The sequence below is a fragment of the Anastrepha ludens genome, chromosome 4 (genome assembly GCF_028408465.1).
Source record: "Anastrepha ludens isolate Willacy chromosome 4, idAnaLude1.1, whole genome shotgun sequence".
Classification (NCBI taxonomy): domain Eukaryota; kingdom Metazoa; phylum Arthropoda; class Insecta; order Diptera; family Tephritidae; genus Anastrepha; species Anastrepha ludens.
This window is the reverse complement of record NC_071500.1, coordinates 107,755,227-107,899,405: the sequence shown is the minus strand read 5'-3', so window position 1 is coordinate 107,899,405 and position 144,179 is coordinate 107,755,227. Positions and strand designations below refer to the sequence as shown.

Genomic DNA, 144,179 nt, shown 5'->3' with positions numbered 1-144,179 from the left:
ACAGTTCCATGTCTGTTCATGCATCTACATGTGCCCACATACAACATATGTGGCATGTATATGTATACATGCGTACATTTAACGACATTCAGAATAGACGGTGACTGATTAGGTAGCCATGTATAGGGTGGGCTATGTAAAATTTGCTTTTTGAATTGGCTATAAAAAAAAAAACTAATCAAAATTTTTTCGAACTTTTTTTTTATTTTGAAGATTGAACATTGTCATTCCACTTAGGAATGAAAAATAATATCGTTCAAATGACTGCCACGACTGCTTTACAGTAGGCCATTCGATCAACCCAATTTTTAAGCACATTTTCAATTGTTTGGGCTCCAATTTCATGAATGGCAACTTCGAGTTCGTGTTTTAAAGCATCAATCGTCTCTGGATGGTTCGCATAGCATTTATCCTTAACGCCTTTCCGCAAAAAGTAGTCCAACGGGCTTAAATCACAGCTCCGAGGCGGCCAATTGAGATCGGAATTTCGGCTGATTATTCGGTTTTCAAAAACGGTAGCCAAAAGTTCGAGTGTAACTTTGGCAGTGTGACAAGTTGCACCGTCCTGTTGAAACCAAAAGTCGTCCATGTCATCCTCTTCCTGTAACGATAACGCTCGCCATTTACTGTAACCGCGGAAGAAGAAGAAGACTCACCACTTTGGAAATAGGTTTTCAATATTTCCCAATTTTGTTCAAGCGTATAGCGTCCCATTTCGTAAATGTCAAACCTTTAAGTAAATTATGAACACATTTGACATGTCATTTGTGTTACTATTCTCAAAAAATAGGTGGTTCAAAAAGCAAACGCTATATGGGCCACCCTGTATAAGTGTAAGTGTATATGTATGTCTGCTATGTATAAATACATATAAGTGTTTGAGTTTACTGATGATTAGATAAAAAAGCATTGCATATAAAAGTGTGTTGAGCGAAGCGTTTGATATTAATAAGTAAACGCCGTTATATGGCAATATTTCTCTATAAGTACATTTGTTATTGTATAAGTATCTAAAAATATGTGCATGTAAGTACATATCTCCGTGTGTGCATTCCACATTTGCTTGCCTCTGCTATGCCGTTCATTTAGACTCATAGCCTTTTGCACGCCCATATTTGCATTGCCAATATTTGCGCAACGTTTGTCATTTGACGTTTGGCTGGTTGGCTGACAGATTGGTAGTCAGCTGCCTCGGGCACAACATTTGAATTGCTGCTGACTGAAATGGCAAGTGTCAAACTGGTTATGTTGTTTTTTGTGCTGCGATATTTCTAAGGGGTGTGAAAAGTTCGATTTTTTGTGCAAACAAAAGTAACACTCAAACGGTTGTAGATAAAATTTCCTATTTAATACAAAATATTTTTGTTGCAGCTCGAGTTGCTCTTAGTATTTAAAAGGGGATTAAAGAAAAATGCTTTAGAAACCGATTTAAATTTCTATGTGATTTTAGTACGAAAAGTGATATGATAGGAATAATAGTGGGACGGGAATATTTATGCCTCTTTAGATGTGTATAGCACATAATTTAGGTTAGATGGAAGTTAGCTTAAGTTGATAGGTACATTGGCAAAGCTGGGCCCGCAATTGTAGCAATCAAGGCTCTGCATAGTGCACTAAATAATTAACGCAATAAGCAGATAGTTGAAGTATTGAAAAAGTGAATATTTATTGATAATGAAACCCTTATTTTAACTATCACCAAGGAGTTAGGTGGCCGCCGTAGTCGAATGGGTTGGTGCGTGACTACCATTCGGAATTCACAGAGAGAACGTCGGTTCGAATCTCGGTGAAACAGCAAAATTAAGAAAAACATTTTTCTAATAGCGGTCGCCCCTCGGCAGGCAATGGCAAACCTCCGAGTGTAATTCTGCCATGAAAAAGCTCCTCATAAAAATATCTGCCGCTCGGAGTCGGCTTGACACTGCAGGTCCCTCCATTTGTGGAACAGCATCAAGATGCACACCACAAATAGGAGGACGAGCTCGGTCAAACACCCAAAAAGGGTGTACGCGCCAATTATATATATATATATATAATGTGGTTAGGGGTACTGAAATTTAGTGGCAGTGAAAATTTCCTAACTCTGTATAGAGCACATGAATTGAATTGGTTTCAGCAATTCTATTTTGGTGTAAGGGAAGCCGAAGATGAAGTACACTCTGGTAGGGCAATTGACGAATAAAATTATGGAAATTATCAAGCCACAGCGCCATGTGTGCCCTGATTCTATTGTGCAGGAATTGAAAATGATATATTGCATATAAATATGTATATAATTGGCTTTTGCAGTCGATGTTAGGTATTTGGCCGAGCTCCTTTTCCTGTTTGTAGTGTGCGTTTTGATTTTTGTTACAAATAGAAGGACTTATGACAACTGGTATATCGCCTCCGAAAGACAAATAGTTTTTTTTATGAGTGTTTTTTTCATGCCAGAAATACGCTTAGAGGTTTGCCACTACCTGCAGAGGAGCAAGCGCCATTAGAAAAAAACAATTGAGCCCGTCCACTACCGAATGGTAGTGTTGTACCATGCCGACCAGCTACGAAAACTAATTGAATATTAGTTTGCGAAAAAATTTTGTTTTAATTTATATTTTTAAAAAAATATTGAGAATATTTTATTTCACCTAATACCTTATTTTTGTGAAACTCATACTTCCCTTTAAATTTGTTATGAAGTAAAACATATAATCTCATCATATCAAATTTTGCCTTGCATAGCTACATCACAGGTATTTACCGACAAGATTATAATTTTCTTAAAAAAATTTAACTCATTTTACTACAAGAATCACATAAACTCAAGTTTTAAACTTTTTACAAATTTCAAAAAAACTCAATAAATTTCCATCAAAAGTTCTAACTTTTTAATCAGAATTTTCAGAATAATTCCGACTATGTTGTCTATTGAATTTGATATAAAGTGAATGTAAAGTGTCAGTTTGTCGCGTATTAAATATTGAGATTTCATTATATAGAGAAAATGCACAAGACGATGAGCGATGGCAAAAATCAATCCGGTTTTGAGCCACTTAAAATGTGCACTTTATTACCTATAACAAAATTGTTTGGGCTACAAAACTGCTACTCTAAATTTTCCTATAGACTCTAACTAAGAGCTTTAAAGTTTTGATGGGTATTTGTTGATTTCCTTTTTCATTTGCTACTATTGTTTTAAAAATATATTTGTATGGTGGTTTTATGGTAATGAAATATATTTTCAGAAAAAAAAACTAAAATGTGGCTTCTTATCTCCTATACAAAAATGATATTAATTAAATAAATAATAAAAATATAATAAAAAAAATTAAAAGTATTTTATTTCCATTTCTCGGATTTTTTCTAATACGATGTACTTCTTTTACTCGGGCATACTGTGAAACCCTTTTATTTGGATACAAATTACTTTGGTTATTGAGTAGCCTTAGAGGTTAAGTATTCTGCAAATAAAAAAATATATAATACAAATAAATTTTATAATTAATAAAATAAAAATATTTGTCACAAATAAACACAGCTAACACTCTGTTACACATTGCATTAGTGGCGCCAGTAAGAGGAAGCGGGCAGCCGCGTTAATAGCGCAGACATATCACTTTAGCGAAGTCGTCAACCACATGTGTGATCTTTCTGGTAGAAAAATGTGACACACAGATGGTGCTCCAATCAGTAAGAAGGCGTTGTTCCTAAGCGACGGCAGGTGGGCATTCCCACTACTTAGGACTGATAGCGGCAGGCTAATCACCTACCCTATCAGAAATCAAATAGATTAACGAAATCAACGCAAGATAAGTCTTGTCGAGGTCCTATACTCCCGAGAGGAGTGAATAAGGGGAACAACACAGCTTCAGTTTTTTGCGCAAGCACAATTTTCCACATGTGCATTTTGTGCTTGTAATCTGAAATATAAATAATCAGTCAAAGTTCACTTACTCTCGCTTTTCCTCTCATTCGCTTAAAATTTTGACATAAAATTGCGGAGTAGGCAGAAAACACAATAATCGTTAAAAAAAACTCGGTCCACTGAAATACGCTTGCCGAGTAAATGTGGCCAGTACCACACTTTTGTACTGAGAAAAAACCTAAATTTCAAAATACAAAAAAAGACAAAATACAAAATACATTAAAGATATGCAGAATAATCAACATTTGGCATTTGTACATCCACCAGCAAATTAAAAGAATAATAGGATTCATATCATGAATTAAGCGACCATTAATGCTAGCACACAATTTGATAGGCGTACATATAAATGAACAAAATCAAAGCGCATACACATACATACGTACATCCAAATCCAAATCCAAAGTAAGCATAAATGCAGCTATTACTTATACATATAAAAAATCTATTTATTTATAGTGATAACCGCAGAGCTTTGGCTTCGATGTCTGCCACTCAATGAAAGTCAATTAAAAATATATTTTTCTAGCACTTTTGTTATAATTTAATTAAAATCAAGTGCAGTGCAGTTGAACATATAAATTTTCATTGATGGCAAATAGTATTTTAATGCTAAGCTGCATTTACACACCACCCACACATACACATACAGATATTGGTAGATATGTATGTGTTCATGGTTGGCTGGATTTTTTTTGTATAACTGTTATTAAAACGACAACAAATTAAACTGAATGGGGTTTTGATGTTTGTTTTTATTGTAAATGGCACTAGCGTATTTCGCATGTATGAAATACTTATTTTGCATTGGCTTCTCTGTATGTGTGCATAACCCGAAGTGTTGGTAAATATTTTCAAATGCAACTAAATGTCAGCAAATGCATTTGACAGGTGTGATAGGCCATGTTTGTTGTTGTTATTGTTGTTGTTGTTTCGAATGCAAATTCAACAATAGGCTGGCAAGTGATTAAAGTGGATAGAAACCGCTTTACTGATTAAAATGCCACATGTATATGCGTACGTGTGTGTATGTACAACATACAACTTTATGCTTTCTGATGGTGCTTGTAGAAAAATTTATCACCTAAATTTAAAATGTTTTTCATGAAACCACATTTTTCAAGTCGCCTGGACTTATGGTTAGCACAAATCCTCATATATTAATTTTAATTAAGAAGTCTTCTCCGTTTATTTCTTCGTTTTTTTAACTTTATTTTTTTTTATATAAAATTATAGTTTTTCAAAACGGAACTAAATCGGGAACTAGTTCTGGAAACGCAGTCGATACGGGAATACTCAGCTTCGTATAAAACTGCCAAAACTATACTATGGGTTTGGAATACGAAAGAAACAACCTATTTTATCACTCTGCAAAGTAGTGTTTGGAGTATTGATGGGATACTGTCTCACCCTACATCACGCAGCTAAATTGGGATTAGTCGAGCGATGCGTGTAACACATGCAACAAAGCAAATGGTAGGGCTACTGTGGAATATAAAATTTGCCACTGCCCTGCTCTTTGTAGTACTCAACAAATTTGCCTAGAATCAACACGTTTTTTAAAATTCCTGACGACGTGCCTTAACAATTACTTAAAATAATAATTCGACACTAAATAAATAGGACTGGTAACACAATGCACCCTAGAGATATAAGTAAGATTCTTTTCTTTACAGATCAGCCAGCACTACCTAACCTAACCTAACTTATAGTTTATACTACAACAAAAAGCCCATAACGCAAAGCTTAAAACCTTTAGAAAATTTATAACAGTTTGTTGAATTTTCATAAAAATTTCAAACTTTTTAATCAAAATTTCTGGAGAAATTTCAAGTATGCAGTTTTGTAGTCATTTAAATTTTTTTCTTTTATTATAAGTTGAAGTTTGTTGTAGCAAAGTGAAAATTTCAAGTGGTTTAAAAAGTACGTTGATTTTTAACAATTTTTTCTGCTGACGGTGTTTGGTGTCTTCCTCCATATAACGAATGCTTGAAGTTTCTTGTTTATTTCAATAATTTTCAACTTTTTCTAGATGCATCATTTTTTGCTAAAATCAATATAAATACTTAGAAAAACAAATTTAGCACATTTTTTTTCGGTGGGCATCTAAAACGAAAGAATTTTAAAATTTTTTTCATTTACATTTTTTAATTTAGATTTTTAATTTACAATTTTTATTTTTTTTAATTTTTCAGAATTATTTTTTTTTATTTAGGATTTTACAAAATTATTCTTTGGTACAAATAAATTCTAAACACACGATATAATACATTTACCCACATTGCTAGGTGTCAAGTACGCTTTGATCTTCATTACTTGAACACTTTAATACAAAATCACTAATTCATCGCTGTTCATCTTCTATACGACGCTGATGAAAGACTCAGGTGGTTTTTGCTTAAGGGGTTATATACCTTGTGTTTTTCAAAAAAATCAAAATAAATTTTATTTCTTTATCGTAAAGTACAATCCCTTGAGAACATTTTCTAAAAATTTCATAGAGATCTGAGCAATAGATCGAAAGTTACAGCGTTTTAAATTGTGCGTCGTCACGTCCTGAGCGTACGGCCTCATGCGGCGCTTGAAACTTTAAACGCGATTATCTCAAAAACGTGTTTTTCCAAAAATGCTTTTGCGGTGGACGCGATTGCAAAAAAAGTATTCAACCGATTTTTATATTTTTTTTTTTAAATTGTTCGTAATTGATGTCGCCTCTTAGTGAACGATCAACTTTTTATGTATAAATTTTTATTTTGCAGATATGAATTTTTTAATGCCAATTTTAGGACTGTAGAAGTGGAGTTTTTTAAAAACATGTTCCTATTTTCACAAAAATCAAAATATTTAATATATTGATCGTTCACTAAGAAATCTTTACTAATGAAATCTTTTCGATTTTTTGATTTCAGTTGACTTGGTGGACTTGAATCGCGTCCACCGCAAGCCTCTTCCAAAAAAAGGGTCTTGGGGGAAAGCGCCATAACTCCGCCATTTTTAAATATTTTTACACAAACAAAGCCTTTTTTTTTTCTTTAAACATTGTAATATCCAATAATAAAAACTTTTATACAATAAAATTATTGCTACATATCTTTAAAAAAAACCCAACTTTCGCTAATTTCACCGGACCACAAGGTATATAACCCCTTAAATCATGACTTTCTGGTACCATTAATTTCAAATTGGGTGAATCTCCGGATAAATATGAACTAAGGGTTATTATGAATACAGTATTTCACATGCTAAATCCCCGTGGTAACCGTGATATGGTTTTCTCTATCTTATCCCAGAACCAGAATCAATGTTCATAATTATCCCATACACTGAAAATATGGGTTAATTATGAACAGGTGTTTTACATACATACAAGTTTCTATGGATCCGCAAGGGATCTAAAAGTGTACAAATGTTCCAAGTTTCAAATCTGGGCTGCCAAAGGCCATCGAACTATGAACGGGTTGTTTATTCCGTGGCTTATTTGTTGAGGTTTGGTTGATAGATTTGAGTTTCAGATTGGCAGGTTATCGTCTACTTCTCCAGTTCTGGTACCGAGATTTCAGCTTTTGCCCTCAGATGCTGCCAACTTTGTTTCTAACACCATTTTCCCTGTCACACATCGTCAGGTTAAGCCGCCTATACTCGGCCGTTAGAGCTTCGTTAGTTTTGAAACAGGGAGTACCGCGAGAAAATTAGGTTGACATTTGGGACGGATGGACTAGGTATTCGCATCACCAGCCCCATTTGTCCACATTTGCTGGCATTTTGTGGGCCTCCCAGGCGTTTTCAACATAAGCTTATAGAAAAAAGTAGGGTAATGAAACATTCGTTTTTGATGGCTTTCCGAAATGTCTGCATGGTTGAAAAACTTCGGATAGCTGGTAGTATTTGAAATTTAAAAACATTGTTCATAATTACCACCAACTGACTCTACAGTATATAAAACTGTGCTTTTAGTTTTTCTGTCTGATTTAAAGCATAATTTAAAAAGCGCTTCGAAATTTCAAAAATATGATAAAATCAAAATATTATTTGCACATTGCAGTGGAGCGCAGAATATCAGAATAATATGGGTATCAAATAAAAAAAAGTTCTCTGTAATTAGCGGATAGGTGTATACTATTATATTATATTCAGGAATTTCGGCATTCAAACTTTACTAAGTTAGGATATGAAAACTTTAACTTTTTTTTGGGCACCAAAAAATATATTTTCCTCACCATTTTTGAGAGTCCCATTGCATCTTTTAACTATATAAATATTCCACATCTCACTTAATTTTTTTTTAATATTTTTTCGAATTAATCATATCCTTGAATTATCAAAACTAAAAGAACCTTGACATCAGAGAGATAGAGAGAAAAAAAGAACACTTTTACCACTGGTTCGGTGAATATATTACTTGTTTTGTTCGGGAACTCGTTATAAGCTTACAAGACTATAAGAGTAATGTGCATTAAGGATGGAGTTTATTAATTGTGTTATTGTACCTAATATTACTAAATAAAACATTTCGATCGTGAGGCAAATTTTCCTGCCGGGTGTACATGCAATAGCATTAAATATTAGTTGCTTATGCATTTAAATACATTTTTGCAATTTGCTATGATATAATTTATTCAATACATTACAGATTTTAGTTGCATTTGACATATTTCAGCAAATCGCTACTCCGACCAGTCGATGTGCCATACAAATGCAAACTAAAGATGTAACTGAAAAGATATCAAAAAATTGTAAATTGTATTAAAAAACATAACAAAATAACGCACAAATGCGCAATCGATTCAGAACTCACAAAAATAATAAATATAAAGAAAATCAAAAAAAGGCGATTAGTTTGTAAATTTAATAGTTTTGAGTGCTTTTGCGTTGCCTTTGCAAGTCGCTTCATTGCTGGCTTTTGCATAAATGAATTTTATAAAATTCAAATATTATGCCGACAGTGTGCAGGAATTTGGAATTTTTCAATAAAATGGAAACAAGCAACAATTTAGTAAACTTAAAATTTTTGCGAATTTATAATTAAAGGTAAATGCAGATTTTTGAAGTATTTCACGGAGACTAATGCCATGTTCAGACATGCAAATCAATTGAAGTTATTGAGTTTTAAATTGAATTATCGATTTAAGTGTTCACATGCACGCTCCATTAAACTTACTTAACAGGCAGTAGACTGCTGAATAGTTTTTAACAGAATATTTTTTAGATTTTTTTTCGGAGTTGAAAAAAATAGAAATACATTTAGCCTTAAGAGAAATTGTACAGTTTCAGCTTCAGTTTTATTTCCTTGGCTGCAGATTTCTACCACTCGCTCGCTTTATTCTACTTATTCATATATTCTCAAATTGCGAAATTTATATTGAAAAAAAAAACTATCTGTAGCACTGGCGGCAACCTCGGTCCTTATTTCTTTCGAAATGAGGAAAGAGCTGCCTTTATGGTGCATTGCGAGTACTATCGAGGTACATTTCATATACATTATGTGCAGATAAGAGTTGCCTAAATATTTGAAATATTAAGCTTTTGAGCGATGGCGTCTCATACGTGCTAAAATGTTGATGAGAGCCAAAAAACTTCCTTTGACCAATTTACTTGTTTTTTGTTTTTTTTTTTTTAATTTTATTGAAGCAAAAACTAACTGTAAAACCAAAAGTTTCAATTACCTTTGCAATTCAAATTTTTCAAACGTATTTAAAATTAAATTAAAATCAACAGAAAAGTTTACTGATTATGATTGCTCTGCCGTATGAGACTTCCTGCGCACCCAGCAAACTCACGCGCAAACATGTCAGTGTGTTAATTTAAGATTTGAGCAAATATACTTCTACATAAGCAGTGCAGGAAAGCGAAGAAGCAAGTCAGAAAGAAAAGCAAAAGTACAAACGTAAATACAAATACAAAATTGCACGAAATAAATCACTTCAGCGCAATGCAGCGGTGATGAAAGCTGCCAGCTCATTGCAGAACTCGACTAGGAAGTAGACGCGCGCACACAAAAATTTTAATTACTACCACTTTTCGTCAAGCACCTGCACTATAATGTACGAAACTCCCATATATACACACACATATACTTATGCATATAATGCACATGCATAAACACCTATAGAGGTATATACAAATTTCATAATTACTCAAGTCTCGAGCTAAAGTGCAGCCATCCACATACCCACTTTTCGTTTTTAGTACTCCACTTTTTGCTTGCAAGCAAAACAATGAGCGAGCTATATACAGGCGAGCAGCGGAATACGAATGCGAATACAAAAACAAAAGCGAATGAAATTGAGAAGGCAAAAGCGGATAAGAGTGCGACGGTTGTGCGAGGGGCGTATGAGTAACGGCTGCGTACATACGTACGAGTATGAATGTGTTGAAGGAGGTTCGTATGTAAGCTACCGGCGCAATTGCGGCACTCTTAAGCAGCAGGCATGCAAACCAAATGGAGTTTAGTTGCTGCTGCTGCAGTCGAAGTGGTAGTGACGAGTTGCTCGCAACGGCTTTTGCTTCACTTAAAGTATCTCGGCGTTGATTGCTGCAGTGAAGGTCGTTACTATGTGCCAGATCTTTAATTGCATACGACATTAAGAGGCATTTTTTATGCTATTAGTATTATTAATAAACAAGTCAAAGGTAAAATATATAAGTGCATATTTGTATGTATCGTTTGAAGCTGACATCCCAAGTCGTCGTCAAATAGCTGTTAACCTTATAGCCAGCTAATGCAGAAAAGAGATATTCTCTGTTAAATATAAATTTTGGAGGCCATCGTAACAGGTCCTGAATGATTGCAGTGACAAAATTTGGTGTCCTCATTGCAGTAAGTTGTTTTTTTTTTTCAGAAATTTTAATTTCTTACGATTCGCCTGCAACTTTTACTCAATTTTTGTTATTAAAGTCGGAACTAAAGTACTTTCAGCCTTTTTTATAACACATTAGCTATTTAAATTATTGTTATAATTTACTTCTCTTTTTTCTGGAAATAAATCCATTACTTTTCCGTAAAATTCAAAACTTTATTTAAGATGTTTCGGATTGTACGATTTGAGTTAAATATGCACCGTTTTGTTGCAGCATTTGTTGCTATTTTAAAGGTAGGTTCTGATATAGGTCTTGTTTTTTATTGGCGAAAATCTCTGGTAATGGATTTTCACCATCTTCTCTTGGTAAACATTTCTTACAACTCAGGAAGTTTTTAAATGAGAGAAAAAGGTACAATCGATTGGTGTCACGTCCGGAATATATGGTGGATGCACTAAAACTTTCGAGCCAAGCTTCCGGAGTTCTGGCCATTTCTCATCCACAGTCAACCTCCGTTTAAGAAATGGGTCGATTTTATTCCGTTTGACCAAGGCTTTGCAGATGAAAATTCGATCCATCGGGTTTTTTGATATTAATTGGAGTGTCTTCTAAACATCGAGCTTTTTCTTGAATTCAGCTTTGTGCAAATGGTTTAAAACTGTTTTATGGTCAATTTTAAGGTCCTGGGTGATTCTACGACTACTAACATGTTGACCGACTTAAATTTTTTCTGTGATTTTATCGACATTTTCGACATTATTGATATTTTCTTTAATATCAAAAATGTCTGAGCGGAATCGGCGAAACCAAAATTGCACGTACTTAGCTGCTACATCCTCGCCATCATTCACAATTTCAGCGGCCTGCCTTGCATTTTCGCTTTAATCAAAGAAAAACTGTAAAATGTAATGAATTTCATCTTTATTGGCTTCCATTGTTAACACCCTGTAACTCACAACTGAATGGAACTAGCAAAAAATAGCAAAATAATATTTTTAGTGTGAAGCGTCACCTTGACAACGTGCATACACTCTGCATTAGTCTATCGATGCTGTACGAGATATAGATCACTACAATTATCCACCGATGGACTTATTCTTCCCCAAACTAGTATATATAATTGATGTCATCCCCAGCTTGAAAATTGGAGGAGTTTCTGCTGAAATTTGTGTTGCGATCAAACAAAAGAAAGAACAATTTATGGTTTCTTCGAACATCGGATGACTTTCATAACCAGCTGTTTTATGCCAGAAATGCACTCAATGGCTCATCATAACCTATGGAGGATAAAACTGCGATTAGAAAAAACTCTTTTCTTCATTTCAGGCTTCATGTTCACCGTGGGCATCACGCACGAGGCCAACTGAATGATAGACAGTCCTGACAGCCACTTCCCACACTGAGTGAAACAGTTTCCAGTGGGTGTACACACAAGTGTTTATATATTTCAGTCGTAATGCATATTTATTTGCTACCAGCATAAAACAAATAGCCGCTCATTGCCAGCAGTAAAAGTAATTCACTTCATTTTCCTTCAACTGCCATTTACTCGTCCTCAATCGCTTGCAGTCATTTGATATTAAGCCGCCACTATTTACTCTACCTTGATGAGACGTAAGCAGCCCGCCTTACGCGAAAAGTTAGTCGGGAAGTTGGGCCAAGCTTTTGCGACGTATTTATAAAATATAAAACATAAATACGTCGCACTCTTGGGACCCGCTGAGCTACCAACTCAGGTCGGCGCGAATAAATACATAATAAACACATAAATACGCGTCCTTTATTGCGGCATAGTTCCAGCTTTTTTCGCTGCACTCATCTCAGTTCGCTTATCTTCGACCGGATGGTTGGGAAATGCTGCGCCCGCTTGTTGTTTAAGTTGTAGAAATTTAAGTTTGGTGTTTTTTGTTGTTGTTTTTTTCTATTTCTGTTTTCCAGCTGCTTTGTTGGCATTTAGTCGCCTACTTTGCGGACATTTTTGGCTCTTCATTATATTATGTATTTTTAGAGGTTAGCTGTTTTGCAGCCGTTGTTTGCCAAGTTGTCTGCTTTGTTCCTTTTCTACACTTCTGGTTGGGGTACCTGTTTATTTGCGATTCTTCCTTTGACTCTTTTGTTTATGTTTAGAAAATAAAAGGATTTGATTAAGCCCTTTGTTGAGTTTTTGTTTGAGGGTACGTAATTAGTTGTGGAAAATAATGCGTAAATATGCTGGTGAAAGTAAAATGTAGGTTTTGAAAAATGCTGCCTGTTTGTAAGTGGGAATTTATGTAATATTTGTAATATAGTTGGTGGGTAATAGTTGAATGCATGAATTACTAGAATTATTGGTGGTGGTGTGCGTAACTACCATTCGGAATTCGCAGAGAGAACGTTGGTTTGAATCTCGGTGAAACATCAAAATTAAGAAAAACATTTTTCTAATAGCGGTCGCCTCTCGGCAGGCAATGGCCAACCTCCGAGTGTATTTCTGCCATGAAAAAGCTCCTCATAAAAATATCTGCCGTTCGGAGTCGGCTTGAAACTGTAGGTCCCTCCATTTGTGGAAGAATATCAAGACGAACTCCAAAATTAGGAGGAGGAGCTCGGCCAAACAGCAAAAAAAAGGGTGTACTCGCCAATTATATAAAGGGTGGTTAAATTTTAAGAGCCGATGTTGAATTTAAATCACACTTAAGCGTCAGGTTTTCTTCTGCTTTTCATTTGACATTTTTCAATTTCAGACTAACTTAATTTGAATTACACTGTGGAACAAATTCTGGTTAGCAAAAATTAGGTCCATTCTGAGAGTGGCGGATGAAAATAGAGGCGAAATTAGAAGACCCATATCGCGCCGTTTTTTTATGTTAGTTCGAATTTTTTTTTAATCGGCCTTCGAAGTTCGAAATCGGAGCAAAATTGTTTATATGGTTTTTTGGCTATAACTCGTCGACTAATTGATATTTTTTCAATCTGTAAAAGCCAAATTATTGCTAGAGACCTGTGCAACAATTACAATTTTTGAAAAAAATGATTTCGAAAATTTTTGTGGTACTTATGAAGCAATATACTGAAAATCGGCATTTGACTGCAAACTTCGAAGGCCGATTAAAAAAAAATTCGAACTAACTTAAAAAAACGGCGCGATATGGGTCTTCTAATTTCGCCTCTATTTTCATCCGCCACTCTCAGAATGGACCTAATTTTTGCTAACCTGAATTTGTTCCACAGTGTTATGGAAAGATACACAATCGAGCAACGCGTTAAAGTTATTCAGGCTTATTATGAAAACGGGCATTCAAATCAAAATGCATATCGCGCACTTCGTGAAGAAAATCATCTTCAGTGATGAGGCACATTTTCACGGCATCATTAAGCCGTATTTCTTCCAAAATTAGGCCGGTCAGGCAGTTACTGTGAATAGTGTTTGCTATCGTGAGATGATAACGAACTTTTTATGACCCGAATTGGAAGATATGGATGTGGACGATATGTGGTTTCAACAGGAACCACTTGTCACACAGCTAACGAAACAATGGCTCTTTTGCGCGAAAAATTTGATGACCGAATAATCTCACGCAGTGTTGCCAACTCCAATAAATCTGAGTCGCTAGGGCCAATATCAAAAGTCGCTAGAAAGTCGCTAACTCAATCAGGGGCGAATCCTAAATTTCATTCTGAGAGGTGCACAAGAGGCCAGCTGCGGACTTAAAATTTTTAGATGAATAATAATTAAACCAGTAATACCAACTCTACTGAAATTTGAGATCAACGGAAGTTAGTTTCAATCTCCTGAAATACTGTTTTTTTTTATTATGATTCGGTAAATCTACTAAATTTTCTAACGCTTTGTTAATTTGTGTCTGAAAAACATTCATATATTTAAAATATCATTGGAAAGCATGAGTGATTCAAGCAATGTTGAAAAAGTTATTTACGAAGTTGATCCAGTACTTGATTCCCATGGAAATTTGAAAATTTATAAAATTAATAATATTAACTATTACGCTTTTATAATAAAACCAGGCAAATCATATAACAATTTACTATATTATTATTAATTAAAGTCATGAAATGGATTTATAAAATATATTTAAGCATAGTAAAGAAAAAGTGGCATAAAAAAGCTACGCTTTAAGGGGGAATACCACTGTGACAGCCACAGAAATAAGTGATTTTTTTTTAGGGAGAAAATGAAGGGATTTGTGGATTGGATTTTTTTTATTTTTTATTAAGTGTCCATTAAAGACTGCCATCCTAAATTTTTATGGAAAAATATTAATTTATAAAAAAGTTATAAACAATCTCGTGGAGTATTTCCTCCTCCATGGTCGCATCGATTACTCAAAAACGGATTATCTGAAATTAAAAATTGAAACTGCTTGTTAATTTGTATGAATGTAGTTATCGTTGTACGTACAGAATTTCGAAAATTTTTATATGAAAAAAATGGCGACGGATTGAGTTATTTTATCTATAGTCAGTAAATTGTTACTCTAGAGTATGGAAGGTAAAGGGCATTCACGGGTAATCAAGTTGACAGAAAAGTATCTATTGCCTAAAACGGTTTTAATTTGCTCTCCAAAAGTCGCCAGATAAGTCGCTAAATAATTTTTGTCGTCAAAACTTTTTTTTGTCGCCAAGACTCAAGCAAAAGTCGTCAATTCTAGCGACAAAGTCGCTAAATTGGCAACACTCATCTCACGTCGCGGTGATGTCAATTGGCCGCCAAGATCATGTGATTTGACTCCGTTGAACTTCGTTCTTTGGGGTTATTTGAAAGAAAAGGTCCCCAATTAGCCTCAGAGTCATCGAAAATTTGGACCATCGGATGGAGGTGTGCCGCCGAGGCCGTATGAGCCATACCAATATAATCATAATAAAGAGAAATGACAATAATTCCCTAAAAAAATTGTATTATATTCAAAATCAACACCGGCCGTTAAAACTTAACCACCCTTTATATATATTGGTGGGGGTGTTGAAAAATTGCATATAATAGTGTTTCTATAGCAAAAATAAAACAAAAGTATTAAAGGTGCTTTAGCTGTGAAGGGTTCGAGAACATATTTTAAAGAAAAGGTTTTTAGTGAATTCCTAATCCGAATCCACTGTTGATTATGCCACCTTGATTAAAAAGTTCCCGCAATATATTGTGAAAATTCAAAATACAAGTTTATTTCTCAAAAGTGATAACATCGCCTTCAAAATATATCCCATAAACTGCAACGCACTTCTGCCAGCGTTCGATGCACCTCTCGAAGCATTTCTGGAACTCTTCCATTAGAGCCGTCTTCGATTTTTCCTTTTGGCTGTTAAAACATATTTCCCGTAGGGGCTTTTTGATTCATTCAAACAGAAAAAACCACAGGGAGCCATATCTGCTAAGTTTGATGTCTGTTCGCTGGTATTCGTATCGTTCTTGGACGAAAATTCATGGATAACGACGGGGCGTTGATACTCTTCATGGTGCAAAATTCACGACTTGCTTTCCCAAAAATTCATTCTTTTTTGGTGAATTGCTTCACGTGAACATCTTATATGCTCCAAATAAAAAAAAATTCATGGTATGCCATACCGTGGTAATCTATAAAAACCATGAGCATCGCTTTTTTTATTAAAATATCCGTGAGTCTCGGAGTCTCTACTCACTCACCTGATTTCTGTCTGCTTCGTCTCCAGTAATGATGCGTTTGATGAATGTTGGGTCAGATTTAACCTTGGAAATCATGTATTTAGCGATATCAGCGCGTTCGCTTTTTTGCATGAAATGTAGGTCTTTTGGGACGAACGATGTTCGAGTACCATGCAAGCTCACTGATGGTTAATTTGCGTTTATTGATCAACTTTTCTTTCACTTTATTGATGTTTTCATCAGTTTTCGATGTTGACGGCCTGTCACTACGTTCGTATTGTTCGAGGGACTACCAATCCTCTCTGAAGCATTAATGCTACTCGTAAGAGTCTGTTTTCTCCAGCATATCACTACCGACATATTTTCAAAACTCTTCTAAGGTTTTCGGACCATTGAATCCACGTTTAACGCAACATTTAATAAAAACTCATTGTTGCAAATTCAAGTCCATTTGTGAAACGGTACAAAATCAAAAACATAGGCAGATGTATTGTAGATTTACTCAAGACGGTCATATGTCAAACGGCGATCAAGTTTTGGTAGAAATGTTAATCACAGATGTGCCAACTTAACAAAGAACGAACAGAACAAATTAGTTGACTTAGAGCGTTACCTGACGGTTGTTCCGGACACTTTTTGATCAAGGTGGCCTCTATTATATGTATGGATGTGTGTGCGATGATTTTAAGCTAAATGATAGGGTAGTGGAACATTAGTATAACCCCTTAAAAACATGGTTTTTATCAACCTTTAAAAAAGAGCCAATGAATTTATGTATGCAAATATGTTAAAATGCAAATTTAGAGCTTTTATATATTTTTTATATTAAATATAGGCTAATTAATTTATTAATTGCTCCACAATTTTCCGAAACCAATAAATGCAGGCAAGCAGTGTATCAAACACAATTTGCTTATAGCCATTTTTCTCACAAAATTTAGAGTAGTAAATATGCGTGCAATGTTCATAATTTCTAATTAGTTGCTAGACATGTGAAACAAAGCACTTAGCATCAAGTTTCCACAGCAAATCGTCATCGACTTTATTATTTTCTTGAGTATAAAGTAATAAAACCAAAATCTGTCAACTCTTTGCATCAAATAGGGTTTTGTTACAGCTTATTTAGATGCAATTTACCCTGTTCGTAAGCTGGCTGGTAAGAGACGACGCAAAATGAGTAACAGCCGCTTATCCAGCCACAGAATGGATGCTTAAGGAGTCGATGAAGAAGTGGCGAATGTGTGCATAGTTTATGAAAGCTGCAAAAAAATTTATTTATGACTATGCGCTCGAGCAGCTGGGTGCAGTTAGGGTAAACAAGCGCATGCTTGCTTGACTTGTGTGCCCATTACCTGACGAGTTGTGGTCGGCACAACATGGGCAGTCAGCCCTACAAAGGTAGTGGCGGAGTCAACTGAGCCGTAAAAGCGACAGAGTGCACAGTCAACTAGTCAGCTGTACAGTTAGTCAGCTATTCAGCCGGCAGTCAATCTCACCGATCACAGTCGCCATCAGTCTGCGCGTTGTACGTGCATTTGTAATGTCATAATTCGTAGCCGACAACAACAACGCTATCGCCACCACTGCTGCCTTCAACTATATGGCCCGAACAAGCCAGATTACAGCTGCCAAGCAGTCAGTCATTCGTGCAAAGTCGAGGGCTTGGTTTCTCTATGAGGTGTGTGTGGGAATGTGTATGTATGTTACTATGTGCGGCTGTGTATGAAGGCGCGCTTGTGGCATAGAATTTTAACTCGAACGTCTTCATTTATCGAAGCAAATCGCAATCAGTTTCAGATGACGTTGAGTTGCCAGCAGCCGCCATTTTGCCGCGTAATCACACACATACACACGTGTGCATGTACTTACATATATATGTATGTGTGTGTGTGTGTTACTGCTCTGCAAGAACCTCTAAACTGTAAATGACGGCCTAAACTCACAACAAAAACAACATTATTGCCTTGCAGGCACAACTTAGCCGGGCATAGAAAATTTGCATATAGGCCTGTATGTGTGTATGTGTGTATGTAGCGACGTGATTGAGTGTTGGCGGCGGCGTCAGCATTTCACTGATTTGCAAGAACATTTACGTTTTGCAATCTACTACTCACCTCTACTTTCATTCCCTTACTTTCTTCATCCAAACCGCGTTTGCCAATTTCGTAAGGTCACTATTGGTGTTTGAGTTTGTGCTATTTTGTTGTTGTTGTGGGCATTGCTACTGGCAAAATTGTGTATTTGAATGCAAAACGTGAATTTTATGATGGGCCATAAATAATAGCTAGAAATGCAAGAAGTGGAGAGGTAGGGAAGGAGGCAGATCGAGTGAATTTCACAGTAGTAAAGTCAACTGCAGGCCAACGCCGGCAATTCAAGTCGCTCGTATTTGCTTAGTTATACTCGTTTGTTGGTATGCCTGGGTGTGGGTGTGCCAGTCAACTGCTTTTGTGTGAGTGAGCAGCAGCAGTGTAACATAAATACTTATTAGTAGCCTGTAGGCGCATAGTTTTGTTGTTGGTCTAGTTATTGTTGGTGTTATTGGCAAAACGTGTGATTGGAATATATTATGGGCCGTTATTTACTCAAAAATGTTTGTTTGCTACCTGCCTATGTATTTACGATTATGATTATACTGGCTGTGGATGTTGTTGAAGATGTATAAATAAATAATTTATGTGGCTCTGGCTAATGGAATTGAGTTTAAAAAATGCTTCAGTCAGAAAAGTAGCAGGAGAAAATAAATATATTTAGAAAGAATTAGAAAAAAACCAGCACATGCTAATAATAAATAAAAATAAAAATTCTACTAATTCTACTTATACAAATTTTACTAAAAACAAGAAACAAATCAAAATCAGTTCCCAATCTAAATAGTTCGAATAATAAATACGGATACAGGAGACGCTAATATCCTTGGGGAAAAAGAAATCCATTAATTTTGCGTAAAATACAAAAATTTGTTCAAGATATTTCAGATTGTCCAATTTTGGGTCAAATATTCACCGTTTTGTTGTATAATATATAAAACTCTAGTAATCGATTTTCAAAGCCTTCTCTTGATATCAATTTATTATCAGTCAGTAAGTTTTGCAATGAGAGAAATATGTGGTAATCGCTTGGAGCCAGGTCCGGACTATATGAGTGTACATTAAAACTTCCCAACTAAGCTCCTTCCTAGTCCTAAGAGGTTTTATTCAAGTCACTATAAACGCGTGTGCCCTTGCGTTGACCTGATGGAACACAACACCTCTTCTGCTGGTAAATTCTGCCCGTTTCTGGTCAATCGCAAGCTTCAAACTGTACACTTGTTGACAGCAGAAAATCGGAATTTATCAGGTCAGTCCATAGGTTTGTGCGTATTTTACCCATAATTTCACTTTTGTACGATTTTTGCATACAAAAAATTATTCGCGGAATATAACGGAGCTATTTATATTATATTTTCTTTGATATATTGTGCATTCAACAAGTGATTTTAAACGCGGATAGGAGCACGTGTTGTTCAGAAATAAAGAGGCATGTAAGGGGCATACTTTGTATTTTTTTATAAAAGTGGTAAAAATGCAATAACTGCTGCTGCAGAAATAGACACTGTTCACGGAGAGTATACCGTGAGGCTAAGGACTGCGCAAAAGTGGTCTTCAAAATTCCGAAGTGGTAACTGCGACGTGGATAAAGATGAAACACCAGAACCGACCCCTAGAGATGACCTTCACCCCAAGAAGATTCTCCTATCTATTTGGTGGGATATGGCCGGTATTGCTTATTATGAACTTCTGGAACCAAACCAGACGATAACTGCTGATTATTATTCCCATCAGCTATCAAACCTGAAGGAGGCACTTTACAAAAATCGACCGTCTTTAGTGAATAGACGCAAAGTTCTGTTTTACCACGACAACGCAAGACCTCATACCGCAAGGCAAACATTAGGCAAGCTGAACGAGCTCGGATGGGAGCTAATGCCGCATCCACCATACTCTCCGGAAATTGCACCTTGCGACTATCACCTTTTACGTGGACTTCAATCCCATATGAGCAAGAAGAACTACTCCTCAAAAGAAGCTATAAAAAGGGATATCGAAGCGTATTTTGGCTCCAAGGACAAACAATTTTTTGAGCAGGGAATTAAAAATTTGCCTAAGCGTTGGGAAGTCATTGTAAATAATGAAGGAAGATATATTATTGATTAATAAATACTTTAAACATCTTTTTTATTAATTTTAAAACCACCTTTAAAAAACGCACGAACTTATGGATAGACTAATAGTATGTGGCCATAAGGAAGCAACTCATAATAAATGATTCCTTTCAAGTTCCACCAAATAGACAGTAAAACATTCCTGGGTGTAAGTCTTGGTTTGGCCACCGTTTGAGCTGCTTTTGGAATCCAGCTTTGCGCAAATGGCTTAAATAATTTTTTTGGCGATCTTTAGCTCCTTAGCGGTGCTACGGCTACTAACATCCTGGCGAACTTCGATTATTTTTGTGATTTTATCGACATTTTCTACGATGGACCTACCTGTACGAGGTGTAGTTTGAAAGTTAACTCTGTTAACGCCCCAGTCCTGATGATTGCATCTAAGTTGTTGAGCAATAAATTGAGGAAAGTATATCGAGTCGTTTTTATAATACAACGTTTAGGCTATTCGATTCTTTATCAATCAACTGTGCTTCTTTTTCCTATCTATAGTCTCTATAAGAACCTTTCGAGCTAGAAATCCTAGTAAAACCGGATCGTATATACGATTCGATTTTGTCAATACAAACCGGATTTTCCAAGTGATGGACAATTTTCCTTTCGTTAACTATTTAGAGAGAATTTTTGCTTACGCTCTTGATTTGATTGACTGGGCTGGTCATGGCTTTTTCTATCGATCGCAATTATTGGCACGTGTTTTCTATGATTGGTAAATGAAGATGAACTCGACTCAATGCTTAAACTGCTGGTCACAAATCCGGAAGTCAGGCAATCCTGAGCTTTATATCGATAAATAATTTGCAGGTGCATATTGAGTTAAGCACTCTATTTTTCATAAATTACCGGACGAGATATAACTTTGCTCCCATACTAATCAAATAGGTTCGCAGTGTTGCCATTGGAATAAGGGGGGGGGAAATAAGGTGCAAGATGCAAGAGGTAACGTTCAATGTGCAAATTGAAAGGTGTCAGTTATAAGGAGTTTAGTGGCAGGGTGTAAATAGCAAATGTAAGATGTAGGCAGAAGTTAACAAGTCACTCGCCCGAAGTTCGACTACCTTGAGCGAAAAGCATAATAATCAATGAATCAAATCATTCCATTTCCTAGCATTCGTACACTCTGCACATGCCGAATGAGTGACTTGGCCGCTGGTGTTGTTTGAAAGGGAAGCAAACTGAATTTCAAAAGTGTTTCCTCGAATGCCGGAAGTGAATTGATTAAATTCCAGAAAACAGTTAAACATAATAACAGGTTTTTGATAGAATGACAGACAGAGAAACAACAAACAGAATTGAGGCTAACATGTAGTCAGCTATGAAACAAATTTTTCACATGTCGACACTCAAAAATTCGAATAAGCAAAGCTTAATATTTAATTACTTTCTGCTGTCAAATGGGGGTTAATTGAATTAAGCCAAGACTGCTGCAGCAATTGCAACATTAGTGAATATGCAGTTAAATTCTAGCAAATTGCAAAGGATAACAAAAATCCACTAATGGCCATAAGAGCCGAATTGGGTTTTGCAGCGGGCGTTCATGCAGCGACGCTGTGACTCGGAAATGTTGCGGGGTTGCGCGCACACCCAAGAGAGTTTTGTTGGCAACGAAAATGCCAACGCTGCATGCTTGCGGCATAACGAAATCCATTTTGTAAAACTATTTCGAAAAACACTATAGAAAATTAAAGTAGTGGCAGGCCATAAAAAATAGGCGGGCGTCCGTAAGCGGCTGCAGCGAACATTCTGCTAGCAGCGCATATCTGCATGCAATCTTCAAATCGCTTGCCACACCAGAGCACAGCACCGCAGCACATACCTCACAAACACCTACTGAGACATACAGCTACAAACATACATACATACATACACATATGTACACATGTGCGCATATAGCCACATGCCAGCAAATGAAATTTGCATTTTCAACGCGATTTTCTTAATGAATTTTTGCTGCGGCTGCCGTGTATTACTAACAACACGCCTTTCTCACACTTCCCTCATGCTATCTCTCGTGCGGCCTTGCTGCTCCTCCTCTCGTTCGTATGTGCTTGCTCTCTTGTGGCAACATTGCACGCCATACTCGTACCACACCGTGTTGCCATTTAAATTGAAATTGAAATGAAATCAAATTTTAGCGGTTACGGTGCTGCTGGCGAGGGGTGGCAGGAGCTGGAAGGAAAATCAGCTTGTTATGCTTGCAGCAGCGGCAGCAAGAAGCAGGAGCACCAAATTCACTACACTTCAGCAGCAACTATGTACGGATGTATGCGCTTACAAAGACCCCTCTTACCCCTATTTGAGTGCGCACTGCAGGCACTTGCGTATATATTTGCACGTCGCGCGTGTTTGTATAACAGAGCAAATTGCAAATTGCTTTGACATATTTTGACAAGATTTTGATTAAGCCACGTTGCTGCTACTTTGTTGTTGTGACATTTTATATGCGCAATATGAAATGCTTCAGCCAGTCGCATGCAATTTATTTATGAAATTATGCGTTTTATTGGATTTGCTAATAAATATTCTTATTGAGTGAAAATAATTTTAGAGCTTAAGCCTAAAAAGCTAAATGAAAAATAACTTGAAATTATAAATTCTTGACATATTTCTCCAATTTCTAAAAATGTGGGACACGATTTTTGGCTTCATTATAGATATAAAATAGTTTATAAATAGAATTTTAGTCTCAAAAATTTGTGTATACAACTTAAAGTTAAATTTTTATGTTTAATGCATACCACAAAACTAAAATTGCTAAATAAATGAAACAAAATTTAAATTGGAGATATTAAATTCTTTTTTAATACTAAAAAATTTATTTTCGCTTCATATTTCGACAAAGGGAAGTAAATGTTTGATATAAAGAGAATTTTTTAATTTTTCATAATTAAATGTTTAAAATTATGAAATTTTAAAAATTAGCTAAAATAAAAAAAAGTTTACGCATTGCTAAAAGCAAAAAAAAATAAAGAAAAGTAAAAGTGTAGCAACTTCAATAAAAGGTTAATATTATTTTAAGTTTTCTCCCATACGATAAGCAACACCAGGGAATACTTTTAATTTTTCTGGTTAATATTTTTAATATAAAACCAAATAAAGATAAAACCAAATAAAAAAATAGTCACAAGAAAAATTTGAGGTTTTTCAAAGTTCGAAAAAAAAAATTTATTTATATTTTGAAAATTTTTAACCATAAATAAATGGGAACGTGTCATTATTCTGTATTACAAAATTCTGGGTGACAAAATTCTGTAAATTGCAAAAAAATTCTGCTTTTTAAAATTCTGCTTTTTTAAAATTCTGCTTTTTAAAATTCTGCTTTCTAAAATTCTGCTTTTTCAAAATTCTGCATATTTAATGCGAAAAATTCTGCTTTATTAAAATTTTGTGATTTTCGTCATACAAGAAGTAACAAAATAAACATTTATTCCATAAATATACATATGTATATGTTTAAGCGATAACAATATTTTAGTTTTGCCAATTACAATATTTTTTGGAATTCTTTTTAAATATGTAGTGTGACTTAATTCATTTCTTTTCTTAATAATTCTTCGCAGCTGTTCGTTTTTTTTAGAAGAGTTCTACGCAAAAATACGGTGGATTGCGTAGCCGGAGTTGGACTGATGAGGGTTAATTTTTTGAAGCGCGGCCGAAGGCCGCCCACGCGAAAAGGAGTTCTACGCAAAAATGCGGTGGATTGCGTAGCCGGAGTTGGACTGATGAGGGTTAATTTTTTGAAGCGCGGCCGAAGGCCGCCCACGCGAAAAGGAGTTCTACGCAAAAATACTGTGGATTCTATCGAAACTGAAGAAAAAATTATTATTATTATTATTATTTTTTATTTAATATCTCGAATAATAATAAAAAATAATAATAATAATAAATTAAATAATTACATTACCTCTTTAACATTGTTAACATTATATTTTAATACAGAATTTTGAAAGCAGAATTTTAGAAAGCAGAATTTTAAAAAAGCAGAATTTTAAAAAACAGAATTTTGTTTTTAGAATTTTGTAGATACAGAATTTCGACACCAACCCTAAATAAATATTATTTCTTAAGCCAAGATTAGTTTTTTTCAACAGTTTTTTACAGTAGAATGTAAAAATTTAGAAATTTAAAAATTCAAAAAAAAAAAAATTATGAAAAAAAAGAAATTTTTAAAGTTTGAGTTCAAAGTTCTTCTTTGTGACATTTGTGTAATACAAGAAATATTTTTTTTAAACGAAAAGAAGATATTAAATTACTCTTCAACAAATTAAGAAACGTTCGTTTTTAATCATTCTTATTTTAATTTGTATTATGAAAAAAACTTCAAATGGAGGGACCTACAGTTTCAAGCCGACTCCGAACGGCAAATATTTTGATGAGGAGCTTTTTCATGGCAGAAATACACTCGGAGGTTAGCCATTGCCTTCCGAGGGGCGACCGCTATTAGAAAAATGTTTTTCTTAATTTTGATGTTTCACCGAGATTCGAACTTACGTTCTCTCTGTGAATTCCGAATGGTAGTAACGCACCAACAACATCAAGACGCACACCACAAATAGGAAGAGGAGCTCGGCGAAACACCCACAAAGGGTGTACGCGTCAATTATATATCGTATATACTATACGAGGGGTGGCTTTTAAATGTCGAGATTAGAGAACAGAAATCAATTTTAATCATCGAAAATCACTTTATTGTTTTTCAAAATATTCTCCATGAAGATCTGTACACTTTTGCATGCGTTTGAACCAATTGTCGAAGCACTTTTGCCACTCTGAATGAGGTACCTCCAAAACATGCATTCTGAATGCTGCAACCGCTTCTTCAGGTGTCGAAAGACGTTGACCTCTCAGTTTGTTTTTTACGTACGGGAATAAAAAGAAGTCATTCGGTGCCAAGTCAGGACTATACGGCGGATGACCCATTAATTCGATGTTTTGGGTGCTCAAAAATGCAGTTGTTTCAGCCGATGTGTGAGAGCTCGCATTGTCCTGGTGAAGAGTGATCCGTCTTTGGCGATTGGTTTTCCTAATTTCTTGGAAGACAACTGGCAAACAAATGGTTGTGTACCACTCAGAATTTACTGTTCTGCGTTGTTCTAGTGGTACGGTTGCGATATGTCCAGTTTTTCCGAAAAAACAGGAGACCACTTGCTTGGAAGTGCTTCGTGCGCGAACAACTTTTGTTGGATTTGGCTCATCTTGAAACACCCATACAGTCGACTGCTGTTTACTTTCGGGCTCATACGCGTAAATCCATGATTCATCACCTGTCACGATGTCATAGACGTGTTTCGAAGCGCCGCGATCGTATTTTTTGAGCATTTCCTTCGACCAATCGACACGAGCCTGTTTTTGAGCGATTGACAAATTGTGTGGGATCCAACGCGAACAAATTTTTTTGACAGTCAATTGTTTATGCAATATTGAATGTATCCTGGTCCCACTAATGCCTAATATTGTCTCAATTTCTCGATAGGTCACATGACGATCCTGCAATATAAGTTCGCGCACAGCATCAATGGTTTTCGGAACAACAACTGATTTTGGACGACCTTCACGAAATTCGTCTTGGAGTGAACTACGCCCACGATTGAATTCACCATACCATCGATAAACACTGGTCCTTGATGGAGCTTCATCGCCAAAAAATGAATTAAGTTCATCCATGCAATGTTGCTGAGTTAATCCTCGTCGAAAAAATAATCGCACGAAAAGGTTCATGATTTAATTCCATTTTTGGACCGAGATGAATCCTTTAAGTTACTGTAAACAACACAAATAGCGCTGGTGTTTCAAAACATTCTGGGTACGTAAAAGCCAAAAAATGTCAAACTTTGCGATACAGCTGTCAGTTGACAGATTGCAACACCAGGGTTGCCAAATCCCGAAACATAAAAGGCACCCCTCGTATATATTATGAAAAAAATAAGATACTTTTTTTAAACTAAAAAAAAATGGCTTCCTTTTAAACCAAGTTTTACATTAAAATGTATAACTTCTAAACAAACAAAATAAAAGTAAAAACAAAAATATTTTTTAAAGTTTTTGTTGAACATTTTCTTTTCATACATTTGTATAATGAAATAAAAAGATTCGATTTTAAAACTTGAACAAAATACTACCTTACAACTTAGAAATTATGAAATTTTAAAAACTCTTAAAAGGCTTTTTTTAAAACATTCCTTTTATGAAAATTATAAATGTCCTTTTTTAAACAAAGATAATAAATATAATTTTTTTTAAATAAAGTTCCACGTATAAAAGGAAAAAATTTTAAAATTTTAAGAGTTAGTCAATTACCAAAAAAAGGATAATTAAACAATTTTTTTTTTGAAAATTTGGTTTCTACATATTAGTAAAATGAAATAGGAAATAGTATTTTTAAAAACTCCAACAAGGTTCCATATTACAATTAAAAAATTATGAAATCATAAAATAAAGCTCTTGTTTTAAATCAAGGGAAGAAACAGAATTCTGCTCAAACAAAGTTCCGTATTAAGAAGTAAAAAATTTTGAAATTTTGAAAATTCGAGAAGCAAACAATTTTTTTAAATTTTTATTGAAAATTTCGTTTTTTCTTATTCGTTTAAAGAATTAAAACAAGGTTCCGTTTTAAATGGTTTTAGAAAAGAAATTATGATACCTTAATAATTTTAAAAATAATTGTTTTTATCGCTTTTTTTGAACCATGAGAAGAAATATATTTCTTTTCAAGCAAAAAATTAAAAACATTCAAAGTTTTAAAGTTTTAAAAACTCAAAAAAATTAACATAACCATTTTTTTTTAAATTTTTATTGAAAATTTTGCCGTTATATTCTGTATAATTGTTTTTTAAACCTTCAACAAGGTTACAAATTCTTAAAGCTCAGAAATTATAAAAAAAAAATGTTTTTAATACTTTTTTTAATATTGCTTTGGGGGAAAAAAGTCCGTTATTTGCTCGGTAGATGGTTGTAGGGATCAATGCCTCACAAAGTATTGATCAAACAATTTAAAGTTTCGTTGTCAAGGTGACATTTCAGACTAAAAAAATTCTTTAGCTTACAGGACGTTATAGGTTTTCTTCCACTAAGGCAAAAATACAACCAGGCCCTTGAAATTGTGAACGGTGTTTTGTCGATTTCGTTCAGGCATTTAACAACTTAAAAAAAAAAAAAAGAAACGTTTACTGTAACAGGTTTCGGACTATATGACAGGAATTAGGTAAATATAAATATAATATAAATTTATAAATAAAATATTGTATAAATATGCTTTCTGCTTTCCTTGGAAATTAGTGGATCGGGAGTTGAAGTTATTTAGTGTTGTCTGTTAAATTTCCTAAATGTACGAGTCTATGCGCTGAGCTGATATTATTATTTTTATTTTTATTATTTAAGTTCTAATTTGCCCTTATAAAATCGCAACCGGGTAACAACCAGTCCATCAACTATATTACTTTATGGGTATTAATTAAAATTTTGTATAAGTAGATGTGTCACTTAATTCAGTCTTTTGAAGTAAGAGGAATACAAGTTTTCGACATCAATTTCGCGTGACTAATCCAACAATCCTATTCTCTATTTAATTGTCTACGTGCACTACCCATTGCACTCTCAGCGCAATTTTCAAAAAATAAGTCAAAGTCACCCTTGTGCCGGCCATGCCAGTGTCTATGTTACTGCAAATACATATCTATATGTATGCAGGCATGTATGTATGTGTATAGTATATGTTTATATGTGTGCCGGTCACAGATTGCGCTGATTGTGGTCAAACCGGCGAATCGCTGTCATTGACTTTCGTTTCATTTTTTCAACACTACTTCTTTTTTCCACTATTTTTTAGCCTTTTAATCCGCCTTTCAACTCGACTGGCGTAGCAATCGTTTTATATAGCAGCGCTAAGGGCAACATGAATCACAGTGTCTAAAAATTCATTCATGCACAAAGGTACACACAAATATATTTGAGAGCAAGATATTCATATATTGTAAAATTCAGCTGAATACATTGCATGAGAATATTTAGGTATGTACGTATGTGTTAACATGTGTATGTAAATGGTGTGGTTATTTCGATTGTATGGCATTACAGTTAGTTAGTTGGTTAGCTAGTGAATAGGTTTTTTAGATGAATAGTGATTTGGGATTTTTGTAAATGCAAATTTATTACTAAATAATCCGTTGATGTCCAAACGAACTGATTTATGTGGAAAGCTCTGTAGGTACATACACACACAGACACACAAAGATGGGAAAAGCTTGCACGAGAAATGGCTTTCAAATAAAATAGAAATGTAAGCGCTCTGATTTTCATTAAAATCTCTTTGTATGCGGAAACTATTTAAAGTAATAAGTAAATTATGAGCTGCAGATTTATATCATTAACTTTTTTAAAATAATATGTATGGACATTTTTAATGCAATATCATTTTTGATTTCAGAACTATCCAAACTAAATATTATGGTTTCTGAAAAAACCGGAAAATTCAAAAGCCAATTAATTTTTAAATTTTCTTTGAACAACAACAAATTCAGATTCAGATTCAGTTTTTCGTTTGGCAATCTAATGGTTTTTTTTATTTTTCTGTCCGGAAAGAAATATCATGTTTTTATTCCCGTTCTTTTCACAAGCCGAAGAATATTTGATAGTGGAATTTTTTTTAGAAAAATTACGAAGTGTCACAATTTTTTAACTTGTTTTTTAATACAACGAAAGTACCATTTGGTTTCAGAAGTAGCCATACTTACTTATTTGGGCTCAACATTTTTCTCTCCGAATTTTTAAAACTTCAAAGGCTTGGATTTCTAATAAATTAAAAAGAAAATTCAATTTCTCGAAGTATTTTTTTTATTACTGTATTTATATATATTTAAAAATACCATTCGGAAGTGCATAGACGCAAAAGCCCGGGCATGAAACGCCAATGATAGGAAAAGGTTTTTCTAATGGTGGTCGTTCCTCGGCAGGCAGCAGCAAACTTCCGGGTGTATTTCTGCAGAGAAAAAAGCTCTTCATAAAAAACCAGGTCCTCATAATTTCTTCCTTTGGTTTAAAACGTCGTGCAAAGGAAAAAACGAAAACTAAAAATAATTTTATTTTTTATACAAATGTTTAAAAAAACTTTCTTTGAAGATTTAAAAACCTCAAATATTTTATTTATAATTTTTAAAATTTATTTACTTCTAAATTGTAATGTGGAACCTTGTTGAAGGTCTAAAAAATAATCATTATACAAAAACGTAACAGCAAAATTGTGAATGAAAATTTAAAAAAATTGGTTAATATTTTGAATTTCTTAAGTTTTCAATTTTTTCTTGAATTTTAATGTGGAACTTGATTGGAAACAGGATCTTGATTTAAAACAGGATCTTTTCTTTGTATATAGAAAATTTAAAAAAGGGGTTAGAAATATTTTCTTTATTTTATTTTTTGTTTTATAAATTTCTTTTTTACAGAAGTACCAATGTCATGTCCCACCGACTGTCGCAAATCTTTCTGTCATTAAGCAGAAGGGACTACAAACAGCTGGGACTGATGACGGCCCACTTTCTGTGGGCGAAATACATGGAAAAGGATGAGACGGCGGCCCACTTTCTGTTGTCTGCCCAGCCTTCGCTCGAGTCAAGCTTGAGAACTTTGGCATTGATGTGTTAAGGAACGACCACTTTGGCTCCATGACACTAAAGGATCTACACAGATTTCTTTGGAGGTCGGGTGCATTTAAAGAAAAGTAAAAGGGAATCCGCGTGCAGTACATGTGCTGTACGTGCTAGTTGTTAGATACCCGACAAAAAAAAAAAAAAAAAAAATTTCAGAAGATGAATAGAAAAAGGGGGTTTTCCGATGAAAAAAATCAATCTGGACGGACCAGACGGTTTAGAAAATGCCTTCTGTACGACTTCAACAATTTGTATTCAAAGGAGGATCCAACATAGATTATTAAGCTCCAAATTATTATATAAGCCCGAAGAACTTTATATTTTTTAGATATTTAAAGCGTAGTTATGTTATGCTATTTGATCTTATGTTTTTTTCGTTCTATAGATTTTACTTTTCTTAATAATTAGATTAAGTTTCGTGAAATGCGTGCTTATTTTTGGAAAATATTAAAACTACTTTTCATTAAAAGTTCAGATATTAAAAACATAAATTGTTTGCCGTAAGCTGATAATAAATATAAAAATGTATTTGGTCTTATAAGTTTTTCGTGTGGTGTATGCAACTTTCAGAAGGAGAACATCGTCTCATTGTCGTTAAGCATCATTGTTGCAAAAAACTCGTTAGAGTAACTGTACTTTTTTTGTACTTTGTATTTTGGTAATATTAGTCCCCCCATGTAAGCAATGATAAACAATTGAATGCACTCCTGATTTGGAAGACCTTCATATAAAAATAATTTGAAGTTTAAAGGTGGCATACAGGGACAAAGCCGAAAAACTAAAGATACGCGCCACAGGCTGGAAGAACAGCTTGGTTGAGAGCTTTTAAGGATATGAAACATTTTTTAGCCACTACTTTTTCAAGCGAATATATAAATGAAATCTTTTAAAAAAGTTCATAACTTAATTTGACTTTGTTGTTTACGTACTTTTCTTTGCATTTTGTCATCTACTGTTGCATCTATTTTTTACCCTTTTAGCATTTGCATATTTGCCTTAAACAAATCCATCTGCATCAACGTCTGTCAGCGAATTTCGCGTAACAAAAAATACTGAAAAAACAAAAAAAAAAAAAAGCATAAAAAGACATAGAAAGAATGCAAAAAGGAAAATAAAATAAAATACAGAGAAAAATGCACAATGCATCAGTCAAGTTGCAGTTTCTCCAGTTTTTCTGTCGCTGCCTAAATGTATGCTATATATTTTTCTTTCACTTGTCACCGCTGTTATTTGAAGCGTTTGCCTCGTAATGCAGTTGACACATAAACAAAGCAAATAAACTACTACAAACATACATAGATTTATGCATATTTCACAGAAGTCGGAAAGCAAAATTTGTCCTCCAGCCTGCTAAATTGCTGTACTTTAATCGCTTCTGAATCTTTTTTTTTTCATTCGCTCCTTTTGTATTTATTTGCCTGAAGCGGGAAACTTTCGTAAGCAAATTTTATGCAACTTTTTCTTAGTGCTAACTTTTGTTTGCTTGTTTGCTGACTAAATTTAATAGTTTTTCCACAACTGATTTTTTTTTTAAATATTACTAAACATTTTCCATCTTTTTCTTTCTTCTTCTTGCAGGTGCAAGCATTTGCTACGCTTTTGTTGCTGTAAAGTAATCCGTGTTGCAAGCGTGTCTTCGCGAAACGGCCCAGAATTCAGGGCACATTGTGACCGACGACCGGTGACAGCTGTATGAGCGAAGCATTTTTCCTTTACGCTGAAAAAAATAGTAAATTTTATCTTTATCGACAATTCGTTTTTGCGCAATACACTTAACGGTACATATTGTCTACGGTTTAAAAACGGTTTCGGTGACGCGTTGATTTTACGGTAATACGCGGTGGTTTCGGTTAAACTAAAATATATAAATAAATCGCAGATTTTGTGTATTTTGCAAATTAATCGAGAAAATATAAACAGACGACCAAATGTTGGCCTTTCATAACGAGCACATAGCAAGTGAGTATAAGAATCAAATTGTGTGTATATAAGTATTTTAAGAATTTAAGAAATACGTGTCTCATTTAAAAATACAATTCCTTAAACTTTCTTTTAGAGACAGACATTTTATGTGACTCACAGCCCAGGTCATACAAACCTTTCGATACAGTGCACGCTTGATACTTACCCACTTAAATTTTTATTTTTATTTTTACTAATTTATGTGGATTACTCGTACCATTGCATTTCTTGCAACAAATGCTTAACCGCCTAAAAGCAGGTCATACATTAACTTACGATAATTATAATGCACACATGAAAAATATGCCTTTTGTACTACATAATTTTTATTCAGTCTACACGCCCTCAAAACGCCCAACTAATAGCGCTGGACCTTGTAATTTGCATGCTACGATAGAGAAAACAAGATGCATATGAGTCAATGCATGCATGCACATACATACATACGTGTGTGTGTATGAGGGAATGCTAGCAAACAGGTGCCACTCTTCACGTATACCAGCAGTCCAGCAGTTGCGCTAATGGGCTGTTGTGTGGCATGACAACCGCAAAGCTTGGACTTGCTGGTGTGTTGTAGGTGCATATTCCGTTGGCAAATGTATGCATAACATCACCCACACACTTGCACATACGACCATATTTACATTTGACCATACATGACCGCCTCAAATGCCACTACATGTGCGGGACGCCTCTGCAGCTATTTAACAAAATCTACTAACACACACACACACACCCACACACAGGCATATGTGCATTTCAGTCGCTATTAAAATATGTCTACCTGCTCGACTAGCTGGTTGGGTGGTGGCTGGCTGCTAATCTCTTGCTTAATATGTTAATTGCAGAAACTAAAACGGATTTTCTCACTCACACATTTATATCCTTTGCATTTGCATTTTCATACTTGCATACGCGCACACACACAGCTACACTCAGATTATATCTTTTGGCGCTAAGTTGGGTTTAGCGTAATTTGCCTTTGGTTTGCAAAGTTAATTTCTCACATCCGACACTAATCCATTCTGACTGGTGGTCTCACTCACTTGCTTACCTGTATGAGTGTGTGTGTGTGTGTGTGTGGGTGCGTATGCGCATTTGAGTGCTTGAGTAGTTGTAACTTGTCGGTTGCTTTGCGGCAAAGACAAATGAGCGTTCACGATTAGATAAATGTGGAATTGGTTGCATTAACTGAAGCGCAATAATCTTGCATTTAAATTATAGAATTATTTCAGAAATCTTAGTTTCTTAATATAAATTTGCTCACAGCTAACAGCTAATTACGTGCAATTTTGGTTTTATCGATGGTGTTCAGGCATTTTTGGTGTTAAAGAAAATATCGAAAATGTCGAAATTGTCGAAAATGTCGATAAAATAACAGAAATAATCGAAGTTGACCGGCATGCAGGTATTCGTAGCATCGCCCAAGAGCTAAAAGTCGACCATGAAGGAGATAAAGATCGACAGTTTTCAACCATTCGCACAAAATTAATGCATTTCGTTTTCCTTATAAAAACTTATTTTGGTGAAAAGTAATACAAATCGAGTAATAATAGGCACTTGTGCTACAAGAAATTGATAATTGTTTGAAAATTTCACGGGTCATGATGTCCCAACTTGGTTAATACCTCATTAATCTAAACGTACAGAGGCCGAGAAACAATTCTGAGGCGAATTTCTTTGTGTTTATTTATATCTTCGCTCTCACTTCTTAGTTTACAGTTAATATTTCCTAGTTCCCAACTTTCGATTCGGAGTACTTAGGCCAAAGTTCATTACTTTAATCACAAAAGAAAAGAAAATTTGGTCTTCAAACTACCAAATGAAATAAAAAAAATGCAAATGGTTCCTTTTTGCTCCTTCGCTTCATATTTGTCAATGCTGACGTTTGTTTGGGGCTGTAGTTGGGCCATAAAGTTCTGCTAATTTTGCACGTCGTCTGGTTTCTCTATCGCCAATTCGAGATCCGAAGATCTTTTGAGGAGAATGCATTCTTAATTTCTTGCCAGCTGTCCTTTTTTTTGCCGGAATTTGTGAATAAATAAATCTTCGGCCGCCCAAGCCGAATGGATTGGTGCGTGACTACTATTAATTGTGCCCGGATTCGAAACCACGATACTAGAACACACACCAATTACCTACTAAAATATATTTTTCTAATAGCTGTCGGCCCCTTGGCAGTAAATGAAGCATAGGAACCATCTGTCATTCAGAGTTGACATAAAACTCTATGCTCCTCCATATGTTGAAAATAGCGAGGGTACGAAGTTTTAGAAGCTACCCAACGTTATTACCTGGTTGTAGCATCGTACAATTAGTGTAGTGCACTAATTAGTTTATCTGAGCTTCTAAGTTCAAATATATTTTACACCTCAGCAGCCGAAAGTTATAAGCAGCGAGCCATATTTGAATTTACTTTTCTTCCTGTAACTTTTTGTTGTTGGAAATAAAAAGCTCGTCTGCATTCAAACGCACTTAAGAGCACTGTGAACTTTCTTGTGAAGTTTTTCAGTTAACGGGATTTTCAGAAGAAAGTACAAAGTTGCTGGTCATGTGACAACAACAAAAAAAAATATCAACTCGTGGTAAGAAACAAGCTTTGAAATATTCACATTTTTTTTTAATTTTTAATTTTACTCTAAGAACTGTAGTTTGAGGCTTTTTATGGCTATTTTCCTTGGTCGCTCTCTCTCACATGTCAGAGGCATCATGCAACGCACTCAAAGGTAATAAAATATACAGCTTTCGTCTGCTTGTCGCATGGAATTTAATTAACATTTTGTTAAGCAGCCGACAGTTGACTCAAATTTGTTGCAACCACTTGTACGAATATGCCACTACGCAGCGACGCAAGTCAAGTTTAAGCCAAACGAAAAATATATTTTATGAAAGGAAATTTTTTGCTCAAAAGTGAAGAAAGGAAATCGACCCATTTCATTTTGTTTTTTCCTTTCCCCCATATTCGATTCTTTCTATGCCTTTTCTCCACTTGATATGCAAGAGTCTCTTATGTCAAAGTCATTGAAATGCAGCGCATGTAAATATAAACAAAAACAAAAACAAAAACAAGTATGCTTGTATGCTTATCCTCGTTTACTTTATTAATGTTATAAATGAAAAGTACAAGCAAAAGGCGCGTGCACACAGATCCACATACACTAGTAAACAAATACTTCGGTAAACATACAGCGGTGTTCAAAATAATAAGAGTGCCCATGCTAACAATTTTCAATCCCAATTTAGCATTGCAATTTTCTAGCCGTACTACTAGCCGGATTCCCCAAGTATTGTAATAAACGAAGCATCTTCAGGTAGTTGCTATGAAAGTATTTTAAATATTCATTTCTGTGTCAGACTTGCTTCTGAGCTGTTCAAAAAAATAGGAGTTAGGGTTAAAAACTATTTTAAAATATTTATAATTTACCATTTTGTGTAGAAAACTGAAAAGTAGGTTTACAAAAATAAATTAGTTAAGAGTGTAAGGTAGAGTAAAATTTAAGCATTACGCTTTGTTTTAAATTTCGAAGAAAACACTGCAGCGAAGAAGAGCGCCACAACATTAAATATCCTCAAAAAAAAGGTAAATCATATAGAGAAATAAAGGAAATACTCGGCTGTTTTTATCAAATGATAGCGAATGCTGTGTCGTATAAAGATACACACGAAAAATGTGGTCGCAAACGGAAAGTAACCAGAGATGACAATCGATATATGCTTTAAGTCTCTTGTAGGTAAAAGAACCTACAGCATCATTTGCCGAAATAAAAACAAAACGTTTAGATCTTGATGTAAGTCACGTAATAGTTAGTAGACGCTTGCTGGTATAAAAATTATAAGCGGAAAGTCCACGAAAAGCACGCTTAAAATTTGCCAAAGAGCGCATAAATTGGCCAAAGGAAAAAGGGAGAAATATTTTGTGAACGGATAAAACTGAAGTGGTTCTATTTGTCATTTGGTCATCCGCGAAATGTCAAACATGGCGTTGTGAAAGTAATAGTATCGGGAGTTTTTCTTAAAGTGATGTTGAACCAATCCACTTGGTAAAATAAATAATGGATCAACAGGGATATGTGAGAATTTTAGAAAATATAATGCTTCCATACTTTGAACAGAATATGCCATTGGAGTGGCAGGATAACACTCGAGTAAATTTGCCAAGGAATGGTTTCGGGTCAAGGGAGTTGAAGTCATGTCGTGATTTGCTCAGTCGCCTGACTTCAATTCTATAGAAAATCTGTAGACGGGTATAAAAAAGAGTGTTGCCGACCGTAGACCATTGAACTCCACAGATGTATGGAACACATTCCAGGAGGCATGGCATCAAATCCCCCTGAAAAGGTGTTGCGTTATCATCGATTCCATGCCACGCAAATGCGCAGCAGTAATAACAAATCGTGGTTATTCAACTAATTATGAGGACAAATTTAATTGAAACTGAAACCCAAATACAGGGGAAACTAAAAAACCCAAATACAGGGGAAAAGAACGAATAGAATAGAGAAATAGATGTAGTTAGACCTGCGAGAATTTTCCATTTTCTTTAAGGGGGAAGTCTACTGTGACAAGGGGAAAAACAGGCTTATTTTCCGGATTTTATTTCTAACAAAATATTGCTCGTACATAAAATCTATTTAAACTCTTATCTTTATTATATATTTAAGTTTTTGAAAAAAAAATTTTAAGTCAAAATATTCAAAATGGCCGCTGTGGCACTTCTGCAAGCGCAGGTCCGCTTTTCTTAGGTGCCTAAACGGTTTACATGAAATCTTACGTTTCGGTGATCTAAAACAAAAAAACAAAATATTGTTATCATATACATAGTATTGACTCTCGTCTGACGTAGGATTATGTCGATAAAAAATTTTGGCGTTGAAAAAAAAATTCTTGAAATTTTTTTGTTTTTTTTTTGCCTAAAATTGATGTTACTATTGTTTATAACAATTTAACAAATAACGATATCAAAAAAATCCTATGTCAGACGAGAGACACTATTACAGAGAATATATAATTAAATTTTTAAGCTGATTCATTTATCAGAACTCGAGATATCGTGTACACCGTATACAAAAACTTAGTTTCGAGAAAAATGCGTTTAAAGTTTCAGTTTTCAGCGTTTAAAGCTTTGGAGCGCTTCGGGAAAAGGTCGAAATTTCAACGAAGAAAAATTTAGCCAGCAGTAACACATATTGTACCTTATTTAAGAGGGTTCAAAGTATTTTTTAAGCTAATAAAAAAAAAATCGATTTTTTGAAAAATTCACAGTAGACTTCCCCCTTAATACAATTTGGACAATTAACGTAAAAAATCAATAATAATTAGTTAAATACTATTTTATTGATCGATTTATTTAGTCTTGTGCTACACTTCCATCATTCTGAGCAGTGGATTATTGAGTTTTTGTATTCAAGTATTGATTTTTCTTAATTTTTCTTAATATTCATAAAAAAGTAAATGTGTAGAGGGACTGTATGAAATAAATAGTTTGTGGTAAAAAAACTACTGCATACACTTTAATTTTTTTCAATAAACACAACTTTTTGTTTAATTTTAATTAAATTAAATTTTTTTTTCAATAAATCCAACTTCTTGTTTTGTGTTGAGGTTAATCCTACTATTTTTTGCACAACTGTACATGTGCACCCCAACAATGTATGCGCGTATTTTTCTCCAAGCACGTAGAAGAGGTGGCGGCATAAGCATGAAATGCAAGCAGAAATGCCTTAAAGGTTGGTGGAACACAAAAAAAAAACAACACTTCAGTGCTAGCGAGCTGAGCAGCCACCTACTTACTGGCAGGGAGGGAAACCGCTAAGCAGTTGGGCAGTTAGTAGCGGCCAACGAGTAGTCCTACCGCCTTGCACTGGCCCGCCAGCTGGCTTTTGTATGTGGCCTCCCCTTATTTGCCCCCCACATCTTATTGGTATGCGTCTACATTTATGCTTTTCTCCCATAATTTTTCATTTGGCAGATTTGCTTTACTGCCTCTAGCCTAGAGGCAATCCAACACTTGGCGGTGGATACTTGAGATCGGCATTGCTATCGCTTCTACCGTCGCTCACAGTCGTTCGCTGCCCAAAAAAGTCCTTGACAAGTTATTATAAGTTTCAATTAAAAGTGGCTTAAGTACTCGAGCACAGCAAAGGGAGAAATAGCGAGGGAGTGTAAGGGCATGAGCAAATGGGTGCAAGAGGGCTGGGTAAGCGCATGACTGATGGCTGTCGAATGCTGCAGTGGAAGTGTGTGTGAGTATGAGGGCGTATACTTTTGTGTATGTGTGTGTGTATGTATGTGCAGTGTTCGTGGCAAGTAAGTTTGCGACAACTAAGTGCATTTTTTGTTTTTCATCATAAAAGTTCAAAGTAGGTGGAAATATGTACACAAAAAAGGAACAAAAATGCACAAAAACTTTGTTTGTTGTAAAACATTCGTTACCCAGCGGCATTGGCTGAAACTTGTTCAAGTGCGATGGCATGTTTACGTGTGGATGTTTTTGTTTTTTTTTGTAAAAATTGTTGGAAAAATAATTAACAAGCAAGAAGTACCATCGGGTGACACGAAGGCGCTCATTTATTTAGACAATATTTTGGTAGTTTGATAAAAGTAAATATTTGTTTATTTATGTTGCATAAGGCAGTTGATTAGCAGAACATGGCGGTCCATATGTAATGAGTAGGTATATATTTCATATTGCAAATGCTGCTATTAATTTTTGTTAAAAATAAAAGCCGTGCAAGCTGCTCTGCCCAATATTTTCATATTTCATTTATTTTTTTTAGAAATGGAAAATTGTTTTTTTTTTGTTTGCTTAAATTATCACCTTATCACTTAAAAATGATATTCTCGAAGGACTAAGGGGCGAAAAATGTCTAAATATTTTTTTTTTTTTTTTTTCACCATTTGATCCATCACCATTTGAACCTCACGTAGTCTGATGCATCGGTACTGTACCTAAAAATTAAACGCGACCAAAATACATTTTGCCAGACAGCCCGAGTCATAACTTGAATGAATCTTGATCAATCAATTTGAAAATTGAAAGTGATATTCACTATGATTTTTTTCATGGAAAGAAGGCTGCTCAATAGGTTTGATCCGGGTTTGACAGCTTGCCAATTAAATTAACTGGGTGTTCCTTTTTTTGACAGCCCTGGCAGTGCTCCAAACTAAATTCCATTATTTTTCTTTATTATATCAATAGCACTGGCAAGCTGTAGATATCTGCCTATTGAAGGTCTCAGATTGGTATCAAAACGGCGCTTTAGTGCTACTTGCGGAGCGTCAGAGTGGTACTTCCACCTAACTACCTACCTTGATCAAAAAGTTTCTGGAAAATATTCCGAAAATTTAAAATATAGGCCTATTCTTTAAAAGCGATATTATCGCCTTAGTACTTCCCATTAAATGCAACGCACTTATACTAGCATCTAATCCATCTCTCGAAACATTTTTGGAACTCAATTTTCGGTAGTTATCACCGCCGTCATCGATTTTTCCATTACTTCCCTTCCGGGTAGTGGTTTTATAACCCGACCTTTCGGAGCTCTCAACTAACTGGACACCCTGATTTTTGAATTAAGCATCATACTTAAAACCCAAGTCTATTAGAATAACTTTTTTCTAGCACTTATTTTTTCGTGTCCGAGGTTTTTCACCTGAATGGTAGTCATTCGGATATGGCAACAACTTATTACTATTTCAAATTGCTATTAGAAAAATTCTGGTGTCAATATTCAAGTTACTCTGCTTACAGAGTCAATTTATAGTCAAATTCTTCGGGTGGAAGTTTGCACTTTAGTAATTTTTTTATCTGTTTGGTTGATTTATTTAAGTTGATTGCAATAAAATGAACATTGTTTGTGCTTATAATAAAGGAATCATGCAAAATAGGTTACGATCTTCTCGAATCATTTCGATTCTTATGACAAAATTTTGAAAGTTTGTGTCGGAATTAGTTTCTAGGGAAGAAAAAAGTGCCCACATTTCGCACATTGTTTTGGTAAGTCGTCAGAGGAAACCACGTTATGGTACAGAACAAAGAAAAGCAAAAGGAACAGAGAAAAATATATGTGTATTCGTTATTTGCAAATTTACGTCAGACTTTTATGTTACGCGACGGATTAAAGTTTTTATGGAACATCTTAATTCTCTAACTACTTAATAAATAGGTATATTTTGTTACTTTAGCTGGAAAGCAACAAAAGCATTAAGGACTACACCTCTGGACTACAAATGGGTTAAAATGTACAAAAAAAAAAATATTTGCCATAAAATTTTACTAAAAGTTTGTATACACACTAAAGCACCAAATTCAAATTAAGTGCCGGAAAATCAAAGCGGAAAAGGTGTAAAGACTGTTTTCATTAGTGCGTATAAAAAAAAATATTTTGTTATGTTGCAGTAAGCAATTCTCTTTTTGACTTATATTTGGGGCTTAAGTTGAATTCTGAGCTTAATTTTAATTCACTTTCACAAAAAATAATCTTTAGAAGTGTGCCTTTGACAAAGGTATTTAAGAAGAAACCTATCCTAACTATACCCAAATGAATAGCTATAGTGCAGAAATGTACTTTATATTAACATACAACATGAATACATATGTACTTATATACATATATGCACTTTACATACACCTGCCTTAAAAGAGCTTGTGTGACAACCACGCCAAGGCACTTAAGTGCTGCTCATAAAATATTAAAAACTACTTAAACGTTTTCTAATTTCCTCCAAAGAACTGAAAACGAGGCGAAAAGCTCTAACAAAATAAGCTATTAAACAACTAGAAAGTAGTGCTTTTATACATTTTTTAACATTTTTTACTTATATGAATACAATCATGCCCCATATTTACGAGTATAAGTACATATAAGGAAGAAGTAAGAAGCGTAGAGCAGAAATACAAGAAAGGCTTAAGTGAAAAAGGAAAAAGCGAAAAATGCCATATACGTCCTTAAAGTAGAGGAATATTAAATCCCAATTTGGAAATGTATCGTTGAATTAATTTTAAGACCTGCTATTATATTTTTGTAATGTTGCAGAACTGGTGACTGACAATCAGTGCGTGCATAAATTATGGAGGGAACACTTCTTGAACTTGCTAAATAGTAACAACTGCGCATGTCACAGAGAATCTGAGGACTCCGATGTCTCAATAGTTCAAGACGGGACTGTCCTTCCGCTACTCGACTTTGACTAGGTGAGAATTGTGATAATGCGGCTAAAAAACAACAAAGCCGCGGGCGCTGAACGGCTGCCGGCTGAGCTAATTAAACATGGCGGCGAGGAGCTAGTAAAGTGCATGCATCAGCTCCTTGGCACAATATGGTAGAATGAAAGCATATCTGCCGATTGGAATTTAAGTGTGCTCTGCTCAATCCTTAATAATCGCGGGATTAGCCCTCCATATATCGCCTATAAGGTTATAGCGAGCGTATTGTGTGAACGGCTGAAGCACCATCATACCACCATCAATCAACTGATTGGACCTTATCGGTGTGCCTTTAAACCTGGAAAACCTGCAATCAATCAGATATTATCAGAAAATATCCATGAAAGTATAACTGGTACACATCATCATTTTGCCGATTTCATAGATGCATTCGACAGTATGGAAAGGAGTTACCTATATGCTCAGTTTAACCTGATGCTGGAAAAGATCGTGCGAGCTGCAGAACTTAAGCGCTCAGGCACAGTTTTTTATAAGTGCGTACAATTGTTGGCGTATGCCGATGATTTGACATCATCAGCCGCAACAACCGGGTTGTTAGTTCTGAAAAACTAGATAAATACCCTAAGCGAATGGGCCTGGAGGTTAACGAGGACAAAACGAAGTACCTCCTGCCATCAAACAAACAGTCGGGGTACTCGCGTACTGGCACCCACGAAACTGTTGACAGTTATGATTTCGAGGTTGTAAGAGGCTTCGGTTATCTAGAGGGCAGCATTAACCCCGATAACAATATCAGTCTGGAAATCCAACATAGAATCTCCCTTGCCAACAAGTGCTACTTTGGACTAAGTAGACAACTGAGCAGTAAAGCCCTCTCTCGACGAACAAAACTAACACTTTATAAGACTTTCATCGTATCTGTCCAATCGTTTGGTGCAGAAGCTTGAACGCTGATAACAGCGTTGGAGTGTTCAAGAGAAATATTCTGCGAAAGATTTTTGGACCTTTGTATGCTAACGATTCGCAGACAATGGAACAATGAGCTGTATGAGCTTTACGACAACATAGACGTAGCGCAGTGAGTAAAGATCTAGCAGCTTCGTTGGCTGGTTCATGTCTTCCGAATGGACACAAACGCTGCGGGTCTGAAAGTACTCGACGTGGTACCAGCTGGTGGTAGCAGATGAAGAGAAAGACCTCCTCTGTGTTGGAAAGATACGGTGGAGAGGTACTTAAATTCACTTGGTGTGTCCAACTGGTGCCGGTTAGCATGGGAAAGAAACGGTTGGTGTCCTTTTTTAAGCTCGGCCACAATCGCGCAAGCGGTTATTGCGCCAATTAAGAAGAAGAACATGTAGTTGAAAAACAAAAATGAGCACCGAGTTGGTGATCGCAAAAGTAAGCCGTGGCTGACAGAAATGTCTGAAAAGAACTCAGATATCCTTTCACTTGATTTATTTATGTTAACAAATATTACAAAATATTTAACAATATATTTTGGTTCAAATAATATTAAAGAGTTAGGTGGGTATGCAACTGGCACAACTTTGTGATGCTTCAAGCGATATATAAATATTCCACAACAAGCTTTTTTTCTTTTTTATCCAACTAATTCTTCACTAAGGGTTATTATGCTTGATTACTGACACTTTTACTTGAATGCAGGTGCACTTTACTAACTCATAGCTTTTGAGCTCTTCACCTGTTATCTGGGCAGTAGTTACTGTAGAGCTCCGCTACTGTGTGTATGTGTGAAGTGAAAAGTTGTAATAAAAAAGCTTCTCGGCTCACTAAAGTAGCCAACCTTTAATCTACTCGACCTACTTTTGCCAACCCATTATTAAGGCTCGATCATTGATGCATCCACCACAATCGACTCTTCAAAATCTTATTTGCACTTGCGCCTGTGAATATGCTTTAAAATTCTAAAAAGATTTAGGCACTCAAAATATTTCAATTGTATTTTTCATAAGCTTGCCAATAACAAGCAACAGCAATCCAACGCACACATTGAAAAATCAAAAGAGCAAAAGCACAAAAAAAAAGAAAAGATAACAAAAGTGAACGCTCAGGTATTTCCTCAATTTTTGCTGTCTGTGAATTCATATGTGTGAATGAGTTTCCTTTTTGGCAGCAGCCGCAGCTGTGTGGGCGTGTAGGCGGAAAATTGAATTTCAAAATTTCAGTCATCCTCTTCCTAGCTTTCTTCCTAGCTTTCTTGCTATTTTTCTAGTTTTTTGGTTTTGTTTTTGTACTACTTTGCTTTCATTTCTTACCACTTCACAGCCATTAGCTTTTGCCAAAACGCCTACTTGCACTATCAGCTCAAGCAAAGGCCAACATATGAGGTTGAAAGGTGTAATTCCAGCAATTGGTAGCCTATCTGTGTAGAGTTGTGCGCAAGCACATACATATATTAATATATTAGTATTTGTTTGTTTGCATTTACATATTCTAGTGGCAACAATGACTCAACGAACAAGTGCCAAAAGCCTGCTGCCAGTATATTTTCATATAACTTTATTCCAGTTGCTACTACTCACAAGCTTTGATTGCTTCGTTTGCCTTCACTTCTGCTTCTCCTCAGCATTTTCATAGCAATTTTCAACTATTATCCATTTTGTGCTTCTGAGCTTCGCTTCGTCTTTTTTTGTTTTGCTTTGCCAGTATCATTTACCTTCAGTGGTCGTGCTGCTATTGTTGTTATTCTGCCGTTGGCAGGCTGTTAGCGGCATATTACAGTTGTTTTGCATGTAATGATGACACTGATAATGTTGTTTTAGGGTTTCAGTTGCACACATTCGTGCATATTTGATTTCACATACTTTAGCAGGCAATTCTAGACAAGTTCGAGGTGACTGGTTACCTCTTCCTTCAGAGGAAAATTGAATTTTGGGATATTTAGTTGCCTAGTCAGGAAAGTGTTTGCAATACAATCGGAGAGTAAGAGAAAAGGCTGTTTTTGGTTGATATCGTCTATAAAAAAGAACAAAAATTAATAACAATTATCACCCGAAAATCTCAATAGCGGAAATTAGATTTTTGGTGGATTTTGAGGGGAAGAAATTAATTTTTTGAATATTTTTAATTTCCTTTTTTTATTGGAAATAATAAATCAAGAGCAAATATTATACCAAACATTTTAGGCATTACGGCTTTTAGTGCCTTATTCAGGTAACAAATAACGGCGGCCGCCGTAGCCGAATGGGTTGGTGCGTGATTACCATTCGGAATTCACTGAGAGAACGTTGGTTCGAATCTTGGTGAAACACCAAAATTGGCAATGGCAAACCTCCGAGTGTATTTCTGCCATGAAAAAGTTCCTCATAAAAAAATATATCTGCCGTTCGGAGTCGGCTTGAAACTGTAGGTCCCTCCATTTGTGGAACAACATCAAGACGCACACCACAAATAGGAGGAGAAGCTAGGCCAAACACCCAAAAAGGGTGCATGCGCCAATTATATATATGTATAGGGTCCGCCATATAACTTTACGGAATTAAAAATGCTACAAAAAAGAAACTACTCAATATTTTTCCAAACTGTTTTTTTTTTATTTTGAAGTACAATCCTTCCGGTTAATGATGGTACACAACTTCATTCATATGGCTGCCTCGGCTAGCCGTGCACCATCCCATACGATCGGTCCAATTTTTCAACACATTTTCGATTGTATGCGGCTGTATTTCAGCTATGACATCGCGTATGTTGGTCTTCAGTGCATCAATTGTTGCTGGTTTGTTGGCACACTGGTCTTTGACGGCACCCCAAAGATAATAATCCAACGGCGTCAAATCGCAGCTCCAAGGCGGCCAAACGATATCAGAATTTCGGCTGATAATGCGATCTTCGAAGACAGTGCGCAAAAGATTGATCGTAGGATTCGCTGTGTGGCAAGTAGCGCCATCTTGTTGGAACCAAATGCCACCAATATCCTTCTCTTCAATTTTTCGGAACAAAAATTCGTTCAACATGGCCCGGTAACGCTCTCCATTGACGGTTACGGCCACTCCTCGTTCATTTTCGAAGAAAAATGGACCAATGATGCCTCTCGAACAAAATCCGCACCAAACAGTGGCTCGTTGTGAATGCATCGGCTTTTCTTCGAGTGCGTGCGGGTTTTCTGAGCCCCCAATGCGGCAATTTTGCTTGTTAACATACCCGCCGAGATGGAAATGAGCTTCATCCGAAAAGGGGATTTTTCGTTAAAAGTCTTCATCTTCTTCAAGTCGATCCCAAGTCCATGAAGCGAAGCGAAAACGCATTGGGTGGTCGGTTTGCTTCAGCTGCCGAACCAATTAGACTTTGTACGGCGTCATACTAACTAATTTTCTGTCAAATCAGATGATAGCTAAGTGTTAAAATTCTTCAAATAATACCTAGTTCAAATCCATAACGATAAATGGCGGGCCCTGTATATATATGAACCTTATAGCTGAATACGCCGAGGAAATTCACAGCACCTGGAATGCTTGGTATGGAGTTCTGGTTCTAATTCTGGTATGAAACACCAAATAATGCCATCGAAATGCCTTCAAAGACTAGGTTTATCGTAGCATACTTTTTCAATCAAATTTTCAGTACATTTTCGCATGTTTGGTGGTGATTCAGAGAGAATTCAATTAGCGCTTCTGCAGCAGTTTCTTGCCACATCCTCGCTACTAAAAAATAGTAGCGTAGGTAGTTCGCGTATTATTTATCCTTAAAGATGCTCCACATAAGATAGTCTAACGGCGCCAAATTATAGCTTCGGGGTATCTAATGATCAATTTTCGGCTGATTATTCCATTTTCTACTTTAAGATTTTAGTTTAGATTTCTACTATCGATGTTTTATGTCAGAAATTCACTTGGAGGTTGGCCATTTCTGCTTTAGTGGCAATAGCTAAAAAACCTTTCCTATCATTTCCTGTTTCGTGCGCACAGCGAGTTTCGACCCATTTGGCCGCGGCATTCAGATAATATAAAATGACAAATACTTCAAGAAACTTGCATCCAAAAGCAATTTTGAAACCTGCCATGAATAATTGGATTTGCATTATTATTACGGTAACCTCTAATATGGTCTCTTGTGCTTAAGTGCGAGTTATAATTGAGGCTTCTAATGAATCAAACTACCTCTTCAGGCTTCTTTGTCCATATCGCTAATATGTCTGCAGTCACACCGCCTAGTTGTGCAAATTTTCAGAGAGAACCTCTGGCGTTTTAGCGCCCAGATGGCAGACTGCAGACGCTTGCTTTTGCTAGCTTTCTGAAATGAGAACATAAATTACAACGTACATTATGGATGCAATGAGAGTTCGTCGGCCTTTTCTGTCTAGCGTATACTTTGTGTTCTTTTATAATGAAAGCTAAGCTACCATGTCAGCCTCTGTTCTGGACTTTTGGTTGGTTTTCAGCTCAAATTTTTGCCGAAATAGGATATTCCAGTGAAATCTTGGTATTGCGTCTGCTATTATGCATGCATCTCTCATCTCATCTATGCATCTCTCATTTGCAGACCAAAAACTCTCCATTTATGCTGCTTAAAAAATTCATGGCGACATTCGTTACTAGATAAAAATGCGCCTTTACTTTTACTTAGAGAATCTTAGTACAATAAATTAAAAACTTTGATTTCATTTTCTTTACATTATTAAATTTTTTGATTGTGTCATTCTAGCAGCTCAATTTGCAGAATCTCCGTGAATGAAACCTAAAAATAGAAAACGTTTTTTCTAATAATAGGTGCCTCCGGAAGGCAATGTCAAACCGGCGATTGTATTTCTGCCATATGTTGTTCGGAGTTAGCTTAAAATTATAGGCCCCTCCATTTGTGGAACACCACCAAGACGCAAGCCACAAATAGAAAGAGGAGCTCGGCCAAACACCCAGAAAGGGTGTACGCGCAAATATATCATCATCAGTCTGGCGAGTTTTTAGAATACTAAGTTCCCTAGAGAAACCTCGAAACCTATTGGTAACTGCAGCTTCCATTTCAGATTAGATAACCCACATTGTTTGAAGATGACGAAAAGATCAAAGAGAAGCGTCTGGTATGAGACCCCCTGATCAGTCGGTATCTGCAATATGTACTTTGGACTTGGTAGCTCGTAGTAAAGGCTGGGTTAGGTTAGGTTGGATTTGGTTGATCCTGGAGATCGCACATGCACCAGACATTGAACTTTGTATAATATTTTGTCTTTAACATCCATGGTGAAAATTCCAGATTCATCAGTACCAGTTAAGTGCTCTAGGCAATGTAGCATAGGTAGGGAAAAGTGATCTTTTTTATTAATTTATTTATTTCCTTTTTCATTGGGCGTACTCATCACTCTAGCCAACATAGATAGGCCGGTGACCTTATTCGCTAATTGAAAAACATGAGTACTCACATAAAAATTTTAATCATCGTTGAGATCAGTGATGCACGGTTAGATGTGAAGCTTAACCCCCCTTTACCTTAAAATTTATTTTTTGTATTCTGAATTTATTCTATTAATTTTTCTTTTATGTAAATATAACTAAGTTTTAGTAAAATGTGAACTTAGAAGCTTCGACATTTTCGGCCTTAAGCTTGACTATATAAAAGTAATTGGTGTTGGTGCATAATACTCGTATGTTTTTTGGGTTGATTTTTAAAATGCTTACGCGTACTTGAACATCTGCTCTTTAGCTACATGCGTTGACAGGCAGATGGGTATTTATTAATGGAAATTCTTTGGTGAATGTAAAAAAAAAAAGATTTTCAAAAAGTGTATAGATGCAATTTATAGTAAATAAGCGAATATTTCGCTTCCTCCAAATTTTCCAAAAACTTTAGCAACCTCAGGTAACAGCACCGCATACGTTTCCAGGTTTCGGCGCATTTTCCCGCATGGCGCTTGAAAGGCACCAACAACCGAACATACTATACCAAAACACAAAAACAGAAAAAGCTTTTTCACTACATACGGAGTCTCAAAAGGCCACTGAGCGAAATGTAGGTGTATGTGTAAGTTCTCTATACGCTTATTTATCATCAGTGCGCTTGTGTGCCTTTGACTTGCGAGACCACTTCTTTATTCTAAACCACTTTTTGAAATTCGTAAACGCCTTTTTCACTATTCAATTTTAGTTTTATATTACCTTTCTAAAACTTTTTTTCGGTTCTTCTTTCACATTCGCCCCCGTCGCTCTTGCCACCATTGCCGCTTGTGTTGTTGCCCGCAAACGTTTAGTTTAGTTTGAATTTTAATGGGTCGCCATTTACGGTTTTGCCAACGAACTCAAGAGTAGCGCATTCAACGATGAAAAGTGCAAGCAAAAGTCAAAACTATTTCGGGGGCGTTTTTTATTCCGCCTCCAACCAAAAAATATCAGCGCACATCACACACATCAACTTAGGTTTTTTTTGTGGAAAATTTTTATTTTTATTTCCAACTTCTTTGTTAATTTTTTGGGCTGCAGGTGGGCCAGGAGCGCTGCACTGAACTCGAGATTTTGGCTTGCATGGTATTAAGTGCGAGGGGGGTGAAGAGTGTGAGTGGGCATGGGCAAGTTTACTTTTGTCAGTGCCAATTTCAATTTCATTTGCTTCTAGGTATGCTTGTGTGCATGTATGTATGTATATATGACTGAAATGCGGTTGTGAATGGCTATGTGAGTAGCAACCACATTTTGATAAGCAATTTTCATTTTGTTGTTTTTTTTCGTCATTTTTCTTTGCCCGTATCGCTTAAGCCTTTGTGATGCTGTTGTGTTGCAGCTGTGTTTTTATTATTTTCCACTTTATTTTCATACCCAACATTTGCCCACACCCGCACTCACCCAATCATGCTTTGTATACTTCTTCGTCCTCCACTTTTTTTGGTATTTGGCCAAAAATCCTGTCTGTATAACAGCAGCACAAACCGGCAACCAACATTCCATTGCTTGGTACAATTGATTTTGACAGCATTTGGCACAAGTCCGATTGGCTCGTTTAAAAGAACTTAACAAATTTACAAATCGACAATGAATTCGAATGATGGGCTGAGGCGGGCTGTATAGGGGGATGTGAAGCGCACACGTGTGTCGAACATGGAAAAAGTGTTTTTGTTTCTTTTCTGTGAATTTGAAATATCCTTCACTTCAATTATATAAATTAGTGTGGTTTTGAGTATTGCGGTATTAAATATTTGAATAATACTGTGAAGGCAGTCGAATATTGGAAATCAATTGCTATTAAATAAATTCTTATTGAAAAATCTTCAGGATATATAAAAAGTGTTCAGGAATTGGATGTTTGTGGTAAAAAAATAAAAACTTATAATCAATTTGGCCGCAGAGCCAGTTTCCAATTGAAGTAATTTCTGCATATGCATACATACATACAACACAAGAAAGTAGGAAATTTCTCCGAAATAGCATCACTCAAAAAATAGTGCCCGGATGTTGACATAATTTGGACCGTTGGAAAGCATATGGGTCGCAAAATAAATAAAGTGTGGGTGCGTACAATTCAGTTAGATGTTCAGCCGAGCTCCTCCTCCTATTTGTGATGTGCGTCTTGGGGCTGTTCCATAAATGGCGTGACCTTCACTATTAGGCCGTAGATAGTTTATGTATAAGTATAATGAGTCTAACATGATGTTACCACCTGCTAGTAATTAAAACAACAATGGTCTACAAAAAAGTAGAAATAGGATCATAGAAGCACTTTTCAGAAACATCTGTTAAAAGTTTTTTTTGGTAGCGTTGGTACTTAATTTATTTAATTATTAATATTCATCATGGAACGCTACACACTTGAGCGACGATTGCAAATCGTGCAAGTTTTTTATGAAAATAATCGTTCTGTTGCTGCTACTTTAAGAGCATTACGGCCATTTTCATCATCTTCAGTGATGAAGCTCACTTTTGGCTCAATGGCTTTGTCAACAAGCAAAACATGCGATACTGGGCAGAAAGCAATCCACACGTGATTCATGAGGCACCGTTGCATCCCGAAAAAATCACTGTTTGGTGCGGTTTACATGCCGGCGGCGTAATTGGCCCATATTTTTTCGTTCACGAGAACGATCGCCACGTTACTGTGAATGGAAATCGATACCGCGACATGATAAACGATTATTTTTGGCCACAATTAAATGGTATGGACTTAGACGACATGTGGTTTCAACAGGACAGGGCCACAAGCCACACAGCACACGCTACAATTGATTTGTTGAAGAGTAAGTTCGATGAGCGCATTATTTCCAGAAATGGACCGGTCGAATGACCGTCGCGCTCGTGTGATTTTACGCCTCTAGACTATTTTCTTTGGGGTTATGTGAAGTCATTGGTCTACAGTAACAAGCCGGCGACGATTTGTGAGCTCAGAGCCAATATTGAACGCGAAATTGCTGGAATTTCGGCCGATTTATGCAAAAGAGTGGTCGAAAATTGGGTTCAACGATTGGACTTCGTAAAACGTGCACGCGGTGGTCATGCAAAAGAAATCGAATTTCATACTTAAATGTATATGTTCAAACTCGATAATAAAAAAAAAATTTGTTAAAAAAGTCAAACCGTTTGTGTTTTATTCAAAAAAGTTCAAAAGTTGAAGCGCTCTTACTGAAAAACCCTATATATATAACTTCCCGTAGAGCCTAGGTGGAACATGGGGCCTCAACAAGCTAATTATTATATGATGTAATAGGACTATGAATAAGTTCGTGCGGTTTTTTTCGAAATTTGAAACTTTATTGACGTAAAATGGTTACAAATTTAATATTCAAAATATTGTCCATCGCTTACTACTACTTTTTCCCATCTTTCTGGCAATTCACGGATTCCCTTTGTGAAAAATTCGGTCGGTTTTGCCGCAATCCACGAATCGATCCATTTTTTGACTTCATCGTAATTACGGAAGTGCTGGTCAGCCAGGCCATGTTGCATCGATCGGAAGAGATAGTAATCGGATGGCGCAAGGTCTGGACTATACGGCGGGTGGGGTAGGACATCCCATTTGAGCGTTTCTAAGTATGTTTTGACCACTTGTGCAACATGTGGCCGAGCATTGTCATGTTGCAAAATAACTTTGTCGTGTCTATCGGCGTATTGCGGCCGTTTTTCTCGCAGTGCTCGGCTCAAACGCATCAATTGTCGTCGGTAGACATCCCCCGTAATCGTTTCATTCGGTTTCAGTAGCTCATAATACACAACACCCAGCTGGTCCCACCAGATACACAGCATAACCTTCAGGCCATGAATATTCTGCGCCGACGTCGATGTTGAAGCATGGCCAGGGTATCCATACGTTGCCCGACGTTTTGGATTGTCGTAATGGACCCACTTTTCATCGCCAGTCACAATTCGATGCAAAAAACCCTTTCTTTTGTGCCGTTGAAGCAGTTGTTCGCATGCCATAAAACGGCGTTCAACGTCTCTTGGCTTCAATTCATACGGCACCCAATGGCCTACCTTTCGGATCATTCCCATGTCTTTTAAACGTTTGGAAATGGTTGATTGATCAACTCCCAAAGTTTTTGCAACCTCTTCTTGCGTTTGAGCCGGATCTTGATCGAGCAATTCCTCCAATTCGGTATCCATGAACTTTGGCGGCGCACCCTCGCGTTCTTCGTCTTCCAAGCCAAAATCACCACTTTTAAAGCGTGCAAACCACTTCTGGCACGTTCGATCAGATAGAGCATGCTCACCATAAACTTCCACCAAGATACGATGACTTTCGGCTGCTTTTTTCTTCATATTAAAATAATGAAGAAGAATTCCCCGCAAAAACACATTATTTGGCACGAAATTCGACATTTTCAAGTGTGGTAAAAATATTGTTGTTTACGCTTCAAATAAAAAACTTATACTGACGTTTGTGCCTTACGACAGTAGCTCTCCAATGAATGTTTGGAAATGTGGATCGATGGAATAATAATCAAGTTACGCCATCTGTTGTAAAACCGCACGAACTTATTCATATTCCTATTATTTGAAGCTAGACATTTTATTTGTCTCCACGAATTGCCTGTTTTCTGCGCTTTTGCATTCGACTGTCGTCTACAGGTGTTGGCTGGTCTCCCGCGTCTGCAACTCTTTTGGGAATTCCAATCCAACGCAACTCTTGTGATGTTGTTCAGGGGTTTGCGCAGGGTATGGTTGATCCACTTCCATTTGTGATATCATATTGTACTTAGAGGAGGATGGGCATTTGTTTAGAAAATCGATTTCAGAAATATTTTCACGGTAAAAAGTAAGTGTATATATTAAGACTTAAGTCCAGCCTTCTCCATCATCTTTTTCTTCTTGGTTTTGTCCCATTTTAATATACTTAGCGTCAGCTATTCTAGTACATAATCGCCAATTTTTTCGTTCTTGGCTCGTCTCAGTGTTTAAATGCGCACGTTTTATGTCGCTTTCGATCAGCTTCGTCCATGTATGATGGGATGGCCCGTAACGACGTTTAGACGTTCATTTTTCATATCGGATTATTTTTTGCTCAATCGACGCGATTCTAAGTATTCCATGAACTTATCGGCTTGGCACTTTGTCTAATATTGTGGCCTATGAATTTTCATTTCAGCTGTTTGTAGTTTACTTTCAAAGGGCTTTTTTAGAGCCAAGCGTTCAGCTCCATCTAATAGGGTGGGGCGAACAACCGTTTTATAGATTTTGCCTTTTAGATGGAGCGATTTTCTTCTGTCGCATAGCACGTCGGTTAGAGTTTTCAATTTTAACCATGTTGAGTATACCCTATGCTGTATATCTTAAATGACTTCTCCGGTATTTGTTACAATGGAGCCCAAGTACTTAAGTATAGAAACCTCATTTAGTGGACTGTTATTCGGCAGCATCGGACTGTCATTCCGCAGCAACTCGCATGATCTCAGTCATTTTTCTGCTTATATTCAGCCAATGCGATTGAATTTTGTTTTGCCACTGATTGAGTGTCACTTAAGGTACTTGACCACCTTATAAGTTTCAAAAAATTAAATTTTTTTTTTTACATTTTTTCAATCCTTATACTTTTAAAAATCATCACCTGAAACTGTTTTTTTAAATTCGAATTCTAACAAAGTGAAATCAGTGAAAATGTGCAGGCGCATCCTGCACTCATTACTTGCTGACTCAGCGGAAAGAAAATAGCAAGTTTTAACTTTAAACGCGTTTTTCCAGAATTTACTTTTTTTCGAATGGCGGACACTTTATCTCCGAAACTGCTTAGCCGATTTTAATGATTTTGGTCTTGTTTTATTTGTTAAGATGTTTTGTATGCCAATTTACCACATTTTGCAAAAAAAAAGTTAATAAAGTATTTCTTAACTTTTTTTCAAACATCCGCCATTTTTTTATTATTTTTTTTTTTTGTCAGTTTGTGGTAAATTCTCACGCAAGGAACCTTCCTTTTGAAAATTTTGTTTCTCTCTTTTGTTTTAGAATTACCATTTCTAAGATTAACTGTCCGCCGCAAGACATGATTTTCTTTAGGCCTCGACTTTGGCGCCTCCTGGATATATGTTAAAAAAAGAAATTTTAATAAATCAATTTTTTTTTGTATTATATAAGCTCTAAATAAAAATTAAAAAAAAAATTTATTTTAATATATTATACAGAACATGAAAAAAAAATTATTGAATATGTTGTACTTTTTAGCTTTCCAAGGTGGTCAAGTACCTTAAATATCGTCTAAAACTTTGCTTACAAGACAATTTCATCTAGGCCATTACCAAAATGATCAAATGTACATTCTCACTGGATTTGAGCGGTGCTTTTACCATTCATATTCCCTCATGGTGGGTGTGGGGAGCATGCCACATTTAGGGACAGGGCAGGGAAAACATGTTTCTGCGAGGAGCTCCCAATCAAGCTCAAGCTCAGGCCACCGGAACACTGTAGTGTTTTCCAAGCAGAAGTAGTTACAATCAAAGAAAAAATGGGTTGGTTGTTTCCTTCTATAACTACTGTGAAGGAAGTAACCCTTTATTCCGACAGCCAAGTGCAAATTATAGCCCAGGGCTCGTTGTTGGTGAGAAGAGCGAAGTTCCCTTGAAAAACTTTGGCTTGCTTCTAGAAACGTCGGAGTTGCATCAACTCAGCGAGCGCGATCCTTCTGGCCACGGGTAGATCGTAGGCGCTCGAGAGAACTTTTATTTTTTTATATTTTTGTTTTTAATGTTTTATATTCGATTTAGTAAGTCGCCACTGAGCTTACTAGCTCCATCATGCTTACTAGCTCCGCCAAATTCAAACTAATGAGAGTTGTTGTAAGAAAGCTTCACATCTCGTTTGAACTAAGCCTCAAGTCTTTAATGCTTGTGTTTTATTATATGTTGAAAACTCTGATCTGGAAAGTGTCCCATGCGGTTCATATTGCAAGTAATTTTTAGCAGATGTAAGTTACAATCTTTTCCAATTTGGGTAGATCAAGGGAAGAAGAAAATATTTGGTTTGGTATATCAAACTGGTGTAAGTTCTTATGGTAGGGTGCAATTTCATTAAAACAAAAAAAATTCATCTTTTAAATGGAAAGCTGGAACCGTCACATTTGAATGGGTCTTAATGGGTACAATTTCGCTCCTTTAACTTTTATCAATTCCGAATAATTACCCAAACTTGTTCACCAGCTGCTACTTAACAAATTGAAAATTGCAAAACTAGTGTAAATGTGATTTTTAGGGAAGCTCTAGCATATTAACGCTAACCGTTAACCGTTCAAATGGCGAATTTCACACAGCTGGCTAAATACTGCTGAGTAGTGGAATTAATGCAAAATATGAAAAAAGTTAAATCAAATATAAAATGAGGGAAGCAATGTAAAACATATGCGTAAATGGAATTGGCGTGAAACTATTTAGAGTTCACACAAAATTATAATAGAGCAAAATTTTCATGAAAAAAAAATAGTTATACGAAACTCCACTCTCTTACAGCAACAATCAGTGGCATTCATTCGTACAACACCAAATAGTACTGCAAGCGCACAGTCCATTCACAGTTGCTCCATTAGCTACCAAGTATAAACAGTGTGTCACCAAGCTGCTTGCAAACGCCGTGAAGTATGCTTTAAAATTTCATTGCCAACCATAGAGTCAGGCAATCCTTTGCATTTTTTATGGTTGCCGAATGTCGCCAAAGCGATGACTATTTCCACAGTGAAAGGGTGCAAGCGCTTTTCGTATTTCAAATGTGCATGTATATGTGTGTGTGTTGCACCGCGCCAGAAAGTGTCTTAGGGCAAAATCTAGCTAACTGCCAGCTCCACATGTGTTAGTAATTTCGCACGCAAACGACAACTACCAAAGCTGCTAATGACTTTTAAAGTACTTTTTATGCTTATACGCAGGTCATATGCACATACATAGTTGCCATGCAGCCATATTTTTTTGGATTTTTTTTAATATTTTTTATTTTGTTTTTGCATTTTTTATTTCTTTCCGTTTTTTTGTTAATTCTTGTTTGACTTTGTTGACATCACGGTTGCCTTTTATAGTTATACTCATACACACACACATTAATCTTTCCAACTGTGCATGCTGTATGTAAGCTTGTAATGCCAACATTTAGCGACAATTTTAGTTGTGTAACAACAACAAAGAGTCGCAAAAATGGACCACCAAACGCTTTGCCACATTTTTAGCGCCCCCAACACTTTGTCAACTCTTTGCTTGGCACATTTCACCCATTCAACTTCAATGGCAGCTATTAAGTGTTGACCTTTTTTTGCACAACATACGCACACATACATACATATGACTTAATAGGCTGCAATTTACTATAGCCAAGAGTAAAAGGCACATCATACAAAAACTCAAAATGAGCGCATGTGCGCATGTGGGTGAGTGAACATGTGTATGTGCATGCATTTGTGTATGTAGGGATGTATTTGGCGTGAAGGATCACTGGCATACCAGTTTGCTGAATACTCACTATTTTTTAATGTTTGCTAAAAAATTACTTTGTAACAGCTGTGCTGGCATTTCGCTGGTCGCCTACTCGCTGCACTTCTACCACCCTTCTCCACAAAATAAGCTTCTCATAGGTTTGTAGTCATGTTCGGGCGCACATTTCACATATTTTTGGTTGACACATGTGCGCGAAGGCGCTGTTTCTCGTTTTTCACGGAATTTTCTAATTTTCCACTTTTATATATCCCTTTCGCTTATGTCACTAACTTTTTGTTTAATTTCTTGTCATTTCTATTAGAGTACCTTGTTTAAAATGTTGCGCCAACGTCATCGTTACCAAGGCACAGGTATAATTAAACAGCAGGGCAACGGTTGGCGATATGGAATTTTTACTGCCGTTCCACACCTTATGTGGCAGAAACATTGATGTTTTTTTGACATAATTTCTTCTTTTTTTGGTTTTTTTTTGAGGTCACATTTAGAATTGAACCAAAGCAGTTCAAAGCCGTTTAGCAGCTTTTTAGGTGCTAGTAAAAAATTGTTACTTTGTTGCAATCTTATTGCGCCGCTGGTGTTGTGAGCACTTTCGAGCGTCAATTAGCTGCTAAAACGAAAGAAGTTGGCGCAGAGTTTGTTCGAGCATGTAAAACAGTAAGAGGCAGAACTCTTTTATGGCATTATTATACAATATTTAGGAAATTTTCACATTTTTGAGTGCTACTCCGTTTGGTGCTTGCTGGCGGAAGAGTGAAAGTACTTGAAATTGGTAATAAAAACTTTAGGAGTCACATAGGCGAATTAATCAAGTGAAAGTGGACAAATAGGTTTCTCTGAGATTAGAGAAATTGATCGCATGTAGATCGTAAATTATTTTTTCTATATAAAATTATCATTCAAGAGGGGTTTGTGGTACACGAAGAACATTCTATTCGGTATTACTTTCTACTGACCTAAAGTCAACAGTGTAGGTAAAATTTACAATAAATCAAAATTCAATTTGCTATGGCCCCTCGGTTTGAGTTTAGCACCTAATTAGTGTATTAAGATGGTCCAAAAAAAAAGAAGAATTTTCTTTTCTTGAAGTCATATTTGTGAAGGTATGATAGAAGTAAAAGATAAGATCAAATAACATCGAGCTGTAATAATTTTAAAAACTGTTATTCATTGGAATTCAATGGGGATTTTCAAACTATTGGCGGCACAGGTAAATATTAAAAAAAAAAAATTATAAAATATGTGTCTCATATTTTTTGCGTACAAATTGAGGAAGTGATATCAAGAGAACAACTTTTTTAAGCAATTTTAATATAATAATAGGACTATGAATAAGTTCGTGCGGTTTTACAACAGATGGCGAAACTTGATTATTATTCCATCGATCCACATTTCCAAACATTCATTGGAGAGCTACTGTCGTAAGGCACAAACGTCAGTATAAGTTTTTTATTTGAAGCGTAAACAACAATATTTTTACCACACTTGAAAATGTCGAATTTCGTGCCAAATAATGTGTTTTTGCGGGGAATTCTTCTTCATTATTTTAATATGAAGAAAAAAGCAGCCGAAAGTCATCGTATCTTGGTGGAAGTTTATGGTGAGCATGCTCTATCTGAGCGAACGTGCCAGAAGTGGTTTGCACGCTTTAAAAGTGGTGATTTTGGCTTGGAAGACGAAGAACGCGAGGGTGCGCCGCCAAAGTTCATGGATACCGAATTGGAGGAATTGCTCGATCAAGATCCGGCTCAAACGCAAGAAGAGGTTGCAAAAACTTTGGGAGTTGATCAATCAACCATTTCCAAACGTTTAAAAGCCATGGGAATGATCCGAAAGGTAGGCCATTGGGTGCCGTATGAATTGAAGCCAAGAGACGTTGAACGCCGTTTTATGGCATGCGAACAACTGCTTCAACGGCACAAAAGAAAGGGTTTTTTGCATCGAATTGTGACTGGCGATGAAAAGTGGGTCCATTACGACAATCCAAAACGTCGGGCAACGTATGGATACCCTGGCCATGCTTCAACATCGACGTCGGCGCAGAATATTCATGGCCTGAAGGTTATGCTGTGTATCTGGTGGGACCAGCTGGGTGTTGTGTATTATAAGCTACTGAAACCGAATGAAACGATTACGGGGGATGTCTACCGACGACAATTGATGCGTTTGAGCCGAGCACTGCGAGAAAAACGGCCGCAATACGCCGATAGACACGACAAAGTTATTTTGCAACATGACAATGCTCGGCCACATGTTGCACAAGTGGTCAAAACATACTTAGAAACGCTCAAATGGGATGTCCTACCCCACCCGCCGTATAGTCCAGACCTTCCGCCATCCGATTACTATCTCTTCCGATCGATGCAACATGGCCTGGCTGACCAGCACTTCCGTAATTACGATGAAGTCAAAAAATGGATCGATTCGTGGATTGCGGCAAAACCGACCGAATTTTTCACAAAGGGAATCCGTGAATTGCCAGAAAGATGGGAAAAAGTAGTAGTAAGCGATGGACAATATTTTGAATATTAAATTTGTAACCATTTTACGTCAATAAAGTTTCAAATTTGGAAAAAAAACCGCACGAAGTTATTCATAGTCCTATTATATACCTACTAATGTACGCCTATGTATTATATTTATTATTATTATTATTATTGACATGTTCAGGTGTTACTATACATATAGGTATATGTACTGAGAACTTAGTCTATCTACAAAAGATTTCCACATATTCCGATTGCTGGCTAGGAATTTTAATTCATTGAATGGCTTTTTGGATTCCTGGTTAACGCATCTACGCCAAGTCATTTTGGGACGCCCTCTGTTTCTAGTGCCTTGCGGGTTCCATTGTAAGGCTGAGTAGACTATTTCATCGGGTTGTTTTCGGAGGGTGTGCCCGATCCATTTGTACTTTCTGTGCATTATTTCCTTTTCAATAGGTTTTTGGTTCGTCAGTTGCCACAGGCGAGGGTTAGATATAGCACGTGGCCACCAGATACCGATAATGCGTCGCAAGCATCTGTTTACGAATGCCTGTAGTTTTCTCGTTGAGTCTTGTTTCATGTGCCACGTTTCGCTGCCATACAGTAACACAGATTTTACGCAAGCATTAAATATACCGATTATAGTGCCTCTTTTAAGCGCTTTGTTAGACCACACTCGTGACATCCCAGCAAACATGTTCGTCGCTATGGATATCCTACGCTGAATGTCAGCCGTTGTACCACCATCGGGGGTTAGGATGCTACCTAGATACTCAAATTTGTTTACATCGTCAACTTGTCCTCCGTCTATTTTAAACTCTGTGTTGTTGATTACGTTAATTCTCATAGACTTGGTCTTCTTTATATTAACTTGTAAGCCAAGTTTTAAGCAGTCGTTTGTTGTGTTGGAGAGTCTTGTTTGTAGTTCGTTATAAGAGTTACTAATTAGAACGACGTCGTCCGCATATGATAGGTCGCCAAGTTTTTGAGTCATTTTCCAGTTTATACCACATCGGTTATAAGTTTCGAAAGCTATGTCCAGTGCTGTTATGAAGAGTAAGGGAGAGAGTGCGCAGCCTTGCTTCACGCCTGATACAGTAGGGAAGGACTCGCTTAGTTGTTTTTCGTGCAACACTCGGCAGCATGAGCCGTCATACATGCATTTTATGATGTTAATTATTTTATCTGAGACACCTCTCGCAGATAGAGCAGACCAGATTATATCCCGCTTTAGGGAGTCGAACGCCTTTGCAAAATCGATAAATGCCAGGTAGAGTGGTGAGTTGTACTCAGCAGATTGTTCTATCAAGATTCTAAGAGTATGTATTTTGTCGATACACGAGCGTCCAGGTCTAAAACCGGCTTGATTTGGTCTGATAAGTTTATCCAGCGGGGCTGATATTCGTTCTATGATTGAGTAAAAATTTTTGTGATTGCTGGTAGAATAGATATTCCTCGCCAATTCTCACATTTTTTCCGATCGCCTTTCTTGGGTAGCTTAATAATGATAGCTTCTTTCCAATCACTAGGCATCACTTCTTCTCTCCAGATTTGCTGGAATAGTGTATTATATAAGCATTTCCAATTTATGACATTGAAGCGGATTGAAAGCGCTGGAATAGGTTTCTAGGATTTCCAACAAGCGTTTAATAATCCACACAAAGCCTCACAAAGACTTGTCTTCCATAGGTGACGGCACAGTGAATTCAAGAATTAGTTCACCACTATCTTGTAACCAGTTGTATGAACTTTTTAAGGCCCTTAGAAGAAGTCGATTGTGTTTTGCTGAGTTCCAGAACTTTCGCCCAAATTTTAAATTCTGTTGCTTCGGATCAAAAAATGGCAGGCGCGATGATTCGGAATTTTTTCGGAATATCATCTGTACTTACATTTAACTAGTCGCTAAGTGATTCTAACCCAATTTAAATTCTGCAGATTTCTGTACAAAAATAGCAATCCCGATGATTCGGGACGATTTCGTGATATCATCTCCATTCATTTTTGACTGGTTCCAAAAGCGTTCTGGTCCGGAATACGTTTTAAAATCTGCTATTTCGGGTTTAAAAGTGGCAGTCCCGATCTTTTCGGGTTTGCTTCTCCATTCATTTTTAACTAGTCAGTAAGATATGCTAATCCATTTTATTTTTATTTATTTTTTATTTATTAAAAGAGTAACAATTATAAATAGTTATTCCATTTAAAGAGCTAAAGCACTGGCTACTATGGCCTTCGCCTATTAGTGTAATAAAAATGACAGCGTGTCTTATAGCCTTAATTTACATCTAAATACATAATCTTATTTAAATTGCATACCGTTGTCTGTTTGAGGAGTTCCGATGGTTTGATGCTTGAGAAAAAGGATGTTCTGATATTTTGTAGGGGAGGACAAGTATCTATCAGATGAATTTACGAATTTACTACACATTCGTTGGAGCCACAAAAAGGGCATGTAGGCTTCGGTGAAAAGCTGAGCAGGTGGCATGTGTCATGAGTGTGTGACTGATTCTCAGTCGAGTAAAGATTTTTGCTTGGTGACATAATGCAGATGGAGGGTAGATATTTTTTTCCCCAAAGGGGTTAAAGTTTTTATAAGGATGCTGATAAATTTTCCATTTAGTTGCTGCGTTATCTGCGGCAAGTTCTTTCGCTAGTATCTTTATGTCATTGCAAGTGATATAATCAAATGTGTGTAGAGGTTCCTTATTCGCCTCTTTTGCTCTCTTGTCAGCTTTTTCGTTACCATTTATCCCAGAGTGCCCAGGAATCCACATAATTTTGATTGCACCTATATGTATTGAAATTATATTGCGGATTACTGAAATTATGAAAGATTACTGCTTCAAGTAACGCAGCTGCTTCAGCTGTAAATATTGAAGTGAATCCATTTTAAATTCAGCAGATTTCTATATAGAAGTGGCAATACCGAAGTTTCGGGATTTTTCCGCGATATTATCTAATTAATTTTTAACTGGTTCCTAAAGCGTTCGGGCTCGCAATACGTTTTAGCATCTGCTATTTCGAGTTTAAAAGTGGCAGTCCCGATGTCTCGGCATTCTATTAATTTTGAATTCTGCTGATTTCTGTATAAAATGGCAATGCCGTTATTTCGGGATTTTTTCGGTATACTATTTTAACTACTTTTTGACTAATCATTTACACATTTCGGGACCACATTGTAAATTCTGCAGTTTTTGGTATAAAACTCACAGTGTCTATTAGGGCGGGTCGATTTAAAAATCGCTCATTGCTCTGTGAAAATCGTATTCTAGGGATCAAAATAAGAAACTTTGCCGAAGGAACCATACCTCTAAAACGAATTCTGATGTCCCCCGATTTCAAAATATCACCATTTTTGGCCTTTACATAAAAAATCAGCTAAATGGCTATGTTTTTTCTTTATTTTTATTTATTTATAATAATATTTATTATTTATTTATATTGTAATAATATCTATTTTTTCTCTTAAGAAATTTTTTTAGTCAGAAATATATAAATGAAAAAATTAATTTAAGTGAGTTATAGAAAATAAACTAAAAAGTTCGACCCAAATTGGGGGACATCAGAATTCGTTTTAGAGGTATGGTTCCTTCGGCAAAGTTTCTTATTTTGATCCCTAGAATAAGATTTTCACAGAGCAATGGGCGATTTTTTTGCCTCCCCACAAACCGACACGGCATAGTGTCTATGGCTCGGTATTTCTGGAGATATCATTTGAACAATTTTTAACTTTAAGTTGCATTCGTTTTTTGTAGTATAAATTATACTTTTATTGAAAAAAATAGAAAATGTAAAAAAATAGAAAATAGTCAATACTTGACTGTATGTCGCGCTGCTATCAATTTCAGTGCCACTGCAATGAAAGGATTTCTTTTCTAACAGCCGTCACACCTCGGCAGGCAATGGCAAACCTCCGAGTATATTTCTGCCATCAAAAAGCTCCTCACAAAAAAATATCTGCAGTTCGGAGTCGGCTTAAAACTGTAAGTCCCTTCATTTGTGAATTAATAGCAAGACGCACACCACAAACTGGAGGAAGATCTCGGCCAAATACCCAAAAAAGGTGTAAGCGGCATTATTTATTTATTTAATTTATGTGAAGATTTTTACGCAAACAAATCAAAATTCGCCGCTAAGGCCGGGTTTCAACCCGTCTCATCCTTAAAATATTATATATAGTTGAGCGCTCTACTTTGCAGCCGGTCTAGTCTCCAGTTTAGAACGCAAGCACAATTTTTAAGCAATCAGCCAAAATGTGTATCCCTTATAATTTATATTGGCGCCTCCACAGCCTCGATGAATGCGCTGCCCTATGGAAGGCGAGGATGTTAACCCTTGGCAAACCGCTTTTTGAAAACCTCGAAGAGCTGGCTGGTATGGATGTAAATTACCTTATAAGGTTTCGCAATCGCACAGATTGGATATAGTCGTGAAAGTATAACCCGTATAACTTGTTGGTAGCCAGGATATGGCAAAAAGTAGTGCGGAAGTGCTAATTGGATTCTTGGAATCACCACATTAGCCAACACACCAACAAACCAATCAACCAACCATCATAGCACAATCAGCTGTGTATTTAAGCGAGCTGTACTTGCCCTAACTGAAATGTCTTGCAAAAACGTGGTTTCGATTTCCATTTTAAAATGGCTTTGCAGAGACAAATCATCTTTAAATTGACCATTTAAAAATTTAGTAATTAAAAAATACTTGTAATTTTAGTCTATAAAAAATTTGACTTCAATATGAAGTTATAATTCACTTACAACCAGAAAATGTTTGTACTCCGCTAAGCTCCTAAATAAGTCAGAAATCCACACAGACACAAACAAAGCCGCGTAATGTTTTTTGGTTTGTTTTGTGGTTGCCACAAAATACAAACCGCGAATTATATCTAACCGCACAAAGTAATTTTTCATCTGCGCTTCAATTGACAAAATGGCATATATTTTAATAACTTAAAATAAACCGAACAAAGGCGGGCACTACCACCCCCCAGCACCAGCGGCAGTCACAGTAGCAGTTATTTTACAGCAATAATAATAAAAAAACAATGAACTGCAAAAGTCAACTGAAATTTTGTTATAATCAACAGTAATGTAATGTTGCAATGTGTCTGGCATAATTTTGTGGCATTTCAAAAATGTTGCCACTGCATTTGAAGTCTGAAGAGTCACGTGATTATTTGCTTAGTTTTTATTTTAATGATGGTTGTTGGTTTATAAACTGCCTGCTTGTGCATTTGACAGCTGTCGTTATGGTTTGACATTCGCCATGAGTGAATGCACGCGACTTGTTTGTAAGTTGGTTATTGTTATTGTTTTTGTTTCTTTTTTAATATTTCATAAATTTGCTCCTACCCTTTCATTCACATTTTAATATTTTATTTTTAATTTTTATAGTATTTTCTCTTTTGTGTTTTGTTGTTGTTTCTGCTGTGGTTGATGGGTCCCACCACAGAGTTCCGTGCCCACGAAAATGTGTGACTAAACGTTCGCGTTTAGCTGTAAATTAATGACAAAAATTGTTGTTGGCAGTCAGCGCACACAACGAATGGGGCGTTCACTGAAACACATACGTATAAGTTATCAATACCCAGCAGTAAATGGTGCTGGTGTGAAGCTGCTGAGCTCTGTAGTAGCTTTAGCTCAGGTTTTTTTTTTACTTTTGTTGCTGTTGTTGTAGCAATTCATACAGCTTTGCGAGTGTAGTGTAGTCACCAACCGCCGTTGGAACGTCTAACGGTACGCCCAGGAAACATGCTGTTTCGAGGGGTTGCTCCAGAGGGAGAAGGGTATTAGATGAGTAAGTTTAAGAGTGCATTTGAATAGGTGGCTAGTATCGTGCAGGGTACCTTCAAGTGCCGGACATATATTGAATATAGCGGGAAGGAGTTTAACCTGCTGCAATATCCAGAATGTAACTGATCCAAAGTGGGTCTCAGAAGGCAGCTGAAGCTCATCACCTTTGACAGGTAGTGGCTGGACTCCAATGAAGGCATTCAGAAGTCGGGTGTTTAGGAAGGCTCCCGATGAATGTTGTTTAATTTTTTAACTCTTCTAAGTAAACTATTTCAAGCCTCTGCTGATTTGGGACGTCATTTTGATCGAACATTATTTGTGGCGTTCATTGATTTAATTTCTAAAGAAACCAAAAACCAAACTGTAGCTTATCTCGCGCTAATTCCGCGGTCACAGTAGCTGATGGAGTACTTACAGAATAATCGAGTGCCATTCAGCAGGTTTTAGTCAGATTCTTCGGAATGGCATACAAATTTGACCTTACAATTTTTGTTAATAATAAATATATATTAATTATAAATATTTTTTTTTAAACAAATGTACCTCACCGACAGATAAGAACTGCGGTGCCTGAAAACCAGTGGCTGAGCCCAGAAGGATGGAATGAAATATTTGACCAACCGAAGCAAACTGTGAAACGTGAACTTAGACTGCCACGTCATAGAGGTCTTGAAGCACAACATCACGCGCTCATTTCACTCGCATTCTCACCCACTTCCAATCAGTCTTTGCTTAGACTGGAACGAGGTAATACGACCAATCGCTGTGTTGGTTTTTTCATGTGTTATTATTATTATTTGTTGCTATCGCGCCGATTAGAGGTACATAGTGCCGATACAAAAGATTGCCAATGTTGTCGGCTCTTCGCTTTTGTATTGACCTGGGACCACGTTAGGTATTCGTCGACCCCTAAAATCTTGTCAAAAAGGCTATGTTGCCATGATCTTTAAGGGTGTCCTCTGCGACGATGTTCCAGTTTAACGCCGTGAGCAAACCAGCTGAATCCTTCAAATTCGCTGAGACAGTTTGATGTTGGCCACACAACTGCATTCTGTACATCAAGAGGGAAGCAACATTTTAACGGCGTATAGGATCGCTTTACTGTTGCTCACAGCTTACCGCTCTGAACACAATCTATTGCGCGCGCATTTTCAGCGAATTTGTCTGTCTACCTTCAGCAAAATGCCGATATTGTCTGGAGAGCGAGGAGAGGTGTTCATATATTTTATGTGATTATTTGGGCTTGGTTATATTATTATTAAAATTTTTACACAAAGTCTAGCTGATTCTACGACTTTTTGGAAAGTGACTACCAGAGGATTCCCAGCCTTTATTAGGAAATCTGAAGTTGACTTACGTATTCTGTGTTAGGCGCGTGGTATCGGAAAACCAAATATCTTCTGATAGCATTATTCCTTCATATCTCAATATTAATCATCTTAACTATCTACGATTCAAATGAGCGTTTACTGCAGTGAAGAACATAGAGACCTAATGAGGCTACTGTTGTCATGTGTGAGAAGGATAATATAGTGCTTTAATTTTTTGACTTTGAGCACTAAATTTTCTCACTCCAAAAACATTACAGAGCAATTCAAAAACAGTTACGATGCATATAGTATGCAACTAGTCCCTATTAGACTAGTTTGGATATAGTGACAAAGTGCATATATGTTATTAGCTCTCTACAACACTGCCCAAATTGTATTTACTGCGGTGCACTATTAGCAATGCTATGTTTGTACATCAATCTCAAACGAAGTGTATGAATGGTGAGTGTGAGACTGGCGAGGCAACAGGAATGTGCATAGTGTAATAACATGAATTATTAAATTTACCACACGACACATTCACACATACTATATTATAAGCATATATGACTACATACATGCACACATGCTACTATCTCTTTGTTGCCTCTGGCATTTGGCAACAAAATGTTCATCACGCCGTCGCTGCCATGCCACACGCTATTTTTATGCTGCTCTTTATGGTGTATGTGTGTATGTGTTGGCAAGTTGCACACAATAGCCAGCAAGCAGTAACCGACAAACGACAACCGACAACATTCAACATGCAACATGCAACATGCCACATGCAATGTTTATTCTTTTATATTCCTTATAAGTTATTTGTGATTATTTTTTTGCTCACTCTCATGTCAGGCTTGTTCTGGCACTTTTTCGGCCTTTTCTTGCCAGTTTTGGCACTTTTCGCCAAACAAACACGTTAATGTATATGTTTACATACTTTCTGATTTACTAGGTTTTTGTTGTTGCTATTGTTGGGGGTCTTTTTCTATTTAATTTTCTGCTAAGCAGCCTTGTCGTCGCTTTAATGCTCGAGTTGTTTTCTGTAAAAGCACAAAAAAATATATTAATTTTAGTAGGAGAAGTATCGGTTTGGCTTGCCAAGCAGTGTCGTGTTTGAATTTAATTTTCCTACTTCAAAGTAGCTGCCAAAAGTGTCTTCTTCCGCAACTATGTAATTGAGTTTGATTGGCTTTAATGCGAAAAGTTTTTCGAGTAACTGGTTGAAATTGTGTAATATTAGTTTGGGTTGATGGGTACATAAATATGAAAGAATATTTGTATGCATCCTGTCTGGCAATGATCGCTTAATTGATTTAAGAGAACAATAGAACTTTCGTTGAGTCCGATAATGCATTTATGCTAGGTTGTGTTTTAAGGGTTGATAACATTCGCGTAAGTGGAACGTCGGAAGAGAACTACGTGACGTGTCAGAGGGAGAATGGGTGGATATTAGTTGAAGGCAGTATTTGCTAGTATTTCTTGTTCAGAACCGCATATCTATCTAAGAGACATGAGTATAATTCGGTAATTTCAGCAGTCAATAGCTCAGAAATCAATGGGAGGTGCACAATTAGAGAAATCTTGAAGATAATTCCTTTTTATGTCTGTGACCAAAAAAATGTATGTAAAGTTCGGATTCTGTTCATTTTTAAAACATATCGTGCCGGCCTTCGCTCAAATCAGGCTTGAGGGCATGGCACTGATGTGTTAAGGGGGGAGCCTGGTTTATGAGGTCTAAAAATTGCATCTCTTTGCAATTTTTTTTTTTAAGGAAAAAATTAATTTAGCACTGCAAAGTTTTTTCTATCTTTTAATGAACATTTAAAAAGTATAAAAAATTTTTGTACTGGTTAAAATAAGTTTGAAAAAAATATTTAACATAGAAATTAGTAGAGCGCTGCAACGCTGGAGTTTCCAACTGGCGTACAAGATACAGCGCGTAATTATTATCTAAAGCAAAATATTCAAACGGATTTCTAATTATAATATAATTGTTTTTTATTCTAGATGAACTAAGAAAACTGAGAGAAATTCCAAAATTTCAACTTTTTGGAGGTTTTAAAGAAAAAAATGCCTTTCTATAAAAAAAAAATTCACTTCAACTTGGATATACAATAAAAACCTTGAACAATTTTTTTTTATCTATTTTGTTAGTTCAAACAGAAGAGAATTTAATACTGAAGAGAACAAGCTATGATTCATTTCAAAAGGTTCCTTAGTTTTTTTTCATTCATGTACGCCAATTCAAAGAAATCATAAAAATGAAAAGTCGAGAAAAGAAGATAAAGTTTGTACTATAGCTGTACGGTCACAGCGTTACTACCTAACGCTCGTCTACCTTTGGCTTTGTATCTACGGAAATATTGAGAATTAGGCTCTGTAACTTTGTGTGAATATTCTGAAATATATTAGGAATCGCTTAAAATGAAAAAAAAAAATTAATTTTTTTGACCTGATAAGCCTGGCTACCTTATGAAGCGACCACTTTGGCTTCTTGGCACCACAAAGTGTACTCAGGTTTCTTCAGAGGTCAGGTAGATTTAAAGAAAACTAAGTGCAGTACAATGGACTTAATGTTGTCTGAGTGCTGTATTTGCTAGTTGTCCCGACAAAAACAAAAAAAAAAAAAACGCTATTGAAGACACGATGCTTGCAAAAAGTTGGTTCGCTAGGTGCCTTTGACAAAGTACCCCGGGAAACTGCTCATTTACAAACTACGTGGTATGGGAATATCTTTTAAATTTGTTAACTTCGTTGAACAAATAAATTTGGAGACAAGATCTATAATATGTATAAATAAGTGCAGAATATTCAGATGATTTTGAGACGCTCACTGGATTAAAGCAATGGTGTTTGATGTCTCCTTTACTTTTTGCGCTATATTTAAATGACGTGCATCAATATTTGGGTAGGTATTTGAGAGTTGTCAATCTAGATATAAGCTTGCTAGTTAATCCCCATGATATAGTCACTTCAAAAAATTATAAGTAATCTAAATAAAAGCTTACTGTGAAAAAGGGAACAGAGGTTAACCTAGTTAAACCGGGAATAATGGTTTTTGGCCGTGGAGACAAACTACCGACAAAAGAAAAGTTAAAATATCAACGAGAGAATATTATTACAACAGGCCCGTACTGATACTTTGGGGGTGGTTCTAACACCCAAATGGTTTTTTAGAAACAACTGGAAAAAAGCAATAACGCAATGCCAAGTTTAAACTGCACATGGAAAAACGTGTTTGAAAAGAAGGAAATAAAATTAGGTGTGAAATGGAAAATGTTTCAATCAGTCAGTCGAGCGGTCCGAAATGAAGCGGCGCAGGTATGGAAGTTGTGAGCAAATTGCAATTAAAATTCGAAAAGAAAATTTTTAAGCTCGCAAGATTTTTACCTTATTATGCTAATTATTTAGAAACACGTATCCTAGGTAGGTGTGGTCACATTTACACACTTCCATTACACTTAAATTATCCAAAAAACAATCTTTGCATATGAAGTGGCTCCCACGCCTCTTGACAAATATAGTTTTAAAAAGAAAGGTTTTCTGGACTCGGGTTTTAAAACAAATATAATTGGCTTACAATTTGAAAAGGGACAAAACGAAGTTAGAAAAAAGCAAGTAAGGCAGAAAGAAACGACATTTATCTATATTTTATTGACACCCACTACCATAATAATTTCCCGAAAATTATATTGTATTTTCCAAATTTTTTACTTGCAGGCTGTGCCTTTTTAACTTACTTTAGCCCGGAGAGCACAACGACGGCTGCGAACTCACCAACAATGCCACAAGCAGCTGCGCTTAATGATAAATCGGCCTTAACAGGGGTAAGTGAAGTTGAATCAATATATTTCTAGTACTCCCTTGTTATCAATGCACAAAATCCTGGTAGTTGTATTTGCTTGTTGTAGATAACCTCGATTTTTTGTTTTGTTTTTTGGCATATTATGTTTGAGCATGAAGCAAATAGAAGTACAAAATCCATTTAATTACTTCGAATAAAATGCTTTTTGACACGATAATTTTACACAAAAGAAGAGCAAAATAAATTAAAATAACTTTTTTACTGCTGCACAAAAACATACAAATATATAAAGCGTAGTTGAATATTTTTATTGCATGGTTTTAACCAAAATATGAGTTTTAAACCAAGCTAATTTCCAAAATATTTACTATTATTACAAAAAAACAAACATTTATAGCATCCTTTTAGGCGCACGTTATGTACCACATGCGCTTATTGAAAATTTTAATATAATTTTAAAGTAGACTGTCATATAAGGATGATAAACTACCAGGTTTGGCCTTCAGCTATGGCTAGCGAAGTTTTACTTCGGCTGCAACCCAGTGGGGCTTCGGCAGCAGAATTCTGGTCGCTCATTTCACACCTATTCACATACTCGCCAATTACTTGTTGGCAACGAAGCAACATGAGCGAAGACTAAGAATGATAGAATACAAGGTTCCGTCTTCCGAATTTGCTGTGTCGTCAGAGCCCCTGAATAAATGAACAAAAAAAAAAAAAAGGGAATTAATTGTTTGTGAAGAAGAAGAGTAGGCGCAAGCAATGAAAACAATCAAATGCAAGAAATTATACGCATACACGCACACTTTCTTGCCATGGGCATTGATTGGGGGCATTGATTTAATTTATGTTTTCATGATTTTTTTTAGTTAAAATCAGAATATTTAATTGCTTCTTGTTTTGTTCGTTTGTTTCGTATTGGTGAAGGTCTTGGCGCGAGGTTTTTCAAAATCGCAAAAAAATAAAGTAACTGTTTTGAGAAGACGCCCTTTCAGTGCTCAATTCGCCTTGAAAAAGCCGGTGTTAGTTTTTCATATAACACCAATGCTGTCATGACCCCGGTTACGTCAGCTAATCAGCTGATCCCTTCAAGATTACCGTGAGCCGGTTCACGGTCTGATGTTGATCATTCTTTTTCTGAATGTTTTCACCCTGACTGTCTTATACTTGGTTAAACAATTTTTGGTGCAATTTAAGTTTATTTGAACATACAAAGAAATTTCCGGAATGAACGAATTGCCATTCTGAGCGACAGTCAGGCGGCACTCAAGGCTCTATCATCCTGTGAGATTAAGTCCTCACTGGTACTAGAGTGTATCGAGAAACTGAACCTGCTAGGAACGCACAATCGCATCCAGCTAATTTGGGTCACACCATAAGGAGAAACTTAGGGATGAAGAGTTAAAGCTATAGAAGATTTGTTGTCTCAAAACTATGGGGCTACGCCAGGCGAAATCCTTATGGGGAAGGCAGAACCAAAAGAAGTATAAAAAACGCATAATTTCCGGTAAGTATTAGCTCACAATGCTCACAGGCATTCTTACAGGCCACTGTAGACTGCGTAGTCATCTGCACATGATCGAGTTATGATCCACTGATTCTTGTCGTTTCTATGACTAAGGCCAACTTCAGTCAGAAGAAAGGCACATACGCTCAGCCCAACCCTGCTCTGTCCTGAGTTTAATAAGGGAACTGGATCTGGATGAGGTTCTGCGAAGAGTAGAGGGCACAAAAGACTTGGATGCCGAAGTGCAAAACTCGTGGAAAGTCTAATTTAATCTGCAAAGGAATTTAATTTTTTTTGTGAAACATACTTTAAGCGCTTGAACCTTGTATAAGGCTATTTACGGCTACTCACTGCTATGCACCATAAATTTCCCAATTTTAGCGTAAAGCATACATTAAGGCGCTCATTACGTGCCATGCAAACGACGTGCTTATCTTTTTTGAAACACAGTTGTAATTATTTATTCTTTGTTGCAAGAATTCACCACTACTTCTACCAAAAATGTGCAGTTCGCAGTATCCACAAACTTTACCGCCGACAACCCCAACCACATTTTTAGACTGAAATGTGGCTTTAGTGGTCAATGGAGTTTTGCTTTATTACACGATTTTGCAATTTAATGCCAACGCACATAATTATGTAGGCACGCGTATTAGCATGCATTTTTCAATGACTCTTATTATCATTGTTGTTGTTGGTGCTAAGCTACTATTCATGCATAGTCGAATGCTAAGCGGGAAGTTGATTTTTGTTGTTATTGCAAACTATGCACTTATCGGCGAAAAATCAGCATAAAGTCATATAAATTCAAATGTTACCAAATGTTGGATTCAGTCAAAATCCACAAATCAGGCGTACACAACCATAGGCACATACATACGAGGGTCGTTTCAAAAGTGCGTGCAAAAATAAATAACTACTTATTTTTAGGGGTAAACCTTTTTTCGACATATTCTTCTGTTAGGCTTACACACTTCATCCCACGCTGTATTAGTTTGTTGAACCGTCCCGAATAATAGAATTTGTACAAATCTGAAAAATATCTATTCGTTTCTGCGATCACTTCCACGTTTCAATAAAATCTTTATCTCACCAGCCATTTCTTCAAATTGGGGAGCACATAGTAGTTTGATGATATGAGGGAGGCAAATCTGGAGAATAGGGGGGATGTGAAACGAGTTGGAACCCCATTTCTATTAATTTTATGCCCATAACTGCTTAGACGTGAGTTGGTGCGTTGCCCTGATGGAAAGACGCTTTTTGAAAATCACTCTCTTCACACTTCCTCGTTCCAAACGAATACCAAACACAAAAGAATAAACAGATCTGGTTGAAACTTGGTGTGTATTCTTCCAATGGAAGCTACTAATTACCACTACATAACCGCGATATGCGCCTCTAGTGCCATCTCGCTAATGTTGCACGGACTTTTCAAACGATCCTCGCATATAAATTTAGGCGCGTAAAAATGCTTACATTTGTGTGCGTGCGAGTATGTTAAGTGTATGTGTAATTTGTCCATGCTAACCACAGCTGTATATTGTTAAAATAAACTCATTATTCACATGCGCCAAATTCAATGTGAACTCCAACTGGCCGCAACCTTCAAAATCACCAAACTAACTGCTATAAACAGCTTCCGGCTAGCACAGATGATATTTGTTGTTGTTGTTGTTTCACTGACCTATGGTGAGTGCTAAATTTGAAAAATTGCTCATTATGCATTTGCCGCTCTCACAAAAAGTGGTTATTTGCGCTTTTCAAATGCTATTGTTGCATTTGTTGCAAGCGTTTTGGTGATTATCAGATTTTGTTTAGGCGATTTCGTATTCCACATTGAAGCGGACCATAGATATTGTGGACATATGAATGCATGAGCATAAATATATGTGTATCTACATTGTTGTTAGTGCAGGTGCATGTGTGTGCGTGCGCGTGGTATTTGTGTGGCATATTTGGTTTGTGCAACGTTGCTGTGGTTGCATTTTGATTTTTGATTGTGTCGCCATTATTTGTCTCTAATCGGTTTGAGCGACACTGATGCAGAAGCGATTGTCGTTGGTTATTTATGTGCGTACATTTGTAAAATTTATTTAGAGAATATTTAATGCACTGAATTTACAATAAATTTGTCTGCACCAGATTAACATCTACATGGCAAATCATAAGTTAACATTTTTGTGGTGGTGGGAAAAAATTGAATAAATTAAAGTAATGGAATCGACTTAAGCTAGGAAGCTTAGGAAACAAAAATAATTATTTGAGAATTAGAAACTTTACAGAAACACCGATATGTCTAAGCAACTGTGAAAGAATACATGAAATCATATTATAATTTTTAGTTCACTTTAAAAGCATTTTAGCCCTTCTGTTCTCAGTCACCCACTCAGAATTCAGAGTAATTCTTGAACAATGAAAGTGTTGGCTTCACCTTCCATGCTGTAAATCGAAGCAATGGAACGGTGATGACCTCTTGGCCTGATTTTGAGAAATTCAGCTCCCAGATTAGTTTTTATTGGTCTTCCATTTTGAGTTGAATTGTTTCACTTGGATAGTTTCGTTAATGATACGAGAAAAACATTTTAATTGCATCTTAAAAGTCTACTTAGTCGGAGTAGCCCTTCTTCTTCTCGTCAGTTGATTCACTTAGATTGATTGGCTCACAGCTGATTCTCTTAGATTGGCTGCTTGATGCTCTCAAAGAAGGCATGCAAAGATGTACCTTTCCATTTTTTCATCAGGTAGAATTTTTTATTAATTCATTTAATCTCCCGGATTTATAAGAAAGTTCCATCTCCTCAAACAATTTTTATTCAGAACTTCTAGAAAAATCTCGAGTTTCAGGAATGTAACTCATTCAGTTTTAATATAACAAAATGTAAATTGGAAGGGGTTTAAAGTCGCGTTGATTTTTGAAAATTTTTTTTTGGCAAGCGGCCTTGTGCATTTTCTCTATTTAATTCAATTTATCTCTAATACTCGACACATCACCGACAGCAAAAAAAAAAAATTCTCGAAAATCAGCTCGATTTCTTAGCCTTTTTAATCTTTTCTTCGGTAGATTAGAATTTAATGGGTTATAATCCCGTATACCTTAAACATTTCTAAAAATTCTAAAAAAAAAGTTTGAAATCATATTGAAAAATATTTGAAATTTGCCCAATGCTTAAAACTTCAATTTTTATGGTTTTTGTAGCAGAATGAATTACATTAGCAAAAGACAAAAAAAAAAAAAAAACCGAAATTCAACAAATAAATTTTCAAAATTTGTCAATAATTCCCTGAGCTATAGTTGTCAAGCGCCCGGTGTGTAAGCAATAAAAAGGCTTGATATTTTACTTTTAAATATTTTTTACTGATACTTACAATGAGGAGGATTCGATTAGATTAGACAAGTCCAAGCACGCAATCAGGAAGACCATTGAACTACACCCGGATAAATTACAATAGAGAAGCAGTATAGATACAGTGTGGATGGTAGGACGGAAAAACTCGTTTGAGGTCACTCTTCTGCTTTCAGGTCTCATTGATGATTCTTAAGAGATCCACAGGGAGAAGAGTATGAACCTTATCCGTACTCAGAACAACGCACCCCAACAGCTTAAGACTGATTCTAGAAAAAAACCCAACAGCTGCAGAGCTAATGCTCTGCTAAGTCCTCACTCTCACGACAGGGCAGGCATATTGGGTCGGCAATGATTTTTCACACATACGCCACAGTCATATACTGACCACAGGCGTTGTGCTCTGCAATTACACCCACCAGTACTCTCAGCTCCTTAGTTCTAAGTTTTAAGTGAAAGGTTGCTAATTTCCTGCTTGTTTTTTTTATAAAACCTCTGGCTACTCTGCAGGAGCCCAACTCAGACCAACGCACACCTTATGAAGTTGTCAAACCATAGTTGAATCGATGCAGAATTGACATCTAGAAAGGGCTCAGGGCTTAGTAGTATGCTGAGGCAGAACCTTCAGTCTGGATGTTTAACTAAATAAGAAAAAAAATTGTAATTTTTGAGTCAAACTTCCTCTTTCGACATACACAACGTCACACTTCACTTTTCCTTAAATGAAAGTTTATGCTATAAACATTTGCCTTCCAAAAACAAGCATATTTTTCTGAAAATTGCAGTAAAACCAACGTCTCATCTGCTAGTAAATGTGCTACCGTCATAACCCACATAAACTAATTCGAAAAAATTACTTAAAAACTCAAGAAAACTGTCAAACGTTTTATCACACTGCGCGCCTGAGTTAATTCCAAAAAGGATTAAATTTGAATTCAAGTTTGAATTTGGCGAGTCCTTCAAAGCGTTCTGCCATTGCTGGCATGCATAAATGTACGAGTATGCAGTGCGCTGGTGTAGGTAGCCTTTTGCACGAAGTGGAGCGTAGCATGGCAGTTGGTTGGCTAGTGTGCAAACTTTTTGAGGCAGCAGAGAAGACGAGCTTTGCTATGCAATACAGGAAAAAAGTGAAGCAAACGCTTATCTTGATCTTGAATGGATACGGTTATGGATATGAATTGTGAAAGATGCCACTTTTATGGCGCATGCACGCACACACATATACACATGCACATGAGCATTGCGCTGCCACATGACACACTTACACACATACATTACTGACGGCATATTTGGAAGTCGGCCTTTTTTGCTGTTGTTGGCTGCTGGTTTTTGACATTTGGACTTTTGTGTTGTTGGTGGATATGTTGGTCGCATGACGCGTATTCAAATTTCTATTTAAATGCAATTTTTTTATACAAACAGCCAGCTACATAGCTTGCGTGCTGCAGAGTATTTTTTCCTCTGTTTTTTTTTTTTTTTTCTTTTCTGTAAACTCAGTTGAGTAGACTTCGTAAGAGGCGTGTTGGTTTGAAAAACTTGAAACTTTTGCATACAAAGTGAAATTTATCAGGCAGTCAGTAGCCGAACTCACTCTGGAGAAAACTCGATTCAAGTGTATGTGTGTGTGTCGACTGCACCGAGAAGGAAGTATAAGTATTGGTTGGCGGGAGATGTTTGAGAAGTAAAACTTTCTAAATAGAATATGCACTCGGAAATCATAACGGAAATTTTTAAAATGGCTAATATTAAATGTGCTTGAAAAGTGTGCATGTGTGCACAGGCAACGTTTTGTGGTATTGAAGAGGAAGTCAAGTTTTTGGGTAGTGGTTGGGGTAAAAGCGCATGCGACTATGTGACAGGAAAACTAAAGTGGTCGCTCCATTCACAAATGTATGCAATGCTGATAAAGCTGGCATGCAAACATTCGTATATTTTTATGCACAAACATGTGCGTGTATGTTTTTGTGTGTCAGGAAGTCAGAGAATCTCTTTTTCACCAACGAAAAGTGACTTTTGGTTTTAAGTGTGATTCTAAGATTTTTGATTAGGATTTAAGCAGTGACTTTACTGTTATGCCATTTCTAGTTTTTACTAGTTTATCCAGCGCTTTCACCACCGCACTTAGCCGACCGGATATGCTGGTCATATCTTGCTTTTTCCTCGGCTACGCCCGTCTGGCGGTAAAAGTCAACTGCAAAAAGATGACAATTGCATGGAAGTGTGGGTGCAACCAACAAAAAAAAAGAAAAAATTGAAGAAAATAAATAAATGAAAGTAAATTTTCATATCTATAATAGTTTTTGCACAAACACTCGTACATATGCACGCACACATGCATGCTAGGCAGCGGAAGTTCAAAATGGTAGATTATATTTGCATAAAGTTTTCACAAAACTAGCCGCACTTCTTCGTTTCCTTCCTGCTGCTGCACCACTTCTTCTGCCACACTGCTGCTGCTTCTAAGCATACATATTCCCCGCCTCTCTCTTTGCTGTTGCTGTATTGCTGCCATTTCCTGTCCTGCTTCTACTTCTACATCTTCTTTTCCAATTCGAATCTTTATTGTTTGCCTCACCAGTGATTATGCAATTTTAGTTATTGTAGTTATTTCAAAGTTTGTTCAAGCGCAATTTCTTTTCTGGTTTTATGCATGAAATGAAAATGCATGCCTGAAAGTATGCAACATTTATGCAAAGTCGAATAAAAATAAGAATAAAATATGCCAGCAGTTCAAGCAAATAGAATGTGGGTTAGAAACTGTCAGATATTGCATTTCCGCATTAGAGATTCGGTTTTGCATTGTTGTTATAAAAAATGTGCAATTTGTATTCTAGTTTGAAAGAAATCTAATATTTTTCGTGGCATAGCTGAGCTGATAAATTATTTCCGATTATTAATTTCGTTTTTGATTTGCAAAATTTATAGCATGTTTTTAGGCGTTCCACTACTAGTTAACATGTGATTTTGATTTAAAAAATTTGTTGAGTATTTTTAGGGGTCCCTATTTTTATCTATTTATTCAATAGAGTAATAATTGTAAACAATTATTCCACTTAAAAGGGAGGAAAAAAAGAACAAGCACTGGTTGCTGAGTCCAACGGCTGCTGATTTAACTGGTTAACAATGCAGAGAAAGCAGAAAAAAGGAAATCATTATATCACTTATATACTAAGTGTACTAAAGGCTAGTTTCAAGAGTAGATAAATTGGAAAAGATGCAGATAGTACAATCGAAAGTATGGTGTAACCACTCCTATGTATACCAAATAATGTAAAAGCCTGTAAAGCTAAATTCTTAACATGCAGCAAGATAAAATTGATTTATGCCACTAATATTGCAGTCTATTGTCTGCTTCAGAAGTTCAGCTGGCTTGCTGTTGTTAAACACCGGTGATCTATTAGTTTGGAGTCCTGAGCGTGTATCCATGAGGTGTCTTGCGGGGAACTTGCAGAAGTAAATTCGAGTGGTTTGCAACTGCATAGTCGATTCGCAGACGAACGATAGTATTAATATTCCGGCATGATACATTTGACGGGCTTGGTTTTTGAACCTCGAAAGATTGAAGGCTTTGTAGTGAAGTTGGTACTGGTTCCATTTGTTCAGGGAACTTTCATAATTGGTACGCCTTACCAGTTTTTTTATATCTTCTGGAAGAGTGTGTTCGAATATGTATAATGGGTCATTGTTTGTATCCTTAGCTCTAGTATCCACCTGCTCGTTACATGACTCGGAACCCACATACATAAGTTTGACTGAAACTTTTTTATGTGTGATTACGTTGCGGATTTTTGTGATTACTGGAGTGTTAATAGCTGTGTTTACTATAGTAGTATGGGAGTAACGTTTGTCAGTGTGTTGGAAGCCTCCCTAGGCCGTGATCTGATTGTACCGACTGTTATTGTACAGGCCAATCTTTGTATTCTGCTGAGTAATTTGGTGTTATAATCTATCCCTAGAGCTTTCCATCAGACTACAAAATCATATGATAAAATTGGTCGTATAAGCGCCTAATACAACCATAATGTATGCTTAGGTTGAAGACCCTATCTTCTTCCAAGCATAAGATTACAGGCATATAAAGCAATTTCTGATTTCCTTACCCGTTCTTCGACATTTAATTTCCAGCTAAATATGTAGTCCAGAATTGCCCCTAAGTATTTTGCACTGGCTGAAAGTGAGAGAGTGTGTCTGTTAATATATGGTAGGGTAAAGATTGGTACCTTATGTCTGGTTGTAAAAAGCATACGTTTTGTTTTACGCGGGCTTAAACTTAGGCTACAGCCTGTGTCTCAAGTGTTAAACTTACCTAACGCCCACTGATTGTATTAGGACACAATCCTGACTCCATTAGCACAACGATCCCACCTGTATTAAGTTTTATTAAGATTTTGTTAATCACACGTAACCAAAGAAGTAGAAATAATACTCCCCCCTTTGGAGTACCTCTATGGGCCCTCTAAGTTATGTTGATATTACCCATGGTAGCTTTGATGATCCTGGTTTCTAGCATAGGGATGATCCAATTGCTGATACAATTTTCAACCTGTAAGTCTATGTATTAACAACATTTGCATAATATCAGTGCTAACGCTATTTAATGCGCCTTCTATGTCTGCGAAAGTTGCCATGGTATACTGTTTGTTTACCAGGGACCCCTCTATAGTTTGAATGTTGTGCAGTTAATATACTTGAGCTCTCCAGCGAGTTTCTAATATGTATGTCTAAAAGCCGTTGAAAAGTTTGTAAAAGAAAGGGCGAAATACTGATTGGTCTAAAGTCCTTCGCTGATTCTTGTCGTTTTCTACCAGCCTTTGATATGAAGACCACTCTACCAAGTTTCCAGCTATTTGGAATATGACCTAGGTTTAGACACACCTAAAAAAATTTCATTAGCCATGGTAGAATACTGTCAAGAGTTTACTGTAACATTTTAGGAGAGATCCCGTCAGGTCCTAGAGATTTGAAGAGTGAAAAGAATTTGATTGTCCATGCAACCTTCTCTTTCGTAACTATTACATCGACAAGATGCTGTGGGTAATATTGGCCCCGCCGGATTCTCCCAACATGGAACAGAGTCAGCTGTGTAGTTCTCACTGATTTAATGAAACATCGCTTAGACGCGTCAATGACTTATTCAGTAAATTTTCGGACTAAGACTTAAAGTAGCCGTCAAACGTGATGCGTTGAGCGTTTTAGCGAACCATTTTAAAGAATATGGAAAGTAAATACAGGAGCCATTACTTTGAGCTCTACTACTCTGATCAAAAAGTACCTAGGACAACAGTCTGATGACGCGCTAAATAAAATGATTTGAGGTCTATTCGTTTTTTTTTTTGTTTTTTGTGGTTTTTTTTGTTGGGTTGCCTTATCTTTGATTAACATACCTACCAAAATTTTATCGCCACTGCCTGATAATTGTAAAAGTTATCCCGAATTGAGTAAATCTACTTTTGCACGAGTTTTCGATTTTTTACAGTTTTATGAATGGAATTGAATTTGCAACGAGTTTGTATTAAATTTGGCGTTAAAAATTGATTCAATGGTCGAATATTTTAGACATTTTGGAAAACTGTTTCGGTAATGTCACTCTAAACAGCCCTTTACGACTGACATGAACGCTTCAGAAGAGGTCGGAGATGACGTAGAGAGGATAGTCGAGAATAGTCGCAGGCCCTTGACATCAAAAATTGATGAACACATCAAACAAAGGGAAAGAAACTTGATCAATAGCTGCAACTTAACCATCAGAGAGCTGGCACAGGACTTGAGAATTGCTTATGGCTAGCCTGCGCAATAGAATGCAATGGAATACTTTATTGAATGCTTTAGAAAAGTCAGACTAAGTACAATCAACTTGGAGCTCTGATAAAAACGCGTTAATGCAGTATTTGCTAAAATACCGCTAGGTTAGCCAGCGTAGACCGTCCAGCGATGAAGCCACGCTGGTGAGCTGAGATTAAACTGTTGACGGCAAAATACATTTTTTCACTCACAATACTCTCGAGCAGCTGAGATTGGCCTTTAGTCAATAGCATCACTCCTTTTGTCCCTTTTGAAAATTGGGGTAATTTAACTAATTTCCAGGTAACCAAAAATACTACTGTACTCAGTGATGTGTTGAAAATAAATTTCAGCGGTGATATTAGCGCTGGACAGAGAACATCAATGCCATTCTGTGTACAGAGTTTCAATTTGATAATACCCCGAATTATGCTATCAGAGGTAAGACTTAAGGAAACAAAGTTTAATCATGAAAGTTGATTATTGTGAAAAGAAGAGCACGAGTCTCTAGCATTGTCATTAAAAAATTCGATTTAAAAAATTGGCAAAGGTTAGCTAGCAAATTTTTTCCAGGGCAAACAACCGAGGGAACACCCAAGCTGGATTTGGTTGATTTAATGTATTGCCAGGAAATGTTTGAATTCGATTTTATATTCGCTTCAATACTGAAGATATCATTTCTATAGAGAGACTTAGGTATGAAAGAGAGAATAGAATTTGGAAGCGCTATAGGTCAGAAGATGCAATCAATCCCTTAAAAATAATATTCCAAATGGCGCAAAATTAATCATTAATTTTGTTTTCAAATAACATTTTTCTTAGTAAATAAACGATTTTCAGTGATGGAAATCTTTTTTGAACTTTGCGCGCTCCATTGCTTGTCTGTTTGTATGCCACAGCTGTCTAGTCAGAAGTGTCAAAAATGATTGCCATGCGTGAAAACTGAAAATTTTCCGTTAACGTGATTAATTTTACGCCACCTTGTACTATACATTTTAGCGCTCCAGAAACTATATTTCTTGCAGAAGATATTTTGAATAAAAAGATTAAGTATTTTTAATTACCATTCCTGTATATATTGTACATATCTACATACGTATGTTGCATGCCCCAAGTTTAATCCGACCTAATAGCCAGTCAATTGAGGTGGGTAATAATTTAGTAAAAGAGACATAAAATCCCCTATGGTAATAAAAACGTAAAGTAGCAGATAGAAAAGCAGCACACGAACCCAAAAAAATAGCACCAACACTAAGCGATGCATAAAAAATTAAGTATGTACAAAGGCTGATAAGCATGAAAAAAGCGCAAAATTGTTGTGCGCATAAAGATTTTTGCCGCTATTCAGTTAGATTTTACAACGAGGTGGGTTACGTGCTCGAGAGAAAAAATTAAAAAAAAAAATTAAGCTTCTAAAAAAATATGTACCCAGACACAGGGCAACAGAGTTGTTGGCCAACAGCGTTTAGACAACTTGCACCACATTGCTGCATCAACTACTCCTCCTGCTTTTCACTTTTTTTATTTGCCTAGGCCGCAAAGGCAAGCAATTGAGCGCTGTACACCGGCCTAGATGGTTAGCCAGTTAGCTGTGAAGTCTGCGGTGGCATTCAAAGCAGTTAAACCCTGTCAGTAGACGGCGATTTTGGCACCAAAAAAAAAAGCGCAAAAATAAGAAACGAAAAATGAAAACAACCAAAATAGTGGATATAAAAAAATGCCATCGACATAGTTCACATTTTCTGTAGTTTCGTACAATTTTTCTGCTATGCAGCTGCCGAGCCTGCCCTTACATCTATTTTACTTCCATTCATGCATACACACATACAGCTCTAAACATGCCAGTAGTAGGTGTGCATGTACTTGCTTTTGCCTGCCTCGTTGTTCATATGTGCCTGTGTGTGTGTATGCTTCTCTGCTATGCTCTTGCCTTCGTTATGCTCTCATGCGTCTGTGGTTGTATACGCTTACAGCGGCTTGATTAATTGCCGACTGCGGTTAAAAATTTTGCTGATTTTGCTAGTTTATCGCAGCCACACTACCGCCAAAATCCTTGTAGGGCTTCCATTTATGTCGTTGTACGCCCACTAAACGGTATTTTTGCCTACGAGTATCCCTTATGGTTGTTCCATAGAAATTTTAGGCATATTTTTAGCTAACGCAAGCAAAACTATTTTATAATATATTTCGTCTTTTGTGGAAAATAATTTATGTGTCCGCCAGCGCGTTGGACGTGCAAAGATATGAGAAATTTTTGATGTTAAATATATTCGATACGAAATGATATATTAAAATTTTATTTAAAATGGCGGAAAAGTGTTAAACAATGTGTCAGTGGAGCTGAGTGCAGAGGAGGAAAATTTTAATATGCTTGCACTACGTTTGAGAATTAAGCACTCATCCTACTTACAAAAGTTCTTCATTATAAGCATAGTTAGGCCCAACGAGCGCGGGAGGCATTGCAAAGGTATCGCTTTGGATCTAGAGTTATCAGGGCTGGCTAGACCGTAGAGTAAATTTCTAAAAAGTTAAAATGAATGTGAAGAAGACTTATTGAATTGTAAGCGAAACAATTTACGAAATTTCCATGGAATAGTTTGATGAATAATAATTTATAACACAGGGCGCAAAAAATTACTTATAGGCGGGAAATTAAGGCCGGAAAATTTATGAATAAACAACTGAAAGCCCGTCAGTATTTGTTTTCACAGTCTCTTTAACAGGTGCTCTATCCCCATATAATAATGCCTCCAAAGAGCTCTACGCCCAATTATTTTTTTAAGATTCTCTGTTACGTTGGAACTAATATTGCAGATGAATGCATTCGAAAGATTTTAGAAAAAGAATAGTACAAAAACAACAACAAAAATTTGTTCATATACGATCCATGAACGTACTCTAGCAAATTCACGCTGTACGTTTTATGAATGAAAAGTTTTACAATATGATAATAAAAACATCTACAATATGCTTATGACTGGTCTAAATATATCAAACTGGTTGAAATCAAGTCAGAGTTTAATTGGAGGATTGAAAAAGGATTGCATTTGCTCTGTTTTTTACTAATAATGACCCGTCAGGCAGCATAGCAAAAGGCAGTTCAGTGTGGGATGTATAGATTTCGAAGGATAATTTAATGGACCAGTAGTCGTAAATTCATTGATCTGTTTAGAAGTGATGATTTCTGATTTATAAGTGGAATATAATGAGAGTGAAGTAAAACACTTGTTACCTGCAGAGCTGTCCAAAACAAAGAAGGACGCATTTTTTATTACAACACTCAAAGTTGGCTGCGGTTAACATATGCATATTAAACATATCTAATGTGTGGTGATTAAGTCTCGTTCACATTTACAATTAAGTCTCGTTCACATTTACAACATCCCCTCTGAACGAGATACTCTTATAATATAGTATATAGTTACATAGCTCTTCAATATTTTTTTTTTTGTTTTTTTTTTTTTTGTTCAATTACATGTTTTAATACAAGGCAAGGTATAAAAATAAAAAATATAGTGCAAATGGTTTCTATTTATACATGTGTTTGTAAGCAATCAATTAAGTCCAAATTTCTTTGAAAAATATTCTAATTTGATTTTAGGCAAGCCTTTTGTCAAAGCATCTGCGATCATTTCATCGGAAGGTACATGAACTAACTTTAATTCTTTATTTTTAATTCTCTGATGCAAATACTTAAGTTTGATGAGTACGTGCTTTGTAGCGTCCGAGTATGAATTGTTGTTGGCCTTATTCTCAGCTCCTTTGTTGTCGCAGTACAAAATGGTTAGTTTCGGAGTTGCTGGAAAAATTTCACGTTGTAGACCCTTAAGCCAAGTGGCTTCCTTGGAGGCTACAACCATTGCCACGAATTCGGATTCAGTAGTTGACAGAGTAATACGCTTCTGCAGCTTCGAAGCCCATGATACTGCAGCACCCTGAAGCAAGAAAACATAGCCAGTTGTGGTTTGAGCTGTGTCTAAATTACCAGCATGATCAGCATCGCAATAGCCTTCGACCTCTGAATGTTCCTTTTGATAAGTTAATCTCTTATCAATGGTTCCTTTTACATATCGCAACACACGTTTCACGGCTGCCCAATGCGCTTTGCCTGGGTTGGTTCCAAAACGACTCAACATGTTGACCGCGTATGCTATATCCGGCCTTGTCAATTGTGCAGCAAACAGCAAACTACCAACTGCTTGCATATATGGCTTCTGTGACATTTCTTCAATATCAGCTGTTTCCGTTGGACATTGACTTTTCGTCAACTTTTGGTTCGGGTCCAGTGGCGTCGAGATTGGATTACAGTCTAACATATTAAACCGCTTCAATACATCAAGCAAGTAGTGCTTTTGATCTAATGAGATAGTGTTATGGTCGTTATTACGCGTTATTCTAATTCCCAGTATTGAGCTGGCTTCACCCAAATCCTTCATTCGAAAATTGTGGCACAAATTAGATTTTAGCTTGTCTTCTATGACGCTGTCGTTGCTTAGTATAAGTACGTCGTCGACATAAATGGCGACAATCAAAGTTTTCTTTTCACTTGGAAAGAAGTACACACATTGATCGATTTCACTACGAACCAGACCAAAATGGAGTAGCGATTCATTCAAGCGTTCATTCCAGACTCTTCTGGATTGTTTCAGTCCATATAAGGACCGCTTTAATTTACAAACGCGCTTCGTTCCATCGTCACATCCCTCTGGCTGTTTCATGTAAACATCCTCTTCAAGTGTACCATTGAGGAATGCCGTTACCGCGTCCATTTGTCGTATTCGTAGGTTAAGCTTTGCAGCCATGGCAATGAGTATGCGAATTGAGGTATATCGCACAACGGGGGCGTATGTTTCCTTGTAGTCGATACCTTCAATTTGCGTGTACCCCTTCGCAACAACTCGTGCCTTGTACTTACACACGTTACCATCTGCATCGCGCTTTACCTTGAAGACCCATTTTGAGTCAATGACCCGTTTCCCGCTTGGAAGATTGACTAGCTCCCATGTTCCGCATGCCTTCAATGCATCAAGCTCAGTTTTCATTGCTTCTTTCCAATGCCTGGCTTCAGCGCTAAACATAGCCTCATTGAACGACAATGGATCACATTTTTGCTCTTCACTTGCCATAAAGCTATACTTAGGTGGTAAGTAATTAGGTTTATTCCTACCTTGTTGCCGAATAGAAAAACGAATACGCTCCAATGTAGAAGTGTCCTCATCAGGAGTATAGCAAGAGTCATGTAAATCATCAGCGTAAACGCCGGAACTGTCCAATGAACTCACTTCAGGTAGACTAGGTGATTGGTTTGTAGCCGCTTCTTCAGTTGACACTTCCGGTGCGTGTCCGTCAGATAAAGTATCAGCATGTTCACGTTCGCTTGTTAACTGATCGCCAATTTCAACGACAATTTCCCCTCTGGAATTGGCATCTTCAGAACCTATACCGACTTTACATTTACTTTGTAACACTGTTGAGGGCAAAAGATTTTTCATTTCATTGATATTCGTTTCATTAATTTCAATTTTGTCTTCAAAAAAAACAACATCTCGACTGATTACGATCTTCTTAGTCATTTTATTGTACAGCCGGTATGCTTTGGACTCGTTACTGTAACCCATCAACACACATTCAGTTGATTTTTCATCCAGCTTGAGTCGTTTTTGTTTTGGTACGTGGACCATTGCTCGACAACCAAACACTCTTAAGTAAGACAAATCTGGTTTCACGTTTGTCCACATCTCTTCAGGAGTTTTGTCATTGCCTCTGCATGGGATTCTGTTTAGCAGATATGCTGCTGTGACAGAAGCCTCAGCCCAAAATTGCTTACATAAACGTGCATCTATCAACATGCATCTTATACGTTCAACAATGCTCCTATTAATTCTTTCGGCGACACCACCTTGTTCTGGAGTATACGGAGCTGTTTTTTCATGTTTAATACCATGCTCTGTTAAGAACTTTTGGAATTCACGACTTGAGTACTCAGTGCCGTTATCAGTCCGAAACACCTTAATTTTTCTTGAACATTGATTCTCCACGATCGACTTATATTTTTTAAATTCATCAAAAACATCTGATTTCGCAGCAATCGGCACTACGGTAACATTGCGGCTGAAATCGTCGACGAAAGTAACAAAAAAACGTGCACCAGAGTGGGACTTTTCTTCGAATGGGCCACAAACATCTGAATGTATCAAATCGAGACGTTGTTCGGCTCTTTTACCTGGATATTTGAATGGCAGCCGGGATTGTTTACCTTTCATACAAACAATGCATTGTTCACCCTTATTCGACGATAGCTTTAGACCTTGCGATGACTCTTGTACCTTTATCAAATTGCTGTCACAAATATGACCTAGGCGACGATGCCATAACTCATGGTTATCACTCGCAATCATCGCTTTGTGTCTGCTATCTACGTTGTGTACAGGTATACAATTCAATCGATATAACCCATTGACAAGTGATGCTGTACCGATCAATTCAGAATTTGCATTATAAATTTCACAACTCGTCTTTTCAAAGACGATTTTATTCCCTTTGATTGCCATTTGACTCACTGATAAAAGGTTAGCACACAATTGGGGAACGCATGTGACATTAGTAATTGTTGCTTTAGATTGACGTTCCTCTTTGCCAACATCGAGAAACATGTCTAGGTCACCAATACATTCCGCTTTAAGACTGGAATTGTTAGCAACAATAACATTCTTTTCCAAAACTGAGCGTTTGTTTGAGAAAAGCGAGCTCTCCATTGACATATGGGACGTGGCACCGCTATCGACGTACCAGTCTTTCGAATTTACATTACACGCGAGAAGTGAAGCAAACAATACATTATCACGTCTAGGTTTGTTGTTTACCGGTTTATTTTTCTTCTTAGGACAGACCTTCGCAAAATGCCCAATTTGCTTACAGAAATGGCACGCAAATTTTTTATTTTTCGCAAACATTGCACTGTCGTTCGAAGTACTTTTCTTTGGATCTAGTCTTGATTCTTGCAACAACGTAGTTTTGACATACTCAATTGTTAGACTTTTTTGAGTATTTTCGATGGTCATAACGAAAGTATCAAATTCAGCTGGTAAACCAGCAAGCATGATTGAGGCTATCACTTCATCATTCAGTGCCAAACCGGCACTTTTGACTCGTGACGATAACGAGAGCATTTCAGTAACATACTGCTCCATGCTGCCGAAGTCAGAGAGCACGGTGTGAGTGAATTGTTTTAGCAATGCGACTCTACGGCTAAGACCTGTTTCACTTAAACTTTTTTCAAGTGCATCCCATGCATCTTTCGCCGTTTCCTTTCCATCAATATATGAAAATACGTGTGAATCGATCAGCAAGGTGATCTCGGAAAGACATTTCAAATCTCGACTTTTTTCTACTGCTGTTGACGTCGCCGTAAGTTCCTCGTATGTGCAAGACCACAAGTCCTTGATAACGAGGTACGATTTAACATTCCTTTTCCACGCGTTATAATTTTCGCGACCGCGTAGCTTCTCAAAAGAAATTGTATGAGAATTCATTATTAACCCAAAAACGATAAATTCACACGTTTTATCAAGGGTTCCAGTGCAGCTTAGTCTGATGACACGCTCTCTCCAGGTGAAAACAAATTTTATGCGAGATGTGCGTAAAACAACAAATATCCAAATATATACGTGGTACGAGATCGAAATTTCGAAGTTTTAGATAAATTCGATTTTAGACTCTCAAAAACGTTAGCCCATAACCTGATGATTTCTGATTTATAAGTGGAATATAATGAGAGTGAAGTAAAACACTTGTTACCTGCAGAGCTGTCCAAAACAAAGAAGGACGCATTTTTTATTACAACACTCAAAGTTGGCTGCGGTTAACATATGCATATTAAACATATCTAATGTGTGGTGATTAAGTCTCGTTCACATTTACAATTAAGTCTCGTTCACATTTACAACAAGAAGCTATTGCAGAGCCTGAAGTACAATCGCTGTTGCTGGAACATATTTTGCCTATTGGACGAGAAATAATTACAGGAAAATCAGGTGTCCAGGATATGCAGCCAATTTTGGATGAATCAGGTGATATTAGCGTCATCAAAATTTACGAATATTTTACTGTTATTCACTCTAATCTAAATCTTAGGTTTTCAGTTATTATTGTTCAGCTTTATTGACGCATACTCAAGCAAGGATTCGAAAAACGCCAATTCTTTTCTTAGGCTTGTGATTTATTTAGTATATGATGCCACGTCCTACACAAAATACAGAAATAGGCCATTACTATCATGAAATTTTCATTAGGTAAAAAATGTTCACAATTTCTTACATAGTATGATACATGAGCATATCAGACATGGCAAAATATTTTGGTAATGTGAATATTATATTATTCATCGGACAGGGAACCTATCAGGATTGTTAATGCCAGTAATAATATCATGAGTGGAAAGACTAAGTGAACCAAAGTTTAAGGCATATGATTTTGAAATAAAAATGGTGGGTCGTCGTTTTGCAATAAGTACTTCATTTATTGACTTTAAGAGCGATATTGCTTGAGAGTGTGGAAACAGATGTAAATAAATTATGGTGCAAAGAAAAGGCGGTACTTAGAGTTTGAACGATGGGAGTACATAAGGTGACCAGATGGTTTCATAAGGTGACCAGATGGTTTCATAAGTACGAGTATATGCATAATATTGCATAAGTGAGATCTACCTTTTACTCAGAAAATCTTTTATTTTTTTTTACATATTTAAACGAAAATCAATTAATAAAAATAAGGGAAAATCTATAAATTCACAGGGGTCACACCAAGAGCTTTGCCAGTATGGACTTGTATAATACAAGCAAATTTGGTCCTGCTGATCCTGCTATCACGAAAAGGTCATTTCTCTATACCATACTTGACACCCAGGGAACTGAAAAATGTGTCCGCTTAAGAGAAAAGTGAAAAAAATTAATAATATGTAATGCGAGGGTTGAACCCAAGAGAAAAATATTTACTTGCGGTACTTAGAAAGGTGTCCCCTTATGGGAGGTGTCCGCTTAAGGGAGGGCCCGTTAGGAGCGGAGTACACTTTATATTGCTCGAATGGCCGCCTGCGGCGCAAAGATAACAGTTATAGGTCGCCCATAAAATTTTCATGAGGCACAAATGTAAGTGCTGCATAAAACTAAAATAAAATCGCTTGCTAGCAGCAAATTAAATAGAAAAATTACGCTAGAAATAGATTATAGAGCACTTCCAGAAGAAAAATTTAAATAAAAAAGTAACCGCAGAACATTAAATTCTCTATTATTCACAAATAGCGCGCAAACTGTATGCCATAAGCCATCAAAGGCCTTTCGGTATGAACACACAGTTCTCTAGGTCTATATAAGTGTGTGTTGTTGTCTTCGCAATTCAATATGCAACCGAAATGTATAAAACAACGGGGAGCGACAGCGAAAAATGGTCATAAAAATCACGAAAAATTTACATGTTACACGCGCACTTACTTGTTCCTGCTGCAAGAAAATGGAGATAGTGCATGGGAAAGAGAGAGAGAACGAAAGAGTGAGAGCGGGAGAGTAGCTCTATAAACAGCGGAACAAGACTACTCATGTACATTAACAGCGAAAGGGTAAGCCTTTAAATAAAAGCGCGCACGCCACAAAGCATGCAATGCAATGCAGTTGGCGCACATAAAACGAAACGAAAGGAAATGGGGAAGAAATGTTGAACGTACAGCAGTAAACATAAAATTCAAGTTGTATGCAAGCGTGGCTAAGATACGAAGTGAGACGCCTGCCAGCAATGTCTTACTGCAAGCCACAATACTTCGCATTGCTCAGCTGTGTGAATTGGTATGAGTGCCGCAAAGTATGCAAAGCTTGTAACCCCAAAATGCTCTGAAGAAGTTGTACGTATGCATAAAAGCGTAGAAGTGCATAGTGAGCAATGGTTAGTGATGGTGTGGCGCGAGCGGGGAAAAACCAAAATCCACAACCGAAAACGAATTCATGTGTAATTAAAATCCTTTGTAAATTTATGGATATCTGGGTTTGTTTGATGCCTCTCTCTCTTCGTGTAGTATCTTCTTTAATTATAACTACTAGGCTGACTTGGTTTGGTGGTTTAAGTGACCCCTGAGGGAAAATTGCCAGTAATTACAGTTGAGTGCCGTTTGGGGCTACGTAGGTTTGTTTCAAAATAAATTAGTTTCGATTTGTGATAAAATAAATGCTAAAAGACGAATTGTTTTGAGGCACATATCCAGGGTGCATACGGGAGTTGGGGCATGCATATATTGTACTATGTGTCCCAAAACCACTCTTTGTGCTCTTTTTCAGATAAGATATTGATGAGTATAACTTAACTCAAGAAATGAAGAGCAGCCGTTCTTTCGTTTATAAGGTTTAGCGTAAATTGATAATTGACGAGGACCCTTTAAAGTGAGGGCTCTTGCAAAGAAGCATAAAGTTTCTGATCGTCTTATCCGTCGAGTTGTCTACGGAGATCTCCGGCATAAATCTTAAGTTATGCGTGAAAGACAGTTTATGTTAGAGCAAACACGAGAGCAGCGAGTTATCCAATTAAAATGCCTTAAAAACAAAATTAAATTAGCAAGACTTTGCTCCAGTTAATATTGAGTAAAAAATTCATGAAGTTTCATTAAATTTTGTTCAAAATCAAATCTTCTTAGCCTCAAGTTGTCCTCAAATACCTTACGCACCCTGTGCATAGACGCGACATATAAATTTTGGAAACATTATTACTTTGAAAGTGTTATAAAACTAGTAAGAAAGTTTTTAGTGCCGAAAAAAGCCTTTAGCTAAAGCTGAGTAAAGCGCAGTTTGGATGCCCAGGCCAGACAGGAAACTCATTAGAAATTTTAAGGTGATAGTCAAAACAAAAAAGCATTGAGAAATACAGGGAGACTAGATAGGAATGATACATTTACTCCAAACGGTTGAGTCACTTTTGGTTTGTTGCAGTCTGTAAAAAAGAAAAATTATGCGTCGTTTACAAGGTCAAGGAAAAAAATTAACAGAATCATAGGAAATTAAGTGCGTGCTGTATGAGCATAATTTCAATTCATTTCATCTCAACCACTCCCATGAAACAGGCTACGTGAAATCATATTCTTTGTAGAAAAAAGTGGAGCTGAAGCTTTTCGTGAATATTTGGATGCAGCTGTGATGTGGATGGTGATTTTAACTAATTTTCGGTTAACTTTTTTTCATTTTAAATTAATTTTCAGTGCCCGAATTTCATTTAAGTATTTCCAAAGTTACTTATCTGCTTCTTCTTGTTTCCACTGGGTGCCACACTTCCCAGCCATACGCGTAGTGCGAGTATGACGTTTGTTTGCCAACCACAAAGCGCGAATTTTTTAATGACTACTTTTGAATGTCCTTGCAAGAGTGTTGTGCGCCATGCGTTGTGGTTTGTGGATGCGCGGTTATCCGGCACAGCATATTTGGTACTTTATTTCACACTGAGGTGCCGCCACAGGCACACACACGCACGCGTGTGCGAACAGTAAACCACGGAAAGGAAAGAATTGCAAGGAAAAAGGCGTCCATACATACACATACACACATACATAATGATGCAGCACTGAAGATGTCAGCAAAGAATTGCAGATTTGCGCTTGCTTTTTGCTCTTTGGTCGATAGCAGTTCCAGTACCTCTAGTAGTAGTGGTAGGGGTTGTAGTAACAGCAAAGAGCAACCGCTACTAGCGAAGCGTACAATTAAACCCGAAGTGCGGCTGAGCGTTAACGTATGTAGATAACGATTACGGCATCCAAACAGGGCAACAGCATTAAGTTACCAAAAAAATGGGATATGTTAGCGTAAGTTTTTGTGCTGTTGTTGCTGGCAGTAAACTACCTAAGCATAAGCAATGTATGCACGTAGGCGCCAAGAGGAATGAGTAAAGGCAAATTTTCACTTCAATTTTTATTTTATAATTTCGTTTTCCTGTGTACACAAACAAAAAAAAGAAAAAAATCAAAAACAACAAAAGCAAAAAAAAAAAAAAGAAATGCAGACTTCACAGGTAAATCGTGTGGCTTCTGTAAGTGATTAATGTAACCGACTGTGACAGCGCGGTGGGCAAATAAAAAATTAAGAAAAGAGGGGCAATAAAACAACAACATCCTATAAAAACAATATTGCACTAAAAAAAAATTTAAATTGGCCGAATTGTAGGTAAGAAGGAATAAAAAGGCCATTGGGCGGTCTGTGGTTTTGCAAGCGCCGCTTTAGCCGTGAAATTCCCACTCGCTGGTTGTTGCGCTTCTTTAAAGCTTTCCAGATTTTTGGTTTTATACGCGACTATAAATTTTTGAGGCGCATTTCTGCTACAGCCATTATACAAACATACGTACATATGTATGTCTGGGTAGGTATGTAAAGCTTTTTTTTTGTTATTTCAGCCGTTGATCCATTCGTCCGTACTGCGCGCGCTTGTTGTTATTACTGCCATCACTATTGTAGGCAATAAAACGGATTCGCTCGCTTTTAAGTAGTTAATTTCTTACCGCCAGTTCTCCAACCCCTCAGCCATCCTGCCAATCTCTGCACAGCGCAGCAACCATCAGCCAATTTTGTTGCATCTTTTTGGTTTTTTACATTTTAGCATTTCACGCTTTCTCTCCCTCTCGTCCTCTACCACCCCCAGCCTCCTTATTCGCTCATTACTCTTTTTTACGTGCTTTAATCGCAGCAAAAGGTAGTAAATAAAGGGAATGCAGTTTGTAAAAGGCGTAATAAATATACTGGCAGACACACACATTCCTACATACATATGCACTTATATATGCACGAATATGTATATGCGAAGTTAAGCATTTATTTGCTTCCTGCCTCACAGCACAGCTGCCTGCCTTTCTGACTATTTGTTTGATTGCTGTGGTGAAGAAGTTTAAGTCGAGTACTTGAGCTTTTTGCGCATTTATTGTTTTGTTTAAAGTGTATAAATTTTATCGTGAATGTTAAATGTAGTAATGAAGCGCTGGGGTAGATACGTGAATTGATTGCATGCCAGTAATTGGAAGTCTGTGGGCAAAGAAAGCTGCCGTTTTGTATTTTTTACCACTTTCAATTTAATGTTTCAAAAAGAGTTGTAAAGAGAAAACTACAGAGAAACCAAACAAAAGCCGAAAACCCAAAAAACAAAATATTAAAAAAAATCGACAGTCCTTCGTAATGCATTTTAGCGCTGCAGAAAAAAGCTTAAAGGATTTCCCGGGCTTTTTTGGCGGCACTTTACCCTTAATAACTAAAATAACGAAACAAACATTCCTCGATTAAGAATGATAATAGCTTTGATAATACTCAGAGTTTCTTTTAAATTTATTTTTGTGAGCAAAATGCGTTTAATTGCCAAAAAAATGAAAAAAAACACTAAAACTGCTTAAAAATTGTTGTGAAATACGAAGAGATGCAAGGTGGCGCCAAGAAGAATTAAAAAAATTTCCCTTTTAAACAAAAGGTTTCGAAAAGCGCAAAAAATTGCTTGCAAATCTTTATGCAAAAAGCAGAGAAAACTTAAGGCGGCGTTGAAAATTGGTATTTAATTTTCCGCGTTTGAAAAAACCAAATTAGAAAAACTAAAAAAAATGCTCTCAAATTAATATATAAAAAAATAATAATAATTTGCGCGTACACTTCTGTTAAGTGTTTGACCAGGCTTCTCCTCGTATTTATGATGTGCGTCTTCAATGTTGCTTTACAAATGGAGCAACCTATAGTTTTAAGCCGACTCTGAACGGCAAATGGTTATTTATGAGGCGATTTTCCATGGCAGTTTAGGTTAGGTTAAAGTGATTGCCCAGAGAGAAGGCACACTTGAATAAAATATATTGTGAAGGCCTGGTATATTAGCAAACTCAACAAACAAATAAGAGCCAAAATGTCTTTATTTGAGTCGCAAGAGAGCAAAGCAGCTAAGGAGAAGAAATGATTCCACTTCATTTTCAATACAGCTGAAGCAAAAATGACTAGAAGTACGTTTTACTTTGCTCGAATAAATCTGTGCCCGGAGTTTATAAAAGTAGACATTAATTAATTGCTTTAAAAGATACTTCATTGGTAAATAAATAAAAAAACAACTACAGTTTAAAGCCCCCTTTTTATGGGGAATCTTTTCCTGGCAGAACTACACTCGGAGGTTCGCCATTGCCTATCGAGAGGCGACCGCTTTAGAAATACTTTTTTCTACTATTTGATGTTTCATGCACGGAGATTCGAACCTATGCCCTCCCGAATGGCAGTCACGCCCCAATCCATTTGGCTACGGTAGCCACAAATTCTTATATAGGGTTTTCCAATAACGGTTTTTTATGGCCGGAATTGAATGGTATTGATCTGGACAACGTTTATTTTCAACAAAACGGCGCTACGTGCCACACAAGCAACGAAACCATTGATCTTTTACGGGATAATAGTTTCCGGTCCGTGTTATCTCTCGAAGAGGTGATCACAATTGATCACCGAGAGCTTTTGATTTAACACCTTGTGACTGTTTTCTTTGGGGCCACGTAAAAGAAAAGGTCTACGTCAACAGCCCAGGGTCGATTCAAGACCTCAAAGATGGAACTCGTGAGGCTATTGAGGGCATAGAGCAGCCACTTTGCAATTCGGTTATGGAAAATTTCATGAAAAGGATATTGTCTTGTAAGAGTGGCTGTGGTGGTCATTGGCATGATGTTATTTTCCACTATTAACGGCATACCTTCCTCTTTATAATGAAATAAACATCCGATTATTTATATTAAAAAATATCATTTTTCTTTGAATATCAAAATAACACCTCTGTACGGAAAACCGTAGACTACCAAAAAACGAATTGTGGCACACAAGGTCATATTTTTGAACATAATTAAATATTTACTTCAGTAATAAATTATACAATTTTTAAGTCAGGCGAAAGAATTTTCATATTTCATATTTTAAAATTAAAAATTTTAAATTTTTTTTCTTCATTACACGACAATATGAAGAATGGACTTAACTGATTTAGCTTCATGCCACAAGTCTATGATTACTTTGATTGCATGGAATTAGGGCATCCAATTTTCCTCTTTATTCTCTCATAAATACTTTTTTCATAATTTACCTTTTCTTTCCCAACTATCAAAGCCGTATTTTATTATTATTATTGAGCTATATTGGATTGATTTGTTAATGAACAGTTGTAAAAATTTAGATTAAGAAATTGCCATACTAATATCATTCTAGTTGCATATAATAAGTGAAGTACTGCTATAATATTGTTGAAGTATAGAGGTTTTCAGTAAGAGCGCTTCAACTTTTGAACTTTTTTGAATAAAACACAAACGGTTTGACTTTTTTAACTAATTTTTTTTTTATTATCGAGTTTGAACATATACTTTTAAGTATGAAATTCGATTTCTTTTGCATGACCACCGCGTGCACGTTTTACGAAGTCCAATCGTTGAACCCAATTTTCGACCACTCTTTTGCATAAATCGGCCGAAATTCCAGCAATTTCGCGTTCAATATTGGCTCTGAGCTCACAAATCGTCGCCGGCTTGTTACTGCATACCAATGACTTCACATAACCCCAAAACGGGACGGCTTGTTAAATAGACCGTAAAATGGCCGAAATGCTTTTAAAGTAGCAGCAACAGAACGACTATTTTCATACAAAATTTGCACGATTTGCAATCGCTGCTCAAGTATGTAGCGTTCCATGATGAAGTGTATACTAATGAAGTTTACAAATGACAAGCGAAAAATAAAAAATATTGCGTCGTTCGCCCTCCCTATCGGAAAAAAGTTGAAGCGCACCTATTGAATAACCCTATACTATTAAAACACCAAAATCTTACTCTTTACAACAGATATAAATAAAATGAAATTAAATGAAATGAAAAATATGTAGTTTTTCTTTCCTCTCAAAACACATTGAACAGGTGGGGGCAGTAGAGCAAAAGTAACAAGTGTGATGAATTTGCTTTTTCCTGTTTTGGGGTCTAAACAGTCAAAATCCATAAACAAAATTTAAGTAAAAACTTTTATTTTTATAAATTTTTCTGCAATAATTTATTAATCTTCGGCATTCAAAAACTAAACTTTTTTATTTTTTACCTTTATAAATATTTGCGCAATAATAATTTATTTATTATTCTTTGGCATTCAAAACCTAAGCTTCCTGAATATTCTGTTTTTTTTTTTTTAATTTTTATAAATATTTGTAACGAATAAATTATTTATAATTCTTTGACATTGAAAACGAAAACTTTTCTTTAATTTCTATTTTTTATTTTTGTAAATAACAAATTTTTTATTATTATTTCGTATTCAAAGGCTAAACTTTTTTTTTTGTTTTATAAACATTTGTACAGTAATAAATTACTTATTATTCTTTGGAATTCAAAAACTAATTTTCTTTTATTTTTATAAATATTTCCGCAATAATAAATTATTTATTATTCTTTGGATTTCAAAAACTAATTTTCTTTTATTTTTTATTTTTATAAATATTTCCGCAATAATACATTTTTTATTATTCTGTGGCTTCAAGAACAAAACTTTTTTTTTTTAATTTTTGTTTTTAAGTCATTTTAAATCCTGTGCTTATAGTCGTGATATCGTTGGACGATGGGTGGAACGGCATTTTCAAGCAGCATAGTTTATGTTCAGCATTTCAGATGAAAGTTCTTGTAATCACTTGTGCCTAAGCATGGGCTCAAACAAGCTTGTATGAACCACGGCTTCAAATATTCTGTGACTGTCAGTCACTGTCTGGAAGCAGTAAAAGAACGTAGCAACACCATGCCACCCCTTAGAGTCTATTCTTTACCGCTTGCCCTTAAAACTTACCCCTTATATCTTTCATCTTACCCTACATGCGCTACATCTTTCAAAAATTTCCGATTGTTCTGCTTCTGCAATGCAATGTGTTCCACCTCTCTTCAACTTAAACCTGCAATTTGTACTCCCTAAATAACTCCTTTTTGCTTATTACTACCTTTCAAACATTCCAATCAACTAAATCCAAATTCACTTCACATGGTATGTATGTGCACACTTCTTTGCAAGCTGCACATATTTTTCTCCTCATTTCCGTACTCTTTTTCCCCTACCTGGCTTTATATTGGCACCCTTCATTGAATGCAGTTTTCGGCATTTCCCAATCATAACTACTTACTTCTAGTCGGAAATTGGCGTTGTTTAGCGGAAATTCAAAAAATGTTTGTTGTTGCAATTAAAACGAAATTCTTGCAGTCAGTAAAGCTTCCCCAAGGAGTGTTTTTGTTATTGCAGTTTGTTTTACTTTTGCACTGGTTGCTGTTCGGAGTAATTTTTATAGACAAGCCGTTTACTTAGGGGCTTTTACAAGCAGTTGATTTTAACAGCAACTTCTTATATTAAATTTTAATATTTTTTGTTTTCTGCTTTTTTGATTTTTTGAATTTAGATTTTGCAAAGCTTGTTTTGTTTTCTCATAAATATGAACAAGTTTTAGAGCAGGACACGTTGGACAGTTAGTAGCAGTTAGGCAGTTAAATTTGCTTTTGATTGCTGACGATTGCTTATTTGTTGATGACGACCGAGCGATGACAGAGTTACGGTGGAGTTCATTCTGCTGATGAACTTCATCAGGTTTCTACTATGAAGGCCAGCTATATCAATAGGCGTAGCAAAGAAATGAGAGCTAAGATACTAAAATCTTAGCCCGAAGAAAGCAGAACAGCTGAAGAGAAGATGCTGGGATGATTTCGACACTTCTTCCTGCTGCTGACGCAAAAGGGATTCCAAGTATTGCCGAGTCTCACAGCGTGCATACCTCGGGAATAATGTCCCGTAAGGGCACCCACGAAATTCAAGAGCTGAGATTTTGTTAACTTCAGAAGGTCCCTCGATCGTACAAGTTTGTGTTGCACTGCGCTCGTGCGTTGATGCGTAGATCACACCTCCAAGAATAGACGGCAGGTAGTCAACGGAATACCAATCCTCTAATTTGGCAGGGAAACTATATGACTGCTCATCCGCCTTGCAGTTTCTTACAATATCGTTATGACCAGTTAGGTATTCCCCAATTAGTTTCGAGTGCGTCATCATCGACCTCATTTTTAAAAGTTGAGTAAAAAGAAATTAGTTCGAGCTACTAGTTAACGAGTAGTACACAATTCTGATAAAAAAAATTATGTCTTACATATTTAGTTATTTAATTCTACACTGCAGTTATTTTTATAATAGTCCTCCTCTAGTTCTCAGAATAAATGAATAAATAAATAGAAAAAAGCCATAGGCAACAAGCCTCAATTGTAAGCATTCAATCTAACCCAACACAAAATAACTTGAAAATAACCGTACAACTTTCTGGTCATAAATTTTCATCAAAAATGAAACCCATAACTAGAAGTGAATACATTTCAGTAGCACAACAAAAGCTTATAAGCAATTTTAAAAATTAATAAAAATTCAGTCATTTAGCTGGAAAAGCTATGAATACTTCCGGTTTCCCACCAATAACTAAGCACACCATATACTATGAGTGCAAATCAAGAAAAAAGGTAATATTTTTCTGTGGTAAACCAAACTCAGCGGTCAACAAACACAATGAAAGGAAATATGTTTACATACATGCGTACATACACACACATACATGCAAATTTTTAATATTCCCATTTCCATATTGCGGCTTTAACGAGACAATGCAAACTTTATTTTTATTTTTATTAAGTTCTTGTATATTATTTTTATACTTACACACACATTCATACATAAGTGCATATACATATACGAGTAAAGGGTCTTGCAAAAAAGGCGCCATGATGCCAGTGGTGAATAATTCCTAATTCACAAAGGAAAAAAAGTCCCAAACCGTGAAAGAGAGTAATTATATATTCATATTTTATTATTATTTATATTTATATTTATATTTATATTTATATTTATATTTATATTTATATTTATATTTATATTTATATTTATATTTATATTTATATTTATATTTATATTTATATTTATATTTATATTTATATTTATATTTATATTTATATTTATATTTATATTTATATTTATATTTATATTTATATTTATATTTATATTTATATTTATATTTATATTTATATTTATATTTATATTTATATTTATATTTATATTTATATTTATATTTATATTTATATTTATATTTATATTTATATTTATATTTATATTTATATTTATATTTATATTTATATTTATATTTATATTTATATTTATATTTATATTTATATTTATATTTATATTTATATTTATATTTATATTTATATTTATATTTATATTTATATTTATATTTATATTTATATTTATATTTATATTTATATTTATATTTATATTTATATTTATATTTATATTTATATTTATATTTATATTTATATTTATATTTATATTTATATTTATATTTATATTTATATTTATATTTATATTTATATTTATATTTATATTTATATTTATATTTATATTTATATTTATATTTATATTTATATTTATATTTATATTTATATTTATATTTATATTTATATTTATATTTATATTTATATTTATATTTATATTTATATTTATATTTATATTTATATTTATATTTATATTTATATTTATATTTATATTTATATTTATATTTATATTTATATTTATATTTATATTTATATTTATATTTATATTTATATTTATATTTATATTTATATTTATATTTATATTTATATTTATATTTATATTTATATTTATATTTATATTTATATTTACATTTATATTTATATTTATATTTATATTCAGAAGACAAATTCCGCTATAATTGGCACATATTGCAGAGTCACCCTTTTTATGGATTGGCAGAGCACAGTTAAATTCCAATCGGCAGGAATGCTTTCACCCGATCATATTTTACATAAAAGCTGATGCAATTGGAGTATCGCGATCTTCACATTCTCTATAACATGCGCAGCTATCACTATTTAACAGGTTCGAGAAGTGTTCCCCCATAATTTAAGTATACTCTGTACGTCAGTCCGCAGATCGCCGTCTTTGCTCATACAGGAAAACGCCCTGGGCTTAAAACCTTCTATAAGCCTAAGCCGTCGAACTTCCTGGTAGAATTTTCGGGCGTTGTTTCTATTGGCTAGCATCTCAAGCGTCTCGCACTAACGTATTTCGGCCTTTCGTTTTTTCTGTCTGATAATACGTCTCTCTTGCTCTCTTAGCTCCCGGTAGCGATGCCACATGGCTCTATAGACAGCATCTTTTCTTTCTGCGGCAGCATGACATTCCTCATTCCACATTTATTACATGGCGAAAATGGGCAGCTCCACCAGATAAAAAATCAGCGAATATTTGCAGCCACTTAAAATTGCGCTTTATTATAACGTCTTTCAAAAGTAAATCATGAATTAGTAAGAGCCGTATTTTGAATAGAAATATTGACAGGTGAATGAATCTAAATTAGAACTTTTTTTATTTTAAAACAACATTTAGACACGTATTTTGCAAGACCCTTTATACGAATATATGCACAACAAATTTGCGGAAAAAAATTTTTTCTTGTTTGTGCTTCAATAACTGTTACGATATCTGCTAAACATTTTGCTTTTACAACAAAATTTTATTACTGCAACAATTTCGCGTTGCCACACATGCAGGTACATATTTTCCAAACTAGCCAGTGTGTGCAGCACAAAAAAGGCGATTGCATCAAATGTCCGACTAACTGATGGAACACAAAAATTGCAACATGCGCATAACAAAATATTGTGGCACATCTACACTCTTCGTCCAAAGCTCGTCGATTGCGTTTGAGGCGCTTGGCCTTTCCTGCATTTCCTGCAATTCGAGCTGCAGCTGCTGCTTTGGCGTCATTTATATGCACTTTATTTGAATTGTTGTAACTCGTTTATTATTCCCTGCATGCGTTTGCTGCTTTTATTTGGTTATTTATTGAATATTAAAATATTTTTTCGTTGTGCCGAAGCCCACACATGCCCATGCATCAGCTATAAGAGCCTCCAGTCAGTGGGGGAGTGGTTGGTTTGTGTATGTGAAGTCAGCAGTGCTTTTTTCCACTTGAGTGTGGGTTAAATTTCATGAAAAATATTACTTTGTGCGAGAGTCCAACTATTGGCTATCTTGCAAGCGCAGCATGTGGAAGGAAGACAGTAGTATACATACGTATGAATGTATGCGTGACGGCTTGTGAGTGCATTAGATATGAATGAGTATTCGAAGTACAAAAGTGATAAGAGTAATAGAGAAATGACTTCTAAGTGAAACTGAAAATATAGTGGCGTGCGAAAAATATTTTGATTAATTTTGACTATGGTTTTTTGTTCAAATGTTCTTTACTTTTTTTAACATCACGTTGCTTCACGTAAGCAATATAAACTTAAGTTTAAAATTGTGTACAAAAATTAAAAAGATTCCATTAAGTTTTCATCAAAATTCCACGGTTTTAATTGGAATTTTTGTAACCATCCTTGGTGGTTATTCACTAATCCAAAGGCCCGTCTTCCTTTTTTGCACCTATTTGGTTCCTTCCCTTCTCCTTTTCTCCTTCCTCCTGTAAATAAAAAAAAATATTTTGTGTGAAAATCTTTATTTCGATCTGTGCTTGTCTGTTTGTATACTTCTTCTTCCTGATTGGCGTCCACGCAACTGAGAAAAACCTTTGATCGCCATTCACTTGAGAGTGGCTCGGACGTTTCTTCTGCATATGGTTCAAGCAGCTCACAACTTCCAAGCTTCGCTCGCGTATCCTCTGGATAGCTTCCGAACATCCGTTTGAAGGCGAAGCGACCCAGGATATCTGGTTCTGTGCTGAATTCGGGACCCGCCACTTAAAAATCCTCCCCCCATGGAAACTGTTTGTATACTACATCTGTCTAATTCACAAGTATAAAATTTGGTTGACGTGCGATGTCATTTGCAAATATAATACATTTTCTGATACGGTGATTAATTTTACTTTCACTTTCTTTTATTAGAAGAGCATCTTTAAGTATTAGGAAGAGAATCTTTATCCAAATATATTTTTGTTTATGGATTGGCACTCTTGCATCAAATCAGCGATATCACTTCGATATTTTCATTTTTTTACCCCATAGTTTTCTATTAAAATTTCGACGTATAATTACCTCACTAAACAAATTGCATTGCCAATTTAACGACCAGGTTTTAAATGGTGATTAATTTTACATCTGGGTAAATTGAGAGAAATGGCGGCCGCCGTAGCCGAATGGGTTGGTGCGTGATTACCATTCTGAATTCACAGAGAGGTCATTGGTTCGAATCTTGGTGAAAGCAAAATTAATAAAAACATTTTGCTAATAGCAGTCGCCCCTCGGCAGGCAATGGCAAACCTCCGAGTGTATTTCTGCCATGAAAAAGCTCCTTATAAAAATATCTGCCGTTCGGAGTCGGCTTGAAACTGTGGAACAACATCAAGACGCACACCACAAATAGGAGGAGGAGCTCGGCCAAACACCTAACAGAAGTGTACGCGCCAATTATTTTTTTATTTTTAAATTGAGAGAAATAGAGAACTCTATGAGTTCCAGTTCCGGGTCTACTTCATGTCTGTCTGCACTGCCTATTCTTTTATAATTACCAATAATACCATCATAAAAAAAAATATACTAAATGCCAAAATCCGCATTACAAATCTCTTGCCTATCATAATTTTACCCACTCAAACCACTTTATTAATTTCTTGTCTCATGACCTAAAAGCATGTAGTAATATTTTAATTTCACACATTCATGCAAAAAAAATTGATATTTTTTGATATTCCCAAGCTCCAGCACTTCATTATTCAAACACATTTCCGCGGCCTGCGTCGTGCCGCGGAAGCAACACTTTTCGATTATTTTCCTTTAGCTTTGGGTGTCAAGCGTTTTTTGCATTATTGGCAGCTGCTTCCGGCGCCAATTCGGCAATGCATTTGCGTAGTCTTTCATATGCTCAACGATTTTTGCATAAGCATACAAAATTTCCGTACCCCCAGACAGGAAGCGGTTGTTTGCCAAACCGGAAGCCGATTGCTGTGCTTGTTTTTTCCGAAGCGGCATATGTTGCCAGCAATATAAGCACTACTTCCTGTCTATATTTTATTTTATGATTTTTTTTATTTTTTAGCATATTGCTATTGTAATTTATTGCATTAAATATATTTATTAGCAATTCATTGCACAATTTTTATGTAATATTTCAAATAATTTGTTCAACATTGCTCGGCCATTTTCATGAAGCATGTAAAGATGAGCGGCGTGCGCAATTTGAAGAATTTGACATAAAAACCATTCAAGTGGTATATTTTAAATGACAGGAAGGAAAGTTTTAAAATTTTTTTTGCTAAATTGCGTTTGCGTGCACTTTGTGTGTGTGTGTATCTGTGCGTGCGTGCATCATAAATATTATTGCCAATAAAGGTAATAAATTAAAATTGACGCGTTGCACAGCAAAACCATCTACTTTTAAAGCATTCGCACACACATACACAGCCTCACGCACATACACACACTTACCTGCACACTTATAATACTTTACACGCAAAAAATGGCTCAGTGCAAGTTCGTTTACTCACACGAAATATACTTTTGCTCATACCTACATTCATGCATACATATTTCCATTCATTCACACATACACACATTCATACATACATACGTACGAACTGACAGCCGTTAACAGCTTAAGTATTTTCATAATATACATACACACACTCATACGTATACACCTGCAGAGGTAAATTTGCGCTTTTATGCATGTTGAAATTTTTATAGATTTTGTATGTGTATGTGTATATATTAAATTGTGCACAACAACAATTACTTACATTTGAATACTCACAAATGTTTGAGTAATCTCCACATGCAGCCATTTACCAACGGCTTCACATTCTTCTACTCTCTACGTCGCTCCTCCTTTCACCGCTCAACCTCTCTCTGTCTCTCTCCAGCTCTTTTTCCTTGCATTCCTGCGCTTGAGCATCACCTGCAGTACGCACAATATCTAATTGATTGATGTCATTGAGTTCGAAAACACCATTGGGAAAATTTTGCTGCTTCTCAACATTTCAGCTCTGCCGGCGCTGAGTTGTAAATTGTTTTTGACTGCCGGCTACCGGCTACCGGCTGTCGGCTGCCTGCTGTTGGCTGTTGAGCTCATGAACACTTCTTTGAAAGGCATTGAATTGCGTAAAACATTTGCTAGGGTACACCGATGGGAATTCATCACTTTAAGTGCTTCACCACATAAGTGAAAATGAATTTTTAATGTCAGCATATGAATATGCAGGCATTTGAATAATTGCAATTTTGTGCATATGTGCGTGAGTGTGTGCGTTGATATGTGTGGGAATTTGTTTGCGGAACGTGCCGACGTGTAATTATGAAATGTATTTCAAATGTTTCCCAAATAAATTACCTTTCTGCCATGTAATTGTGTGGAGGCACATCAGCATAATACTAATTTTATGGTATTTTTTCTTGCAACCATTTGCATGAAAAATATTTGGATGAAGCAATAATTGATTGGCTAATTTCCTAAGTGGCCTTGTTAGATTGAATTCGGATATAATTCAATAAATATTCTTTTCGCCGTTTATTTTCAGTTTTTATCCCTTAGCTAGCTGCAATATTGCCACTAAAACAAAACTTATAACTAAAACAGACTAAATGCTACCAAGCTGTGAACAAGTTTTTGTAGTAAAAATTTCAAACTTCAAAAAAAAATAGCAGGGTGGGGTATTTTAATGAGGCTATGAGGCATATTAAATTCAAATTAAAATTTTGCAAATTCTTGCTGGAAAGTGCTGAGTCATACACTCTAGACGATGTCCAAAATAAAGTTAGAGAATATGCGCTGAAGTTTAAAAGACCACAGGTAGGAGGAGAAAGTAATTTCAGTCTCCCAAAGGTGCTAATACTTGATTCCCCGAATTCAGTGAGAGTCCGTACAATTGTTGGAGTATGCCGATGATATTCTGCCTTCTCCAAACTGGATAAAGAGACAAAGCGAATGAGTATGGTGGTGAACGAGGACAAAGCGAAGTATCTCCTGTCATCAAACAAACAGTCGGCGCACTAGCGCTTCGGTACCCAGTTCTCTGTTGGAAGTTATGATTTCGCTGTTGTAAATAACTTCGTATATTTAGGAACCAGCATTAACACTTATAACAATGTCAGCTTGGAAATCAAACGAAGAATCTCTCTTGGCAACAAGTGCTACTTTGGATTAAGTAGGCAACTGAGTACTAGTAAAGTCCTCTCTCGACGAACAAAAGTAGAAGCTTGAACGCTGACAACATCCGATGAAGCGACGCTTGGAGTGTGTGTGAAAAAGATTCTGCGCAAGTTTTTTGGACCTTTGCACGTTGGCAACGGCGAATATCGCAGGCGATTGAACGATGATACAAACGCCCGGCTCTGAAAGTATTCGATGCGGTACCAGCTGGTGGTAGCAAAGGAAGAAAAAGGCCTCTTTTGCGTTGGAAAGATCTGGTGGAGATGGACTTGGCTTCACTTGGTGCATCCAACGGGCGCCGGTTGGCACGAGAAAGAAACGAGTGGCGCGCTTTGTTAAACTCGGCCAAAGTCGCGTAAGTGGTTATCGCGCCAATTAAGAAGAAGAGGAAGAAGCTTCTCACATTATGTTTTTTTTTAAACATTTTCTTATAATGCTCTTTTCATTCTTTCTTCAAGAAGCAGTTGAATGTTTCTAAAAAATGTTAGTTATCACCTAAGGACTTTCAATCTCACTAAATATTCCGTGGTACTACAATTTTTTTTTACTATTATTAAGGGTTTAGTGATAATGTAATCTTTTTTCACTATCAATAAATAGTCAGTGATAATGAAATTCATGTTTTAACTACCACTGAAGGAGCAGTGGTGTAGTGAAACGCTTATTGCATTTATTTTTTAGTGCATTATGCGCAACACTGACAAATAGTTTATGAGAAGTGCCTGGTGACCTTAATTTCAGATATCACAAGAAATAACTGCCAAACTTAAAAGATCATGTTCTCTGAAAAATACATAACGCAGATGCTAATAAGTACAGCTAATATTTTGTCATTAATAATACCATGGGACAGTAAAACTTATCCAGGTAAAAGTTCATACGTACGTGAAACTGTAGGTCCTGTGTAGTAATGCTGCATACTCAGTTTCTCATATACTCATCAATTTAATTTTTAACAAAGAGCTTGTTTGTGCAGCTACAAAAAAAAGAACATCAGATGATTGTGGTCTACTAGTTAATTACTTTTAATTTTTATTTCACACTTTACTCTGCTACTAATTGCCCTACTTATTCACTTATTAATGTTATTTTGCTTAATATTTTTTCGCATAATAGTAGTTCTTGATTCATTGTATATTTGAAATGCATGTTCTAAAATACCTATTTTTACTAGTACTAATTTTTTGACGTTTAAGCAATTAAAGCTAAGCTTTGCACGTAATTTTTACAAATATTTTAAAATAATAAAAAAAACATTAATACAGCTAAAGCGCGTTGCAAAATTAAGTAGAGTTTATTGGTTTACTTATTGAAGCTAAAATTTAGGTAGATGAGAAAATCTGAATTAAGTAATCTATTATAAATTAAACTTTTCTGATCTTGTAAAGTTTAACTTTCATTCATTATTCATTTCATTCGTGTAATACATGTGAGCAACTCTAAAAGGGTTACTAAAATATTTCCTGCGATAAAAACACGTCTGTAAAGAAATGCGGAGAGTAGAAATGTAAAGACATTTGGAAAGCTTCATACTTATATCCAGAGCCCCTTTAGCCTACAGTCTTTGAGTCCCAAATATCAATAATAAGAAGTACAAGAACGCCTCTGGGATTCTAACTGTGAAACACTATCCGACAAACATCTTTCAAACTAAGTTACCTTTAAATAACTTCACTCAATTTTATGAGCTTGAAATAATATTATATGATTTCTTGGGACTGTCAAGTTAGCGCTTGCTTTAGCGAGGGATTTTTCCTTCATATCAAAATATCTTACTACTTTGCTACTGCCGTGAATGTCGCAAACCGAATAAGATGAAACCATGAGCTGTACCCGGACATCACGCATTAAAATTTGGTTGCTGCGCTGGCTAGGTCACGTTGAGTGAATAAGCAATAACGCTTCAGCAAAGAAGATCCTCTTTTCGAAATGTACCGGTGGAACTCGCAAAAAAACGGACGTCCTCATCTACGTTGGGAAACCAAGTCGACGACGACCTGACTGTCCTTGGTGTTTGTAACTGGCGTCAACGCGTGCAATCCCGAGGCAGTCGCCGACAACTCGATTCAGCAGCGAACTCTAGATAATACGCGCCAGCGTTTGCTTCACCATTTGCAGTCTAATTGATGTGATATTATGGCATGACAAGCCCGCCTTGGTATTCTAAGGACGCCATTGACCACTGGAAGTCCATTATTTCTTGGCCACTGATGAGCAGCACCACCTGCCACTTGATCATTGAGTTTTGATCTACTATTATATACTGACCTCGTTTTCAATATTTATTACACCATTTTCCCAATCATCACTGCATGGAAAATGGATTGCATAATGGGTGTCTAAGTGTAAATTCATCAAGTCATAAAAGTTTAGAAGTAGTTATTTATCCTAAGCGTTGCTGATTTCCTCAATCTTAGCGCCGCTTTGGCGACTAGTTGTCTACAATATATGTAGGTCAATTGGCAATACATGCAGCATTACATTTAGGGCCGAAGTTGGCATTGTTTTGAGCGTCCCACTAATACTGAGTCTGGTCGCCCTTTGACTATTATCTAGCCTCTTGATTGACGTTTTATTATCATTTAAGCCTACAATTTTTTTTTACATGAGTAGAGCAGCCTTCTTTACTCTGTCCTGAATATTCTGTTTCCATGATAGTTTTCTGTAAAAAGTTAAGCCTAGGTAGGGAATTTTATGTTTCCTTGTAAACAACACCGGCTCCATTTTGTCCGCTTTGAGGCTCAAGCTAATACGTTTTGGACTAGCTGTCAGAAAAATTAAATATTTTTATTCGATCAGCTTCACTTTGTGTATGCATGTAGATTAATCGGTCATGACCAACTGTTTTAAGCTTTCCCGTATATAGTTTTCTCACTTAATATAATTCCTGCCATCTTTAATACAAATTAACATTTTATTTAGCCTTATTGCGATAGATATGCACGCATGCGATTTTTTTATGCAAATAGATATTGAAAAAGTATCATGAGATATTTATTGTCAAATTACTATATTACCAACACAGGTAAGTAAGTACATTTTTATATATGTGAATACTTGATATTTTCTTGATGTTGTTTCAATATTTATATAAGCCATCAGGAATTCTCGCCTACATATGAAAGTACAGTGAACAGCTAAAGAAAGTGCACACCACATATTGATAAGTTTTGACTATTTCTTTATTTAAAAAAAAAATTTCAAAGTTTTTACTGAGATATTTCGGAAAACTGTGGGTATGTAGTTTTAAAGATTATTAAATTGAAGTGCAATTTTGAAGTGGTTCAAAAATCGCGGTGATTTTTCACAACTTTGTCTGCTGATGATGTTGGGTATTTTCTTCCATATAAAAAATGTGGAGTAGGCGTTAAATGGAGAAAATGCACAAGACTGCGACCACAAAAAATTCTCAAAAATCAGTGCGATTTTCGATCTACTTGAAATTTGCACTTTAACATACCCAAATTTAGTGATCTATAAAACTGCATACCCAACCTTTTTCTGACAGTTCTGAGTAAAGATTTTGAATTTTGATGAAAATTGCCGCATTGTTAGAAATTTTATACAAAATTCGAAACTTTGCTTCATATGGGTTTTGTTGTAGTATTAACTATCTGGCTTTTAGAAAAACCTAATTGAAATTAAAAATGAAATAAATTAATAGTCAGAACTCGTTTTGTATACTTTCTTTTGACACTGACTGTATGTGCTATATACTAAATATACATATATGACAGTCTAAATAATAGCAATTGGACAAAGCAAAGTTTCGAGCCTTTAGTTTTTTATCATTTGTTGTAGTTTCTACAGTAGCGACAACTATTTATGAAACTCAAACTTTTCACAACATTTTAAAAAAAGTTAAAAAAAAAAATGTTATAAAATGTCAAACTTTTATGTTGTAGTATGAACTAAGTTTTGTAAAAAACAATAAAAAATAAATAAAAAATTAATAAATATTTAAAGCTTTGCGATATTTCGAGTTGCTATTATTTTGGCCGCCACTGTGTATGCACTATTTCTATTGCATATAGGCAAACATATCTATGTACTTAAATTAAAAATTGACCTTAAAAAGGAAAAAATGTTCTGCAAAAGTGTGAGCGCTCACTGGCTGAGCCATCTACAGGGGTGCCATGAATCAACTGCAAGAGTTGTCGGTCTGTAGAATTTTTCACAGCCTCTGTTAGGTACTTATGAATTCTTGATGTTGTTATTGTTGTTGTTGTTTAAATATACATACATATATGAGATAATAAATTAATTAATGTTGTTGCTATATTTGATGTTGTTGATGTTGAATGTTGTTGTTGATATAAGAGAACAAAAAACCTTCAAAAAAGCAGATGACGAATAGATGAACGAAGGAAACTGTAAAAAATCTAAAAATATGAATAAAATGATAAACGCCAATAAAGATAATATTTATGAAAAATAATGAAATGTATTTATGTTACTTTTCGATGTTCTTATTGTTGTGAAATTTCTGGTCACTTTCATTAAGAGAAGACTGTGTTTTTGAGAGCCACCTCTCGTTCATTATATAAATGTTAAGTGTAATTATTCTGTTGTTTAATAAAAACAATATTTCTTAAATTGTATTTATGTATTACTATGTGTTTCTTTACTTCTTGATGTTGTTTCTCAATGTTGTATTTGTTGTTGCTGTTTTGAAAAAAAAAAATTTTTAAATGAAAGAAAAACTAAAAACGCTGTGTTCAATGGATATAAGTCAATGTTGCCGAAATTGTTGTTGTGTGTTACTATCCATCCATCCATCTCTACTACGTTGTTGCCATGCAAGCAAATAAGCCCAACATACAAACAAACCAACAAATCAACATACAAACATATTTATTTAGTTCCTTTCTACGCATTAAACATTTCATTGCAGATAGCCACGACGACAAGGCCATTAGTTGCTGATGATGGCGTTGCCAGCTATTCCAACGGCAGCACCAATAATCACTGCAGTGGAAACTACAGACGCAGCATGACCACCGGCATCCACAATAACAACACTAATAGCCACTGCAGACGCTTGCAGCCCTACTTTTTGGGCATAACGCGTTTACGACTGCAATTGCAACAACAGTTGAAGCAGCAGCAGCAACAGCAACAACAAAAGCAGCACCAACAACACCCGCAGCAACAACAACAATTCAATAGTCTACAATATCATCATCAACAGCTCAATAACAACAATCAACTGCGGCCAATGCAGCTAAGTGCAACACAACCACAGAGGCGTTTGTTGCACATTGTGCAGCTGCAGCAAATGCGGCAATTTATAAGACAACGGCAACAAGTACAACAAAAGCAATTGCAACAGCAACAGCAACAATATGAGCAACAACAACAACAAGAACATAATCTAAAATATCAACAACATGTAACATTGCAACAACAAGCAACAAAGCTTTTGTTACCCGTTAATTTAGTGCCGCGCATTCCGAATTGTTTTAGTAGTAGTAGTAGTAGTAATCGTAATGCGGCTGCTGTTGGTGTCAATACCAATGACACTGGCAGCAGCTGTAATGCTACGGTTATAATGCCAGCAACAACAACAACAACAGCAGCAGCAGCGTGTAACCCGCTAAAACTGCCATCTTTGAAATCCATTGTTAAGCTTTGCTAACAGCCATTATGCACATCGATGGCGGCGGCAGCGGCGACCACGACGACGATGGCGACGGCGACGACGAATGCCACCAGCGATGTTGCAAATGAGCCAGCAAATGCGCCAACAAGCAGCTTCCTCGACAACGGCGACATGCAGCATGAATTTGATGCAGATAAGAAGGTAGGCTTTTACTTACTTTAATTACTGGGTACGTATTTTTATAATGATTAGAATTCGTGAATTTCAAATCCAAGCAACAAAGTACCACCATCGAGAAAAATGTTAAACAAAAAAAAAAACAAAAAAAAAAAACGAGAAACGATCGTGCCACCAAATGATATTCTTTAGTCAAAAAAATTGGACAACTATTGTATTTTTTAATTTTGTTTTATTTACTATTTATCCGTGACACCTCTACATTGATTTTGAATTCAAAAATTTAGTTTAAGTTTGGTGCTGTGCAGGTTGCCTATAAAAAAATAGTTTAAAATATTATTGTTTTTGTAGTTCTTTGGAAATTTATAGGGGAAACTTAAAAATCTAATCTGGCTATAGAATAAATTTAGTGGGTAGCAGATATAGAAAAAAATATTTTTGTTGGCTCATCCTAGTGCACAGTGACGTTAACAATAAAAGAGAGGGACATATTTTTAATTTCTTTTTCCAAAAATATAGTTCGCACTACAATAAAATCACATAACTCAAAGCTCCAAGCAAAATTTAAAAAAATTCGAGAAATTTTGAAAAATCTCAAACTTTGTTGTCAGAATTAATAGAAAATTTCTGGGAGTGCACTTTCTAAGCGCGGAATTCACTTTAGTTTTTGATAATTCTATTTTTTTTCGCTATGTTATGCATTTTCTCCATTTAACGCAGGCTCAACATTTTTTTTACATGGAAGAAAACACCCAACACCATCTGTATAATAATACCAAAAATCTACGCGATCTTTGAGCCAGGTTAGGTTAAGTTAGGTTCGCCAGGTTGCTTGTCTAAGACAAGACCCTCGGTGGCCCTAATGCTCATTGTGATACATGCATTTGATTGCTTGTGCCACTTAGATTTGTTTAAGAAGATAACAATTTCTTCTTCATCTCCACAACTCCTGCAGAAGTCATTGTGAGGTATAGCCATTCTACTGGTTACGTTGCCAATTGTGCAGTGACTCGAAGCCTTGTAATTGAACGCTTGTAATTGAGTTGTCGAATTCAAGCAGATATTTCTATCCTTTTAAGGTTCAGTTTTAGTCAGAACACTTTGGATACCCTGCAGTTAGTAGTCAGCAACCATCTTCATTGGCTTCCGCGACTAAGCTCGAGTCAATCGCAAGTTCATTTAGAGGAGTGTTTATGTCTTCTACCACAAGCTGAAGATCCAGTTCAGAGCCTTTGCTTGCATAGTCATCCGCTCTTTCATTTCCCTTCTTTTCCGTGTGGCCGTGAACCCAACAAAGTGTGGTGTTGTGTTGTTGGATATGCGCGAGCGACCTCCTGCTTGTTTTGTGCCACTTGAAACGTGCACCCTGCTAGACCAAAATTCAATGAGCTACAAAACTGTATACCCAGATTCTAACCAAAGCTTCTGAGTAAAAAGTTTCGATGAAAATTTGCTGAGTTTTCATAAATTTTGTAAAGAGTTTGCGTTATTTATATGGTTTTTGTTGTTGGTTGGTTAGAGTGGTGACTCATCCAGAATCCAACTAGCGCTTCCGCACCATTTTGTTGCCCCATCCTCGTTACCAAATTGTTTAACAGTTATTTGCAGCAGGACTATATACAGTCTGTGCGGTTTAGGAACCTTATTAGGTTGTTGACGTCTAAGCCAGACAGTTGCTCGAGACTCTCGAACAGCGGTTTGCCCAGGGTTAACATTCTGTCCTTCCATAGGGCAGGGCATTCACAGAGGGAATGGAAGATTGTTTCCCTTTTCTCCGGTTGTTTACAACTATGACAGTATGTGTTGTGAGGGATGCCCATTTTGGCGGCTTGTTCTCCGATAGACCAGAAGCCAGTTATGACTGCCGTAAGTCTACAGGTGTCCCGTCGTTTCATGTTTATTAATGTCGACCGCCATGGTATAATGTTTGCTCTCTAGAGAGCCCTCTATTGTTCCGATTACCTCGTGAAGCGCTGTCTCCGTAGATTTGCCTTTAAGGTATGCGTGTTGTGCAGTTGATATACTAGAGCTCTCCAAAGAGCTTCCGAGGTGCGTATCCAAAAGTCTTTCAAAAGTTTTTAACAGGAAAGACGAAAGACTGATTGGCCTGAAGTCCTTCGCTGATTCATGTCCTCTTCTACCTACTTTTGGTATGAAGACGACCTTGACTAGTTTCCAGATATCTGGAATATGGCCTAAGTTTAAACACGCTTTAAAAATTTCCTCTAGCCATGGTAGGATACAGTCCAAGGTTTCCTGTAACATCTTTGGAATGATCCAATCTGGCCCCGGAGATTTAAAGGGTGAGAAAGATTTGATTGTCCATGCAACTTTTTCTTTGGTAATAATTTCAGTTGCAAGTTGCTGTGGATTATATTGGCTCCGCCTAATGTTTCCCCGCTCACTTTCGTAAGCGCTGCATCCCGGAAAATGCGTGTTTAGCAGAAGCTCTAGCGATTCTTCTGCTGTAGCAGTCCAAGTTCCATCAGGTTTCTTGACCCAAGAAGGCATTGAGTGGTCTTTGGAAGGAACACGGCTGAGCCTAGCAGAATCCCTGGTGGATGACGAACAAAATTCCCTCCAGCTCTCTTTTTTGGCGGCCCTGATTGCCTTCTTGTACTGTCTCCGACTTTCTCTGTACAATTCCCAATTTCCCGTCGAGTAGCTGAGTTTAAGCGTTGATCTAGATTTTTCCCTTAGTTTTAAGAGCTCACTGCTCCACCAAGGAGGGCGAGATTTTTGCTAAATTTTATTGGGCAGGACGTTTTGTAGGCCCTACTAAATGCCTTTTCCAGTGTTATGACCCTACTCTCAAGGTTTTCCGTGAGAGTGATTTGAGGGATAGGAGTCTCTCCTATCCTCTTGTTTACTGCATTTTTGAACCTCTTCCAGTTGGTTCTTAAAGGATTTCGATACGATCCAACTATGATCAGAAAAGGACCTTTTATTGGATACCCTCCAATTATCTACCCTTACTGAGCTATTTTCAGACAGTAGAGTAACATCAATCACTTCCTCCCATCCTCTGAAGTACTCCGTACTAGGAAAGGTGAAAGTAGGAGTGTTACCCCTGTTACATACCGATAAGTTAGTATTAATAATAAAATTATATAAAGACTCACCTCGGTCGTTTGTCTCAGAGCTTCCCCACAACGCATGCCTCGCGTTGGCATCGCATCCGAGCAGCAGGTTCTTATTTCTGGCTTCACGCACAAGCCGACGAGCCTCCTCGGGTGGTGCTGGCCGATTATGTGCCATGTAGATGGAAGCCAGTATGATGCCGACACCGTCAGCGGCTTCTACCTCCACAGCCGTCACATTCTTTGAACAATATGATGGGATTAAAAATATGTTCAAATGTTTCTTAGCTACAATACAACATCTGGGGTTACCTTCAGTCCGTTTGTAGAAAAGGTTGTGGTTGTTCCCAGTAAACCCCTTCACCTCGGTGCTCCGCACCCAGGGCTCCTGGACAACCTTGAGACCCATGCTGCTCTTCGCTTTACAATTTGACGGCGTCGCCAAGCTGCACTCCCGGGTGCTGCTCATTAGCGCCATCGTTTTTGGTAGATGCGGCGTCGTCAAGTTGCATGCCTGTGAGCAACTCGTTGGCGCCGTCAACCTCGTCCTTCATCCTCCGGATTTGCAGATCGGAATATCTTCAGTTGCGTTTTCCTGACGCCGAACCGAAGTTTATTGTCCACTTTTCCCAGTGGCTCGACACTCTCCTCCGATATTTGGAGAAGGAAGGACACACTGTTCTTTTGCGGAACCTCCGCTTTGATGATGCTCCAGTAATCCATCGGAACAGTGCGGTTGTGTGTCTGCAGGTATGGAATAAGTTGCTTAGCTTCGAATTCCATCTTCGGAATCCAGATGCGAGCCCTCGGCCGTCGAGGGATTTCGCTGGCCGGGATTTGTTTGAGCCTCAAACCTTCCCAGTCACTCTGGATCTTGCCCACAACTGTTTGCAGGAAGGGAGAGTTGACCATCGCACTTGATCACCCTGTATCCGCGGACCACCTCCATTGAATCAAATCCTAGCACATGACCCTCCGGGTTTGCCATGACATGATCGACGACAATGCGGGACAGCCGTGCCTCGATTTCGGACCACTTATCTGATGCAGGTTTACCGCGGTTAGTTATTTCATCAACCAACGCTATTTCAGGTGATCTCGTGCCACCTCATTAAATGAGCGTTTGGTTGGTTTTGGAATTGAAGCGGTGTGAACCAAAACTTTGTGCTTCTTCGTTGGTTTGTCGCTTTCGTCCTGCGAACGATTGCGTTTCACGGCTTCTGCCTTCTGGGTGGCCTGGAACGCCAGGTACTCATCGACCACCTTTTGGCACCTTGCCTTATCGGCCGCGTCCTTTGGATGTAGTATGAAGTATATTTTCATAAAGAAAATCATTGAATTAAAAAAAAATATGGTGCATACTTTCTATTGATGCTGTTATTACATAAATTAAAAAAAATACTTTTCAGCACTATTTTCCGTCTTCAGTACGCTGTGAAAAAAAAAGTTGTAAGTTTGAAGACGAAACGGCAGGTGGATCAGCTATTGTACAGCTCTTTCCGCTTTCATTATTGCTATACCGCATTTTTGTAATTTTTTTCGACCATCCCATAAGTAAATACATAAGGCAGAATACTACCTTAAAAACAAAAAATAGTAACAAGGATTGTAGAAAATATTAGCCATCGTAAATTCTCTCCATAACCCATAATTTACTACATTTTCTATAAAATACTTTACTTGAAGTGATATATTTGAGTGCATTTGCAGCAAATGGAGGCCTTAAATTGCATTTTGTAAAATTGCTTAAGCTAAAAATTAGAGGCAGGTACGGCAATAAGTACAATGAATTCGATAGTAAAAGCTTTTGAAAGTGGCAATGGCGTGCAAATGGGAAAATTGAAAATTCTTAGGTGATTAGAAGAGATGCGAAGCAATATGTCGAACGCTAAATTTGTTAGAAATTTCTAAACACACAACAATACAAACATGCAAATGTAAATATTAATGTAAATGAATTGAATTTGGGGCCATAGAGCTGGAATTTATATGCACATTTGGTTGCGTTCATTGAGTTCCTACATCTATAATGCATACATGTATGTATGTTTGTACGTATGTATGGTATGTCTGCGTAGGTGCACCAAAGCTGCCACGCGATCATTATGCAAATTGCGCTCACTACAAATGCAATGGCAGCGATAGTTCTGCGAATTGTGGCCACCTGTGTTTCGCTGTAAATGCACACGAGTATTTGTCTATATGTGTATGTATGTATGTCCATATGTACTTGGCCCGCTTAGTCGTAATTGCGTGAATTTTGGCAATGATGGGCGTAGCAAATGCAACAGCAGCGCTGCAATAGATTTTTGTAGATGGTGTGCGATTTTAGAATTTTGTATGCATAAGTAGTGCAGTACACCCTGCAGGAAAGGCCACTATTAATGAACTAGAAACAGAAGGTTTTCAAAATCAATGACGAGTGTTGAATTTTACTCAACCTTGTATACAAGAATGTTCACTGGTTCCAAAACTAGTGCACTTTTAATTGTTTGATAATTTCAAATACTCCTTTCTGTCCTTGATTTTCGTCTAATCGACCGATTTATTTTCCAGTGAGTTGAATGCTTTCCCTGTGCTTTCTATCCGGCGTACTAACTGACGGTCATATTTCAAACATTGTATGAGTGACTGGTATTCTCGGCGCAGACATACAGGAACTATTTTTTCTTAGGCTTACACTAACAAGATTTTAGTGAAACATAATTTACTCATCACACATAATTTCTCTCTCTTCAGTTTCAATTTTCCTGTTGGCTATGCAAAAAACCTTTGTACATTTAAAACTGTTGGTGTAAATATGCATGTACATATGCTCGTTCGCTACAATGATCCCTCAAAATGCCGCAAAATTTCGCTGCTTTGTTGCCGTCATTTTGCTGCCACTTTTCAATTGCTGCAATTTATGCAAATACGCACGGTTTTAGTGGGCGTATCAAAACGCCTATAATGGCGCGTTTTAATGGCAATAAACAATCGCACGAGTGAGAATTTACTCACAAATACTCAGCTATGTGAAATGGAAATTGTATGCGCGAAGCCCTTTACTAGTTCTTCGACAGCTTACATTTTGCTACAAAATGCTTTGCATTGCAAGAGAAATCGAATTTTCGGAAATTATATTGTACTGAATTCGAATAAATTTCTGGTTAAAATTTGTGTGTGCGTATTAAAGGGGAGAATACTGCCTAATTGTATCTGGAATCTACAATGCTTTTGCATCTATTTCGTGGTGCTTTTGAGGCCAATGAAATATGCTTTGTTAAAAAAAATTATTCGAAAGTAAATTTTTTCTAGATGACGTTCAATCCTATTCGAATGACCCATTACTATGCCTCTCAGCTTAAGGCCATATTAATACATTTTTAGAAAGTATCTGGTAATTTTACATTACCTCATCTAGAAGAAGAAAAGAAAATCAAAATGAGGAGAGCAAAATGAAGTAAGTCGGACGGAAAAAAGGAGAATTGAAGGAAAGGAAAAGTAAAAGGAAGAAAAGAAAAATGAAGGAAAAAGTGGTGGAAGAAAACAAGAAGGAACAAAAAGGAATAAAGAAAAAGTTAAAGAAGAAAATTAAAAGGCAGACAAAGAAAAGGGAAAGAAAAAAATTTAAAACGAAAGGAAAAAGCAAAAGTACGAAACAAGAAAAAAGAAAAGGCAGAGAAAATGGAAAATTAAGACAAGGTAAAACATGAAAGGAAAATTATGAAGAACGAAGTAAAAGGAAGAACAAGAAAGGTAATAACAAAAATGCAGAATAGCGAAAGGAAGACGAAGGAAAATGGTTAAGAAAGAAAAAGTAAGGTGAAGAAAGGGAAAAGGGAAACAGTAAAAACGGAAGAGTAGAAAAAATCAAATGAAATGAAGAACAGGAGAAAAAAACCCGGAAATGAAGAGAAAGAGGAAGGGCACGTATAGAGAAAGCAATAACTGGTAAACGAACAAAAAGCAAAAGAATAAAGGAGAAGCATGAAAATAATAACGAAGAAGTGAAAATTAAGCAAAGAAATAAGAAGAAATGTAAGGAAACATAAACAGGAAAAGAGAATAAAAAGAAGAAAGAAAAGGAAAAGAGAAAGAAAAGGAAACGGAAGAAAGAACAGAAAAAAGAGAAAAAGGCAAAGTAAGGAAAATAGAAGGAAGAAACGAAGGTAAGGGGAAGAAAATGAAAAGGAAGGAAAGACAAGCGAAGAAAAGGAATAGGATGAAAAGAAAATAATTAGAAACGGAAAAAGAAGGAAAATTTCGAAAAGTGAAAGTACCAAAAGAAGAAAAGAGAAAGGAAATGGTGAATGAATAAAAAACAAAGGTTGAATGGAAAGGTAAAGGAAAAATATGACAAGGAAAAGGATGAACAAGGAAGGGGAGATTAAGAAAAAAATGAAGAAATGGTAAGAAAGAAAAAGTAAGAAAAGATCAAAAAGGAGAAGTGAAAGTACATAAAATAAGGAAAAGAAAAAAGTGAAAAAATATGAACATACAAGTATATCACTAAAAATTAAGTAAAATTTTCATACTTAATGCACTGCGTGCAGTTGCATGCGCTTAGGAGCTACATTTTCCTTTAAATTTTACTTTCTCATTCTTTATTTCCTCTTTAAATCACTAAAATTTCTGTAAATTGTTAAAAAAAAAATTATATCAAATGTGGCCATAAAAAAACAAAGCCATTTCGAAAAAGTTAAGTATTTCGAAAAGAAATCGTGTGAAACAAAATAACGTAAAGTTTCCATTAAAAATATTGCGCCCATTAAGCGCAACAATAAAAGTCCACTACCAAGCAAATAAGCTTGGAAAAGTTGTGGAAGAAAAAGCACGCGAATGCCAAGAAAAATGGCAAACATTTAGAAAAAGTTTGCCTTCGTCTACGTTTACGTTCACACCTGATTGCATGCAACAAAATGCGCGGCAGCATACAGCAGCAACAAAAACAGAATCAAATGGCAATGAGACATACACCTACGCACACATGTACGTACATATATACATACATACATAGACAACGAAAAAGAAAAATAATTTTTAATGCCTTCATTCCTGCTGCAGTAAAATCACGCTCCACTCACTAACTCGCAGATATTTCAGCTGCTCAGCTGCTCTTGTAAAGAAGTTTTTGTTTTTGCTCACTCACTGTCGCTGCAACATTTGTTTGATGTGGCAGATCGTGTTGGGCGCACGGGGAAACACGTTGAATTATGTGCAAATCACGTAAAATCCCAACAACAAGAATAAGTACAGTAACTTGTACACACACGCACACAAACATATACATTGCTTTTGCATGTGGGTGCAGCCGGTTAAAAACAACATGATTTGTAGCCGACAAATAGATGATCACATGTGCAACAGTGGTAGGAAGGAAATGCAAGAAAAACGGCAACAACAAAAGCAAAATAACAACCGCAGCCGCGTAGTTGGCAGCTAGCATTTCGCATGTTGCACGTTGCATACAGTTGCTTGCACTGCAATGCCCCATAAATATGCACACTGTTGTGAGGAATGAGGGTGTGTGTGTGTTGCTAGTTTTCCCTTTTTTCACTACCTTGACTGCACTCATTCGAGTTGTAGTCTCAATCTGGTTTGCTTTTGAGTGGCATTTGTTGCAGCACTTACACGATTTGGTCCACATCCACGCAATTGCGCCTCCTCAAACCAAGATTTGTTACACTTTGCGTCGCTCAATCCCTCTGAATTTTCGTTGCTTTTCACATTTTGTCTGGCTGCGCGCATTCTGTTTTGGTCTATTGCGTGGGAGGCTTGTTGTGCCACCAACTCTAAATCTTTTATATACTCCCCTCCAAGTGACCTACTATGCGCGCTCACTTCTTTTATCCACTCCCTTCTTCGCTCACTCCCACCGGGCTGCTTGACTGCCCTTCATAGCTCAATTGAGTTGAACAAGTGTTGCTGGGCTGCTGTGTGTGTGCCAAGTGCTTCCGCATTGGTGTGGCTGAGGTAGGCTATGCTACTTTTTGATGCAACAGCTGCCACGCTGGCAATCAGTTGAGCACTGCGTGAATTATTTTCACACTTTTAAAATGCTTTGGACTCACAAGCATAGGTACGTGAATTTCTCTTTACTCTGACTTATAAATACGCTCATTCGCACGCACATACTGAATACAAATATAAGCGAGTGGTATTAGCTATATTTGTGTTGGGATGCCATATGCGTCGCTGTAGGTATACGTCTATAAAACAGGATTCCGAAAACATTAATTCAATTGCAAGTGTATGAATATAACAATCTCTAACTGAAAATCTAAAAAAGGAATATATACTAGAAAAGTACAGGAGTTCAGGAAGTTCAACCTCAAAACTCCAGTTATTCCAGATTTGCGTTGTGTTGTTGCTAGACAAGCATGTCGAAAATGTATAAGATTATATTTAATTGCTAGAAATCTGTCAATAAACATTACTGGAAGAAAGTGAAATTTTAATATCTCTCTTTGAGTTATCGATCAAGATTATCATCTCGTTATCCGTTAGCGCAATATTGAATTTCTAGCCAACTCTATTGGGGAGATGGTTGTTGTTGGATTATCGCACTACGATAGTTGCGACTTTTTTGTCCAGTACCAAATTAGCTACAATTTTTCAAAAGAGTGAAGCTTTTTTCATCTGCTTTCTTCTATTTAGCAGCCGTGCAAAATCTGAGGGCACTTCTATGCACTTTTGTTATTTTTATCGACATTGAAATGGGTCTATAGAGAAGCCGAGTTAATTTTTTGCCTTCACAAACTATTCATGATAAAAAAATGTATAGTCTAGTGAAAAGAATGGGAAACACAAGTGGAATTAAAAGGAAGAGTAAAGGGAAGAGGAAGAGAAAGGGATAGAGAAAAGGAAATGGAGACGGAAACGGAATGGGAAAAGTAAAACATAAGAATACGAATAAGAAAGAGAAGAAGTAAAAGCAGAAGATGAAGGCGAAAAAGAAGAAGAGAAGAAAGAAAGGGAAAACAAACCGAAAAAAAATAGAGAAGAGGGAACGATAAATTAAAGTAATAAGAAATTTAGTAAAGAGAAAGGTAAAGAAAAAAGGAAAGACCGAAAGGGTATTAAAAAGAGAGATAACAAAAAATAGGAAGGAAGAAAATAGAAAGGGGAAAAAGATAAGAAAAAGAAGAAAAAGAGAGAATAGGCCAAGGAAAATAAGAAAAAATAAAGAACAAGGAAATTAATTAAACGCAAAAGGAAATGGAAAATGGAGATGAAGAGGAAAAGAAAGGAGGAAATGCAAAAGAAAAGGAAGAAGAAGAGGATGGGAAAAGAGTATTAAGAAAAGAAAGAGGACAAGGTAGAAGGAGAAGTAAGAAAGAAAGAAATATGAAAGAAAACGAAAGAGGCAGCATAGAAGAAGTAAGATAAGAGAAAAGGTAAAACCAAAAAGAAAAATGGGAAATGAAGAATATAATAGGGAAAGGAAAAGTAAGCAAAGACAAAGGGAAGAAGAGGAAAGGTAAAAGTAAAATAAGAAAGAGAAAAGGAAGAAGAGAAATAGTAAAAAATATTAAAGAAAGGAACTGCACTTTGCTAGTGCGTGCTTGAGTCGATTGGTTAATCAACGGTAACTCAACACAGGCTCCAACTCGGCTCTATTCACTTCGCACTTGTAAAATGTTGCTCCACGAGTGTAAGAGATATACTTTGAAAAAGCCAACGAGACACGTGCCAAGAAGAAAGCGATGAGTTTTTAAACCTAGTGAGCGAAATAATGAGAGTGGAACTAAAAAAATGTATAACAGCTATATCTTCATAGGGGAGAGGAAACTGATTGAACTAGGCAACACCCAAACCATAAATCATTTTTTATATACGCAAAATAGAAAATACTTCGCTTGTTTTAATTTGTAGTAATTTTTATGGACCGCAATCTGATGTGAAAGTTGGTTGTAGTGCCGTTTTATGGTGCAGGAAGTCTCAGAAGCCTATTGCGTATGACAAAAAAGTTTCAGTAAGATTATGCAACCGAAGTTTTTATTGGATCTACAAAGCTGCCATGAAGCCTGCATTGCTCAATATGTAGTAATAAGTAGAGGGAAGAGGCCGTTAAACAAAGCTTTGAAGACGCTTTTTGTACCATTCTTTTCAATTAATACTTAAGTGCATGAAACTAAAACGTACTTGAGTATTAAGCAGATATCGCATCTAGACTTAGCCCTACTTGGTTTGAAAGTATTCTTTTTTTTCAAATCCACTTCCCTAACAATTTAATTTTTTTTTATCTTTTTGCACTTTTTTTCAGTTAGAAGCTTTGGTAAAGTAGTAACATTACTCTTCATTAATAACTCGACGTCATTTAGTGGTAACTCAATGCACTCTGCCACTCAAATTCTTTTCGTAACTGTCATAAAGTACTCATAATTAGAGATAATAACCCTATATGAAGCAGATAAGAATTTACGGCAAGAAAATTAGTTGTTGAAAAAGTGAAATATTTTCGCCCTCACCAGTCAACGGTCACTCAGTGCCAGAGTAAACAAGCGAAAGCGGTTGTGTGAGGCAAACGGCATTTACTGTACAAACATTTACTGGGCACAGAAAAAATGCGCTGCAAAGCATGCTACGTCTCGGCTTCAGCCAACTGAAGACAGCCGTAGCGGCTCAACAACTGGCCACCACCAAGTTGCAGACATTTTTATTTTCTACTTCCATTTTTTTGCTCCACTAGCAATCAACTCAGCAGAGGTAATTAAACTAAAGTAAATACAATTACTCATCCGCCCTGTTGTACTATTTTGATTTGCGCTGTTCGTTTTCTACTACATCTACGACTTTGTAACATTTGCTATGTAATTCCGTTGATTTCTGTGCTTTACTATTTACTTAAGTTGTGCTTCTTTTTTTCTCACTCATCGCAGACGTTAAGAGTTGGCGGGCAGCCTAGGTATTTATCCTTTTCGTCATATAATGTGTGTGGTCACAGCTTCTTATGTCCAATGCCTATTAAAAAACGTACCAAAATTAGGTTTAATAATGTTCAGAAGTGAAAGAGGTAATTTTATTTCGCTACTTGACTGACTGACTGCTGCGCTGGTTGGCCAATGATGAGGCACGTGATTTTTGCAGCACCACGTAAACACGATTTGAAGGTAATTAAGCTCATTAACGCGTGCCAGCAAACTCAAGTCCACACACATATACACAAAGCAAATGTAACTAAAGTTGATGGAGCGACTGTGTTTTCTTATTTTCTTCCCATGAAGAGCATTTAGCAGCTAAACTAAATACGGTGGCACAACCGACCAGCAGGAAGCAAAGCCTTGTTGAAAGCAGTTAGCAGCGCAGCAATTAATTTCAGTGTGAGTGAAAGTTTCGACGCAAACTTTTTTATGCACTCAGCAAATGTTGGCAGCAGTAAAGCTAAATTTAACTTTTGAAGGCTTTTGTGTACTCACACATACATACACAGCAGTATCTAGAATCGCCACCAAATAGAATGATAACAATTGCACGTTGCATTCGCTTTCTGCTTCTGTGTGGTAGCTGAAAATTGCCAAACGCGTTCGGAATTCACAATTAATTTTAATTTCAAGTCAACACCTTGGCCAAAATGTGTAATTACCGGCGACAATTTTTATGCTGTAGCAAGCAGTTGGTATGTACTATCTGCCTTTCTTTTTGTGGCGCATATTTGCTGTGGTCGGCTTGTTTAGTTATAGGTATAGGAGTACTGTGGTGTAGCAGCTTACAATTAAAAAGTTAATAGTCAAGTACGACCACACTGGTAGTCAGTTAGTCAGAAAATCACAATCCAACTGGTCTAACTGGCCACTAACGCTCGCGCGCTTGAATATAATTGTCACGTGCATACTTCCTGGCACTGCTACTTTGGTCAAAATGAGTACGTGATTACACTGCATTTCACAAATGCTTACATGAATCCTTTGGAAACCTCTCCACACCTTGTTAGAGTTATTGAGAACAAATTATTTAAAATTCTTTTAGAATGTTTCATTATCTTTAGGCTAGCTGGAAATATTATTTTAATGGAAATTACGAGAAAAGTTCTCGAAATCAAACGTCTCTTCCGGGATTACCTGGAATAAGTCCCATTGTATGAGTAATAATAACTTACCGTTAAACCGTTCTTAGAGTTTACGGCTGAGTGGCCAAAAAGTAGCCTTTAAGAATGATCAAAGGTCCCCCTTTATTAGGAAGAAATGACGATATGTAGAATATTTTGGGTATAATTCCTTTGGCACATTTCAACTTTCTATGTCCATGACCTCAATATTTTTATCAGCTCGGACTACTTTTCTATGTACGGGAAAAGTAATTTTTTATATGCAATAAAGTGCATTCTTCAGCTAACAAAACTATAAAAATGAACGAAGTTTTTTCTTCAATATTCCAAAATTTATGAATTGTCTGATAAGTTTGTAGAATTTGTATGGTTTTAGTGTAGAATTTAGATATGTCTGGCTTCTGTTAGAAAATGTTAAAAATATTATGCGAATTAAAAAAAAAATAATAATAGAAACTCGTAAAAATATTAAGAAAAAAAAAAATATAGCAATAAGTTCATAAGAGTGGAGTTAACATAAAACTAAAAATATATCACAAAAATGTTTGTGGAAAATCTTTGTGTTCAAATTCCGATCATACAGTTTTTTTTTCTTTGTTCACTCCACTCGGGAGCATTGGGTCTCGACAAAACTCAGTCTTGGGTTGGTTTCGTTAGTCTATTTGATTTCTGACCGGGTAGGTGATTAGTCTTCAGTTACCAGTCCTCAATAGTGGGAATGCCCACCTGTTGTTACTCGACAATATTTTTTTTTCTTCACTATATCGAAAATCTTGTTCAAGGTGATAAAAAAAAAAATATTGTGAAGATCTAAGCCCTTAATATTAATATAATATTAAGAGGTCTATCACCTTCAATTTTGATTTTTTATTTGAGCTTTCAATTTTGCGTCAAAGCTCCCAAACTACTGAGGTGAAAACACTTTTGTATACATAGATTTTTAGTAATTTAATTTCCCAACAAAAAAGGTCTGCTTCAAAATATTTACCAGATGAGTCGTTTCCGAGTAATCAAGCTTTGAACATTGATGTATTTTTTTTATTAAAGTTTTTTATTTTGCAATTCTACAACTTATCAACAAATAAATGTAAAAAAAAAACAAACCATAAAAATTTTGTAAGAAAATTCAATTCTCTACAAAAAAGGTTCCTAACATTTTTTTATAAAATTGCTCTTTCAAAAGTTATTCGCAATTGTAGATGAGCATGTAGGACTAACCATACGTACGTGACTTTAATATTGGTTGAGATGAAAATCGTTTGAGTCAGGATGGGATAGAGTCAACAACTGCCGAAAAAGTCTTTGGAAATAGTCTACGAAGCCAGCTCCTTAAATTAAAATGTATTTTAGATGGAGTCACAAGTAAATTCATAAAATATTCAATTTATTTTCCTTCATTGTATTTCATTTACGAAAATATTTCTTGCGCATAAATATTTCTTGGAGATCCTCTTTGTTTCTAGCTACTATTACGATGTCACCCGCATAGGCACAAATTTGTATAGATTTGCAAAAAAATGTGCCTCCGGGATCTATATCAGTTTTAGCAGCGTGTAGTATCAGGTTGAAGAGCAGGGATGAATCCATATCTCCCTGTTTTACAACTGAGATCACTTCAAAACGGTCGGTGACATTAACTTGGATTCTCACTTTTGCACAAGTGTTTTCTAAAGTTATAAGTTTATCAAACGCTTGTTTGAAGTCTATAAAAAGAGAACATGGCATAGTTTTGTATTCATGGCATTTTTCAAATATCTGGGATACCGAAAAACATTGTTCAATTGGTGATCGCTCTGCCCTGAAGCCGCATTGATAGTCGCCGATAATGTTTTCAGCCTCTTCGTTTCGTTTATTGTAGCGAATATTAGAATCCTTTTTATATATTATAGTGACTTATGCCCACTTTACCCTGTTTATACTCTTGACGGCATTGATGTCATATGGCCCCTTGGCTCTAAGTAAAATCTTCTTTAACTGCCTCGAAAGCTATTGTAGCTCTTAGTTATGATTCTTACTCTAAATCTTAACAAAAATTATAGAGTAAAACAAATTATGAAAAGCCTTGAAAAAAAAGGATTAACCAGCAAAAGAGTAGTAACTACCAAATTCACATTATTGTTCTCGTGATTTCAAAAAAGTCTATTACAGTCCATGAGCCTATGTACATATCGATATGTAACCCACTACTTCTCTTTTTTACTTTGAAAACACATTAACGATATTTTTAATTAAATTATAAATAATAAAAATTGTTATGTGTAACTTTAGCCACCACAATAAAGTGAAAAAAGTAAAAAAAAAAAAAAAAAATAATACAATTTAAAGAAAACAAAAACAACATTAAAATCAATGACTGTGCCACTTGGTGGCTGTGAAGAGCAAATGTCTGCAATTATCAGCAAATGGACTGTGATTGCTGTTGTTTCACGATGTTACTGTTGTTGTTGATGTCTGACAATAATGCAACAGTAATAAAAGAGGTCAATTGTGGTGCACTTCTGAACTTTGTGTGAAAAATAATTATGTGCACACGCACACCAATGTATGTGTGTATCTGTGCAAGTAAAAATGCTTGTATGTATAGAAATCTGATTGTTTTTGCTTTTGTATTTGCGCAAATGCTTGCTTTTGAAGTGCAATGCAAATATGTATATGTATTTATAAGTATGTATTATATACGTAAAGCAACAAAAATGTCAATTACAATTAATTGCATTATTAAACGCAACGAAAAATTAAAATCCAAAAAAAGGCGCCAACAAGTAATGAAAATAAAAATAATTACCAAACAACGAAAATAAAACCAACCGCAAACAAAAAAAACCATAGCCGCGTTCAAATAACCAAATTAAAAATTAAACCGCGAAAGCAACTGTCGCGTCTAGCGGCAATAACAAATTACTATATTCACATATACACGCGAAAAATAAAATTAATAAAAATAAAACCTATACTTTCGCATACGGAGTATTTTTTCCTATATAAAAGCAGAGGAGTTTCGCAGTAAGCATACACAACACATGTATCTATGTGTGTATGCATGCTCAGTGATGTGCTATCGCTTCTGACCACAATAACAACACGCTTAAGTCAAAGTACACAAAGTAACAGTGAAAATATCAACAACTATGCCATTAATTGCCATTAATGCAGCAAATTAACAATTATGACATTTTATTGCAAGAGCGCACACACATTCACTCGGAAATATATAATTGTATTAAAAGGCCGGGAGATGCTCAGAATGTGAGAGGAGGGGTGTAGAAATAAGTAGAGTGCAGTACCATGAATGTTATTAATATTTTTATTTATATTTAGTCATGAGCCATACGATCGATAGCTCTCAAGTTTGACGCCTTCTGGGGACATAAAAAAACAAATTAAAGAGAAAGTTTCTTCTAATAACATTCATCCTTCGCCAGACTATGACAATCCTCTTAGCAAATTTTTTCCTGAGAACACTTTTTTAAAATAGCCATCTGCCATATGAAGGCAGCCTAAAATCGTAGATCATTCGAATTGTAGGATAAAATAAAGTTGAGCATCTCGGATTGGAGGAGAAACTCGACCGAACCTGGTAAAGACTAACTGCTCCAACTAACCTCTGTTACAACAGGAACCATTGTATTATTATTTTTGGAAAGTATATTTATGCAGTAATGAAAAATTCGAAGGCTTTGCAAAAGTTAGGTGGAATTTTTTTCATGCTCCGACCTAAGTTTTTTTCAAAATTACGGAAGCGTTGGATAAAATATGTGTCAAAGGAAAATGATACTTACCTATACTAATATATAATTGGTCAGAAATACAGGATGGCTGATGAAAGCCGCTACCAAAAAAAAATTGAATAACTTTTTTTCTTTTTAAGTTATCTGTTCCATTTTTGTTTTAATTTGCAGATTGATCTTTAAAATTTATTAAAATGGATAACTGGGACACGCAAACAAGAATTTGGATAGTCCGCCGCTATCACGCACTGGAGTCCGTAGTTTTGGTACAGAGAGAGTACAGGCGGATGTTTGGCGGCGATCCCCCGAGCAGATGGACCATAATGAGACTGGTGAATAATTTTGCTGAGCAAGGAACAGTCGCAAGAAGGCCTTATCATCGAAACCCACCAGTTCGGACGGAGGAAACAATCGCTGCTGTAGCTGCAGCTATACAAAGCAATCCAAGGGTTTCAACAAGAAGCTTATCTGCTCAACTTGGTGTCAGCCGACAGTCTTTGCAAATAATAATGCACAAAGATTTAGACTTATTTCCCTACAAAATTCAAATGGTTAACAAACTGAATGCAGCAGACTTGCCGATTCGCTTGGAATTTTGCCAGAAGATCCTGCAAATGGTGGAAGAAGACCAAAACATGTTAAACTGCCTTTTCATGTCTGATGAGGCCCATTTCGATTTAAACGTCAATGTGAACAAACAAAATTGTCGAATATGGAGTACTTCTAACCCACAGATACTCCACGAGACGGAATTGCATCCTCTTCGTGTGACAGTGTGGTGTGCGGTTTCTTCACGCTGTATTGTCGGGCCTTATTTTTTTGAAGAAAATGGTCACACCGTTACGGTTACTGGAGACCGTTATTTGAAAGTGCTGAAAGAATTTTTCTATCCAGAACTACGCCGAAAGAGAATTCCTTTCAACTCTGTGTGGTTTCAACAAGATGGGGCAACGTCTCACATAGCCCAGACTGTTATGACAGAGTTGCGACGAAAATTTCCCAATAAACTGATTTCAAGAAACTCCGAATTTCGTTGGCCCCCCAGGTCGCCTGACCTTACTGCACCTGACTTTTTCTTGTGGGGTTTATGTAAACAAGAAGTTTATAAAACAAAGCCAACAAATTTGGATGAACTAAAACAATCCATTCGGGCAACAATTGCGGCTATTCCTGTCGCAACTCTCAAAGCAGCAATGAACAACTTTTTACTAAGATGCCGCACTTGTGTCAACGAGCATGGGGGGCATTTAAATTCAATTATTTTTAAAACTATTGTAGTTAAGCTACATTTAATAAAATTTAATGACCTTCAACTTGAAAAAAAATTAATGAATTCCATACACTAAAAAAAAAGTTATTTGAGTTTCTTAATGTAGCAAAATTCATCAGCCACCCTGTACTCCAGTTCTACTTCAGAATACATCAAAACTTGTGTTATTTACACATAGAGCTATTTCTTAGCAAAGCCATTCATTTTAATAAAATCAACATGAAATCTTTTCCAAGTTGTGTGCAGAGCTATGTAAACTTATACTACCGTGGGCAAAAAGTAAGGGGAATTTATTTGTCAAACTTCGCAGGATTAAAATTTCGCTCTAGTTATTTTTTTCATGAGTTGGCAGCACTGTTAGGAACATCTGGGCCAACTTTCATGTGAATGTCATTATCAGTAATATATTTACGCTTGTGTTTACCAAACGACCAAAAGTGCACTTTTCGATTTTTACAATGTCTGATTTGATTGAACAGAGAAGTGCCATCAAATTTTGTTTGCGGAATGAAATTTCGGCTGCGGAAACGTTTAGCATGTTGCAGAAGGCATTTGGTGACTCGACCATGTCGCAGAAAAATGTTTATAAGTGGTACAAAGACTTCAAAGAGGGTCGAGAACGTGTTGATGACTTGGAGCCGTCCGGACAACCATCGACGTCAACAGATGACCAACACGTCAACAAAGTGAAGGAGTTAGTGCTCAAAAATCGTCGGTTGACTGTTAAAGACCTTACTGATATGATCGGAATATCAGAAGGATCTGTGAAAACCATTTTGAAAGACCATTTGGGCCTACGAAAGGTCAAATCTCGTTTGGTACCGAAAACTCTCAATTTCTTGGAAAAAAGTTGTCGCGTTGATGTGTGTGAAACAATGCTTTCAGACTATCAGGACAAGCTCAAATGCATCATTACGGGAGATGAGACTTGGATTTATGCTTACGACTCTGAAACAACCGACCGATCAAGCGAATATCGTGCTAAAGGCGAGGCCAGACCGAAAAGAGCACATCAAAGTCGTTCAAAAATAAAAGTCATGATGACATTTTTTTTCGATTTTCGTGGTGTGGTGCACTATGAATTCCTTCCACCTGGCCAAACTGTTAATAAGGAATATTATTTGAGCGTTATGCGTCGTTTACGTGAAGCAATTCGTCCAAAAAGACCAGAATTATGGGCCAACATCTCTTGGTTTTTGATCCCGATAATGCACCGTCTCTTCTTCTTCGTGACAATTTCGCCAAAAATTCCACGCATATCGTTCCGCCACCACCGTGTTCGCCTGATTTGGCTCCGTGTGACTTCTGGCTATTCCCAAAACTCAAGAGACCACTCCGGGGAACGCGTTTCGAGTCGATTGAGGAGATAAAAGCTGAATCGAAGAAGGTGCTGATGGCTATACCGGAAATGGACTATTTGGCATGTTTCGGGGATTGGAAAAATCGTTGGCATAAGTGTATTTCATCGAGAGGGGATTATTTTGAAGGGGATGAAATTGATTTACAAGAATAAATAAGGATTTTTCATTTTACAACCAAATTCACCTTACTTTTTGCCCACATTTATATAATTGGCGCATTTACCCTTTTTGGGTGTTTGGCCGAGCTCCTCCTCCGTCTTGATGTTATTCCACAAATTAATGAAAGTTTTAAGCCGACTGCGAACGGCTGATGGAACTTCGGTCGTATATCTCGTGAATAACTTCAGTAATGCAGGTTTGCATTGCCTCAATTGAAACTGGTTTGTCCGCAAAACATTTACACTTTACACACTCCCACAAATAAAAGCCTTAAGGTGTGATATCACACGAACTTTGTTGCCAATCCACCAGTGAGGGATAAGTTACTCAGCGAAACGACTGAGCAGTAGATCCATTGATTCACGTGGGAAATAGGGTCGCCCGCCGTCTTGTTGGAACCAGTTATTTTTGAGATCCTGGGGTTCAAATTCCAGCATCAAAGAGTCATTTATCATGACGCGATGGCGTTCGCCATTTCATGTTACATTGGCTTAAGTCTCGTATTTGAAGAAATATGGCTCGATGATTCCCCCATCCTATAGGCAGCACCAAACGGTTGTTTTCAATGGATGTAATGGCTTGAATGACTTGGGCTTGCTCTTCAGCCCGAATATGGCCATTTTGTTTATTGCTGAGCAAATTCGGCTCCTAAGCGAGCGATGAACACTTTTCACAGAGCGCCAATTTTCATTATGCAATTGTTCGATTTGTAAATGTTTTAAGCTGTAAGTCTTGTCGTGAAGAAATATCAATGAATATTGAAAAAAATATTTATGTAAGTTGACTGCAGTCTGTAAATAAAAACCTTATTGGGAAAAATATCTTCACCTGGACACCTTTCGCTTGGAAGGAGTTTATCGAAATAGAACCCCTTCTACCCTGACAAGCTGAAGTAGTGATTTTATCTAACTTTTACTCTTATTTTTGGTCTACGAACCAGCATACTTTTAGGCCCATTTGAGGCTCTTATCTACAAAGGACTGCTGAAGGTGCAAAGTAGATGAGAAAAGTTCTGCTGTCATTCATGAAGTGCTACCTATTTAGTTTCAAGGTTTCAAGTTTGATAGCACCTACCAAGCGCTAGTATTGGGAATTGAAGTCTTCTATAGAGTGTTGAGTAAAGAATTGCGGAAGAGTGCAAATATAGTTCTAACAAAGGAAATAGTTAAAATTCAACTCTGTAATACAACATACCCATTAATTAATTCTTTAATTGCTTGCCAGATTAAAAGTTGCTCAGTACTTTTTTCATCCCTGGTGATTCATTGAACAGATGCTGTACATAGCTTTCTAACACATGGGACTCCTTTCGTTCTAAGAAAATAAATAAATAAATTCATAAATTTTTAATTCACTGTAGAACCAGATGCCGAAGAATTGACTAAACGGAAGGTGTATTGAAAATCACGTATTTACCTGCGTTTGAGCACATATCTCTATCTCTACCATCGCCCATTTTCTCAAAAGCTAGGGTACACATACATACATATGTGCATGTGCATAAATAAAATTGTTTGCGATTTTCGATTTTGCATTCTTTTGGCAAATAGCTTAGCTTTCCAGTTTTTATTTCTTTGACTTCTACGTACTCCACCAGCTTTTGGGACTTTTGCATGAGTCATGAGCAGCACGAGCACAAAGCACGAACTGTACGCGACTGAAACGCCCTCATATGCATGCTTTTGCACGTGCCAACCTACTATTTATATAAGAGCAAATGCATTCAAGGTATTCATTGGGAATTCGAACTGAAGGCCGTGAGGTGCAAAATGAAAGCTGGAATAATTTCGATGTTTTGAATAAGAAAAAGGACGTTTGATGGCAAGAGCGCGTGCTCGATTTGTAATTTATGGTAAAATATAATATATTCCACTCTCTCATGCGAAGCGAGGTTATGTAGGTTTTATTGTGTGGCTTTCAAGCTTCAATTTAGGCTATAGGCTTAAATTTTGTAGCAAGGCTCAAGAGCCAAAAAACTACTACACAATTACCAAAATAAGTCTACCAAGAAAAGGTAAAACTTTTTATTTAAAATAAAGTACTTTTTATAATAAAAATTACATAAACAAATTCTAAATTTACTGTCTGCCAAAAATAGTTCATATATAATAAAATTCGAATATTGCAATATAATTATTAGACTCGATAAGCCAAGCTGCTTGTACTCTATTATAGACATTAACTGTTGTATTTTATACTCTACATAATAAATAATAATAATATTATAATGTTTAGTCCTTCGTACTAAAATGGGCTTATTAAAGATAGAAACCAACCTGGCTTATGGCGGTCTGAACTCAGATCATTTAGGGATTCAAAAGTCGAACAGATTTAATCTTTGAACGGCTCCACCCAAAAGTGTGCCTTAACCCTCTAGCACCCAAGACCGCCTGTAGACGGCCTAAGTTTATTTCACGCTTATTCCCTTTTAAAATACCATTTCGTTACTTTTTAAACTCTTTCTAATTCCGGAAAGTCCCAAAATTATTGCTGGTGCAGTTGCAGCAGCGTCTTGTTTTTTAATCAGTCGTCATAGTCATTTGAAGTCGGAAAATAGTGAAAAGCGGTCAAATTAATTATTCTGCAAAAGTGGTGTATTTTAAAAATTAAATAAAAATATTAGAAGTGTATTTAGCTTATAATAAAAATTATCGTAGGGTTGCTGGTTGTGTTCAAAATACGAAAGTTAAAAATAATAACAAAAAAAAAAGTGTTTCCTGTATTTTATAAACCTTTGAAGACAGCCCGTCTAGAGGCGGTCCTGGGATAGCTCGGAATAAATAACATTATGCGGTAAGTTTGAAATTTTGATATTTTTAGAGGGGAGCTAAGCTTAAAGTTTTGGTTTTTTAGAAATGGATCAACGACAAAAGTGTAAATTATCATGCCTCAATGATGAAGATATTGGAACATTTTTGGATTTATTGGAAATCGACGATGATACAGACGTGGAAGAAGATTTGGAAGATCTTTTAGACGAAGATGTGGACGATGCAGAATTACCTATCGACACTGGAATTGACGAGGTGATTAACAGGGCGGTAAATTTGTCAGATTCTATGCTGGAATCAGAAGTGTGTGTCAATTTATGTACATGTTGTCAATTTATGTCTCGTTGATCATTTCAATAACAGGTTTCAGTCCATTCCGATGACTCAACGTTTATGTGACGATGAACAAATATGCGCACCGAAGATGAGGACTTTCCTTCGACAATATCTGCCAGATAAACCACATAAATGGGGTATAAAACTCTTCGTTTTGTGTGACTCCTTCGGATTTTGTTATAACTTCGAAATATATTGCGGCGCAGGAGACAATGCTGTTCTGACTGATACACCAGATCTTGGGGCATCAGCGAATGTGGTGGTCCGATTGTCCCATAACATTCCAGATTTTAAAAACCACTGCCACTTCTGGTTTATCTAAAATCACGCGGCATACATTCGCTGGGAACTATTCGTTCAAATCGAATTCCGAATTGCAAACTTCCGACAGATCTTGATCTCAGGAAACAACCCCGTTTATATTCAACTGAATTTTGTGGATCTGCTTTAGGAGTTGACATTTCTTTATCAGTTTGGAAGGACAATAAAATAGTGTGACTCGCATCGAGTTACGCAGGAGAAAAGCCCTTCCAGAATGAAACAAATGTTATAAATAAGGTGTCGCGGTTCGTCCGCTCAGAAAAAAAAAATCTTGATGTCGATTGCCCCAATGCAGTCCGTGAATATAATAGTCATATATGGAGGGCGTCGACCTCATGGATGGACTAATTGGACGATATAAGATTCCGGTAAAGAGCAATAAGTACACAAACCGACTTTTTAATCACCTGCTTGATATGGCCATGATAAACGCTTATGTTTTGCTCAGAAGAATTAACAAGATTGACACACATGCTAGGCAGTACCAACTGCCGAACTTCCGGGCAGAGATCGCATACGTACTATGCAAACAACAATATTCTTCAATACCAAGAGCTCCAGGTCGTCCTTGACAAACTCCTCAAGTAAAATTTACTGGAAGAAAAGCTTACTTACCTCCTGACGACGTTCGCTACGACGGAGTTGGACATTTTGCAAAGTTTTTATCACGCACCGGTAAAAATAGGTGCGAATATCCTGGCTGCACCTCCGAAACTCAAATCTTGTGCCGAAAATGGAATCTGAATCTTTGTTTTTCCCAGCAAAAGGACTGCTTTCACAATTTTCACCATAAATAATTTGCACTAACTGCCTATTTATGCCCAAAAGCATGCCTTTCTTTTGTGGACATTTTTCTAAAACTATTTGAAATAAGACTGACTGTTTGTTTTGTATTGATTTCTTTTAAAAACTTTCTGTTTTGTTCAATAAAAGTACGTAATACACTGAATTTGCAAGTTTTTCATTTAGATTTTTTTTGGCGTTCTTTCCCAAAGCCGCCTGCAGGCGGGGTAAGGTTTTATCCCTATATAATCGGATCAAGGAACAAAATTTCACTTTCTTGATAAAGAACCTATATTTTACCATAATCCCCACCCAAAGCAATTTTTTTCATTCAAAAATAAAATTTGGGCACTAGAGGGTTAATCCAGCATCGAGGCCACAAACTTTTTTGTCGATATGAACTCTTAAAAAAAATTACGCTGTTATCCTTAAAGTAACTTAATCGTAAAATGATTATTAGTGTATCAATAATCAATAATTTAATTATTTTAAATAATTAAAAGTTCCGTATATTTTAATATAACCCTAACAAAGTATTTGATATTACATACAAAAATTTCTGCTAGGTATTAGGCAGAGCTCATTTTCCTATATTGTTCTGTAAATGGTGCGACCTGGAGTTTTAAGCCGAAATAAAATACCAGATATAAAATAAATGTGTAGTATATTCTCGTCTTTTAAGAAATTTTGATATTTATAATGACATTAAAAAGCGCACGCTGTACTACTGGATGCAATAGTTTTACCAAGTACGTTGCTTCATCATATAAATTGGTGGGTGAGCTCAAGTTAATTGTTGTTTTTTTCTCAAAGCCTTCTCCAATATTTCATAAGAAATACTTTTATCAGCGGTACCTTACGAGATATCGATCACTACAGCCATTTACCGAGAAAATAACGGATTTATTTTTCCCAAAACAACGATTCCGTTCAGGCATTTTTGATGTTAAGGATGCACCTCGCCCAGGCAGGCCTGTCGTCAAAAATGTCAATAAAATCAGAAAAATAAGTGCTGGCATGTTAGTAGCGATAGCATCCCTCAGGAGCTAAAGATCGCCTATAGAACAGATCTGCATCATTGGCGTAAAGCTGGATTCAAAAAGAAGCTTGATATTTTGGGTGCCACGCCAATTACCACCAAAAAACCCGATAGATCGAATTTCCATCTGCGTAATTTTGGCCAAACCTAATGAAGTCGACACATTTTTTAAACGGATCTTGACTGGGCCATAAACGACAATATTGTGTGGAAACGATCCTGGTCAAAGCATGGTAGAGCAGATCAAACGGGGGCCAAACCGGTTGTTGTTCAGGAAGGCCAACTGTACAGTTTGAAGCTAGTTCAGAAATGACCAGAACCAACCAACCAGAATGACCTACTGAGGAGCTGTAGTGTTACATCAGGACAACGCAAAGCCAAATACGTCTGCAGTGACTCGCCAAAAACTCCGGGAGCTTGGTTGGTAAGCTTTAATGTATCCACCATATAGTCCGGATCTGGCATTAAGTGATTATCGCCTTTTTTCTTATTTCAAAACTTTTTGAGTGATAGGAAATTGGTATCAAAAGAAGATTACGAAAATCGATTACTAGAGCTTTTCGCCAATAAGGACCAAGACTTGAATGAGAGAGACACAATGAAGTGCATAATTGACCCAAATCGGACGTTCGAAGCATCTTAAATAGAGTTTAGAATTTTATGCAAAAATAATGTACTCCTTTATCCTCAAACTATTGTATATATATCTTTAATGCATACATTTTTCAAAACAATTGACGAGGAAATTTCAATGATATTCAGGGATATATTTTTGCTCTCGCCAAAAGTTAGCAATTTTGTTTGTATTTTTTTTTTTGTATCCATATTTTTATGATAGAGTGAACAGTAAAATAATTTTTTGGGTACCCGGTGTTGTTATACTATAAAATGTATAGTTTCACATGCAAATATCTGTACAAATTTCATTGTATAGATTTTATTGTCGTATTGTGTAATGGATTACTTGAACCACAAACAAGAATACTTTGGAATGCCATAAATGCCAAGCCATTGGAATTCTTAAAATTTTCAGTTTTTTAGGATTTCTTAGTTATTTTTATAGTTTTTAGCTATTTTTTTTATAGAGTACCAATTTTTTACTTTATAGTCAATTAGCTGGATGATTTTTGAGTCCCAAAAGGCAGTAGCTGTTTGACTCCTTGAAGCTTTTGTACCTTTTTAGTGTCATTGCGCATACTTTTTTTTTGGCTAAGCCTCTTAGTAAGAAACCCAAGTTTCAATTTTTCAATAAAAATTTATCACTTTTTTAAAATTTGCGCCAGTAATGCTGAGGTAGGGCGAGCATTCTCGGTATTCTTCATAGACATGAAAAACTCTTCATAGAAATTGAGGTATGGAGGCATGGAGCAAGCTAAAAATGGTCGCAAGTGATACTCTTATACTTAACAAGCGGCTTTCAAAACAGGTTTTTCGACTTTTCAAATGAAGTTTAGTGATAATGGTCGGAGCGTTCGCGGAACGAGTAAATCTTAAATAAAAAAATCTTCCAATGTTTTTGTTCATAAAACAAATTTACGGGGTAGCATAAGAATAGCTACTGGGAGTTATACGAAAAAAATGTTAGTAAGTCCCTTGATTTTAAAATAAAATTCCAACTGAAAATATTCATAAAGGGGATACAAACTTTAAACATAAATTCATCATGCACGCTTCGATCACTTCTTGATCTTCCTGCTTATGAATTCTGAAGGTTGTTTGGATGCAACCAGCGAAACCAAATGCTTCATGCATAATGAAGCAGGAGATGTAAGAAAAAGAAAAATGATGACGAAATATCCGTTCCAATGTTAAAATTTGTTGATATCACTTATTTATAGGTATTTGTGTGTAAGCTAAAATGTATTCACATGCATAAGTGTGCGCTACTATGTCGAGTGATGTATAAGCGCCCGCTCACGTTGCTGATCAGTAATGCTAAGCAAGTACAAAAGCTGACAGAAGTTGCTTACTTCTTTTCTTTTTTTTGCGGCAGGAAATGTTACAAAGTAAAAGAGCGAGAGACTGCAAAGCACATGCAGATAACAAATCTATTCCGCGTGCCCTTTCTAGTAGTTACATGTTTGGAAAAAAAGCATGCACATAGATAAAATGGAAATACAAAAAATTAGTACCAGAAAATGTGCAGTATTTTGAATTTTGATAAGATGTGGCAGCTGCAACTGTAAGCAAGCAGTTGCAGTACACATTTTGCCAGTCTCTGCATAGTGACATCAGCCAGTTGTGCTTGCAAACTGCAACAACAACAACAACAATTGCGATAACCTTTTTTCGCCACTGTTTGATATGCGAAGCGTGTAATTTTGTACGAAAATTTCAGCAGCCGGAAATGTGCACAGCGATACACAGGCGAACAGATACAGGCGCACACATATTAGATAAGACCTGCAATTCGTTGTACGGGTAGGTGGTTGTCGAAAAAAAATTAATAATATATACTCGTGCAGCTGCATGACAGCTCATTGATACGCATACGCACCGGTGTGGAGTCATGTAGTGGCTGTTGCATCACTAAAATTAAATTTATTTCAATTCGTTGCAATTGAATTTGATTTGAGCAACAATTGATATTGGGTATGCACAGCCTTTGTGTGTGTGTGTGCTTGCGATCCTGTATGCATACGAATATTTCAGATATTTTTATGCTTGTTTATTATTTCAATCACAAAATATGCTCAACCTATCGGCAGTTTTACAAAATATCTTTAAATTTGTATTTTTCTGGGAAGGTGGAAAATATGTGCTTACAAATTACCTAAGTTTTGGGTAATTCACGTCAACATCGATTCACTTCATTTTGTATGTTTTTGAGCTTTATCGTTTTTATTAAAATACGGCCATCTAAGTATACGTATTCATATTTCTTTTCACATACCTAGTCTCATACTCATTCTCATTCGTTTCCGCATTTGTATTCATCTTCGTTGGTTGGTTGGTAAAGGTGCTGTCTGAGGGACACATTCCAAACTCAACTAGCACGAAAGGGGCCATTTTGGTACACCACAAGTAGAAATAGAAAGAATAGTAGAATAACTGCTGTTATTTAGTCAAACCATCTTGATTTATAAATCTGCTTATGTCATCAATTTACTTTCCTGCAATTTCTGCCCAGTTGTTCATTGAGAATTCCTTCAGTATTCTATGCCATAGAGCACTCAGACTTGGACCCTTACACAAATAGTGGAAGAGTGTCTCCCTAGAGTATTCTTGATTGCAGCTTCTAACTCTATCGTTGTACGGCCACCGCATCCTCCTGGCATAGTCCCCAAATGCCAGTAGCCGATTATTGTTGGCGTAAATCTAAATACGTATGTTCTTAGCTTTCTTAACAGCTCATTTCCTTCACTATTTTGCATGTACGAGTATTGGTATTGGTCCATCTGTCAACAGAAGATAAAAATCTCCCTTTTGTCGACGCTTCAGGGGCAGTCCACAGTACCACTTTGTACACTCTAGAGGAATCCACTTGTCTTGCCGGCTCTTCATCTCCGTCTATGGTTCCTATGGACAGGTACCCAGATGTGAGGGATGTCTGCCATGCGTGGTAAGGTATTCAATCCTTCTTTGCATTCTCTGACGATTGTTGGCGAGTTTATAACTAAGGCGGCTGTTGGACTACCTGAAAAAATACATGCTTTTGATAGTTGTTGTGGAAGATTTCTGATTATCCTGCAAGTTTTCCTTAAACCGAGAACCTCTGCTTGAAAGATACTAATCTAATTTTTCAGGCGAAAGAACTTGGAAGTTTCAAGGTTTTTCGAATATGAATATGTGTGAAGTACGGTGGTATTTCCCTTGACCACCTAATTTAACTCCCATTCCTTTCGCATTCATATTCAATTTCGCCCTTGAATTCGACTTGGTATTCGTATCCGTATTCGACTTCGCGTTGATATTCGTATTTATAGGTATAATCAGGTCAGTCCATAAGTTCGTGTGTATTTTACCCATAATTTCACTTTTGTACGATTTTTGCATTAAAAAAATTATTCGCGGAATATAACGGAACTGTTTATATTTGCTTTGATATATAATATTTTGCATTCAATAAGTGATTTTAATCACGGATTGAAGCACGTGTTGTTAAAAAATAAAATGGAATCTTCGAACGCGTATAAGAGGTATATTTTGTATTTTTTTATAAAAGTGATAAAAATGCAACAACTACTGCTGCAGAAATAAACATTGTTCACGGAGAAGTTACCGTGAGTGTAAGGACTGCGTAAAAGTGGTTTCCAAAATTCCGAAGTGGTAACTGCGACGTGGAGGCTGCCCCACGCGCTGGTCGTCTGAAGTCTTTAACTCCGACGCCTCGCTCGAACTCGTGTAAGCTGAGCCAAATTTGACAGTCGATATAATAGCTCAGAGGTTAAATTCATTGCATGGAATAGTTCACAGGCACCTGATTCCGTTGGAAAAGGTTCCAAAGCTGGGAAAATGGGTTCCGCATAGACTTTCCGTCGCCAACCTTCAGCGGAGAGTGAATGTGAGTTCTCAGCTGCTGCAACGGCTTGAAAATGAAAGTTTTTGAACCGTATCGTTACTGGTGATAAAAAATGGGTCCTTTACAATAATCCTGTTCGCAAACGCCAATGGTTAGACAGAGACGAAACACCAGAACGGACCCCTAGAGCTTGGCTTTCAACCCAAGAAGATTCTCCTGTTTATTTGGTGGAATATAACCGGTAATACTTATTATGAACTTCTGGAACTAAACCAGACGATAACTGCTGATTATTATTCCCATCAGCTATCAAACCTGAATGAGGCAAAAATCGACCGTCTTTAGTAAATAGACGCAAAGTTGTATTTCACCACAACAACGCATGACCTCATACCGCAAGGCAAACATTAGCTAGCTGAACGAGCTCGGATGGGAGCTAATGCCGCATCCACCATACTCTCCGGATATTGCGGAAGTGGCTACCTTGTGATTATCACCTTTTTCGTGGACTTCAATCCCATATGAGTAAGAAGAACTACTCCTCAAAAGAAGCTATGAAAAGAGATATCGAAGCGTATTTTGGCTCCACGGACAAACATTTTTTTTAGCAGGGAATTAAAAATTTGCCTAAACGTTGGGAAGACATTGTAAATAATGAAGGAAAATATATTATTGATTAATAAATACTTTAAACAACTTTTTTATATTATTAATTTTAAAACCACCTTTAAAAAACGCACGAACTTATGGACTGACCTGATATTACGACTACGTTTTTTCGTATTCATATTCGGACTCGTATTTGTTTCGAATTCAGCTTCATTTTCGTATACCTATTCGTATTAGAATTTGTATTTGTATTCGTATTCGTATTCGTATTCGTATTCGTATTCGTATTCGTATTCGTATTCGTATTTGTATTCGTGTTCGTATTCGTATTCGTATTCGTATTCGTATTCGTATTCGTATTCGTATTCGTATTCGTATTCGTATTCGTATTCGTATTCGTATTCGTATTCGTATTCGTATTCGTATTCGTATTCGTATTCGTATTCGTATTCGTATTCGTATTCGTATTCGTATTCGTATTCGTATTCGTATTCGTATTCGTATTCGTATTCGTATTCGTATTCGTATTCGTATTCGTATTCGTATTCGTATTTGCATTCACATCTTTACAAAGACGAAAAATACATTTGTTCAGTTGTACGCGGCGCAACCTTCACTTGGTAACTATTTTACTTCCGCGTTACTCATTCATTTAGACATTAATCTTCGCACGCCATCTAAATGGACTTCAAATTGTCGCAATTTGTATGCAGTTTTGTTTCTTCCAGTGACGATAGCAAATTCCATGTTTACAACTAAGCTCATGCACTGACATGCACACATACAAAAATACGCGGTCACATACATATGTATGTGAGAAGCCCTAATATATGAACGCTGTGTAAGCGCAAATTCTACCAGCTACTCGCATTTGCCCTTATAAAACCCTTCCCTAAGCCCTGACTACAAAAATGCTAACTCCTTGTAGCTTAAATAAGTCAACGGGGTTGGCACTACACAACAAAAATATTTAAATAAATATGTCGTATACACACATACACACATATGTAAAAATGTATAGACGAGCTCTCCTTGGTCACACATTTTGTAATATTTTAATTACGGTGTACGTGCTCAAAAGTCATTTTTGAATTAAGAGAAAAGAAATCCCAACAAAGACCACTCGAAAGTAGAAAGCACAACAAATTTGGTATTCAAAATAAATGCTACGTACTTTAGCTAGCTACATATGCGCTTATTATTGCATATGTACTTGTGTGTGAGGAGTATGAGTGACCTCAGCAGTATTTGTACAAACCAGCTGATGGCAGCGTTGGCGCTTTAAGCGGCTCAAGTGGCTTTTCCTTAATCACTGCTACTAGCTGCCAAATATGAATACAAACTTCATACGAAGCGCACTCATTGAAAATTAAAATGCACAAAATGACTGCGTCGCAAAGCCTCATAGCGTTGGCAGAACGAGATATGACGGTGGTATAAACGTTCATCGTGTACTGCAGTTGCTTGATTGCTGCACTCGACAGCTACCCATTACTGGTCACGCAAGTGCTAGTAATCACATAAGCTCTCGAGCTGATCAAAATGCTGAGTTTTGTTAGTAGTTGAAGTGGCTAAAATGCTTAAATGAGTCCAAGTTTCTCATCGCCACAATTTTGCAGGGCTGCTAAGTGTGCATTCTGAGTGGAGTGCTTGCGGTGTGAGCTGCTGTAATTTGGCTGCATTTACAGAAATTGAATAATAGCTGGGTGTTTTTCTTAGCTGGCTGGCCGAACGGAATACTTCCCCTTCTAGGCTCCTAATGTGGTTTCAGTTATTCTGTTTTGCCTAAATGTAGAAACTAATGTACTTTTTGCAATTACGAATTTGTGGCTTTGATGGCATGGTCTACCGGTGATTTTTTTTATTTCAAATAATAAAAATATGGGAGAAATAAAACAGAATTTTCTGTTTTAATGCATATACTCTGTTATCAGACATTTAAAACCACCAAATTATCTATTTTAAGTTTTAAGCTTTAAAGTTGCTTTTTTGACTTTTACCACTACAAGGGGTTTAATACAGGAAGGTCCATACAAACATAAGCAAACACTAAGAGTATTCACTTTTGAAAGTAATTTTGTTTTTTTTTCACAATTTTCAGTTACTATTAAAATCCGATAACATCACAGAAATAATCGAAATTAGTAGACGTAGCATCGTCCAGGAGCTAAAGATTGACCAAAAAACACTTTTAAATAATTTACGCAAAAATTTTACGCAAACTTAAGGGATTTCTTTTTCTCTAAACTATATTAATATATTAGCAAATTAATCTTTGATATTAAATTACTGCTTGATTGATTGATTTGAAGGGGTTAGGCAGGAACAAATTTTATTTTTTGTGAAGACGGCATATGAGAAGCGCCGTTCTGCTTTACCGACCGGTGGCTGGATTCTTATTAGAAATTAAATGCTTTGGTAGAGTCATCACCAGTCTTAGAAAAAGTAGATACATTTTTTCGAAGTCCAACTGCTGTGTGGCGGAAATATTTGGCTGATTTTTTTTTCTCTACCAAATACAAACCGAGTTTTATAAAAAGGTTGAGGTAAATACTCGAAGTTCAATGAATGTTGCAAATAAAGCTATGCTTTCACCAAAAAGGCAAGTTTTTGTGGTGAAAATTTTATTTACTCTATCTGGTGTAATAAAATTATACTTGTACTTATACTTATTACGGTATTTGAATCGACAAAACCTGGACTTTGGAGTTCAGAAAAGACCGGTTGACATTCTACTGCATACCTATAAGAAAAATTGAATAACCTGTGCATGTGTATGCGTGCGCAGCATCCCAGCGGCATTGCCTAGCAATAAAGGGGAGAAACATTTGCATTTCAATAATTAATTGCACTCCAATCGAATGATAAATACTTCAACTTGCCTGACTGCTAGCCTTCGTTTAGTCGAGCCGCCGCCATCGCTGACTTAAGCAGCGTTAATAAAAAATAATATTTACTTTTTTCATAATTTAAAAATATTCATCACTTGCATGCACATTTGCGTCAGTAACAAAAATAACCAAAAACTGGTGGGCAAGAGCGTCTGGCGCTTATTTCATGCGTTTATTGTTAAAA

The 144,179-nt window shown here is 36.3% G+C and overlaps 1 protein-coding gene across 1 annotated transcript; it reads left to right on the top strand.

Moving 5' to 3' along the window:
* Positions 1-31,744: 31,744 nt before the first annotated feature.
* LOC128860522 (UPF0746 protein DDB_G0281095-like) lies at positions 31,745-111,173 on the top strand. Its single transcript, XM_054098108.1, has 3 exons — positions 31,745-32,120; positions 69,434-69,540; positions 110,271-111,173. Exons 1-3 carry the CDS (start codon positions 32,090-32,092, stop codon positions 111,012-111,014), a joined length of 882 nt encoding a protein of 293 aa, XP_053954083.1. The 5' UTR covers positions 31,745-32,089; the 3' UTR covers positions 111,015-111,173.
* The last annotated feature ends 33,006 nt before the right edge of the window (positions 111,174-144,179 follow it).

Excerpts from the sequence above, each read along its gene's own strand:
- LOC128860522 (XM_054098108.1), top strand. The coding sequence starts at position 32,090 with ATGTTGGCCTTTCATAACGAGCACATAGCAA. Across the intron at positions 32,121-69,433 it reads TCATAACGAGCACATAGCAA|GCTGTGCCTTTTTAACTTAC; the intron begins GTGAGTATAAGA and ends TTTTACTTGCAG. Across the intron at positions 69,541-110,270 it reads ATAAATCGGCCTTAACAGGG|ATAGCCACGACGACAAGGCC; the intron begins GTAAGTGAAGTT and ends ATTTCATTGCAG.